This window comes from Alligator mississippiensis, chromosome 3 (assembly GCF_030867095.1).
Source record: "Alligator mississippiensis isolate rAllMis1 chromosome 3, rAllMis1, whole genome shotgun sequence".
NCBI lineage: Eukaryota > Metazoa > Chordata > Crocodylia > Alligatoridae > Alligator > Alligator mississippiensis.
The window spans coordinates 53,915,226-54,059,404 of NC_081826.1; the positions used below are offsets into that span (position 1 = coordinate 53,915,226).

General features: G+C 45.6%; 1 long non-coding RNA gene across 2 annotated transcripts; it reads right to left on the minus strand.

Moving 5' to 3' along the window:
• Window positions 1-24,697: 24,697 nt before the first annotated feature.
• LOC106737644 (uncharacterized) lies at window positions 24,698-89,242 on the minus strand. Of its 2 annotated transcripts, none has more exons than XR_001373349.3 (4): window positions 89,131-89,242; window positions 29,962-30,075; window positions 29,308-29,445; window positions 24,698-25,045 (listed from the first exon to the last, which is right to left on the minus strand). It is a non-coding gene; the product is annotated as an uncharacterized LOC106737644 (long non-coding RNA). The 2 variants fall into 2 exon arrangements; XR_009460697.1 differs by lacking the exon at window positions 89,131-89,242 and adding an exon at window positions 47,271-47,372.
• Window positions 89,243-144,179: the final 54,937 nt, after the last annotated feature.

A 144,179-nucleotide genomic window follows, 5' to 3' on the forward strand; every position in this document is an offset into this window, starting at 1 on the left:
AACTTTGAAAGCCAGCTGCTGGTATGGCTGACAGTATCTCTAGCCCAGGACCCAGGATTGAGGCCAAAACAGGAGTTTGCCTCCCATAGGGGTGGCACCCAGCGTCAGACCCAGGAAGGACACAGAGGGATGGGCCGCCAAAGTACACACAGGGAAACATGAGGAGTGAGGAAGAAGACTTACCTCCCAGACTACATTGATTTGATTTCTGTATTTGATTTGCATTGCCCCTGAGGCCGGAGACTGGACCTGCTTATTGCCCTGGGACTGAGGAACCAGGGGCCCTCAGGGACTCCAGGAAGGAACACAGAAGTTCCTGGCCTACTGGCCCAAAGACACATGGCCCCAAGGAGGGGGTGCGACTGACTCAAGGCCTTGCAGCCTTTATAAGCTGAGACCAGCCATAGGGACCTCCATCTAGGGGACCGATTATAATTGGAAGTCCCACTCATATAACTGTAATCAAGTCCAGATCAGGGCCTCGCTGTAGAAGATCAGCACCCAAAGGATTCAAACACATCAGTTTGGTGTATGGCAGGGGTGTAGGGGAGGTGGAGTTCCAGGAACAACTGCCGATGACACCTCCAAGTAAGTCATAACTTTAGGAGAACCTCCCAGACTTAGATGAAACATCAAGATGTGGTGGGTGAGTATCAGGGGCTTCCCTTGGGAGGTGATTTTCGACTGGAGCTGGTGCCTGAGAGAGAGACCATCCAAGTCAAAAGCCTCTGACCTCAAGCTGCTCAGGACCGGTTACTTGAGACTAGATGGGCACACACGTTTCATTGAACATTCTGATACTGCTCAAAGGTCACTTTTCGATATAAATTGACTTCTTTTTTTCTCTCTTGAAGATTTTTAGCTGAAACATTACCCTGGTACTTATTGTTTCCATGTCTTAATTCACAAATGTACTCCAAGAATGTTTCTAGTAATTTGAAAATAAATTGATTAGTTCATGTTTATACAATGTTTGAAGGTGGAGTTAGACAAATGCTAATTACTATAATTTGTGAATACTCCTGAAAGTTTTATCAAATGATATTTGATATAATGGATATGAAAATGATTTTTGACTGCAGTATGCTCCTTTTGTGGTAAAAATGCGACTTTGGGTTACAGAAGAGCGTTACAAGATTCTCTGCTGAAAATTTCTTCAAACATTTACTGCAAACCAGCTGAACTCAGAAATATTTTTTATATGAGATTCATAGATGTACATGTTGTTACTTTTATATAGTACTTTAAATTTAGAAAGGACTTTACCTTCAAATATTGGTGGTGTCTCAGCCAGCACCCTTACTGTGCCAAATGGCCCATAACGAATCAGTGCAACCAAAATGTGTGGAGAAAAGTTTAACCCTTTAAATTGTGTTTTTGCTAATGCCACAGCCCAGTCTGAACAAATAGAAGTTTGAGTGTCAGGGTATCCTGCTTCACTCAGACTTGACTTAGTGTGAGACCCTCAGTAGTGACTGATGATCAGGCACAATTGTCTCTCTATATGATTGCTAATATATATCTACTTGCTGTGTGTGCCTTCTGAATATTATACCTTTAAAGGGAGTGAAATATCTTCCCTTGTTGCAGAGACAACTGCAATTACATTCCAATAAAGTTTGTTGCAAAAGACAGTTTTGGGGGCCCATCTTTGTTTATTTGCACAGTGTGTAGTCACACTCTGCACAGTTGTAAATACTGTAGTTCAAGGTATGAGGCAGCAGACAAGCAGAACTATAGTGTACGCTTGCATGGAGACCTTATTTTTTGGTTGTGTTTGTTTTAAAAGGATGCTGTCAGCTTGAAATCAGTTTTTTTTAAAACATGGTCGAAGGAATTTGGGGTAGTATGTCTGGCCTGAGGCCCCTGACCAGTCGTTGTAGGTTTTATATCAAAGTTTTTCTGGACTCAGGTTCTTTCTCTCTATGCTTATGCCGCATGGAAAAACTCACACAAGCAACAGGAAAAATCTGATTACAGAAGTGGAAGAGGAAAACTATTTCCAAAATGTAATGAAATACACAAAGTAAACAAATTGAAAAAAAGGAATTTTTTAAATTTGATCTCTTTCAATCATACTGCAATAATCAGAAATATTATGTATACAGTTACGAAGTATAAGAATGATGGTGTGGCCATGATGGTTCAGAAATTAAGTGAGAGACAAGGATTTCTTAGGGTGATATCTTTTATTGGACTACCTATGTTGTTGGGATAAAATTAGACACGTTTTTGAATGCAAGATGTTCTTCCTCAGGTCTCTGATCACAGGGAGACAGACACAGCACAGTGAAAAATCCTCCCCTCTACTGTTTTTCCATTATGTTGTGCCTGGCTTCCTGTGATCAGAGACCTGAGGAAGAATGTCTTGCATTTGAAAACTTGTCTAACTTTATCCCAATGACTTTGTTGGTCCAATGAAAGATATCACCCTAAAAAATCCTTGCCTCTCACGTATAGTTACAAAGTCATTTTTGTCTGTTTCTGTAGTTAAAAGTGTTTCTGTAGAATAATAAAGGCTTCTATCACTCAAAATACATGAGGGATTATATAAACTCACTAGTTGTTATGCTCGGTTTTTCCCTTTAGGACCCAACCCATGAATGTGTTTAAGATCCTGGTTTAGGGCCTGGCTCTTTAACTTTAGTCATAGATGAGTGCAGATTGTGAGGAGGTTCCACTTTTCATAAACTCTGCTCACAATACAGGCTCTGCTCAAGTGAGTAAACAAAGGGAGTCTCTGTACATAGGCACTCAACACCCACTCACACTGAATATTTGTATTTGCATTTGGTTTCACTCAGCTTCTTGTCTTTGGTTCCTCTTTGGATTGACTCTGGTTTTGATTCCTTCTGGAACCAAGTCCTGGTTTCTGGTGTAACAAAGTTTCTGGTGTAACAATGCTGATTATGGATATGATTCTTCACAACATTTTTATACTGGCATAGAGTCCTAGTATAGACACAGTTATAGTAGAAAAAAGTCTTTTTCTCCAGAATAGCTTATTTAATTAAGGTAACTGAAATAGGCTGTTTATCCACTAGCAAAGTTTGCCAGCATAACTGTACCTAGAAACTGTTTTCTAATACAGAGTTGTCCTTGACAAATGATGGTGATGCCTTCCCAATGCCACTGATTTAGAAGAGTGGTGCCCACCTTTTTCGCATGGGGGGTTTGGATGATTAGTGCCTCCCTCTGGATGCTGTGGGTTCCACAGCCTGATCTTGATCCATCCGCCTCTGGCATGAGTGGGATGGAGCGGCCCTGATCTGGGTCATTGTTAGTGGTAGTGGCGGTCCCTTGAAGTCAAGGATGATGCCTGCCAGGCATGATGGATCCTTAGGTGACTGAGGAGCCTGATTCTGGATGCACACATTCTTCAGCAATGGAGGCGTGTTGTTGCATGGCGGAGTGGGATTCAAAGCCCCGGTTTGGTCTCCTCCTTCATTCACCACCACCGTTCTGCCTTGGTATCGACTTGTTGGGTCCACGCCTTGGTGGACCAAGTGGTGCCACACTGAATGGTCAGCAGCTTGCTCCAACCAGCCATTGGTGTCAATGCCTCCATGCTTGAAGGTGACCTTGAGCATGTCTTTGTACCATTTCCTTTGATCACCTTTTGAGCATTGGCCAACAGAGAGCTGGGAGAAGAGGATCTGGTGAGGGAGGTAGTTCTTGGATATCTGGATGCCGTGGCCCATCCATTGGAGTTGATTTCTCAAGAGCAAAGTTTCAATGCTAGTGGAAGCAGCTTCATGGAGGATCTCAGCCTGGTTTGGTGGTCCCTCCATTTGATCCCCAGGATTCAACACAAGCACCAGTGGTGAAAGCTCTTGAGGGTCTTAATGTGGTATTGGTAGACAGTCCAGGTTTCATTGCAGTAGAGGAGGGTGGTCAGCATGACAGCCTTGTAAATCAGGACCTTCATTGGTTTCCAAAGTTCTCTATTTTTGAAGACACATTGTTGCAGCTGGAAGAAGGCAGCACTGGTGCAGTTGACCTGGTGATGGGCTTCATCGATGGTAGCCCATTGAAAGAGGTGACTGTCAAGATATGGAAAGTGCTCTATGTACTCCAGAGCCTTCCTGTCTATGTAGATAGCATGAGGGATGTTCAACTGGCCTAGGGAGGGTTGGTGGAGAACCTTCATCTTGGCAACATTCAAGGACAGGCCAAGTCTCTTATGCAAAGTGTTGAAGAGATCTAAGGTCACTTGCACATCCTGTGCAAAGTGAACCATCATGCAGCAATCGTCTGCAAACTGAAGGTCATGGATGTCCTTGGTGGTGAGTTGCGTTTTTCCATGGAAGTGTCCAAGAGTGAAAAGCTTCCTGTCCAGTCAATACTGGATACTGATGCCAGACGGTCGATCATCTTGGATGAGGTGGATGATGATGGTCAGGTAGATGGTGAACAGGGTGGGGGTAATCATGCAACCTTGTTTGACCCCGGTCCAGATGTGGAAGGCATCAGTTTCAGATCTTCCACTCAGGACAGTGGTGGTCATATCATCATGCAGGAGCTTCAGCATGGTGACAGACTTCAGCGGGCAGCCAAGGCATTGGAGGATGGTCCACAGAGCTTCATGATTTAAGGAATCAAATGCATTGGTCAGGTCAATAAAGACAAGGAACAGTTCTTGATTTTGTTCCCAACATTTTTCCTGGATCTGCTTGGCAACAAAAACCATGTCTGCGGTGCCCCGGGATGGTTGGAAGTCACACTGGGTTTCCGGAAGGATCTCCTTGGCGACGGGACAAAGGCAGTTCAGGAGGATGCAGGCCAGGATCTTACCTGCAATGGACAGGAGGGAAATCCCCCTGTATTTCCAACAGTTAAATTTGGCCCCCTTCTTGGAGATGGTCATGATGGTTGCATTCTTGAGATCCCCCAGGATGGCCTTGTCATCCCAAAAGCGGAGGGTAAGCTGGTGGAGTCATGATATGAGCCGGAAGCCGCCAGCATGGTAGACCTCTGCGGGTATACCATCTGGTCCACAGGCTTGTTGGTTTTCATGTTGGATTTCCCACTTCAGCTCTCCAATGGCTGGTGGATCACCAAGGGAATCCACCACAAGGCATTGCAGGACAACTCGGAGGGTCTCTTCTGATACAGTAGACTCCTGGTTAAAGAGGAGTTTGAAATGCTCCTTCCAATGCCGATGGATGGTGTTATCGTCCTTGAGGAGCCGGAAGCCATCCTGTGATCAGAGGGGTTTTTGTCCAAGGGAGTGGAGTCCATAGGTTGGCTTGGTAGCCTGGAAGAAGTTAGGCATATCATGCTGGTCAGTGTAGCCCTGGATCATGCACGCCTTCTCCACCCACCAGTGGGAGGTGAAGCAGCCCTGATCGACATAGGTTTGGGAAGCAGCCCAGTCTGGATGTGTGGGGCAGGGCAGGGCAGCCCTGATCTGGATGCACAGTGGGGTGTGGGGGATCCCCAATCTAGATGTGGTGGGGGGAGCAGCCTAGCCAGTTTTCAACATGCATGGGGGGTGTGGCTCAGCCCTGATTCCCCTTCACTGCAATGGCTGGGATAAGGCTCCACCATGCAGAGCTTCCTCTGCTCCTCACTGCCAAGTTTTCTGAACTGTGGGGGAGCCCTGTGAGTTAGATTTGGCCTTTGGGATGGAGGCTGAGCACCCCTGACTTAGGACAGTAGAAGGAGAGTCAGTCACAGTATACTGTGCAGATCTGTGATCCTCTCTTTCTTTCCTTTCTTATATTAGAGGGCTGAAATGAGTAACATTTAAATTAGCATCATTAAGTATCTGAGTTAACACTTCACTAAATGAAATGGCCAATTCACATTTCTCAGAGGACATTGAATAGGTTGCCTAAATTGTCTTTGTGGCAATTCACCGTACCAGCAATGCCTATTGAAGCACCTACCTGAAACAGCTGCATCCCTTCAATAGCTACTTGGAGGAGATGTCTGGGGTGTGGTCAGTTGTGAGAGTTTAGGTTCCTTGATAATGGCAGGAAAGTATAATGTAAACTATAGATTCTTAATATCAGGGCCTGTCAAAGCAGGAAAAATGTTATCAGTGTGGTTAAAATGAAATAATTATAGCAGTAAAACTTCCCTTATGGACACACTCATTTTGAATTAAGAATTTTTTTTGCAGTTTTTCTTAAACACCTCCAAGATCACATGAACAAGACTGAAAACCACTCCTAAATAAATACTTTTATTTGAAAGTGAGATTGTACAGGTGTAACAATTGTTTTAAATTCACACTTATCTTGTACTGGTATAACTTTCCTGTGAAAATAATCTCGTCCTTTTGCTAATTTTACCTAGAGCTAATTCTCAGAAGTTGAGATATCCATGGATAATGTCCCCAGTGAGTCTGCTAGGTGTTGTCTTCATTGCAGAGTTAGCTTGAGCTCCCACATGTGTTCTAGCCCCAGATCCTTACCATTCATACCCACACTTTTTTCTGGTTTTATAATTCCGTTTTCTTGACTAAGGATAGAAGTTGGAGTGTAGGTTTTTTTAGATGTTTGCAACTGAAATGTGTTACTGAGTTTAGGTTCTCCAATACCTTCCCACAATGCTCCCAGAAGGAGCAACTAGAAGGGTAGACTAGCTGAGTACTTCAAACAAGACAAGGTAGTGAGGAAGCAGGGACTAGATCATCAGATTTTAGAGTGACTGCTTACTCTGATGAACAGTAAGATATGCTGTTAGCCTGGATGAATATCCAGTGGCAATGTCAGCCTGCAGCTGCTGGATAGCTTGCAGAGGTGTCAGCTAATGGTAGGGAATTGTGCATGGACAGATGTAGCCTGTGCCCTTTAACTCCATGTAACTGCAAGGGGGGGAATAAAAGTACACAACTAATGTGCAATTCTGTTATCAATGTGATTACCCAGTTACTGTTGTTTTTCATTGCACTCTTAGGTCTACACATCCTAGGAAGTAGCAGCTGTAATGGTTAGATTTATTTTTATTAAAATATTTGGTTGTTTCCTACATCAGTATGTAAGTGCTCGGGGAAAACAAGACATAAAAAATTCTTTCAAGCTTTTAAAAACCTGAACTTGCTTAAAACAGTAGCAATTAGACACATCTATGTGTGTATTGTTTTATTTCACAGCATCCCATTCCCCTGTACAAGAATCACTTTTCCAAAGCTCTCCCCTCATAAAACAACCAAGAGATCCAAGAGATCAAGGGTACATATGGTATCCCTTGATCTCTTGGACCCAGGCCCCATGATAACAAGTGAACTTCATGGTTGTCTGTACCAGGCCTGAAAAACAGCAGCATCCTCAGCCTGCTCCTAGCACTGGAAAATGTTCCAATTATCCTTGCACATATTATGTAGTGCATAACATGCCCCAATAATAGAGAGTGCACTGAACAAATAGATTTGGAGGCAGAGGCCCCTTGCCTTCATTTGGCCAAGTGTACATGCTACCACCACTCTGCAGCTGCTCCAAGCATGATTAAAGTTTCTATCTTTTGCAATATAGGTATGACTTCATGAGCTAGGGAAAATAGAGAGTATTTCAGGTTCTACAAAATGGCCCTGGTTACAGGCACTCAAACATTTAGAGGGGGAATAAAACCAAACAGATAAACATCTGATTTTGTGAACACTCTGATATCATGCATCACATGCTGGTGTTTCATGATCTGCTTTACAGGGTGTTGTGCTACTCCCAGAGATACACCCTGGGTTTATGTAAGCCTACTGGTCCCCTATTCTGCTGAATGCATGAACGATGTGTGCCCCTGGTGGCTGGGGGGCCACAGCGGTGGCAGGAGCGCAGCGGCAGTGGCAGGAGTGCAGCAGCAGTAAGTGGGAGCTCCCACATACACCACCGGTGCTGGTGCTGTGGGCGGGGTGGGGGTGAGCACTGACCAGGGGTCGATGACCACCTGCATACACTGCCAGCAGTGGTGGTGGTGGCCAGCAGGGATCACTGACCGCCCACAGATGCCGCCGACAGTGTTGGTGATGGGGTGGGGGGTTGGGGGGAGTGTGTGGTGACCACCCACAGGTGCTGCCAACAGTGTTGGCGGCACCTTTTTGTAGGGGATGCATTGCCTACGTGTCGCCCCTGGCTGAATGGGTATGTCCAGGTTATTAATTTGGCCAGAAATCATGATTTACCACAGGCGCACTTGGTAAAGCGACAGAAAAACAAAAGGGTTTATGAAATGGAAGAAAAATGGTATCCTGGGACCAACTTCCCCTCTGTCACAGCTAGCTCCCTCAACCAGGGACCTTCATTCCCACTCTCTTCACTCTCACCAGGAGCTCCCTCTCTCACCACCCATCTCACTGCCTCCAGAATATTCTACACAGTAGTTGTCTCTCTCCATCACTTCTTCCTACATGATTTCTGCACTAAGAAGTGCTGCCCCCAACTTCCAGAACTACAAGTGACAACTGAATTGCTCTTTACCCATATCTAATACCTGCTTCCGACTGCATTAAGACTAAAGCCAGTCATGAACAGTCAAAAGCAAGAATGGATCCCTTGCTGGATCCATGTGCTCCTACCAGCAGGAACTGACAGAAGAGAGGAGTACATAGAGCTCAAAGGACTTTGATTTAATTTGTCAGTGGGCTAAGAATTCCTGCACAAAACAACAGTACACCCCCAACGCCCCCCTCAAAACAAATCCTAGCACTGTTCAACTAGTGGAGAGTTTAAGACCCATGGTATATGCCAAGGGCGCTCAACCTCCAGCTTGTAGGCTGCTTGTGGAGCCATGGCAGCTGGCTCACAGGGCTCCCCAAGGGTCGGAAAATTTGGTGGGGGGTGGGGAAACAGTGGGAATACATACCACCACCCTCTCTGCTCTCCAATTCCCAAGTGCCACACAGTGTAGAGGAACAGAAGTTACACAAACTGGTTTAAATGATCAGAAACTGATTTTAACCTGTAACAGAACAGAAGTTCAGTGCACATAAATCTGCTTCAAAATGGCTAAATCTGGTTTAAGATAAACTTGGTTGAATGTAAAATCAGACTTAACTGATTGAGGTCAAACTGGTTTATTGAACTTCTGTCCCAGACTATGATTTAACTTAAACCCCTTCCTGGTTTAAGTTAAATCACAGTCTCCCAGCATCCCAGGATGCTTTGTAGCCCTGCGATGCGTTATGCTGTCTGCTTCAGAGGGCAGGGCGGGCCCCACCCCTCTGTTCTCTAGCCAGAGCAGGGGCAGGGGCAGGGGCATGGCCAGACACTGGCCGGCACAGCTCCCTGAGGCAAAGGGGGCAGGGAGGGGGTTTATTCCTCCTTCCTTCCTCTCTCCACCTTGGGGACCCCAGCTGGGATCTCCCTCACCAGAGGTGAGCAGCCGAGGCAGTGGACAGGGCTGGCAGACCTCAGCTGCAGTACCTCAGTGGGAGAGGGGACAGAATAAACCCCCTCCCTCCCCCCTTTGCCACAGGGGCCATGCTGGCCAGTGTCAGACCACACCCTCGCCCCTGGAGCGGTGAGGGGGGAGGGACCCTGACAGAGGCTGCTGTGCCTCAGCCAGGCAGACTCCAGCTGGAGTCTCATGCTGGTGGTGGAGGAGAGGAAGGGGGAAATAAACCCTCTCCCTGACCCCTTCACTTTAGGGAGCTATGCTGCGCTGATGTCTGGCAGGGGGCCAGGGTCTGACTAGATATCAGGAGGCATTTCTTCACAGTCAGGGCGGCTAGGAGCTGAAACCAACTTCCAAGGGAAGTGGTGCACGTCCCTATCCTGGGGGTCTTCAAAAGGAGACTAGACAGCCACCTAGCTGGGTCATTTGACTCCAGCATCCTTTCCTGCCCATGGCAGGTGGACAGACTTGATGATCTGCTTAGGTCCCTTCCGATCCTACCGACTACAAAACTATGAAAATATGACTATGCTCCTTCCCCCAACAAAAAGCCTGGCAAGGCCAAGGTGGGGGTTTAAACCACTCCCCAGACACAGCCACCTGCCAGGGCCAGGCCACACCCCCTCCCTCAGCTCAGCTTCCCTCCAGCCTTCCAACCACCAGGGAAGGGAAGGGAGGGTTCACTCTAGCACCCCTCGGCTTCTAGCCTGAGCCACTGCAGGCATGTGGCTGCATTTCCAGAATAAAAAATGAATGTCTGTTCACTTGCTTGCCAGTTCAGTCTACACAGGTTAGACTAACCTGCAAAGATTGAATTGATTCAGGCTTGGGTTTTTTTGACTGTCTGCACTTAGCCAGTGTGTTGGAGCCAGACCACGCCACACCATGCCATGCCCGCTTCTCTTTACATGGCCAGATCAGGGCTGGGTCATGTGCCACCCCCTCCAACCCCCACACATGCCTGGAATGGGGCCTAGCTGCCCTCCACCCTGGATGGGGCCCTGTCATGCCTACCCCATGTTCTGCATCAAGATCAACATTCAGATCTGGCCCACGGATGGATTGGGCATTGCCCATCCAGGTTGAATACCACTGATCTATGTCAAAGAAATCCTAGCACCTAATGCAGTGCCAGTGTGGACATGACTATAAAGAAATTATTCAAATGTGGGTCAGTAATGTGGGTTAGGGCTTAGTAATTCAACAAAGATAGCTGCCTGGGTCAAGGTAAATTCTACAATAGAATAGTGGTGTGGAGAGGAAAAAATATAGGGTTTTTTTTGTAGATTCAGATGAAACACGCTTTATTTTAGCTAATTATGACCATACCCATGAAGCACCCAATTTATGTTCTGTGCTATGGCCATGACCTCAAGACTGGGAAACTGCGTTGACAGATTTTTCTGCATAGAATGATTTTGTACACTGACTGAAAACACATTTTTCTAAGGCCTTTTAGGCAATATCATATGTAGAATTTAATTTTCATATGAAATAACACTGCTAGCTGTGTTGCCAAGCCATTTATTGTACATTATATGCATCTATAGTGCAGTGCTCTTCGTCTAAGGTCCATGCTGATTCTTCTGGCTGTTCCCTCTCCAATTCTTTGTCTTCAGTCTTTTTGTTTCAGATTCTGGCTTGCATCACACTCCTCTGCACAGACTGGTTTCTGCTTTTCATCTCATTTTACCTTTATATAGCTGAATGGAGCTGGAGAAAGTCCAGACTTCTCCCTAACTTCTAACCCTTCAAAATCCATCTTTACATGTTGCATCTCAGCTCTTGTTTTCTGCTAAGCACCATACTAATATCAACCTTGTACTCACAGTGTTCTAATCATTGCAACCTTTACCTCTTGTTTCACTGTTTTAATACCTTCCTTCTTTACCCCCTATTCAGAAGATGGTTTTGCATCCTTTTAAACTTATTTTCACCCCTCATGTCTCACATGCTATGTCCCCAAGGCTTTTTCCATCTGCTTACTTTCTTTGCTTTTTCTCAGCTTTCCCAAGTCCCAGTTCATCAAAGCTGTCTGATTCTGAGCAAAGTAACTATAAAACAGCTACAGCACCCTCAGGAATTCTCTTAATCATAGAATGTCCCCAGCAGGTGCAGAGTCAGTGTATCTACCTCTACACCTATCAGGTGATCCTGATGAGGATGCCAAAAGGAGGTTCCCATGCTTTATCTATTTCCAGCTGTCACAGCAGTTGATAGGACCCCCAACTGCTCCTCAATCCATGTGGCAGTCTCAATTCAGGTTTTAATTTGGCCCCCGGGCTTTTGACCATTTTTCTTTTCCACATAAAATATACATCCTTAATCCACCTTTTCCTTCTTTCAGACTCTTGTGCTTCAGAAAAACCTTTTAATTACACAGACGTGTATTTTTTGCTGTCTTCTTATCTTCCTTACTCAATCAAGCTGTGAGTTTTCCTGTTCTCAAAAAAAAAAAAAAATCATCCACTGACTCCCTGCATCCAAGCAACTGTTGCCCAATCATACTTCCTTGTCTTTCCTGTTTTGGAGCTTAGCAATTTTTGGTTTTCCTTTCACACAATTTGCCCCCTCAAGATCCCTCTGCAAGGCTTTTACTGAAAACTTTTCACTGAGACTGCTATTCTGTCTGTTTGGCTAAGTACACACATTCAAAAAGCCCGAGCCTCAACTGATTCAACTGATTCTTTGCAGATTAGTCTAACCTGTGTAGATTGAACCGAGAAGTAAGTGAAAAGACATTCATTTTTGATTCTGGAAATGCAGCCATGTGCCTGCAGTGGCTTAGGCTAGAAGCTAGGGGTGCTAGAGTGAACCCTCCCTTCCCTTCAGTAGTAGCTGGAAGGCTGGAGGGAAACTGAGCTGGGGTGGGGAACCTGGCCAGGCCCTGGCAGGCTGCTGAGTATGACTGGGGAGGGGTTTAGGCCCGGACCCTGGCCTGCATGGACCCCAGATAGGGTGTACCTGGAGGGGGATGGGGGAAGCAGCCCCTGCCAGCCTTTTCCCCTCACTCCCCACTCAAACAGCGGGGGTCGTGGCCAGCCCTCAGCTGGCATACTGAGGTGAAGTTGGGGAGAGAGAGGGGGTTAATCCCCTCTCCCACTAGCACGGGACACCGACCAGGGTCTGCCCAGTGGGAGACGGGAGGAAAGTGGGAAGATTAAATATCCCTCCCTCTCCCACCCTTAGCCTCAGGCTGCCTACCTAGGTCCACTGTCTGGCCATGTCCCCCACCACTCAAGTGGTGAGCAGGGGGCAGGAAAGCCTGGGAGGGGCTGCTGCACCCATGTCAGACAGACCCTGGCTGGGGTCCCATGCCAGTGGGAGAGGGGAGGGGATTAAACCCCACTTTCCCACCTCACCCTGCTGGCCCTGGCCGAGGCGTGCGTATGCCCCCTGCTCTCCGCTTAAGTGGAGAGAAAGGGAGAAAACCCTGCTTTAGTGGGGAGCAGGGTAGCAGGGCAAAAATATGGCAGTCCCCCCCACAGACCCAGGCTTGGGTCCTGTGGGCTATGGAAGGGGTTTAAACCCCACTCCCTGCCCTCCACCTGAACTTGCTGGCCCATGCCCTGCCCCCTCCATTCTAGCAGTGGAAAAGTCTGTCAGGGGCTGCTCTGCCCCCAATAGGCAGTCCAGGCTGTGTCCCCAGCTGGGTTTTCCACCCCAACCTCCTTGTCAGCCAGCTGTCACTGCTCCAGCTAGAGAGCAGAGGGATGGAGCCAACCCTCCTCTGCTGGAGCAGGCAGCACAGACCAGCCCAGGCTGCAAAACATCCTGGGATGCTGCGGGACTATGATTTAACTTGAACCAGGACGGGGTCTGGGACAGAAGCTCCATAAACTGGTTTGACCATAATCAGTTAAATCTGATACTATATTCATACAATCATAGAAATTTGGGGCTGGAAGGGACCTCAAAAGATCATTAAGTGCAACCCCACTGCTCTGGGCAGGAATACTGCTGAGATCAAATGATCCCAGCAAGGTGATTGTCTAGTCCCCTCTTGAAAACTTCCAGTGTTGGGGACTGCACCACTTCCTTGGGAAGTCTATTCCAGATTCTAGTCACCCTCACTGTGAATAAGTTCTTCCTTACATCCAACCTGAAACCATCCTCTATCAGTTTATGGCCATTGCTTCTTGTCTTCCCCTGGGGCACCCTAGTGAACAGCTTTTCTCCCAGCTCCCAATATTTATGCCTTACATATTTACAGACAGACACCAAGTGCCCCCTTAGTCTTCTCTTCCCCAGGCTGAACAGTCTCAGATCCCTCAGTCTTTCCTCCTAAGGTTTGTCCCCCAGGCCCTTAATCATTCTTGTGGCCCTTCTCTGAACCCTTTCAAGAGTCTCCATGTCTTTTTTGAAGTGTGGCACTGTGGTGGAGCACCTTTGGGGTGCTCGCCATGTGGCAGGGGCTGCCATAGGCTGGGGCAGAGCCCAGCAGGGAATGTAGCCAAGTGGAGCCTCTCCCAGATCTCATTCTAAGGGGGAAGGTGTGTGGCGAAGCACCTTTGGGGGTGCTCGTCACTTGAGGGCTCTCACAGGCTCCAAGAGGAGCCTGCATGGGAGAAGCAGCAGGGGATACCTTCCCCTGGTACCATTTAAGGGGGGAAGATGTGTGGCAGGGCACTGTGGGTGCCTGCCACTTTAAAACTAGAGCCAAGCAGCCAGCAGGTGCTTGATTGAGGCAGCCATTTGAGATCCCTGGCTGCCTATATAAACAGCTCAGTTCTCTGCTGGTTGGCTAGGTGGTAATGCTGCTTGGCTATAAAGCTGAAGTGATCAGTCTGGAGGTAAGGGAGGAGCTGTAGGGGATGGTTAGGAGGTTTCTGGTCCTGTGCATGACCTAAAACTGCACCTTGCTGGGAGTGGGTGGCCTGGTGGGGCTCAGTGGTGTGGGAGCTCCCAAGAAATGCCAGGCCAGTTATCGGCCTGGTGAAAAGTGGGTAGAGGTGCTTTAACCCCTAGCCCTCACCTTTGGGTGGGTTTTACTTCCAACTGGAGGTAGCTGGGGGCCAGGTATGGCTGTGGAACCTGAGCCCACCATGGAGCGAAGCCTCATGGCCCAAGTGAGGGGGTGGAGGTCTGGAGCCCCAAGTGAGGGGAGTAGGCCCAGGTAAGCCTTTGGATGCTTGAGGCCAAGGTTTGGGCTAGAGGCTGAGTGAAGGGGGCTCAGCCCTGGAGTGAGAGGTGTGTTCTGACCCTGGTAAGTCCTCCACTGCTGGGAGGCTGAGTGTGGGTTGAATGTAAGATCTCAAGGTAGCACCATGACCTGCTCCTTCAGGGGGGGAGTGAGTGTCCCCCCAGCTCCCACATCCAGGAAGGTGGACCTGGAGAGTGTATGGGACTAGTGAGGCCAGAGGTAGAGGTTTTCCCCTTAACTGGTCAATGCTGGGGTTGGGACCAGAGAGGTCAAAAGGGCCAGGGGCCCACTGTGAAGGATGCCCAGAGCTGGGGGCCTGGGATCCCGTCTGGCCTTGGAGCAAGTGGGGTAACTAGCACTGTGGCAAGTTGGAGTCCCACCTTGCCACAGGTGCCCAGAACTGGACACAGTGCTCCAACTGGGGTCTCACCAACTCTTAAACCAGTTTTAGACATCTTGAAACTGGATTATATGAACTGACTTCCTGTTCTGTTATGGGTTTAACCCAGCTTCTAATCACTTGAACCAGTTTTATATGTAAGTTCTGTCCTTAGTCTTTGAAGGCATTTCTACACGTGCATGCACCGCAGTACAGGGCACTTTGAAAAGTGCCTGGCACTGCGGCACATACACTTGTATAAATGAAGAAATGTGCATCAACATGCAGAAAATGGCAATAATCACTTTTAAACTAAAACACACTGAAGGTGTCTTAGTTCAAAAGGCAGACAAGGTTCCTTGGGTGAGTTTGATCTCTTTTACTAGACCAACCCAAATAGTTGGAGAATGGTTATTAAGCAAGCTTTTGGGTTCAAAAACCCTTCATCAGGCTGAGGAAGTTTCAGCAGTTGGTGTGTGCTCTTCCTGGATGGAATGAAAAGTAAACAAGCCAGGGGCTGGGCTGGGGAGTCAGTTGCCAGGCAGATTATAATGTGTCAAAAATCCAATGTCTATATTTAGTCCATGATCTCTAGTATCCAGGAGGTTGATGAAATGGAGTTCATAGGCTCATCTCTGGGAAGTGTTGTGTAAGTTTCCCTTGAGGATCAGGATTGAGAGATTGGAGAGAGAGTGGCCCTCCTGTGAGAAATGTGCCCCCACCGGTAATTGGGTGTTTCTGTCTTTGATGGATTTCCGGTGTGTGTTCATTCTGGTGCGTAGCTGTTGTCTGGTCTCTCCTACATATCTTCCATCAGGGCATTTGGTGCATTGGATGAGGTATATTACATTTCTGGAGGTGCAGCTGTAAGATCCTGGGATGCTGATGGCTCTGTTGTGGGGTGTAGTAATAGTGGGGGTGGTGGAGATGTGTTAGCAGGCTTTGCATTTCTTGTCCTGGCATGGTCTGGATCTTTTTGGTGTGTTCTGGGCTTGAGGAAGCTTGCTTCTGGTGATGAGGTTAGCAAAGTTCGATGCTTGTTTGAAAGCTCTGGGAAGATCTTTTGAAGAACAGGGTCTCTTTCTAGTATGGGTTGCAATTTTTTTGAGGATTTTCCGTACAGGTTCAAGGGATGGGTGATGGGTCATAACCAGCGGTGTGCGATTTGAGGGTGTTTTTCTTCTGTACTGCAGCAGTTCTTCACGTGGTATCCAGGTGGCTCTTTCAAATGTGCGATCTATCTCTCTGGAGGAGTGTCCTTGTTGAGTGAAAGCCTTCTTAAGATTGGTGAGGTGGCAATCCCAGGTGTTCTCTTCAGTACAAATGCAGTGGTATCTGAGGGCTTGGCTGTATATCACAGCTCTTCTGGTGTTTGGGGTGATTGCTGGTTCTGTGCAGATATGTATGTTGGTCTGTGGGTTTCTTGTATAACATGGTCTGTATCTTATTGTTCTGGATACTGATCATCATGTCTAAAAAGGAGATGCTGGTGCTGGAGTATTCTAGAGGAAGTTGGATGGAGGGAAGGTGATTGTTGAATTTCCGATGGAACTCAATCGGAGATTGTAGGTTCTCACTCCAAATGATGAAGATGTCATCGATGTATCGTAAGTACAGCAAGGGTTTGATGGTGCAGTTCTTGAGGAAGTCTTCTTGCAGGTGGTTCATAAAGGTTGGCATACTGTGGGGCCATTTTGGTGCCCATAGCTGTTCCCATCATCTGGAGGAAGTGTTGATTATTAGAAGTGAAATTGTTGTGCGTGAGGATGAAGTGTATAAGCTCAGTGATATCTTTGGGTCTGTATTCTGAGTTGTAATCTTGTTCCTGTAGATATGTAAGGCAGGCTTGGATGCCATCCTGGTGTGGGATGTTGGTGTATAGGCTGGTAACGTCCATGGTGGCTAGAAGTGTGTTGCTGGGGAAAGTGGTCTACATTTTTAAGTTTCCGTAGAAAGTCTGTAGTGTCTTGTACAAAACTTGCTCTGTGGGTGACGAGCGGTTTTAGGATGGACTCAATGAAACCTGATATTTCCTCAGTTAGGGTCCCATGGTTGTGATAGGTCTGCCAGGGTTCCCTTGTTTGTGGATTTTAGGGAGCATGTAAATAGTCCCCAGGTTAGGTAGTGGGAGGGATCAAGGTCTGTAGCTCTTCTAGTAATCTTGATGGAAATGATTTGATATTGTTGAGTGTGTTTTTGGTGAAAACAAAAAGGGAGTAGGATCTTCTTGTACTACTTTATAGTAGGTGGTGTCAGAGCTGTCTGTTAGCTTCCTTTATGTAATCCTCACAGTTTAGGATGACTATGGCTCCTCCTTTATCTGCTGGTTTTATTACTATTTGGTGGTTACATCTTAGAGATTCTATGGCCTTTTTCTCTGGTAGAGAGAGGTTGTTGTGGTGGCGCATGTTGCTGAGTATTTCTTTGTTCATTCTTTCCCTGAAGCGGTCAATGTAGTGGTCAAGGTTGGGGTTTCATCCACTGTGAGGTGTCCAGTCTGATGTTTTTTTGGGCTTTTTGGCATTGATCTTTTCCTGAATGTTGTCAGAGGATGAGCTGTTGTTGGGACTGGGTTCAGTTTAGTCATGGAAATATTCTTTGAGGCGCAGGCGTTGGAAGAATTCTAGTTCTCCACATTGAAGTATTTTATTAGGGTATTTTTCTGGACAGAAATGTAGGTCTTTAGAAAGGACAGATTTTTTTATTTTTTTTTTTTTGTAAGTGTGTGTGGAGAGAGTGATAATATTTGTGGGTTGGTTGCTGCTTTCAGTTTCATCAAGTCTGAGGTTGGAATGTTGTAAGGTGTGGGTGTTGTTCTTCTGATGGTTGTTTTGTGGCTGGGGAGCTTGTTCTTGGAGTAATTTGTTCCCTTTCTTCTTTTTATGTAGGATGAATGCTGTAGAAAGTTTTTCGTGGTCTCTTTGTATCCATTGTATATTGTCAGATCAAAAGTGCACTGCTGCCATTTTCTGCGCGCTGATATGCATTTTGCTGTTTCTATAAATGTATACAACACAGCGCTGTGTGCTTCAGCTCACGTGTGAGACTCAATTAATTGAGTCTGCTCCAATGTGCTAGATCTCCAGCGCATCACAGCACTAAAAGGTATGTGTATAAATGTCCTAAATTCTTGGTTAAACCCCATTTCCTTCACACATATCCATATTTTTTTTGAACCTTTCCATTGCATTCACATGATCTGCTATGGATTTCTGTTTAGCCTTTCCTCATGTCAGACACTATTCTGTGTGGCTTGAGCTGGCAAATTCTTTTGGGGGGGCAGTTCTGTTGGTGTGTCCTGAATTTCTCTTTACAAATGTTCCCTTAGTCTCACTCATCTCTTATGTTGCCTTAAATTAGTTTATCTACTGAGAACACTTAGTTTTCTTCTCTCTTCTTTCCACTGTTCTTTCTAGAGCAAAACCAACCTGGCAATATCATCTTTTTTTTTTTTTTTTCTTCACTAATTAAAAATCTGGTACCTAAGGAACCTTTTTTTTTTCCCAGTCATTTCTCTAGCACTATTGTAATCATGGAAAAAATAAATTTGTTACTATATCTGACCTCAGTCTTGGGTGTGTGTTTGTGGTGGTGTGTATTTTTATTATTTCATTGTTTTTACACCTTCACTATCAAAGCTGGGCAGTTCTGTCATGTGCAGATTTTTTAGAGTTCATTCTTTTTTCTTTCTCTCTTGGAGATGAAATTTTTTTGTTTTATGTTTGGGGGTTTCTGTTTGTTTTTGGTTTTTTTTTTTTTGTCTTGTTTTTTTTACACACATTATTTCCTTTTAATTTCTGTAATTCTTTTGAAGTTCATTTCTTTTCAACTATCTTCTGAAACATAACTGTTCCTACCAAGAAAAGATTTTGTTGGTGATTTGTGGTTAGTATTCTAAGAAATCACTGGCTGGGAATATTCTGAGAAGTTTCTGGCTTCCTGATATATATTTTTTTTTTTTTTTTGGGGGGGGGGGGGGGTGGGGGGAATTTCCCAGATAGGAAGCATATTAAAGAGCTCTGATTCTTGAATGAAGGAGCAGAGAAATTAGAGCACTTTCTGGAAATTGGGCCTCTAAAATATCCTAGATTAGCCCCTTAAAATCAAGGCCCCTAAAATTACCAATTACTTTTTGAACTCAAGGCCTACATTTGCTCAAACTGCTGTAAGAAAGCCAAATATACCCATATTTATATTGCCATAAACCTTGACAGTTTCCTGGTGTGCCTTAATCCACTTGGGACAGATGACTACTATCCTTGTGAAATCATGAGTTAACACAGAAGAGCCACAGGAAACAAAAGAATAGAAAGGGCTAGGGGCATGTTACATCTTCAACCTCACTTTCCAAAAAGCTTTATGCTTACACCTCAAGAAGATACTTTTGTGCTCCAGAGCTTGTCTAAATCTCTCCTGACTATACAGTGGGTTCAAGAAACAATACTTTTTGCAAGATGCAAGGATTTTTGCATATGATAACTATTGATTTGTTACTTCTGCTTGTCTACTCCTTTTGGCAAAGCTTATCAGGAATCCTATTTGAAGTTAGAGCTGTCTCCTTCCAATGAGCAGAGGCAAAGCAGGATGGGATGTTGATAACATTTCCTGCCCTACATCAGGTTGAAGTGATGTTTTAGATATACAAGATTAGCTAATGTTCAGTGATATAAAATACGTTACTACATCACCTTTTAAAGATCTGGCCTAAAAGTTTTCCAATACAGACCAAGGAAAGCGAGAACGGAGAAGAGTTGGATGAAGAGGGTCTTACAATATAGAAAATATGCAAACATTTTCAGCATAGATCAATTGAAGTCAACTGGTAAAGTGACTTCACTTCTGTGAAGTCTGGAGGATATATGCCTATTCTAACCGGTAATGAAGCTGTATATGCTTATTAATAAAGAACTATAAAATACGGGGCTTGGTAGTGATAGTGGTGATGGGAAAGTTTCTTCCACATAAATTTTACATTTTCATTTCTCCTTAGATACAAGAACACAAAAGTGGGTAAAATAATTGCAGAATGGGAACATATACATTGCTGTTGGGACATAATAAAATAATAATGGTCTGATAAGATGAGGAAGCTGTTGCAGTGTTTAAAATTTCTGTTTTTTTAAAACAAATATATTACAATAATCACTCAGAACAGTCATGTCAGAAGAGCAACAGAGAGAAACTGTTATGATCTCTTTCCTGTTGATTTAAAAGTTAAGTTACAGCAGCATTTCATTGGAACAAATTATTACTGAAACACATTAACATTTACTGACCCGAAAGGGACTGGTCCAACAGGAACTGGTGAACAGAATAAGACTGGTGCTAGCCTCTTAGCATAAATTAGTTCTTCTAGCAACTTTAACAGATTGCTATCAGAAAGCATCAAATATCCCCAAGAGGAAAAGAAACACCTGCCTTGGACATCTCCCCACTCTGTAAATGGCAGGGGCGGAGGGGTGCGCTCTGTTGTACACTTACATCTGAGTACAGGATTTCTTCATAGGACAGCAATGTCTTAAGGAAAATAATACATGTTAAAATTAAATCTCTCTTTCAGAAGGAGAAACTGTAGTTGTGGAAAGGAGAAACTGAAGTTAAAGGATTTTCTTTTTTTGAATAAAAATATAGAACAGGGCAGTTTATAATGACAAATAGCCAAAAATAGATGAATGTTTTGGGGTACAGGAAAAGTCACCTTTATTTATAGCAACATTAGTTAGGAATTTCACCTTGCACAGCTTGTAAAGGCTCTGTGCAAAGTATCTTATCCAAAAACCTTTAAAACCTGAGACCAGGGTTCTCTATTGAATTACTCCTGATTTGCACTTGCAAAGATGGGAAGAGATTCAGATTTATTGTTTCAATGCTAAACTTTAGCCTTGAAATTCCAGGATACTACAGCAACAAATATTAAGCCCAAATCATTCCTGATAAGGGGCTGTTGCCACTAATAGGCTTTGTCTGCTTCACACTGATGCAATGAGTTATAGTTTGCAATCTCAGGGCACAGGGCACCTACATGTTGAGTTGTTCTCTTCCCAGCTTGGGAACAAAAAGCAGCCAATAAAGAGATTCAAACAGTCACAGTCTGTAGTCATAACCAGGGATCCAGGTTGTCTGTTTGCCATGGTAAAATGTGCATTTTCTCAGTTTTAAGGAGGAAAAACCCAGATTTTCTCCTTTTTTAAAAGAGAAAAACCAGGGAAATGAAGGGTTTCCCCTTGCAGGCTAGCAGAGTTCCAGCCTGCAAGGGGCTGTGGGGAATGGAAGGAGGGCAGTCAGGTAAGAGGTGCCATGTGCACACGCATGCTCACACATTGGCATGGCAGCCTGGAGAGCAGCTCCTGCAGATACGTGGGTGGGGGATGGGACTGAGGCCCCCATAGGGAGGGAGGAGTTGGACAGGACTGGGGATGGGGCTGTTGCTGCCCAGCTGGGCGGTGCATGGAGCTTGGGGTCATGTGCAACTGCAGGGAGCAGGACAGGGCCATGGGTGGCTCATCTGAGGGGCATTGGAGGGCTGGCTCCCTGCTGCTGCATGCACTCCTGAGGGCAGGGAGGGCATATGCTTCCCAGATCTGTGTGTGGGGGAGCGGGGGTGGGCTGCCCACCCTGCTACTGTCCCCATGGAGGAGTGGGGATGGGATGCCTACCTCTGCAACACAGTGGGTACATCTGGCATGACAGGGCAGAGCTGGGCCAGGCAGGGAAGTTCGGTGCTGCCATGAAAGGGGTCCCCTGCCCTCCCGGCAGCAGTGGGGAAGGCAGTGTAGAGGGCACCTTGCCATAGCTGTGCGGGGCTCTCGGCGGCAACAGCACTAAGCTTTCCTGTCTGGCCCCACTCTGCCCTGCCACGCCGGGTCCCACCCTCTGGGCTGTGGAGGCCCTGGGGGAAAGGCAGCAGGGTTAGGAGCCCCGAGCCTGCAGCCCACTGCCCACTCTGCACACAAATTTGGGGGCCAGATGCCCCCCCATGCCCCACCCCAGGAGTGTGTGCTGTGGAGGAGGGTCATCCCCCTGCTCGAGCCCACAACAAGCAGCTTGCACCTGTCCTGGCCATGGGCTCTGCTTCAGCTGTGCCACCTGTGGGGGAGTGGGAGCTCCACTTCACTCCACTGCAGCATCTGCTGCTTTTCACATGCAGCAGCTGGGGCTCCAGCATTGCTGCAGGGGTCAATGGGGTATGGATCTGGGTCCCTGGCCCCATGCCCTAGCAGCTGGGGCCCCTCCAGCAGGGCTAGAGGGAAGGGAGTATGGGTAAGGGGGAAGGGGCTCCAGCAGGGCTGTGGGTTGGGAGTGAGAAGTAATGGCATGGTCAGGGCACCAGCATTTCAGGGCTGTTCAGCACCACAAAGCAGTGGGGAGGACAACTGCAGCTGAACTAGCATCCTGGTGTGCGAGGGGGGCAGGGGGATCTCTGATTTTCCATGATAAACTCAAAATCAAATGCCAACATTAATAGGTGTTTAGAATGTATTTAATTATAGTGACTGAGGCACTGGTAGGCATCCAAATTGCTTTAAAATTTATAAATATATCAACAAAAAATTGTGTTCTATTGATACCTATGTATATAATGGTGTTTCACTTAATTACAGAAAAACACAGATTTGGGGGATTTAATTTGGAGAATTTGCATTATCGGGAAGCTTGTGGTTTTTAAACGGAGAAACCAGGATCCCTGGTCATAATTTCCTAGCCAGTCCTCATGAAGCAAACAGCTGTAGGCTGCACCACAATTTTCAAGTACAGCTTCACTAAGCAGAGTGCATTACACTATCTCCATATGTAGGTGATAAAGGCATGGATGACCATTACAAGGTCAGTATAAAATAAGACTGGCCATAATCCTCTCATCAGCAGTACTTAAAAAACAAACAAACATGGTTTATTACTGTTACCCAAGAATTCAAGCATGGCTTAATTTAATGTGACATCTGCCCTACAACCATTTCAGCAAAAGGTAGGAATACATCCCAAATAAATAGCTCAGAAAACAGCTTGTTTCATTACTCAGCATAGTGCCCCATGTGGGCAAGTATCACTTCTATTTTTGTGAGAGTTGGTGTTCACTCATCCCTGTCAAAGCCAAGCACTAGGAAAGAGGTGAAGCTGTAGATGCTGATTTGATTAAAAGAAGATGTAGAGCTGAGTATTATTAGCACACTCATGAAATGACACCAGAGTCTGGAATATTTCACTCTCTCCTGTTGGCTTTATATACATTACATAGGTATGGTTGTGGGTATTCAAAAACCCTGTAAAGGAGTGTCCTAAAAGCCAGTCCCTCGCACCACACCTCTACTTTGTGAGATCTTTAATGAAGAAGGTGCACAGACAGATATGCCACCTGCATTGATTATGCAACATGCTTCAGGGAAGTCAATGCTGCCTAATGGCTAAAGTTATTTAACGTTCCTTATAGATCTAACGGACCAGAATGGAGAACAGAACAATAAATTATATTATATTGTATAGGCATATTCAAAGTTTTCAGTTAAGACCTAAGAGTACAAGGTTCTATCAATGCATTCACTTCCTCTACCTATATATAGTTCAGGATGCTGGGAGTCGGGTCAAGACTCCTGTTTACTTCAGTTGGAGCCCATGCATAATTGTGCATGTGATTTTGTTCTCTAAGGTAGGGTGTGTGGGTAGGTAGGGTAGAATTCAGGATTCTACAATTTGCATCCTGAGAGATCTTGCCCACAGGGCACAGTTAAGGAAGAGGGTTGAAGTGGTGTAAGCCCAGATGCTGGGTTGTTGTGGAGGCCAAATAAAATGACAACTAATTTGTCAGAAGGCAGGGTAGATTTGCACTTTATAGATTAAGTAGGAGATGTACAGCATGAGCTTTCATGAGCTTGAGGTCACTTTATCAGATGCTGTGAAAGGACAGCATCTGGCAGCCATGCTATATTTGTTTCTTGATGTACTACCATCAGGAATCCTCAGAGTATACAATCTGGACACACCTCCTCCCACCGATGATTTTCTGCATTCTGTTCCCAGCATAAACTGTGTGCAAAGGTGTGGGGGGAGCACTGAAAAGTCAGGGTGACTCTGGTATACTTCTGTGCTATGGAGCTTTTCCATAGACCTCTGCAGCCCCTTAAAAGCTCCATGCAGACTAATAGCCATATTGTGGAAGTGGTTACAAGGTTTTCTAGAGCTTTCAAAATAGGCAAATCATTTTTAAAAAACATACTGTCTAGCTCACTGATTTTCAACTAGGGTGCTGTGGTTAGTCATGAAATGTTAGCACCGTTAAATGTGGGAACATGGTTCACAAGATAAACTCAGAGATTTCAAGTAGGAATTCATAATGTTAAAAAACATCCTAACCTATTGTGGTTTTTCTGAGTTCTATGCAACAGAAGAATTGTTCTATTATTTTTCTGTAGTCAAAAAAAAAAGTGAAGGCTAAGAGCTGGGATTTTCTGAAGGGCATTTTCATTGGTCTAGCCCAACCCATAGCAGGTATATACTTAAATGGATTCCAAGTTGGGTTTGAAGACAGTGAAGGTGACAAGGGATTAAATGAGGTAGGTTTCTAACAAAATATTTTCTCAGCATTGTAAATATATCTTGTTTGTTCATTTAGCAAGCTACTGTTGATCTGAATGTTGTACTCATGGTCTTGGCTATGTTAGCATGACTGAGCACATAATCCCACAGGAGGCCTGGGAGGCATAAATGTGCAGCAAAATTGTACAGATAGTACTTGCACTTACAGCAGGTTACGTTCTTGGAAAAGGTGCTGTAAGTCGAAATGATGTAAGTTGAATATGATGTTCCTGACCAAGGGCCTGATGCCCAACTATTTATAGAAATGACCATAAACACCATATTTAAATCAACTATTTAATCAACTATAAATGATATACACTGTACAGTACAAAGCTTTCTAAAGTGTACTGTATATAAATAGATTAAACAGAGCAATGCAGTAACTAATCGCATAAAGGAACCAACACCTTCATCAGGGTTATGGAATTCAGAAGGGCTTCTTTCTCTTTTATCAGCCATTTTTAAGGACTAAATATATATAAAAGCTTAACATGCACTAAGAATCCAAAGAATACAAGAAACTTGCATGCTGGAGCACATCAGGAAGCAGAATGACTGGGTCATGTATGTACGTCTGTGCGCCACCATGATGCCATAAGTACGAGGATCCAGTGCTGTAAGTAATAACATGGGTGTAAATGGCGGAGCGCCACAAGTGCGAATCGCCATAAGTTGAGGATATTTGATATTTTAGGATGTGTGGATAGGAGAAGCACTTAGACAAGGTGTTTCATCTCTGTGGGTCATCCACAGCCCTTACAACACATTATTCAGTAAATACTTTGAAGAGCAGATACTGTATAAAGAAGAAGCTGGACATAAGTCAGTACACAGTCCTGAGTTTTAGAAGCTTTATACTGTAAAATAGCAAAGGATAGATAAAGAAAATGAGGACATGAAGGTAATGACAGATGACTTCCCTGCTATTCTAGTTGATAATAAAGGGCTGAAAAACCAAATTGGTGACCTGGAAAACAAGATCAGATTAAGGAATGTCAGATCAGTGGGGGGATTCCTGAAGGTGTGAAAGTAGCTGAAACAGATATTTTTGTCCAAGATTATTACAGTGGTGTTGGAGTTGAGTAGGAAGTATTTGGCTTTTATTACGGTATGTGCATTTGTTTTTGGGAGGGACAAAACCTTAAAATCCTGATTTATAAATTGCTTAAGTATAAACAAAACAACACTGAAAACATCATCTCTAATAACACTGAAATTATTTCAACTGTATCACCAGGGACATCCAGATATTAGGAGCTTTGGCCCAGATCTTGAAGGGTATTTAGGTGCTAACTCCCATATGTAATGGGGACAGTATAGTAAGTTCAATATAAATTAGACAGCATAGGGAAACAAGGAAGATGTGCCATAGCTCAAAAATATACCCCTTTCCCCATGCTGTAAGACTTGGCTACTAGGAAATAAGACAAGAAACGCATAGACCTGTTATACTGGTCAGGAAAGGAATATACAGAACACCGTACTGAGCTTTGCACACCCATGTTTACTGGTTACCCATTCAGGAAAGAAAATGGCTGTTGACAGCAGAAAATTAAGATGATCTGGTTTCAAAATACCATGATTAAAGATTTATGTTTAAATTAGCCAAATAAGTTCTTGACCAGAGCTGAAGAAAAATTGTGCAATATATACATTTTATTCAACAGAATCTTCATCATTTAAGGATCCTTTGAAATAATTTTAAACCACTTTACTGTAAAAAAACAAAAACAACCCCCCCCAGAAACAAAAAAACCCCAAATCACTCACTCACACAGTCACATACACTCTCTCTCTCTCTCTCTCTAAGCTTTTGGTTAGTTTTCCCACCAAGTTGTCTACATGCTGACAGTCTATTCCTTTGTATCATGTTTCAGTTTTGTTTCAGTCCTAGCTTTCTGACTCCATATTTGTATTTCTCTGTTTCTTATATTAGTACTTTGTATGCTATAGCTTGCTAAAAAAATGCAGGTCTGTACAACTTGGCTTTGAACACTGAAGAAGGCAGAGTAGAGTGGCACCTTAGGCCACGTCCACCTGAGCATGGATGTTTGTTTCCCTGGGGACAAGAAGCAGTGGCACACCCTGTGCCACTGCTAGTTGTCCCCAGGGAATGCCTATGCCACGCACCCTCTGGTGCATGGCAACTTACCCCAAGTAGGGTAAGGAAGGCTGGAGGCAGCTGGTCCCAGCAGCCTTACCTGGATTCCTGGGGGCCTCCTGGGGCTGCAGCAGCAATCCTGCTGCTTGGAGCCTAGACAGCACCCAGAGCATGACTTTGGCTGGCCAGGCTCCAGTTTTGAGTGGTGTGCGCTGCCCTGCTTTTTTTTGTACTTGTTTTTGACCCCTGGATATTCAACCTCTTTTCCTAAATAGTAAATGCTTACAGCTGGCTATCCAGGGGTCAGCCCTCCTCTTGAGAGGACTAGCAGGACACCAAGCTTATTTCTTATGTTCCCTACTACAAGGTTTTTGCTGCACCTTTAACAATTATTACTTGAGAAGCCTGCTTAAGATTATTATGTAAAACTTTATAAATTTTGTACAATTTATTACTCAAAGTCTGGACTTGCAGTGGGCCCTACTGCTGGCCTTATACAGTCACATATGAATATTATTATAAACAATGTTTACATCAAATAGCTTCCGATCTGTAGAAACTCACCTCACCTTTCTCTTCCTCTTGGACGTAAATCCAATACAGTTGTCAGAAAGTGATCATAAAATGTTAAAATAGATTACTGAGACAAAGCCAGTTAAAATAATTATACAGGTATTTGAGCTAAAGGAGTATTTGAGTTAAAGAAGAATAAACCCCACTTGTAAGCATTTAGTAGGGCTGTGCAAAACAGCAACATTTTGTTTTAGCTTCTGTTTCACCGGGACAGTGTTTTGTTCTGAGTTTTTTTCGTTTTGAAGCGCTGTTCCATTTTGTTTTGTCAAAACCATTTCGCCGTTTCGACGCTGTTTTGACGTTTCTCCCATAGGCTATAATGGAGAAGCATGAAACTGCCTATAATTTCATAATTTCTTGCCTCATTTAGATGAAACTTGTGGGGATGGCAGCCCCTCTTGAGACCATGAAGCTTGCCAAGTTTCAAGGAGATAGGTGCAAGGGGTTCTGGGAAACTGCACCTCAAGTTGCTAACAAGCAAAACTCATGTCACTTGTGCGTGTGTTAAGGCGCAGCACGGTGAAAACTGCAGGCATAGTAGCCCCTAATGAGGCCATGAAGCCTGCTAGCTTTCAAGAAGATAGGTGCAGGGGTTTCTGGGAAACTGCACCTCAAACTGTTCAGAGCAAAACTTGTGTCACTTGTAAGTGTGAAAGCATTGAGAAAGCTCAGTTCAGACAATGCATTTTATGCTGTTTTTTCTGCCCCCCCCCCCCCCCCCCCCCCCCCCCCCCCCGCAAGCACTGGGATTGGAAGAGACTTCAGAGAAGGATCACAACCACTGGCCAGCTACGCAGTCAATATGAGAGCAGTCTTTCCCCCTTCCTCTCCTTAGTTTCTCTTTAGCTGCAAGCAAGCGCAGCTTAAAAATTTGAAACATTTCAAAACTTTCAAAATGTTTCGACTGTCCTAATTTCATGTCAAGGCTCTTTTGAAGCCTTTCGTTTTGACCTCGCTGTTTCAAGCTTGAAACGAGTCGAAACAGCATTGAAATGAAACAGCTGGCGAAGCACTGCACAGCCCTAGCTAGCATTTAGTATTTAGGAAAGGAGGTTAGACTCTGTAAGCATAGTGACATAGTTATATTGTAGCATGTTGCCTAGGAAAGTCTTAGGAGCAGAAAAAATAAATTGCTTTATAGAATATAGATTTTAGTGAAGCTAAGAAGTTTGGTTAGGTTAGAGTCCAAATAGGCCTGGAATTGAACAGGCAAATATTATGAAGCAGTATCATGAGAACTGAAAGCAGGGCTCTGCTGATGGTTTGAAGCTTTCAGCTCTGAGAGTCTGGAACTGATAAAGATTGTGCCCTCGGAAACTAAAAAAGCCACAGCTGAAGAGCTTTAGACACAACATCTCTTAGGTCCAGGTGTAAATTGTATTCTCTTTTTAGTGGTTGGGAGGGTAATGAGACACATTTTATATATTTGACATATCATTGTTGCTTATTAATAGGTATACTCAGCCAAGTAGCTTAACTAATGGAAAGAAAAAGTATATAAAAACAGATTTTGTCTTGGGATTGGGATGTTTGATTTGAAGTGCATCCTGGCACTCTGCCAGAATCCAGTCATCCATTTGCTGTTTGAACTGCTGGATTAATTGTGCTTTGATAAGGTGGTGTGTTGCTTTTATGATCAGTTATTCATTGGTTTTTATGATAACCACATAGAAATCATAACTTAGAATTAAAAGTTATCTAATAAAGATTTACTGAGAATTTCTTAAATATCAGCTCTGTCGCTCTCAAGTTTTTCAAGGTCTTAAAAAAAAAGAAGAAAAAAACCCTTTTTAACCTGAGTCCATGCTAGTTAAATTCAGTGAGATGACAGCAGCATAAGCACTTTAACAGTGAAAGTGAAAATAGTCAAATTGGCAGCAATCATTAATATTTTGGGGGCATTTATGTTTATTTTGTGCAGAAAAAGCTTAATTCTATTTTCATATCAGTGCAAATTCTAGTGCTATAAATTTCATCGCATCACCATGAGATCAGAATTGCTGGAGGAAAAAATAAGCCTATGCTTATGGCACTAGACAGGAATTTGGAAAAATCAGTTTCATTTCCCATACTCCCACAGATTTTCTGTGTGAATTTGGGCAAGTCACTTAATCTCTCTCTGTGTCTCAGTAACATATATGTGTGACGTGTCTGCCTTTTCTTTTAATATGACAAGCTTTTAGAGCAGGGTGTGTCTTTTACCGTGTATATGAAATGTGCCTGGTACAAAGAGATGCTGTCTGCACTGGGACCTTGAGATCCTACAGTAGTACCAGGAAGTTGCTCCTCTTTCATTCTGGGGTCTCCAAGCAGATTTATATTCTCAGTGGTTTCTTCAAGCTGAAATAATAATAAATTCAAAATCAATAACAGGGCCAGATTATTCACCCCTACTCAATCCTTCCAGCTTGTATTCTCCCATATCTTTCTTTACATAAATAAAGTCTGAAATACTGTGTGTCTTTGGGCTGGCTATGTGACTAGCAAGAGCTTCTGAACAGACCAGTGAGTAGCAATAAAATGTATCACCTATTAGGTTGAGAAAAGTATTCAACTATGCCCAGGTAATGACACAGAATATAAAAGAGGAGATTCTTTTCTCACTTTACCTTGGAAAAAGAAAAATACTCTTTCATTTTCTTGGTATGGCCTTAAACTTCTGCTGGATTGCTGCAGACAACCAGGATTCTCGGGGAGAGAACCCTGAACTGGCATGAAAAAAGATGACCTGTTGGATTAGGCACAAGTCAGGACTAATGGGGAGGGAAAGAGCAGTGGGACCTGGAGAGGGAAAGTGATAAAGCCACGAGATAGGAAAGAGTGGTTGTACAATTTCTCACAGCATTGCCATAATACCTGTTTGAGCATCTGTTCACTCTGCTGGTCACCAAATTGTTGCTACTAGCTCCAAAACCATCACCATTGCCCACAAATTCTTCATGCTCTCTCCTCCGAAAGCCAATGTAGTTACTGGAAAGTAAAATCAAGAATTTGGTAGACTACCAAAACAATAAAGAACAGGCATGTTCCCCTAAACCTGTAGACAACATTAGTTGGATGGAATAAGTCTCCTGCTTGCCCCAACAGATAAATACTAGAATTCTTTACAACCCTTGTGTCATTCACTCCACAGATAAATCCCACATTTATGCTGATGAAATTCCCTTTGTGGTTGACCAAGGTCTTCAGAGCAAAGGAGCGCAATACCTTTTGTGGTTAGCAATAGTATATTCACAAAATGCAGTGCAGATGGAGAAGTCAGCTTTCAAAGCCAGCTGTTATTTCAAGCAAATTTGTTTTGCCCATCACCATGTGGGTAAACCACTGTCTAAATCATCTCACAAGTCAGCTCCAACCTTCACTACCACAACACTGATAGTTAACTTGCCAACACCGTGGACCCAGAATGATCTGGAGTAGCCAGATTCTAGGTGATAACACCAACCCTTTTGTATTTCCTGGTACTGAAGGGTTGGGACAGGCTCCTTGCACAGCATCATGAAGGTATGAGGATACTGCTTATCATCTCAGAGCTGCATGATAATGAGAGCCTATCATCTTGTACTGGTCTACTGCACCAGAAGCAAGACAATTAGGAAATCTATAGTGACTGCAGCATGCAACAAGAGTCAACTCTGCCTTGAATAAACTTGCCTCTGAGAGTTGTCAGTGCTTTCTGATGGTTAGAAACTGGTATTGAAATATCCTCCGCCATCTCACATGCCCTCTGCATCCTGCTCTAGGCAGTAACAGTGCAGACAGAAGCAGAAACAGCTTATCAGATATGACCTGTGACTAGCTAGAATAAAAAATGTGCAGACCAGGAAGTACCTTGGCTAATTGTGTTAGTGGAGTAAGAACAAAAATCTATCTGGGAAGGACAAATAAGTTCTCCCACAAAATGCTGTGAATTGATCCTTCGAGCAGCCACAGGCAGCAAGGTGGTAAGAATAATGAGATATATCTCTTGAAATGATAGAACCATCCCCAGGTAACTGCAGTGCCAGTGTGGATATGAATGTGCATGTGTAATTTGTATGGCTCTTGTGGCTTTGCAGTGTAGATGCTTCCAGGCTTGCCTGACAAGCATGAGCTCAAAAGCATGGGAACCTGGACATGAGTACTTGTCAAAAATACCCAGAACTAATTAATAATCATAGGTTCTGATTTTTAAAGTGGTTAGTTTTTCTAAGTAAGAAAATCCTAAGAATTCAGAACAAGTATGCACATTAGTCATGGTCAAATGATCTAAAATATTAATTCCCAGCTAAATCCTTGAAGATAAAGCAACCCTTACACAGCTACAAAAGATAAGTAAAAATGTTTTTGCGCTAACTAGAACGAACACTTTCGCTTCTTGCTTTGTCTCTTTCCTCCTTTCTTCCACAGTTGAAGAAACCAGTTGTCAAGGACCTTCCTGTTAAAGTACGCATCTCTAGATTAAGATGTCCATCCTTATGGCCCACAAACACAACCCGGGGTTTAAAATGATCTGTTGCATGAATACACAGAGGAGGTTTAATCTACGGTTAAGTAGCTATGGAGGGAGAATGCAGGTGACACAATGGACATCTATACACAAGCAGCGAAGCTGCTCCAATGCACTGTAATTAATCGAGTCTGCTGGACCGTGGTCATTACTGTGCTCCAGCAGACTCCAGCATCTTATGTATCAGTGTCCCCATGCTTAGGAATGGCAGTGGGGGCACTTTATCTAAGGCTTATACGATGAACTTTAGATAAAGCATCCCTGCCACCATTTTTAAGTGTGGGGACACTGATACACAAGATGCACTGGGCACTTTAATTAGAGCACCTCTTGGAGCCACTCTAATAAAAGGGCCCCTGCCCTCCCTCCGTGAACTCCTAGAGCATGTGTATAAATGCCCAATGCTCTAGTGCTATTTTGCTTTTTAAAAATAAAAAAAGATGTTCTGCATGGAGCAGGACTGGGTTGGACCATTACAACATCACTTCTTCTAGTATGCCAATAAATAGGATTGCTCCTGCTATTCTCATGTTCTCTGGACCCCATGTCATGAAATACTGGATAGTTATTTCATAGAGAAATAAGGCTGGAAGGAACCTCAAGAGGTCATTGAGAGACAAGGATTCCAAATTTCATGTCAATCACCAGTCATTGCTGCAAACCCCTTACATCTGCATGAGTCTAGGAATTTGAGGGACTAGTGTAGTGATTCTCAACCAAGATGCTGCAGCATTCTGGGGTACTGTGAGATTCTTGTAAGGCTTCCTGCTAGCACTGTTAGTATAACAGCCCTGGAACAGCCATGGTGCCCCTTGGTGGCCACATGACTCCTGTCCCACTCTGGCTCCCCAGGTACCCTCCTTTTTCTCTTGCCTGTTGTGCCTTGATTAGTTGATTGTGAAAAGGGAAGCTGCCCTCAGATCCCAGAGCAACCTGCTGCCCATCATTTGGCCAGCAGGTCCATCTCAGACTCTCCTGGTCCTTAATACTGTCATCCATGCCCCACAGCACCTGTTGCCTAATAATGCAGGAGTGGGCAAACTACGGCCTGCAGGCCAGATCTGGCCCATCAGGCCATTTCGTCTGGCCCACAGGCAGGTGCCCATGAATCAATTGTATGCTGAGTGGCCTGCAGCTGCCCCTGCTGCACTCACATGAGACCTGAGCTCTGCCCACTCCCACCGGGGAAGTGCACTGTGCTCCCACCCTTGTGCAGGGGAGAGCCCCAGGTCCAGCCAGCACACAGCTTCCAGGTGAGGCCACTGCTGGGGGAACTGCTCGGCTCCCTTGGCTCCTCTTTATGTTCCTGCTGCAGCGCTCTGGGCACCAGGTAGGGAAACACTGGGGGGTGGGGAGAAGTTGCAGCTGGGCAGAAGCATAGAGTCCAGGGTCCACACCCAGCAAGGCTACAGGAGTGTGCAGCCTGAGTTGGCCTGGTTCCACTGTGTGGGGCTCCCTGTGGCTTATGTGCAGATCCCAGGACTTGTCTGTCACTGGGGGGAAGCCCCATGCAATAAAGCCATCAGCTGCCCCCAGCCACCATGTGCAGCTCCTGGGACTCTGCCAGAAGTAGCAGGGAGCACCATATGATGGAGCCAGGCTGGCTCAGGCCCACTCCCCACTTCCCAGCAGAGTCCCAGGAGCTGCACGTGGTGGCAGGGAGTGGGGCCAGGCCACTACCTCCATAGCATGGGGCTCCTCCTTTGTGGCACCCAGCTCTGGCCAGGTTTCAGGAGCTGCACGTAAGATGCAGGAACCTCCGTACGTTGAAGCCGGGCCAGCCTGGTCCTGCTCCTTACTGCCACATACAGCTCCCAGAAATGGCTGCAGCCATGTGCCACTGGGGAACCTGCCTGTACAAACCATGAGTGCCCTGAGGGCCTGCCACTAGCTGCTGATGCTGCCAGCAGGGCCTATATGCCAGGAGGAGGGCATGTGGGGGGGCACATTCCCCCATACCCTCACCCTTCCTCACACCACCGCACACACCCACAACCATACCAGCCTCCTCCCCACACTCTCCCACACCCTCTCCCCACACACAACCACAACTCTTCACAAACCCCACACTCACACAAACACATCCCCTCATCACAACCCACACACAATATACAAGAGTAAGACTTTAGTTGGAGTTATTATGCAATCAGCTCTATATACACTATGCAAACGCATGTAAATCAAGACAAAAATATTTTTTGAAATCAAATTAAAATATGCTATAGTAGATGTTTGATTTTTAGCATATGATTTGTCTTCCCCTCTCCCCCTCCCAAAAGGAGTACTTCTAGGGACAAGGGGAGGGACTTCTGTTGGCAAAAATCAGAGATTAGGGGCAGGACTTCCAGTCCCAAGATAGTGACCAGGGGGCAGGGGACCTGTCAAGGGACAGCTCACCAAAACTCATTAAGTGGCCCTCCGGCTAAAATAATTGCCCACCCCTGCCTTAAGAGCTGTTCATGGTCTCCTCTACTCCTACAGCCATGCCCATGCCTCATAGAGGTTATCAGTTCTCATTCCAATGGGGCATCTTGCCCCCAGTACCATGCCAGGCCTCCTCAGGCCTTCACGCCCTTGTCGGGGCCTTGGTCTTTCTGGCTTTTTCTCCCTTCTCTCTAGCTGTGCCTGGTAGCCTAAGCCAATGGTTCTCAACCTGTTTGCCATAGTAGGCCACACTTGCAGCTCTCAATGTGTTATGTGGGCTACACCAGACAGGTGAGGGGTCCTCCAGCTGCCAGGGCCATGGGGTCAGGCCCAAGATATGCAGCCCCCTGCCCTTCCCAGCAGCACCTGAGCCCTGGCTGCTGCCTGCCAGAGGTGGTGGTTGCTGCAGCTGGAGCAGGGCATGGAACCTGGTTACCCCCAACACCCTTGTAGGTGGCACAGCTGGAGTGGAGTCCATGGAGAAATGGATGCAGGCTGCCCACTGTGGGCTTGAGGCTCCCTGTCCTGTTGCCCTTCCCCTGGGGCCTTCATGGCCCAGCAGGCAGAACCAAGATTCATAGATTGTTAGGGGCTGGAAGGGACCTTGCAGATCATCGGGTCCAGCCCTCCTGCTCTAACCAGGAAGACAGCTGGGGTTAGGTGACCCCAGCGAAGTGACTGTCCAGTCTCCTCTAGAAAACCTCCAGGGTAAGTGACTATACCATCTCTGGAGGGAGTTTATTCCACAGTCTGAATACCCTGACAGAGAAGGAGTTTTTCCTGGTATGAAGCCTGAAGCGGCCTTCTAGGAGTTTGTATCCATTGGTCCTGGTCTTCCCCGGGGGTGCCTTAGTGAACAGTTGTTCACCGAGTGCTCCTAATGCACTCCTCTGATATAAAGTAAGCCGCTATCAAGTCCCCTCTCAACCTTCTATTCTTTAGACTAAAGAGGCCCAGGTCCTGCAGCCTTTCCTTGTATGGCTTGCCTTGGCTCACATGTGTGGCTCTTTTGTGGACCCTCTCAAGTTTTTCCATGTCCTTATTGAAGTGCGGCGCCCAGAACCGGATGCAGTACTCCAACTACAACCGCACTAGTGCTGAGTACAGTGGGAGTATCACTTCTTTAGTTTTACATGAAATGCATCGGTTGATGCATGCCAGTATGTTGTTTGCCCTGCTGACCACCGCCTTACACTGACAGCTCATATTCATAGGATGGTCAATCATTCATTACCCCAAGGTCCCTTTTGGCCATGGTGCAAGTCAAGCTGCCACCACTGACCCTGTATGTATGTTGAGGGTTGTTTGCCCCTAGATGGAGCACTTTACACTTGGAAGTGTTAAACTTCATCTGGTTCTGGTCTACCCAACTCTCGAGCCTGTCCAGGTCCACCTGTATCTGCAACCTATCCTCTGACATGACCACACTGCAACATAACTTGGTGTCATCTGTGAACTTGGCCAGTGAGTTTTTCACTCCCCCATCTTTATCAAATCATTGATAAAGATGTTGAAAAGCACCAATTGAAGCACGGACCCCTGAGGGACACCACTGACCACTTCGCGCCAGGATGACACAGATCCACTCATGAGAACTCTCTGGGTCCTACACTGTAGCCAGTTTCCCACCCACTGCACCTGAGCCCACAATCTTCCAGTTTTCCCACAAGGATATCATGGGATACTAGATCAAAAGCCTTTTGGAAGTCTAGGTATATAACGTCTACCACGTCTCCCATATCCAGGTGGCAAGAGACCTGGTCATAGAAGGAGATGAGATTCATAAGACAAGACCAACCCATGACAAAACCATGCTGGCTGTCATTCAGAATCTTAGGTTCCATGAGCATACTGGTCCAGCATTGCCTCCCCTACTAATGCTCTGAGCTTGTCAAAGTCAGCATTTTTTAAGTCCAGGACTTTAATTCTGCTGTTTGATTTGTTGACCTTGTGGCAAACCTGGTGCCAGCAGGCGAGGAAGCTCAGTGCCACCACTGGGAGCCCCATGCCAGCCATGCCATCATGATGAGGTGCCCTCTGCCTGCCTTGCAGCAGCAGCACAGAGTTGTGCTCCCCACTGCTGCCAGGTGGATAGAGGGCACCTTCCTATGGTGGTACAGCTGGTGTGGGGCCCCTAGCAGAGGCACTGAACCTCCCTGCCCCGCTCTGCCACATAGGCCCCCAGGGGGAGGGCAGCAGGGTGGGGAGCCCTGAGCCCACAGTGGGCAGCCCACATCTGCCCCTACCCCAGGCACAAATCTGGGGGGTGTAGTAGTAAGGGTTAACTCCCTTACTAAAGAGTGATATCATCCACGGGAAGTAGTTAGTCAATAATATTGGGTCAGGGGTTAGTTTTTACAATAAAGGCTTAATAAGAACATAATAGTCTTTCTGCTTCTTCCAAAAACCCAGAATAACACATGGTATCAGCAGTGGCGAATCCTGCCACCAACGGGAAATTGAACAGGTGGTTCCCAACTGATGGATTCGACTCTAGCAGCAGCTGAATTCAGCACAGAGCGGGGCTGGGCACCTCTACCTGCAGCAGAGCTCAGCACAGCACTGAGGCTGGCTACAGAGACCATGCAGGCACTCAAAGTTGCACCACCAGAACAGTTTGATTTCCAATCCCCTGGAACATGGCCTCAATGGATCAGGCATTTTAATCACTTCAGGGAACTGTCAGGCCTGGACAAACAGCTGGAAGCTTATCAAGTGAGTACTCTTATCTATAGGAGATCAGGCGGATGAAATTCTGCTGTCACTACCTCTTACAGATGCTGAGAAAAAGCAATGTGCCGCAGTGATAGAAGCATTAACTGGTCATTTTCTGGGCAAAAGAAATGTGATTTATGAATGAGCTAGATTCAACATCCATAAACAGGAGCCTTCAGAACCAGTGGACAGATTCATCACATCTTTGTATACAATGGCCGAATCCTGCCAATATGGAGAGCTTAAGGAAGAGCTAATTAGGCACTGCTTAGTTGTGGGGCTTTGTGATACAGAGCACTCACAAAGATTACATTCGGACCCTGATTTAACGCTCCAGAAGGCTACCACACAGGTTTGCCAATCAGAACCAGTTAAACAGCAACAACAAGAAATCTGGAATGATTCTCAGTCCTGTCAGGCATTAGTCAATATGGCTGCAATGCACGCTGTAAAGAAACTAAATGCAAATAGAACTGACAGGCACAACGGATACAAGGAGTGGCCTCCCCCGCACCAACAGAGGCAAAAAAGTGGAAAAGAAGGCCAATGCCACAGGTGTGGACAAACTCCAGGACATAGTCATGCTCACTGTCCTGCTATGGAAGAGATATGTCGGCGATACAAAAAGAAAGGTCACTATGCTTTTGTTTGTCGCTCTACCGCCAGAATCTATGAAGTCACAGAACAGGATGCAGAGGATTGCACAGTACTTTTAGATGATGTTACAGAGTCTTCATCAGATCCAGAAGTCTGGATGACAGAAATTGAGCTCAATGGACAGCCAATACCATTTAAAATAGATACAGGAACAGCAGTCTCAGCTATCCCCAATTCTTAGTACAGCCCACACAGGGATGGGATTCTCCTTACCCCTACTAAACAGTTATGGGGACCAGGAGACACTACCGTCAAAGAACTGGGATCCTTTAATGTAAAGATGACACTGAAGCAGAGATGTATAGAATAGGAAGTTTATGGTAAGTGATTGGTAAGTGATTGGTAATCTTGCTGTGCCTTTACTTGGATTACCGGCTATACAGGCACTGCAACTTGTCCATCAACTAGATGAAATAGCAGACCAAAAATCCTTGGAGCAGTACTACAGAACCAAATACCCATCAATTTTTCTGGTCTGGGAAAAATGTCCATATGCATTAACTACTCCAAGACGGGTATCACTGGCAACAGTTAAAGAAGAGCTAACACGCATGGAGGAAATGGGAGTAATTACAAAGATTGAAGAACTTACTCCTTGGTGTTCTGGGATGGTGGTTGTGCCAAAACCCAATGGTAAGATTAGGATAGGTGCTGGCCTCACACAGCTGAACAAGTACATGTATAGAGAAAGACATATTTTCTTCCGTGGAACACACGCTTGCAGAAGCCAAAGTTTTCACAAAATTGGATGCTTGGGCAGGGTTCTGGCAGATTCCTCTAGCCGCTGAATCTTCCAAGTTAACAACTTTTATTAACCCATTTCATAGATTCATAGATGTTAGGGTCGGAAGGGACCTCAATAGATCATCGAGTCCAACCCCCTGCATAGGCAGGAAAGAGTGCTGGGTTTAGATGACCCCAGCTAGATGCCTATCTAACCTCCTCTTGAAGACCCCCAGGGTAGGGGAGAACACCACCTCCCTTGGGAGCCCATTCCAGACCTTGGCCACTCTAACTGTGAAGAAGTTCTTCCTAATGTCCAGTCTAAATCTGCTCTCTGCTAGCTTATGGCCATTATTTCTTGTAACCCCCAGGGGCGCCTTGGTGAGTAAAGCTTCACCAATTCCCTTCTGTGCCCCCATGATGAACTTATAGGTAGCCACAAGGTCGCCTCTCAACCTTCTCTTGCGGAGGCTGAAGAGGTCCAGGTGACCTAGTCTCTCCTCATAGGGCTTGGCCTGAAAGCCCTTAACCATACGAGTGGCCCTTCTCTGGACCCTCTCCAGGTTATCCACGTCCCTCTTGAAGTGCAGTGCCCAAAATTGCACACAGTACTCCAACTGTGGTCTGACCAGTGCCCGATAAAGGGGAAGTATCACCTCCTTGGTTCTGTTCATCATGCATCTGCTGATGCACGATAAAGCGCCATTAGCTTTTCTGATGACTTTGTCACACTGCCGACTCATGTTCATCTCGGAGTCCACTAGGACTCCAAGATCCCTTTCTGCTTCTGTGCCTCCAAGCGGGTCCTTTCCTAGGCAGTAGGTATATGGGACATTTTTCCTCCCTAGGTGCAGCACTTTGCATTTCTCCTTGTTGAATTGCATTCTGTTGTGTTGAATTGCATTCTGTTTTGAACGTTATCAGTTTAAATGGCTACCTTCTGGAATCTCATCAGCTCCTGAATTTTTCAGTTTTGAAAGTCACAGATATCGGATGGCCTAGAAGGAGTTCTTTGCCATGCCAATGATATTTTTATTTTTGGGACCACCAAGGAACAACACGATGCAAGAGTGGATGCAATGCTCAGCAAACTCCAAGAAGCTGGAGTTACACTTAATGAAAAGTGCACCTTTGTTACTTCACAACTCACGTTTGTGGGGCATTGGATTACACCGCGTGGGATCCAGCCAGATCCAACAAAAGTTGCAGCCATCAAGGGGTTCCCAGAACCCAAAGATGTCCCTGTATAATGCAGCTTTTTAGACATGGCCACATACTTGGGCCGTTTTGTGCCAAACTTGGCAGCAATAACAAAGCCTTTAAGAGACCTCTTAAGTGACAAGAACATATGGCTCTGGGGACTGCTACAGCAGTCGGCCATCAACAAGATCAGCCGAATATGATTACACCTGCCTGGCTTCAAACGCCCGCTCGCGTACTGCCTTGGCCTAAACTAAAAGGGGCGTACACTCTTTAGCTTCGTGGATTCCCTGAGGTGGCCTTTGGTTGTCCCTCTGGCCTCCCTTGAACTTACCTGCCATGTCTTTGAATGTTATGTCAGTGTGGGGTTTAACCTCGAAGGTCCCCTCGGGGATGACCACTCTGCTTGCGGGATGTTCGTGGGGCTCCACCTTCCCTACACCCCAGCCTTACACCAACCTCTGGCGGGACTCCAGATCTTGACACGGCCGCCTCTCCAGTGTGGATGTTCCTCATGCCCTATTGTACCCCACTTTTCTCCTTGGGGGAAGGATAATTAGCTGGTTCGGGCTCTAAGCCTGAGACCCCCTTGAGCTGGTCGGCTCTATTCCTCGGGTCGGTATGGGTGCCCCTGTTGAGCAGGGGTAAAGAAAACAAATGAAAAGAAGAAAATAAAAAGAACCCAAAAGGGTCTTCCCATCCAGTGTCCTACTGGTTGGCTTTTCCAGCCCGTTTTTCCATACTTGGCAGTGCTCCCCTGATTCTGGTCCCACAGGGTCCCTCTTTCCTTTCCACCCCTAGACCAGCTCCCTGACCTGGTACCTGGGAGCAGCTGAGTGGGAACACTTCTGCTTCCCCAGGGTTGGCCTCAGCCTCTTGCTCTGGGTCACCATTCCAGTTAAGCCGCCATTTGGCATCTTCACCACCAAACCTCCTTGATGGTACTGGGGGAAGTCACCCCCTGTGTGCCTCCCTTCCTGGGACTCGGTCTCAGCACCCCCGGTGCAAGGGAACCTTGTTGCTTCAGCAGCTGCCCATCATCTGGGTGTTCCTAGTTCATGCCGGCTTCGTCCGTTGCCAGCATGGAGAGCCTCCACCTCCTCAGTGGCTTGCCCCACCTTACTGCTGGTGGCCGCTTTTATCTCTGCCAGCTGGTGCATCTTCATGACATCACCCACCGGCTTTAATTGCATAAAGTCACAGCTTGTAAACCATGCGGGCTCTTTTCTTTGATCCTCCAGTGTCGCTCCTCCTGCAGGTAAGTGGTCGTTTTGTATTTCTTTCTTTATTTTCATGTTTCTTCCCACGCTGTGCCCCGCAGGCGGGGCTTCCTCATCCCTCTTCTCGCTATCCCTGGGACAATGATCTAAAACAAGAAACTCATATTGCAGCAGATGCTTCATCACATGGGATAAGAGGAGTGTTACAACACTGTCAGGAAGCGAGCCACTGGGCCCCTATTGCTTTTGTGTCAAAAGTGCTTTCTCCACCTGAAAATCAATATGCACAAATAGAAAAAGAAGCACTAGCAGATACATGGACATGCGATCGATTCAGAACTTGCAGATGGGATACCCATATCTGTTTCACTACAAACAAGAATTCAGGAAGCTCAAGAAGCTGATTCCTTTTGCCAATATATAAAGAAATACTGCTTGGAAGGCTGGCCTCAAGTAAGATTCAAAGACTGTGAACTAACAAAGTACCAGCAAGAGAGACTCAATCTCCATGTTGTCAGAGACTTAGTTATGTTCCACAACAGAGTACTGATACCTTCCGCACTATGCCAGGAAATCCTAGAAAAGGTTCAAGATGCTCACCAGGGCTTGCCAGACAGAATGGTGACCCTCCATCTGTGATGATATACACAACTGGGTGGCCAGTTGTAAGGTTTATGCCCAACACTGACCTGTCCATATGGAGCCATGCCTCTCGCGTGATTTACCAGATCATCCACGACAGATGTTGGGGGCTGATTTATTCACCTGGAACAGTTCTGTTTACCTCATTGCTATTATTATTCCCGTTACTTGGAGATAGTGCAATTACAGAGCACCACAACAGAGAGTTATAATAGCGTTGAAGATTATATTTGCATGCCGTGGCATACTTTCAGTTTTAAGAACTGATAATGGACCACAATTTTCTGGAGCCATGTTTAAGCAGTTTGTAGCCCAGTATGACTTTCAGCATGTCATCAGCAGTCCACATTTTCCCCGTAGTAACAGAGAAGTAGAACATGCGGTGTGGACTGTGAAGGATTTGCTCCAGAAGAATGAAGATCTCTATAAGGCACTCTTGATCTACTGTTCAACACCATTGGAGCATGGGTGGAGTCCAGCTGAGTTGCTTATCAGTCATCAACTCCGTATAACCTTCCCAAGTATGAGCAATGACTTCGTGCCAAAACTTGTCAATCCATAGGCATTTCATGAGAGAGACAAACAGACAAAGGACCACCAGAGATGGAACTGTGACACCCGGCATGCTTCAAGACGTGTACCTGCTCTTTCCCTCCAGCGAGAAGTTTGGATCCCAGAGGCAGAGGTCCAAGGCACCGTCCAGGCTAGGGCAGATATCCCTCATTCATACTGGGCGGAGATACCTAGTGGTCTTCTCCATAGGAACTGAGAACATCTCTGCCAAATCCCACCTGCTTACCACACTAGGTCTGGACATGCCTCAGCTCCACCAAAGAAATTAGACCTGTGAATTAGTCGTGTCTAAACAAATAGACTTACCAATGTTTTTATTTGTTTAGGTTCATTTTGTAACTAAGTATGTATTAAGTTATCCCCTGAGAAAGGGGAATGCAGTAGTAAGGGTTAACTCCTTTACTAAAGAGTGATGTCATCCACAGGAAGTGGTCAGTCAGCTATTTTGGGTCAGGGGTTAGTTATTACAATAAAGGCTTAATGGGAACACAGAGTCTTCCTGCTTCTTCCAGAAACCCAGAATAACACAGGGGCATGTTCCCCACCTCCCATGTCTCCCTCCCTAGTGCATTCAGCATCGGAGAGCTGACCCCTTTCCCTTCCCCACCCACATGCTCCCTGGATGAGCTGGCTGTGGCTCCATCCCACTGCCCAGCTGGACCCCATGGCTGCACATTCCTGCCCCAGCCCCAGGCCCCATACACTGCCATAGCTGGGCAGCATTCCCAACCCCAGCTCTGCCATGTCCTTCCCTATTCTACCCCATTCCCTCTCTCCTTCCCTCACCATGGGGTCCTCAATCTGCTCCCCACCTCCAGATAGACTTACCTGGAAGGAGATGTGAGAGCTGCTCTTCATGCTGCCTGACTGCCACATGCCTCCAATCAACCTCTTTCCACTCCCCCCAGCCCCAAGCAGCCCCTTGAAGGCTAGAACTCTGCCAGCCTGCAAGGGGAAACCCACCATTTGCCATGTTTTTCTCCCTAACTCTAACAAACAGTGGGTAGCAATCTTTACTTTTTTAATAGGATGACACATGAGCTGCAGCAGTGTGCTGATTGGGCTGCATGCAGCCCACAGGCTATGGGTTAAGAACCACTGACCTAAGCCCATTGTACTAGGCCTTGGCTTATGGGCTCCAGCCCATCTCACCTCTTTGGGCTTTGGGCCTCTGGCCCTGGTTCCTGCCCCTCTCAGACATTGGCCCTTAGCCTTTCTAACTTCAGGCTTCCTCCCTCATGGGCTTAAACCCTCCTGGTTTCTGCCTACATGTGTCATTGACTCCAGCCCTAATAGGGCTCAAAATACCTTCACGCCCCTCAGGCACCACTGTGACTTATGCCCTGCCCCTGGCAGGCTCAAGCCTTCATATGCTCTCTGGCACCTTCTGTGGCCTCCTCTTCTCCCCCTTTAGGCACATTTGGTCTGCTGGTTAAGCTTAAACAAAGATACAAGCACACTGGCTGTAACTAAAACACAAAGCCTACTGGCTGTATAACAAAACCACCTCATACTGGATTAATTCCCTGCAAACTATCAGCTCCTTGCTTATAGTTCCCAGGTGTAGTGGGACCCAGGCCAAAGGGCCATACCTGGATGGTGCCTAGGTGCTGCACTATCAACACTTTCCCCCTTATTTCTATATCTCTCCTGCCATGGCTTAATGCTAATGTAAAGGATATCAGGAGATGATACCTGACTGTATGGGGTTTGTTAAGATGGGTGCAGGTCCCAATGTCTGGGAGTCTTTTGTGGGGCTCTGCCTCCACTATAACCCACCCCTTTCCACTCAGATGTTCCACTGATGATTGGGATAGGTACGTGGCCTTTCTCTACCTAGGAGAAAAGGTCCAACAGATGAAGAAAACTGAGCAACCTGGGACCAATGTGAGCTGGCTGAGCCCTGTGACTCTGGTAAGGGTCTATAGCAAGCAAAGTCTGGGTTGCATGGAAATTAATAAACCAATATAACATAAATAGTTGTGTCTGTCTCTACTTACAGGCCTGGCTTTGGCCTTGCAGCATAAGTCTGCCTTCTCTTCAGGCAATTGAGTCCTGAGGCCCGCCTTCAGGGCTCACCCTCCAGTTGTGAGCCTAATTCACAGGGCAGGCCTGTGTTGGGCCAAATCCTGCAGGCACTATGAACCCCCACGAGCTATTGCAAGTGCCTGGCATTCAGTGTCCACAGGGTGGTTAGGTTCTTGCTGTGGGAACTGGGGTTGAGCTAGTCTCAGGTAAGACATCCTGGACTCCAGTGGAGGAAAGCAGCATGGGCTGGTGCCTATGCCAGTGCCTCCCCTTCTCTGGGGCTAGTGCTGCACTATAAAGGAAATTTTGGGTTGGCCTGGGCCATCCTGGACCTCTGCTTGCCCCCATGTTCCCTATGGCTGAGAGCTCTCGTGGGGCTCACCATCACCTGCATTGCCCACTGTTTGCCTGCCCTGCCCAGGAAGCACATGTACCAGGGGGTGTGCTGTCTGCCTGAAGACTTGCTACTCAGTCAGGATGCTGCAGAGCTCTTATACCCACTGCCTGCAGGACCAGACTGCCTGCCCTCATTTAGGCCCTGGGCTTATATGCCTCCTAAGCCCTGCCCTGTCCGGTCAGGTGACTCCCTAGCCACCTGCAGTGTTTTCCAATTAGGGCTCCAGTCTGTCTCACTGCTAGCTATCTGACTCCTAGCTTCCAGGGCAACTTACAACTGCAAATCTGGCTGCCTTAAGCAGTGCCCTTGCTGCCCTATCAGGGCTGTGCCATACTGTCCTATTGCTGGGTCACTAGCCCAGCTATAGGCACACATAGCCTATGAGTCCCTGACTGTCTGTTCCCCTGCACCCAGTCCATAACATGCTGTCTCCCTTCACCTGCGGACCTCCCTGTGGCTGCTTTGCCCTTAAAGTAATTGGAGTCCCTAGCTCCGGTACAGTATGCAAACACCTGCACATGATTCACAAGATAAACCCAGAGATTTCAAATAGGAACCCAGAGTGTCAAAAGCATTCTGACTTGCTGTGGTTTTTCTGAGTCGTTTGTAACAGAAGAATTGCTCTATTATCTTTTTCTGTAGTCGAAAAACTGAAGTGAAAGCAAAGAGCTAGCATTTTTTGACAGGTGTATGGAGAACCACTGGGCATATAGGCAGTCTGACTTGGTACAGGTATGGTGGAAATCATACAGTGGTATCTAGAAAAAAAAAAACCCATCCACATAAAATAAGTTACTGTGAAGCCCCTATGTATATAAATCTTAGAGATTTAATTCTTGCAGATGGGAATTTGACCTACAATGCCCTAACAACAGATGGGGAAGAAACAGATTAGCTTTATAGGACAACCATTATATATACTGATAAATAAATGGCTCAGCTCTCATAATAAAAGTTTCCCCTCACAACTAAGCTTCCACCAGTTCTCACTTCCCAGCTTTTCAGAAATTCAGGGGAGGCATTACTCCTACATTCTAGCTTCAGCAGATTTGTAAGTTGTGAGCTCCACACATCCACAACCTACATTTTGGCCATTTATTTAACCTTCTTGCAATAACTACTTACCAGACAATGCCACTAGCAAATTGCTGAGCTAGCATCCAACATTCAAAACCACACAGAAAATAATTCAGTCCAGGAAAGGCCAAAATAAGCAAGCCCACACCAATGTTGGATTGTCTGGCTGAAAAAGGCTAAAACAATTAAATATTTCTGTCTGCTGGTTTCCCTGCTGAAGTCTTAAGTAAAATTTTTCCTTTCCCTGCCAATGGATTTGCAAGATTAGTCAACCCTTGTCCAGTGTACATTGTATAGTCCTTCCTGAAACCCCGTCTCTCACTTACTTATCCGAAAGGTATGGAAGTGCAAGGAAAGCATCCTGCCTAGGACAGAATTTGTGGAAAACCAAATTCAAAGAGGTTCAAAGGCAACAGGTTTCAGAATGAAGGTGAATGAAGCAGTTCTATTAAGGCTATTGTTTCACCTGTTTCAACACTCAGGCTGACCTTGGTTACCAGGTTATTCTGTGACTGACATTTTATGTCAGGTTTTTAATGAATTATTTTGTATGTTTGCAAACATGTTTCATATGGCTATGAACTGAAGTATCAGGTTAACATAACTTTTTCATTGCAGTGGTATAGACAGTAGAAGGAGCGTCACAAAACTTGGCAACTATTAAGCTTGGACAAGCAGTGAGCCAAGTAGGTTTTTTCTGGTGTTATGCTCAGTGAGGGGTATTCTGATGTCTGCATTGTTTGGGGATACTGTTGTGTCTGAATGTTGTTTAAGGGGTAATTAGGGTTGGTGAGAGTACAAGGGTATATTCTAGGGTGTCTTTGGTATGTGGGGCATTCCCTTTCTCTTCTCTTGCTGTTATCTTTTCCTTCCCTGCTTGTATACAGCAGAGGAGAGCAGATGTGTGGCCTGGCTCCTGACTGCAGTTCAGCCAGTTGTGTAGAGAATTTCAAACTGAGCTGGAAGTAGGTATGACAGGCCTGGCAAATAGGGTTGCCAACCAACCTGGATTGGCCGGGAGTTTACTGGATATGGCATCGATCTTCTGGTTACTGTTGAAAGCAATCCAGGAGATTGATATTGTGAACGGGTCGAACTAGTGACATTACGTCATGTTGGGAAAAAAAATCTCCTGGAATAGCTTCAGTCAGAGCTGGCAACCCTACTGTCAAATATTAGTAGCAGGTGGGATGCCTGTCACTTGTTGTCTTCAAGTTATACTCTTGTCACAGTTTCAAGCTTCCTTGAGCTCTGTGAGGCATGCAATCAATTTTTAAAGGAAAACTGGCATTTTTATTCCAAAGGTGTGACCCATCTAGTTTTAACCAACTCAGTACAGTGTAAACTGACCACATGGCCTTCTCTTACTGTGGGAAGATGATCTACAGCCCAAATTCCTCCACCCTATCTTCACTGTAAGTGGTAGTACCTTACATATGTTATAGTACCCTTCTACAAGAGTCTTTAAGTGAGTGATGGCTAGCAAAATGGACAAATTCATGCTACAATAATTTGCTTCATGTTGATGGCTAGGGACAGAAGTTACACATAAACTGGTTTAAGTGATCAGACACTGGTTTGAACCTATAACAGAAACTCAGTGCAAATAAACCAATTTCAAAATGGCTGAAACTGGTTTAAGGTAAACATGGTTGAATGTAGTATCAGACTTAACTGATTTGGGTCAAACCAGTTTATGAAATTTCTGTCTCAGACACCTTCCTGGTTCAAGTTAAATCACAGTCCTCCAACATTCCAGCATTTTGCAGCCCTGGGCTGGGCTGGGATATCTACTCCAGAGAGCAAGGCTAGCCCCATTCCTCTGCCTGGAGCAGTGAGGACAGGCTGACAAAGGTGGGGGGTGCAAACCTGGCTGGGGATGCAGCCCAGTCTGCAAGTGGGGGGGTACCCCCAGGCAAACCCCATCTGGGGGCTGGGGCCAAGGTTGGGGGTTAAACACTCCTTCCCCTGCTCAAACCTACTGCTGGCTGCAACTGTGGACTACAAATCCCAGAGGTACCTGGAAGTAGAAAAAGGGAGTGATGATGACTTAGCAACCCTGCAGATTCCTGCTGCTGTGATTCTGGATGGCAAATCCCAGAGACATTGAGGGCAGCAGGAAGAGGAAGTGAACACACAGGAAGAGAGCCATGCTCTAGCACCCCCTGGCTTGTGGCCTGAGCCACTGCAGGCATGTGGCTGCAGTTCCTGAGTCAAAGGTAAATGTCTGTTCACTTTTGTTTTGATTTAATCTGTGCAGTTTAGATTAACCTGCAGAGACTGAATTGATTCAGCCTCAGCCTTTTTGATTGTCTGTACCTAGCCTATGTCTACACAATCCCAATAAGAGTTAAAGTCCAATGGAGATAAATCCTGGTAAACTAATATGATCTGAGATGCTGTTCTAGATACAAGAAGCAGTTTTACAAATGCAGTCACAGCTTTCAGGGCTGGCAAATCCTGTAGGTATTTCATTTACATGATCCTTAGCTATTTGGCATCACTTTCCCTAATCTTCCAGTCTCAAGAAAAATATCAAAATTATGGAACTGTTCATTTTTTATCATTTTTTAATTTATGAATAGTGGTTTTGGTCCTGAAGACCCCAAAAGAACTTAAACTTGAGCTCGCCAAAAATTTCAGCTCAACATGAAACTCTGACATTCTGATAACTTTTTCCACACTAAATTAGAATGAAAACCCGATATGTAGACATTCCTGTGAAATTAAAATTAAAAACAGTTTGGGAGGACTGAAACATTTCTTTCCAATAGTGTTGAAGTTTTTCAGTTTATTTACACTTTTAATATATAAAAATAGAAAATATATTACAATTAATATTTTAACATTGAATGAGCCAAAATGAAATACATTAAAATTAAAATATTGAAGAAAAATATTGTTTTTCCTTGAAAAATGTCATTGTCAGCAATAGTTTCCCACACTAAATTTGACTAAATTTCATTTTTTAGTGAAAAACTATTCCACTGAATTTTTCTTGAGCGGCTCTACATTTAACAGACTTAAAGAAATGTAAATACATTTTACCCTACATTGAAATGCAGTTATCTTGTGATTAAATGTGATAGCCATTAAAAATATGTAATAACACTACACCAGTTGTTCTCAGCCAGGGTGCCACGCAAATGTGATTCACAAGTTAACCCAGATATTCCAAACAGGAATTCATCATGTTAAAAACATTCTGACTTGTTGTGATCTTTCTGAGTTCTTTGCAACAGAATTGCTCTACTATTTTTATATTAAAAAAAAGAATGAAACCTGAGAGCTGGCATTTTCCAAGGGGTGCCTCGAGTCTATCAAAGGGTAACTCAAATCTATTGAAGGGTGCTTTAAATCTATTGACGGGTGTCTCGAGTCGGAAAACAATGAGAACCACTGCACTATACAACAGTGGGAAGGCAAAAATAGAAGAGGAATGCTAAATCCAAAGAAGTGTTCAGGAAGATTCTTAGGTAGGTAAAATAATAATGATCTGATACAGTATGCGTAGGTAATAGCTATACAAATTTAGGAAAACCCTCCTCATAGAGATGTCACTGAAGAAAACAAACCATTTAATTAATCAGGAGTACCAGACTCATCTGTTCAGGTTGCATGTAATTAAGAGGTAAATGTTCTGTAACACAACTGGACCTATTACTGCTGGGGATTCAGTCCTGATGCTGAGTAAATTCAGTGGTCATTGCTCACACTTATTTTCAAAGTAGGAGTGCTAATCCTGAGGCAGAATTCCTTCATTGCACAATGACATTGCTTCTGTTCAGTCATCCAACTGATGTAGCTGTAATAATCTGTCTGATAGATTTTGTTGTAATGGAAGACAGTAGCAGAATGTGGAAGAATCATATTATGACTGGCTTGCAGAAAACAAGTTTCTTACATTCTTCAGCCAATCAGAAAACAAAATATAAAGCAAACAGGGTGTTTTAAGTATGCTTTATTATTGTAGGTATAGATTGTAGCCATATTGGTCTATGGACTTTCATAAGCATACCCAGATCCTCTACTCTGGATGAATCACACACAGCACTAGATCAAAAGTGGAGGTGAATATATGTGCTAAACAAATCTTAGGTTGAACAGAGATGGGAACATTCCTTGATATAAAATGAAGGAATGAGGGCTATTATAGAAGTAGGGGTATCCCAGTCATGTGCCTTTAGGCAGAGGTGGATTCAGCTGGGGGCAAGATTGGGCAAGGAGTGAATAGGTTCCTTTTGGTGTTGGTCTTGGTGAGCGGTATTCTGATGAATGACCTGGTTTGCTGGATAGGTTCTGCTGATGTTTTGGTTGGTGAGCTGGGGAGGCTATCTGGGATTATGAGGATGTTTGGGTGTTATTTAGGAGATTGTTTAGAAGAGAGGAGGGAAGTTCCTTGCTACCTAAGAATTCCCCTAGGGAGAGGAAGTTCTGAGAAGGCCAAATCTGATTGGCTGATGACAGTTGCCTTGACTCACCAGAGCAGTAAAAAGAAGCTACAGAAAATCTGACTCATGGTGACGAGCTGGATGTTTTATAAGAGAAGCTATTTATAAAAAAATATTTAGAGCATGCCCATTTCTTAATAACATTGCAAGCTCTCTCTCCCACTCCTCCAGCCACCATAAACAAACAACTGGCACATAGGGTGTTCAATAGATGTATCAACAATGCAAAGCTATACATACGTGGTAGGATACAGTTGCTTTTGATTTCTAGTGGCTAGTCAAGTAGTTTTTAGAAATGTGGCCATCACTTATTATGCAGAGAAAAAACCCCACAGCCGTCCTTGTTACATGAACAATACCTACCAATTAGATTTTACCTGCAAAGAAAGATCTAAGTCTTGTTAAGAGATTTCTACAGAGCTCAGTAACAAGAAATATGTCTTTATTAGTAGTCTCAGATGTATCCGATGCTAGAAAAGGATATATAATTTACAATATGATCCCTTACAATACCTATAATCATGACTCTATTAAATCTTTTTTTCACTTTTGAGTCCTAATGTAATAATTCCCTGTGTAGGGGATAACACTGTTTAGCAACCAAAATTAATTCTACTCAAGTGCCTTTCCTTTTACCTCAGTAAAATTCACATTCAGTTAATGTGTTACAGTGTGCAAAACAGAAAGAATTCTAACTTTTTCAGTCATTCTCCATAACCACCTACGGACAAATCCTATGCTGATCAGTAGGGCTGTGTAAAACGGGCGCATTTTGATTTGGATTCAGATTTGGCCTGAATCAGGGACAGTGATTCGATTAATTGATTTGTATCACTGTCCCTGATTCAATTTGGCCTACTCCAAATATGAGATTTGATGCTGATTCAGAGAATCAGCAATTTGGACATAGACACAACTTTAAATGTTTTTTCTACATACTTTGAGGTAGCAGGTGTGGCTCGTGATCGCTGTGATGCTGGGGCAGCTGGAGCATCCCACAGGAGCACAGGGGGGCCCTCCATGTGCTTGGCGATAAACCTGGAAGTGTACTGGAACTACTTCTGGTCCACTTCTGGGTCTGCTGGGGAGCATGCAGGGCCCCCTCCCCCCCACACCCTCCTGGCTCACCAATTGGCCACAGGGGGACCCCAGGTGCTCCCCCAGACCCAGGAGGCACCAGTCACAGAGCCACGGGGTGCGGGGGGGGGGAGGGGCTGACACACTCCCCAGCGAACCTGGAAGCAGACCGGAAGTGCTTCTGGTCCACTTCCGGGTCTGCTGCTGAGCGCACTGGGGAGCCCTCCGCGCTTCTGTGGGACCTTCCATGCACCCAGCATGACAGCACCCACGAGCCCCTGCTACCTAGAGGTATGTAGAAAAAAAACTGTTAAAGCTGTCACTATGTTCAAATCTCTGAATCTTTCCAAATTTCTCTGAATCGATTCAGAGGGTTCCCATTTGATTCGGGGAGATTTAAGGGTCCTCTGATTTGATTCGGATTCAGAGATTCGGCCACTGAGTCAGGCCGAATCTCCACCGATTCAAATCAGGGACTGAAGCTTCGCACAGCCCTACTGATCAGTACTGAGATGCAGTCTATATGCTGGGAGTTGTCCGGTAAACCTGTTGACTGATAAATAGGCAGGGGGTGGCCTGTAGACACATCTTGCTGCTGCTCCAGTTAAGACCAGTGTGCATTCCTTTCTGACTGATGCATAGCTACTAGTTGGCATATTATTCCAATTGGTAAGTGTGCAAATATCAAAGTATCTATTAAACTTTAAAGTAATGTAAAGGTTATAGTTTAGCCTGTGACCCAAAGGCAATTCAAATATGTAAATATAAGAAGTAATGCAACCGATGAAAATGAAAGTGACATACAAGAAAAAACTGTTACAATCATGCTTTGATTTGATCTGGAATTAGACAAATACTATAAAACTTTTTCACAAATATTTGTTTAAACTTTGAAACAAATTGCTTTAAGTTCAGCCCCTGTTTGTGTTTATTTTCATGAACATTCCTGCAAATAAATATACTGGCAGTTGTTTGCAGAGACAGCACATTTTAAACGAGGTTGTAGAAGCAGATAGTATACCCAGGTTCAAAAAGAGACTAGGCAAATTCCTGGTTGAAAAATCTATTAATAGCTTTTAAACAGATCAGTCTGAGATGTCCTCTGACATCTCTAAACCAATGATGATGGATGCCAGGGAGGGTAATGAACAGAGGATAGTTCACTCTAGATGAACCCAGTTAAATGCTTTCACCTTAAAGCATCTGCTCCTGCCACTGTCAGAGTGGTCCAGGCCCAAGCCAGATGAGACACTGGTCTGACCCAGTATAGCACTTTTTATATTCTCTCCATCTAACTAAATCTCACCATCTGTTTTTGCACTCTTGTCAGGGAAATTCTGGATGATAGAATCAAGTGCATGCTTAGCAAATGTGCCAATGACATCAAGTTGGGTGGAATAGCAAACACTTGGGAGGGTAGGGCTATGCTTCAGAATGACCTGGAAAGATCAGAGAAATGGTCCACAATTAATCAGATGAGATTCAACAAGGACAAGTGCAAAGTCCTACACTTGGGAAAGAATAATCGCATGTAGAAATACAGACTGGGGAATGAGTGGCTAGGCTGCAGTATTGCAGAGAAGGATCTAGGGATTACAGTGAATCATAAATTAAATATAAGCCAACAGTGTACTCTTATTGCAAAAAAAAAAGCTAACAGCATAATAGATTGGTGGGTTGTGTTAACAGGACTATCACTTGCAAATCAAGGGAAGTGATTGTTCCTCTCTGTTCAGCACTGGTGAAGCCTCACCTGAAGTACCATGTCCAATTTGGGACCCCTGTCTTCAAGAAGGATGTGGATAGTTTAGAAAGAGTCCAGCACAGGGTAACAAAAATGATCAGAGGCCTGGGAGACAAGACCTATGAGGAAAGGCTGAAAAAGCTAAGGTTATTTACTTTGGAGAAGAGAAGAATGCATGGGGATTTGAGAACAGACTCCAAATATCTGTACGGTGATAGAAAGGACGGAGATAGGCTTTTATGTAGTTGTAGAGGACAGGATTAGTAACAATGGCCTCAAGCTGCAACAAGGGAAATTTAGGTGGGAGATTAGGAGGAGCATCTTGACTATAATGGTAATCAAGCATTGGAACAGGATATATAGAGAAGTTGTGGAATCTTCAACCTTGAAAGTTTCCAGAGCAAGTTAGACGGACACTTGGCGGAGATGGTTTAGTCAGGGAAGATCCTGCCTTGAGCAGGGTTCTGGACTAGATGACCTTGTGAGGTCCCTTCCAGACCTACTTTCCTATGATCTTGTGATCCTATGAATCCAGTTTCCTTGACATGCTCGTAAAGAAGTAGACGTATCCTTGGAAGGATGTTTGAAGAAAATTAATTCTGAATTTGTAACTGCAAATATTTGTGCTGGAAGCTTGGTTCCACTCATCCACTTAAAGAATGGCAACATACCATGTGACCTACCTGACCAGTCAATGTATCACAGCTCAGATTTTGAATACTGTCAACAAGGAGGAGCTGAATATAAGCCAAAGCACTTACCAGTGCATTGAATATTTATTTTTAAAAACTAAGCAGGAGTCTGAAACAGGAACATTAGAACTTAACACTTCAAACTTTCATCTAAAGATGTAAAATATAAATGAATTAATGCTGCTGCACAAACATAACCTATAAGCTTGCAAACATTAAAAAAAACAAACTTTTTCACAGATGTTTGTGAAGTTTACTTGATTTCTTGTGTACATATGTTTGTTAGGGAGGGAGGCTATGCATTAGCAAGTGGAAGAGGAAAAATAACAAGAAAAAGGGTTCTGAGAAATAACAACTCCTGTTCCTATTTCTATTATCATCAGTTGAACCAGCCTATATGAATTAAAAAGGAAAGAAGTTGCTTGATGGAAGCTCTACCTTGACATAGTGCTGATTGAGAAACTAAAGATAAAAAGCACTCGCTTTAGCCGAAAGGGTAAATGAGTCATATTAGTATCTCTTCCTGTACTCTATGTTCTAAGTAAGTGGAAATGCTTCTTTGAATAATACCATAGGTAAAGAAGGGCTCCAAACTCAACTTTTGGGTTTGATCACCCTTGAACTCTGTGGGAGCTGGAATACAACATTTAGCCTTTTATAGCTAATGGAAGCAGAAACCTAGTCACAAACCTTATGGAGATTCAGAACCAAATCTATTTCTAGATTGACCTTTTTGGGCCTTTCTGTAGTGACAGGTCTTTAATATAGGAACTACCAGATGGGGGTAGCCAATTTAAGGCTTCTGTACTTAACAATATTTTTTTCCAGTTTCTAAAAAAAGATTTATTTTTTTAGAAAAAGATGTATATACACACACACACACACACACACACACTGGTATGCATATACTGGTATCTCTTGTGTCTTTGTTTTAATATTTGACCTGAATGGACATTCTGTTAGGCATTATTATGCAAGTATTATGATTCTAATTACCACTAGCAGAATGCGCTTGACAGTAGTATTACAAACCGAGCTCACCTCGGACATGTTGTTTCTCTTTCATGCTGGTGCTTCTGCCTCCTGGGAGTGGCTCTACCACAAAGTCTTTGGCAGAAGAGGTAATTGAAGCTCAGCTGAGTGGCAGCCACTAGTTTTACTTAAGGCTAAAAAATGCAGTAAGGAATTTTTAAAAAGTGAATAGAAAAGCATTACCTGCTTATTCATGTGACATAATAAACATCAACACAATCCATGATAAGATATGTAAATTATTTTGCATTCGCTGTGTAACAAGCATTAAAGTGCACATACCTCGAAGCAGTGTGCTTCATGCTGGACACAGAGTGGCTTGCAGCAGCGGAGGTTTGCCCCTTGCAGGGCACCATAGGGAGAAGCAAAGTTTGTCCCTCTACGGATACCAAACTAAGGGCAAATGAAAATCTGCACCAGTGGAGACATCGTAGAAGAGGGAAGTCCCAGTAAGAGTTTGGCAAACAAAAGTGATTCCTCAGTAAGCCCATGAAAAATCTCAGCTTCCTGCTGGGAGGGATCCTTTAAGAGAGAAGGTGCATGTGCAGGGTGAGGAGAGGGAGCCGCGCAGCAGCGGATGGACCCCTTGGGGTAGCCGGAGCTCAAGAGGGAACCTCTGGAGGACTTCGGAGCGTGTAACCCTGAAGATCCCAGCCAGGGATTCAAGACATGACAAGCTGATTCCTGCAGGCATAGGTGACGCATAAGTGGGGCACCAGGGGGCGGGGGATGTGCCCCCTCTGAGATTGGCTGCTGCTGAAGCCACCACTGGCATCTGTGGGCAGTTGTCGCTTGTGCGCCCCCCCCGCCACCGACACTTCCAGCAGTGTCTGCAGGCAGTCCCCACTCACTGCCACCAACACCAACAGCTGCAGATGGTCCCTGCTTGCCACTCACTACCATGGTGCCCCTCCAGTCTCAGGAGGCACCAGTCATTCATGCCCTCAGGGACCCATTGTGATACCTGTAGGTATTATAGGGCTTGCTAGTACTGCCCTGAACTCATCTGCCTACAGGTGGCGACAGGGTAGACCTTGGCTCTGGATCACCAGGTCTGCCAGGAAGTGGATCTTACGTTTTCTTTCCTGCCACGACTTTGATGACCTATATATTCCCAGGAGGCACTGCCCACAGTGATCCTGCCTGGTCTTAATCCCTATGTCTTCTGTGGGGCTCCAAACCTGTCCTTTACCCCAGCCTAGCCTCTCCTGATGGTGTTTACAATATTCTTCTGCAGCCAGGTTGCAGTGCTGCCTGTTGTAACCTTATTTTGCCCTCTACCCCAGGGTGTCCTAGTGCCTCTTTTGGGTATACCCTTCCAGGGGCGGTCTTAGTCTATGCTAAAAAAAAATCAAAATAAACAGCAAAAAAAAAAAAAAACCCCACAGAAAAAACCCTGGCTGCTTCTCAGCCTTCTTGTCAGGCTCTGGCAACATCCCTTTTCTCGTGATCAGGTGCTCAACCTCCCAATCACCATAATCCAGACAAAGCAATCCCTTAGTCCATTCTTTGCTGTGTTCTAGCCTGCCCTGCACCCCTGTGACCGTTCATAGTCTCTTTGGGGTCTCCCACCTGTGTAGGAAGGCTCTACCTGTGGCTGCAGATTTTTCCTTCAGGCCTTCCTCTGGATCCTCTGTTGAAAAACTCCACTCTGAAGATTCTCTCAGGCCTTGTGGACTCCCTCGCTCCAGATCCCCAGATGTAGCTCCATTCCAGAGATTACCACTAACCACGTGTTTGCAGGCCTCCGCCTGCCTTAGGGTCACTCCCGCATGGTTCCTCAGGCACATTCCGCAGTCTTTGCCTGCCCAGACACTCAGCCGCTCCTCTCTCCCTGTGGCCTGCAGGGAACTCAACCCCCTCTGCCCCTCTCTGGGGCTGGAAATACTTTTGAGTGGCCTCCCTCCACCAATCCCGGAAATTGGGTGGGTATTTTCCTTCCTTTCTGGGCTGCAGCTGCAGCCCTGCTGGCCCTCCGTGCTGTAAGTTCTGTCTCACTTCTTCACACCCATCCACCGGAAACCCATGAGCCTTGTGTAGGGTGAGAGGGAAGACAAGTCTGGAGGGAGATAGTCTGGGTCGCCTTTGGCATCTGTGAGAGGTCAAGTTGGCCTGAGGGGTAGCAGGTTATCGTGTGTCATGCAGGAAGAGGGAAAGCTGTGTGATAGAGGAAGTCCTATTAGGGGGGAGCAGAGGGCTTTAGAAGATGAAGAGGGGTTGGGAAGAATGGTGGTTTTTTTGTGTTGCTTTGTTTTGTGTTTGCCTTTGAGTTAAGGTTTGTACCAGGGGCAGGACAGCACTGTGTGAGGGTACCAGAGGTGAGAGTCAGCTACCATATGAGCCAGAGGGCAAGACATCCTCTACCACAGGTGTGGGCAAAATGTGGCCCATGGGCCAGATGTGGCCTGCCAGGCCATTCTATCTGGCCCTCAGGACCCCTGAAAAATTTAGAAAATTAATATTTATCTGCCCTAGCTGCCTGTCATGCGGCCCCTGATAGCTTGCCAAAACTCAGTAAGCGGCCCTCTGCCTGAAAAAATTGCCCGTCCTTGCTCTACCAGTTCATGCTTGCAAACTGAGTCCAGCAGACCCCAAGCTGCACCTCCTGCTGACCACTGAAGAGATTGCAAAAGGCATTTTATTGTTTACCTGAGCATTGTGGTATTAAGTCATTCATATATTTGAAGTGCTGTTGTCACAGAGCACTAAGGTGCCCTGCTCCTAAAGAGAGGAAACTGCTAGGGAAAGAGCTCTAGCAGTGAGTCAGGAGCCCAGCTGTTGGTCACCAGGGCAACTAGAGTAGTTAGTGACCCACACCTGCCAGCAGTCAGCTGACCGAAGAGGGGCAGGGCCTGGCACATATAAATCCCATGGCTGAAGCCAAGCCGGCAGTTCCCTGCCAGCAGCCAAGGGGGAAGGAGTTCTCCCAGAGAAGAGAGGCTAGGCCTGACTGCAGGAGCAGCTTCTGACACTGCTGAGGGTTGGAGTATTCCCCGGTAGGCTTGAATGATGTTTTAGCCGGGCGGCTTGAATTTATGTTACAGCCCAGGGGCTTGTGTTTTGTTGCTATTTAAAGACCGGTGGTTTGGGTGAGGCTATTAGGGGAAGGAGGAGGCCTCATAGGGGACTCACAGCAGTGTGGGGACCCCAGCGCCAATGAGGGTGCAGCATTCGGGGTGCACCAACCTCAGCCCCAGAGAGGGAGTGGTGATAGAAGCCCCAGAGAGGGGGCGGCGAGAGCTTGAGTGCCGGGGAGGCACAGTGCGAGACAGGGCTACGGAGAGCCTGAGCGCCAGAGGCACCAGAGAGGGCGCAGATCGAGACAGGGCCACGGAGAACCTGAGCGCCAGAGAGGGCGCAGAGCGAGACAGGATCGCAGAGGGCCCAGGGAGAACAAGGGGGACAAATTATAGCAAGGCCCAGACCAAACAATATCGGTTCCATCTGCGAGGCTTGGGGCATCGTAAAGGGGTGGTTGGAGCCACGCGCAGCCCATAAGGCTAGGGTGCCCCAAAACACCCATTGTATCATCTATCTTGGAGCGGGACCTGCCACGGGGTCCAAGTGTACAGCAAAACATGACCAAGAGGGCGTAAAAGGCAACCTCCCAAATATATATTTTATCATCAAAGACATGGCGGGTGAGAGTCAAGGGTGCCCATTGGGTCAACTTGGTATGGTAAAGGGAGCCTTAGGAAGATCACGGCCATCCTACTAGACCCCGTGCCATGACAGCTGTGTTACTAGTGTGAAGTATAGTATATGGTAGTCCAGTTGGTGAATGTTGGGTTGTTTATTGTTGATTGTTAACCAGTATTATTATCTTAGCTATGTATTTTCCTTTTCATGTCATTTATGAATTCAAGTGCCTATAATTTATCTGTATATGTGTATATATATTGTATTAAAGTTTGTATATACATCGGTTTGACTCGGATCTTACGATGAAGGAGGGGAACTCAGGGTACTCTGCTGCTCAGCTATTCCTATTCCTTTGGTGAACTGGGAGAAAGACTAAGGCCATTGTCACCCCAGTGATCCAAAATTGGCAGTAGCCTGCTCCTAGCATGGTGGACCAGGGTTACACCTGCAACTTTCTTTGAACACTTCAGATTGCAGATTTTGTCATGTTGTAAGGTCAAGTCTACACTACAGCTGGAGAACAGTCTATAGCTACATTACAATGGCTGTGATTATCATCACATTTCAAGTCTGGCTCTCTCAGCAATCTAGATAGATTTTCTTCCCCCCTAAAGAACAATACTAGACAACTGCCTCTACAGACCAAGCCTTCTCAGCCACTGGGTATAAGGAACCAGAAGGAGTGATGATCTCACTCACTATCCCTCCCTTCTTGCTGCTGTCTTTCCCTCCCTATCTTCTTCTGTCCTCAACTCTGCCCTAGTAAAGTGTGTTTCTGCTTCTTTCCCCTGCCCACATGGGGTAGAACTGCAGCCAACTCCAGGTTCTCTTCAAAAAGCTGTTGCCTGGAGCTGAGTGCTATGGAGATGTGTCACAGATAGGGAATAACCACACTAGCATTGTTCCCACACCCATCCTGCAAGCAACTATGGTACCGTTCAGCCTAGCCCAATATTACCTGCTCTACCACACAGGCCCATCAAACCTAACAGAGAAACTAATGCAGGGTAAGAGCTTTAATAATTAAGCACACAGTAAAATAATAAAACTATTATTTTAGTATAAAACTTCTATTATAAAACTAAACTAGTATGCCTTGTTAACCCTTTCAGGTAATTACAATGTGAGCCGTTTAAAGGCTATTATATTTTTTTGGGGCTGGCTTGTGAATAATTTTTTACTTAGTGGATGTGGAGGATATAGGCTTATTTGAGTGAGACAATGTACATTTCAGACTTCTTTGTTTTGTTTTATTTTGCAGGTATTTTGCTTAAGTATGTTGTACATGAATAGAACAAGAGATTGCTCTGTTGTCAAAAAGTGGCATTTATCTTGCCAGGGTAAATAAGATGACTCTTGGTTTCCCTATTTCTTTCTGGAAAAAGGAACCAAGAATATTTTAATAACTGTGGAAAAAAGTAAAAATATGGATGTAACAGTGAGAAGCGAAGGACACTTGAGAAATCACTGATCAGACTCAAAATGTTTAGAAAATTGGAGGAATTTAAGTAATCTGTACCCCAGACGTTATCCCATGGCAGAGGGTGGACAACAAAACTGGATCCACAAGGTAATCTCGTTTGGACCTCCAGGCTATTTGTCATTTTGGAGTACAACTATTGCTGTTTTTAAAGAAGGGTATGAAATCCTGGTTTCTTGCCAGCTTGGATCTGTGGCAGCCTAAGTTTCCAAGCTTCCAGCTCTTCCACATCCTGGGCTCCCAGGATATCCATGCTCATGCCTCTTTGGCAGACTGCCTAGAAGACTGATGGGAAGATGAGAGCCAGGAAGCTTTCAGAGTCCCATCTCCAAAGTTCCCAGAGTCAAGTCTCATCAGCAGCCAGGGCCCTCACAGTTTGCAGCTCTGGGGCAGCCCACCCACCCAGACTACTGTGGAATTAAAGACATCCTCCTACTCCCTCCCCTGGCCAGAACCTTCAGGATCTGAAGCTTTACAGCCCATAAGGAAATCAGAGTGGAGTTTGAATGGGTTTGAATAAATAAGGCCTGAAGCATGGGACAACTGAAAAAAAAAAAATGAATAGCTTCTCATTAGTGCACACTATCTACCATGTGCTGAATGAGGAAAAAATAGTGTGGGATCATATAATTAAATTCTGTACCACAAGGCAAACACAAGGGGACAAATAAAGGTTGCATAGTCAACCTGAATCTAGCATTTCCTAATTTTTGAGCTTTTGACTTCATAGATTTCATAGATATTAGGGCTGGAAGGGACCTCAGAAGATCATCGAGTCTAGGCTGCTGCCCCAGGGGCAAGTCAGCTGGGGTCAATCCCAGCAAGATAAGCATTCAATTTTCTCTTGAAGGCATTCAAAGTAGGTGCTTGCACCACTTCCGAAGGCAGGCTATTCCGACCTTAGGGGCTCTGACAATAAAGAAATTCTTCCTTATGTCCAGCCTGAAATGGTCTTGCAGGAGTTTATAACTGTTCAACCTTGGGGCGCTCTGGTGAACAAACGTTCCCCCAGATCCTGGTGGACACCCCTTATAAACTTATAGGTGGCCACCAGATCACCCCTGAGCCTGCACTTTTCCAGGCTGAAGAGTCCCATGGCTCTCAGCCTCTCATCATAAAGTCAGTTTTCCTGACCTCTGATCATGTACATGGCTCTCCTCTACACTCTCTTAAGCTTTTCCACATCCTTTTTGAATTGTGGAGCCCAAAACTGGATGCAGTACTCCAGCTAAGGCCTCACCAAGGCAGAGTACAACAGGAGAATGATGTCCTAGGATTTGCTTGAAGAAGCATCTATGGATGCAAGCCAGCGTTTTGCTCGCTTTACTAGCCACGGCATCACTTTGAAGGCTCATGTTCATCTTGTGGTCAATCATGACCCCCAAGTCCCTTTCATCCATAGTGCTAGCCAGCTTAGCACTCCTAAGACTAAAAGGATGCTGCAGGTTTTTCCTCCCAAGGTGGAGAACCTTGCATTTTTCGGTGTTAAACACCATCAGGTTCTCATCTACCCATTTCCTGAGCCTGTTGAGGTCAGCCTGGATCACTCTCCTGTCCTCCTGGGATGCTTTACCCCAAAGTTTGGTATCATCGGCAAACTTGGCCAGTCCGCTTCTGACTTCAATGTCCACATCATTAATGAAGATGTTGAACAATATAGGTCCGAGGACAGAGCTTTGAGGGACCCCACTGTTCACAGAGCACCATGACGATTGACTTCCATCAACCATCACCCTCTGGGTCCAACCATGAAACCAATTCCCCAGCCAGCAGATCGTGGTGGACCCTAGGCCACAGTTGGCCAGTTTTGCCAAGAGGTGATCATAGGATACCAGATCAAAGGCTTTTTTAAAGTCAAGATATGCAACATCAATCTCCTCTCCCTTGTCCAGGTGATAGGTCACCTGGTCATAAAAGGAAATAAGATTGATCAAGCAAGACCTACCCGCAACAAACCCGTGCTGGCTATCCCTCAGGATGTTTTCATTGGCCAGTCTGTTAAGAATGGCCTCTTTGATAATCTTTTCTAAGACCTTCCCCAGGATAGAGGTCAGGCTGATGGGCCTGTAGTTTGCCGGTTCCACTTTCCTCCCTTTCTTGAAGATAGGCATCATGTTGGCCTTCCAATCTTTGAGCACTTCACCAGAGCGCCAGGAGTTCTCGAAGATCCATGCCAGGGGCTGAGCTATGATGCTCACCAGCTCCTTGAGTACCCTGGGGTGTAAACTGTCAGCCTCTCAAGGTGTTCCTTCACGAGGTCAGCATTGATGGAGGGCAAGGAATCTCCCTCATTTGGGCCTCCCTGTCCTGTGATGGGCAGAGGCATCCCATGGGACTGGTGAAAGACTGACGCAAAGTACCCATTTAGTAGGTTGGCTTTTTCCTGGGCATCTGTTGTCAGTTGTCCCATCTGGTTTAGCAGGGGTCCAATGCTGCCCTTGCTCTTCCTCCAGCTCCCTACATATCTAAAAAAGGACTTTTTATTATCCTTGATCCTAGTAGCCAGTTGGAGTTCTGTCGTAGCCTTGGCTTTCCTCGTTTGCTCCCTGCAGGTTTGGACCAGTGCAGAATATTCCTCTTTGGAGGTGGATCTCGTCCTCCATCCTTTGTAGGTCTTTCTTTTTAGATGCAGGAGGTCCGCTATTTCCTTGCTGATCCAAGGGGGCTGCTATGCCCTTTTGCTGCCTTTCCTCTGAGACAAAATAGCCTTAGCTTGTGCATCTAGGATCGCTCCTTCGAGGAGCAACCAGTCTTCCTGAACTCCCCTCCCCTTGGGGTTGTGGTCCCTTAGGGCCTCACTGACAAGCCTCCTAACCTTATCAAAGTCAGCTTTCCTGAAGTCGAGGACTTCTGTATTGTTGACTGACTTGCCAGCTTTACGGCAGATGGTGAAGGTGATCAGCTCGTGGTCACTGTCACCCAGCTTCCTGTCGATCATTAGGTCACTGATTAGGTCATCCCCAGTTGCCAGTACCAGGTTGAGCAGCACTTTACCTCTCATTGGCCCATAGAATTCTTGTGTCAGATAGAGTTCATCCATGCACAAGAGGAAGCTTTGCGACCGCTCAGATTTGGCTGAGCACTCTTCCCACAAGATGTCTGGGTAGTTGAAGTCTCCCATGACAACCATGAACTGGGAGCATGTGGCCTCAGCCAATTCCCTGGCGAACTCCTGGTCAAACTCTTGACTTTGGGTGGGAGGTCTGTAGTAGACTCCCACCATTGTTTCCCCTGTGCTGTGTTCCCCATGGATTTTAACCCAGAGGGTCTCCAGTCATCCACCCTTGTCACCAATATTGGCTTGCAGGGATGTGTAGCTCTCCTTAACATAGAGAGCTACACCCCCACCCCTTTTGTTCCCTCGATCTCTCTTATACAGGTTATAGCCACCTGTACCTATGGTCCAGTCATCGGTGGAGTCTCTGTTATCCCTATGACATCGTATTTCTTTGTGTTAAGCAGGAGGAAAAGTTCCTCCTGTTTATTCCGCAAGCTCCTGGCATTTGTGTACAGGCAGGCAGGCAAGTGTCCCCTTGGGACCCCTTGCCTTGCCTGCAGATTATTCCAGAGCTGGGGCAGGGGTGGGCCCCCTTAAGTGCCTTGGCCTGCTGGCTTTGCAGGGGTTGCTCAGCAGGCCAGCAGTGGTGGTAGTCCCCACCCAAGCCCCGGCAGGCTTAGTTTAAAGCCTGGTGGAGCAGGTCAGCCAGTCTGGCTGAGAAAAGCCTCCTCCCCTGGGGAGAGAGGTGGAGGCCATCCCTTCCCAGCAGCTCACTGCCTCTCTCACCAAAGAGCGGGCTGTGGTCATGGAAGCCAAAGCCTTCCCGATGACACCAGTGCTGCAGTCTTTGGTTCACTACCTGGATCCTCCTCTCCCTCCTCGGCCCGTAACCCAATACTGGGAGGATCAAAGAAAACACCACCTGCACCCTTAGACACTTAAGCCCCGCTCCCAAATCCCTGTAGTGCTTCATGACCTGGCTGGGAGCACTCCAAGCCATATCATTGGTGCCCACATGGATAAGGAGCATGGGGTAGTGGTCAGTAGGTTGGTGGAGTTTAGGGATCTTCTCCACAATGTCTCAGATTTGGGCTCCCAGGAAGCAACAGACTTCTGGGGTTAAGGGCCAGGGTGGCAGATTGTCTCCTCAGTCCCCCTCAGGATGGAGTCTCCCACGACAAACACTTTTGCATTTTGTCTTGTGGAGAGCGGGGTGGTAGCTACAGTAGAGCCTGTGTTGCCTGCAGGAGCTGGCAACTCAACAGGCTCTGCTGGGGCTGCAAGAGGTTCATTCCTGTTGCAAAGCTCCAGCGAAGCAGGGACCTTGGTGCAGCGGGCCTTGGGGCCCTTGGCCACCTTGGTCCAACCCCTGGGCTGGACAGAATGGGAAGTCCCTGAGTACTCCCTTGTCCTGGAGGGAGACCATAGTCTACCTTTCGCCTCCCAGGGGAGAAGGGCCTGGCAGTAGGAGTTGATCTCCTCCTCACAGTCCTTGATGGTGTGCAGTCTCTGGACTGTGCCCTGGAGCTCCTCCAGCTGGCGCGCCAGAGACCCCAAAAGGGAGCAGACCTCACAAGGGAAGGTGGCCATGCTCCTGGACCCCAGAGCCTGAAAAAGCGAGAGGCAGCCCCCACAGCCAAGAGCCAGAGGCTCCATCTGCATGGAGCCCAGAACCATGGGCTCCATCTGTGTGGAGGCCTCTGAGAAGCCAGAGGTGGGGTCCTCAGACCCCGAAGGGACCCTTGGGTTGCGGCGCGTGCCCATCCATGTAAATGCCGCTAGTAGGCCGGCTGTGGCTGGGACTGTCTACCCTAGGGGGCTCACAGGCAGGGCCTCAGGCCCTCCCACTCGCCCTCCTGCACAAACCCTGTGCTAACTCACACGCCGGGCAGACAAACATGCCTGTTTGTGCAGCCTGTTCATGTGGTTCCCTGCGGGGCTGGACGAAGTAGGGGCCAGGCTGGGGCAAGACCCTCTCGGGCTCCAACTTAGCCACCTCCCCACGGCTAGGCTGGGGCTAGTCCCTCCCACTGCTTGGTGACCCTGCCATTCTTCTAACTGGTTTTTCTGTGTAACAGACTAAAAATGGTCTCATGAAATATGGCTAACATGTACACTCCTTTTATAAAAGTTTGAAGGCAATTCCTTGTTTAGGAAGTAAGGGAGTCATGAGTTCCAAGACTCTGGAAGTGTTGTAACAGGGACAGTGAAACTGATTATGCCCAGTTAGATAGAGTGGGTTAAAAAGTTTAATTCAGTCATATTGGGTGCTGACAGATGGGCAGCTCTTTGGTCTAATTCATGGCGCTTCACAGAAAGTGCCATGAATTAGATAGGCCTTCCCAATCCAACAGACATTTGCTGTTGGATCAGGAGGGTGGAGGATCGAGCACCACTTTGCAGGATCAAGCAATCCAGCAAGCAAGGCTGCATGTCTGCAGTCTCTTTCCCTAGACCCCTACCCCACCCCAGCTCTGATGTATCAGGATGAGAGAGGGAGAAGACAGGGGAGGAAGATCTGTTCTGGGGCTTGCCCACCCTGTGTTGGAGTGGGGAAGCATGTGGATTGGAGCCCCTCACCTCGGCACCCCACTCTACCTGCCTCACCCTCCAGCACAGCCCCCCTTCCCCCGAAGATAGCACCAGGGACAGAACTTAATGAAGGTGCTCTGCTTTGGAGCACCTTCATCTGAACCCTCATGTAATGAGGGTTTATTTGTCATGCAACTGGGCACTTTTTAAAGCACTTCTCAGCTATGCACTTTCAGTACCTGATTGTGTGACAAAACATTAGTTCTCTCGGAGCCTATTGGGATTGATATTATTTTTAGAAAAGGAGCTCCTAGAAGAAGAATCCAGTGAAAAATAGGATGAAACAATGTAGCAGAGATTACCTAATGAAATGGAGCAGAGATGAACCTGAGAGTAAAACAAATATTTTGAGAATGGAAAAAGACACAGGAAAAAAAAACACTCCAGTGGGGAAATAACACAATATTGGTTAAAGTATACCACCCTGTATCAGTGTAACTTGGGATCGCTCTCATAGCCTTAGTGAATGACATAGTACAGAGTTTTACAAATCTAAAAATGTTGGAGTTTGTACATCTGAAGAACTATAAAAGTTTCTCTAGGCAAGCTTCCTTTGATCAATCCCTACCATCATAGGCCTGCCACAGTTATGTGCTAAAATCTCTGTCCTGCTGGTGAACCATATAAATCAGTATAGAATACATACCCTAAAGTAATTTCAAGAAAGAGATGGCTTCCTTACCTAGTAGAAGCCTCCTAAGTTGCAGGAAGGGACACAGCCAAGGATAAGGGCAAACGACTAAATTCTTGTCTTTCTGAGGCAAAAAAGTTCAATAGCTTCTTTCCTAGCTACCTACTAGGGTGCAGTGAGTGGGCAAGTACAGATGGTATCCAAATCCAGTCCTAAAGGAGCACACACCTGTTCCTAAAACCCATCAATAACAAATATCCTGATAAAAAAATAACTCCAGATCCTTTGAATGAAACAACATTACTGATTAGGAGGAAGTAGGAATAAAAAACTACAGGCTCTGTCCTATCTGCCTTTTGTAATGCTTTCTTCTCAATCTCTTTGGCAAATGGAGAACAATTTCCTTTGGATTAACAGCCTGACTGCTACATCTTATTTCCTCAAGATCTAATTAGCCTCTCTCTCTCTCTCTCTCTCATCAGCAGAAAGGAGGAGGAAGTGAAGTAGAAAAGTGTAGCAGCATTTCATTGTGGTAACATATTAACAAAGATGTTGGTGTCCAGTGAGTGAACAACTTTTATGAGAATGGGACAACGTACATGCATTTTGCTTTTGACATTTTTCTTATTTCTTTACAATGCTTTAGAGGATGTCTACTGTAGATTTTATTGCAAGCCAGTCTTCTGTTCCTTAAAGCAAGGTGTCTAGTTATCCAGCAAGTGGCAGCAAATGGCTTAAAGATTCATCAGGAGTGACTTAAGTCTCTATCTAAAGACAGAGTGAAGCAAAGTAATCGGATTCCCTTTCCGATTCTAGTGCATACAAACTGAAACAGCAGCCATGTGTATTTCAGTTACATGCCTCGTTGTTGCTGTAGGACCCTCTCAATACTACAACTAAGTACCAAGAAGCAAGACCTTTCTAGCTTAGAAAATGCTTTCTTTGTACTTCAATTTTTTTGATCTCTGCCACCTAGATTTAGATCTTGTTGCACCATTGAACTTCTGAAAAGAGTAATGACTTCTAGCAATAGGCAAAAAGAAAATGCCCATCCTAATTTTTTTTAAATCTTCTAGCAGGAGTATTACATACTAGTATACACCAGTTAGCCAAAGCCAAATACTGATTAGGCCTGATGATAATGTGAGGATGAAGAAGAATGCTGAAAAAGTACGTAACTGAAAAAACAAATATGGTAAATAATAAATCAAAAGTCATCCCTACTCTGATTAAGTTAATTTATCAAAAAGGAAAGAAAATGGAAGGAGCGAAAAATTAAGAGGGAAAAAATGATAGTTTAACCACAGACTCAGGTAACTCTTTCTAATGCTTTGGGGGACCCGACGCCACTTTTAACCCACTTTGTAATGAAATAATTAATGTGTCTGATGTGTCCGCTTTGGTGTTTCTAAAAGGAAAGGGATTAAAAAATGGTGTCTGACCACAAAAATGTTGCTAAAATGGCAGCTGAGTTTGAGAGGTGTGCTGTTAATGCAGCAGTACAAATGTTATTAAAGCATTTTTCTAGTCCTATTTTTTTCAGAAAGGAAGGCTACATTAAATATTTTATCTCCATTGTGCTTTTTGAAGAAATTGAAAGGTATAAACTGTGAATGGCAACAAGCCATAAGGTTACTTATATATTTTGTGAAAGGTTGAATTTATGAATGTAATAATAAAGTTACTAATGTTGCTATGTTTTGGATATTTGCTATAGTGACGTGCCTGTTGTTTCTCAAAACAATGGAGAGTGATGCCCTTGCTATGTTCTTTCCTCCCTTTTAAAGAATCAAGGAATGGTCTATAGGACTATTGTTCATCTTCAGTTGTTCATAGTCCTTCATATGTAGAGGCACACATGGTCTTTGTCACCCTTCCTGTCTGATGCATATGCATCAGCCAGTGGGATATATTAGGAATATTTTTAACTCTATTCTGAACAGCATATTGAAGGTATTCAGGCTTTCCAGCCAGTCTACAGTTTCAGTATTTCTTTCCAGACAGGGACCTGGATGAGTGTGTGAATCAATCAGGATAAGAAAGAAGGCACAGTTTTTAGTAGGTGGAAACAAGGTGCTGATCAAGGGTGAGCAGAATCCAAGGACAAACCAGGCTGAAAAGCCAGGAGGTCAGTCGAAGATCAGTATGTAAGAACAAGCTGAGTCTAGAACCAGGAGATCGAGCAGAGTACAGCCTAGGAACAATTTTTCCTTCCTCCAAAATGGTGTGTTCTAGGGTAAACACAATATATCTATGTTTACATTGCTGCCACAGCTGTCTGGTACAATTCAAGATATTGCTAATAATCTTTAAAGCAATATATTTTTCTACCCATGCCCTGTTCACCCTTGCCCTGAGCATCCACTCTCTTCCACTGTGTGAGATGGCTTCTGAGCTTAATGGACGTACAGTATGACTTAATAAATGGCAGTTTTTATGTAGTATTATGTAGCCAAGCTGCTTGAAAGACCACATCAAAGTAATTTGAATCAGCTGGCAAGTGTCATCTCTTGGGGCTTTGAATACTCTGTGTCTAGTGGCAGGGCTTTAATTTAAGGCCTTACTTTGCTTTCCTTGGTCATAAGATCTTAAGTCTGGTGACCTTTAATTAAAGATACAAGATAATAATTTCCTTTAGTATTTCATTAATTCTTCTAGGAGCATATGACACAGGACTGGAAAGGATCTGCTAGGTCAACAAACCCAGTCCCATGCTATCACAGGCAACCATATCACATAAGCCCATTTATAAGGTTATCAGTGATGTATTTTGTAGCTGTATTGGTCTGAGACAAAACAAAATGCAAAAATCTATAACTCTTGGTTCAGAAATGATACCTTTTATTAGATCAACTAGGAAATTGCAAAAAATTATCTTTTTCTGCAAGCTTTTGGCCTCAAATACCCTTCATCACAGCCTGATGAAGGACATTTATCCCGAAAGCTTGCAGAAAAAGATTTTTTTTTTTTTTTTTTTTTGCAATTTCCTAGTTGGCCTAATAAAAGGTATCATTTCTAAACCAAGAGTTCTTGATTTTTGCATTTCTTCAAGGTTATCAGTTTCATTCTTAAAGCTAGTTAGATGGTTTGTCTCCACCATTTCTATTGAAAGGCTGTTTCAGAACCTCTGATGATTAGAAAACTCTTTCTAATTTCCCACCAAAATTATGCACAGCCAGTTTATACCAATTTTCTTGTACCAGTTTATTCTCTACCTTAAATAGTTATTTTCTCTTGCTAGTGTTTATCCCCAATGAATATGAAGACAGCAATCATACCTCCTTTCAGCCTTTGTTTTGCTAGGCCAAGCAAGTCAAACTATTTCAGTCCTCCCCTAGTAAGACAAGATACTCAGTCCCCAGCATTGAGAGGGTCCAGAGGAGGGCCACTCACATGATCTGGGGACAGCAGGGTGGACCCTGCGAGGAAAGGCTAAGTGACCTGGACCTGTTCAGCCTTCACAAGAGAAGGCTGAGAGGGGACCTGGTGGCCATCTATAAACTTACCAGGGGGGACCAGCAGGGAATGGGAGAGACCCTGTTCCCACAAGCACCTCCCGGAGTAACAAGGAATAACGGCCATAAGTTGTTTGAAAGTAGGTTCAGGCTGGACATTAGAAGGACTACTTCACAGTTAGGGCAGCTAAGATCTGGAACCAACTTCCAAGGGAAGTGGTGCTGCTCCTACCTTGGGGGTCTTGAAGAGGAGGCTTGATAATTACCTAGCTGGGGTCATATGAGCTCATACCTACCAGGGATCATATGAGCCCAGTATTCATTCCTGCCCAGGGCAGGGGGTCAGACTTGATGATCTACTTAGGTCCCTTCCAACCCTACATCTATGAAACTATGATTTGAATAGCCTTTCTTTGCACCTATTCCTGTTTGAGTTAATTGTTCTTGAACATACATGATCAGAATTGTCCACAGTATTCTAGAAAAGTCTGGCCTGTGCCTTTTACAATTGCATTAATACTCCCTTATCTTTACCAAAAGTGCCTTGCCTGATGCAGCCCAGGATCACATTTGTGTTTTTTCATGGCTGCGTCACAGAGATGGCTCATAATTGTTCTGTAACAGTTAGTATGCCCAGGGCTTTCTTCATTGTTTTCAGCTGATGAGCCCCCACTTTTCACCCCTCTGTTTTGATCTTGTTTTGTCATGTAGTTTTGTGTTGGAAAAGCTCCTATCTGTCACTGTGATTGGCCCTACAGAAATTTGTAAAGTGTGGCCCTGAGGCATCAGGGTCAGTATTTTTAGGAAATATATTTGAAGAGTTGCAATAGCCCTTTGCAACTGAATTAGGAAGTCCATAATTTCTGTTATATAGGAAAACAATAATGGTAAGAGTCTGAGGTGAGAGAGATTCAGATATTTCTTGTACAAGACTTGTTACGTAATTAGACAGTGTGGTGCTTTCACAACATCTAGAGTAGACAAAGCTGTGCTCTTGAAGTTAAGCACCTTTAACCGTATACAATAAACACAGCATCCAGAGACACCCAGGAGCCATGGGCTATAAAAGAAATCAAAATGCCCACAGTCCTTCAAGGGTTGCATGCAAAAATAGCAGGTTTAGGTAAACCACTTATACATTCTGTTAGAGCTGAAGTCACAGGTAGGCAATGTGATAGAAAGAGGCTGAAAGGGAACTGGCTACAGGTTCTTAACCCTTGTCCCATTCTACTCTGGCCCTAGCATAGTGTAGATTACAATAAACCTATGGAAGCTAAATTGCACCAGATGGCTCTGCCTTCTTGAGGCCATCCATCAGCTAGGAAGCAACATATTGAAGAGCAATACACATCCTCTGCCAGCAAAATGGAGTCAGAGGAGGGGCAAGCTGAAGTGCTTTGGGTCAAGATACAAGGGGGTCGTGGGGAGAGGAATTTAATGGTGGGGGTCTACTACAGACCCCCCAACCAAGGGGAGGAGCTGGACCAGGAATTTTCGGGCCAGCTTGCAGAGGCACTTAAGGCAAGGGATATTGTTGTCATGGGTGATCTAAATTACCCGGACATCTGCTGGGAGGAGGAGTCAGCCAAGTTGGACCGTTCCAGGAGGTTCCTGGCCAAGATACAGGACCTCCACCACTCCACCCAGGAGGTGCACAGTCCCACCAGAGGGAATGCCCTGTTGGACCTGGTCCTGGCCACAAGCGATGATCTGGTAAGGGGGCTCCAGGTCCTTGACCACCTGGGTGATAGCGATCATCACTTGCTGGAATTCAGCATCCAGCGCAGGGTGACAAGGGCCTGCAGCAAGGCAGCAGCCCTAGACTTCAAGATGGCCAACTTCAACGAGTTGTGGAGATTGGTGGGAGAGGCGCTGGGGTTCTCAAGGGCAGGGGAACTCAGTGCCCAAGATAAGTGATCGTTCCTTAAGGAGACGATACTCAGGGCCCAAGGGGTGACAATCCCAACAAGAAGCAAGGGGGGCAAGAGTGCCCAAAATCCTCCCTGGCTCACCAAGGATGTCTGGGGATGCCTGGTTGCCAAAAAGGCAGCGTACACCCGGTGGAATGGGGGGTGATCTCCACTGCTTGGGCCTGTAGGGGGGCTGTTAGGAAAGCTAAGGTGGACATAGAGCTAAGACTAGTGTCCAAAATCAAAGATAATAAAAAGTCCTTTTTCAAATATATAGGGAGGATGAAGAAGGTGCCGGGAAATGTGGGGCCCCTGCAAGATACGCAGGACAATCTGGTAGTTGCACCAGAGGAGAAAACAGACCTCTTTAACAAATTCTTCACCTCCATTTTCTTGTGCAGGGACCGGGACTCCCCTACCGTGATTCAAGACGGACTCGAGGGGAACGCCTCAAGACCTAAGGTTGAGGAGGACCGGGTTAGAGTGCTTCTGGAGGGGCTGGACGTGTTCAAATCAGCAGGTCCAGATGCTCTCTACTCCCGGGTGTTGAGGGAGCTAGCAGGGGTTATTGCAGGGCCCTTGGCACGGCTTTACGAGCACTCGTGGTGCTCGGGCCAGGTGCCAGATGATTGGAAGATAGCCAATGTGGTCCCCATCTTTAAGAAAGGGAGGAGGGAGGACCCGGGCAACTATAGGCCCATCAGTCTTACCTCAATCCTGGGGAAAATCTTTGAGAAGATCATCAAGGAGCACATCTGTGATGGGCCGGCATTGGGGATGATGCTTAAGGGCAACCAGCATGGTTTCGTTAGGGGCAGGTCATGTCAGACCAACCTGATTGCCTTTTACGATCAGGTCACAAAAGTATTGGATGCAGGTGTCACCGTGGATGTAGTCTTTCTGGACTCGAGCAAAGCCTTTGACACTGTCGACCACCCCGTCCTCATTAAAAAACTAGGCGACTGTGGCATCGATGCCTACACGGTCAGATGGATTGCGAATTGGCTGAAGGGTCGTACTCAGAGGGTGGTGGTGGACAGGTCATACTCGACCTGGGGGAAGTGGGCAGCAGAGTCCCCCAGGGCTCAGTCCTTGGGCCCGCGCTGTTCAATTTCTTTGTCAGTGATTTGGATGATAGGGTGAAAAGCAACCTGTTCAAATTTGCTGATGATACCAAAATTTGGGGTGAGGTGGGTACGTTAGCAGGGAGGGAAAGACTGCAGAAAGACCTGGATAGGTTGCAGGGGTGGGCTAACAAAATCAGGAGTGTTTCAATACTGACAAGTGCAGGGTGCTGCACTTGGGCAGTAGTAACTAGCAGCACACTTATAAGATGGGAAACTCCCTTCTTGAGAGCACAAAGGCAGAAAGGGATCTTGGAGGCATCATTGACTCCAAGATGAACATGGGCCGACAATGCGAGGTCACTGTCGGCAGGGCTAACCGGACCCTATCGTGCATCCACAGGTGCATCTCATGTAGGTCCAAGGAGGTGATCCTCCCCCTCTACACGACACTGGTCAGGCCACAGCTGGAGTACTGTGTCCAGTTCTGGGCACCCCACTTCAAGAGGGATGTGGACAACATTGAGAGGGTCCAGAGGAGGGCCACCCGCATGATCCAGGGACAGCAGGGCAGACACTACAAGGAGAGACTACGGGACCTGAAACTGTTCAGCCTTCACAAGAGAAGGCTGACGGAGGACCTGGTGACCATCTATAAACTCACGAGGGGGGACCAGAAGGGTTTGGGGGAGACCTTGTTTCCCCTAGCGCCCCCTGGGATAACAAGGAATAATGGCCACAGGTTGTTGGAGTGTAGGTTTAGATTAGACCTCCGTAGGAACTACTTCACAGTTAAGGCGGCTAGGATCTGGAACCAACTTCAAAGGGAAGTGGTGCTGGCTCCTACTCTGGGGGTCTTTAAGAAGCAACTTGATGCCTACCTGGCTGGGTTCACTTAAGCCCAGTTTCCCTCCTGCCCAGGCAGGGGGTCGGACTTGAAGATCTACAAGGTCCCTTCCAACCCTACTTCTATGATATGATGATATGATATTCTGGCTATACTCTTCCAGGCTTCTTTGTCCATAAAGCAGCCCTGCATTTAGGACCATAGAGGGAGTAACATTAGGATGCTAGCTCAATGTATGGAAGCATACCTAACAATGGAACAAAGGGAGCAGAGCAGCTTGCTGGATCCCCATGCTGAAGGGGGAAGAAAAAACTTGTCTTGGATTTGAATAAATATGGTAAATATCCTCTCAGTGTTCAGCCACCATAAAATAGCTTGTCTGCTGCTTGGGAGCAGGAAGAATAAGCATCACATTGAACTTGGGGATGTCACCTCAGTTGCAGGTTTGGCAGTATTCCTATACCAGCCCTGTGCACCTTGTACTGTGTAAGATTTGTTTGTACCAGGCAACTTCACTACTCCCTACGTCATACCTATTCCAAGATACCTGCTCCTGTTCTCCTAGTCTCCAGTACTAAACAGTACCAGTGTCTGTGGCCTGACAGGGAAATGAGATTTCAAAAATATTCAGGCTAGGATAGGGAAAGAGTGCATAAATACTTCCAGTTGGCCTCTGACTGCATCAGCTCTCTTCCCAACACTAGCTTCCACCATCTCAATCCAAACTGTAATTCTGAGGGGCTAGAACTTGACTCCACTGAAGCTTCAGGCCTCGGACATGTTCCAGGATAACAGGTTTTGATTTATTTCCATTTCCTATGGTACTGTCCAACCCCAGGACACGCAAAGCCACTTTTTGATTATTCATTTACTCCCATGAAATATTTGTATAAACTGCAGCTTTAACTGTCTGAATGATCCAGCCCCACAAAGCCTGCTATAAATAAGGCAGTGAAATGTTATTAATGTGGAGGATTTACATACCTCTCAGATAAGTACTTGCTTGTTTTGATCTTTTATCTTAACTGGAGGGAAACAACTCAACATACTTTTGCAGTCTTACCAAATCAGGCATTCAGCAAGAAACTTGAATATCCATGTTAGGAGTCATGCTTTCAAACTTCATCTTCTCTTGGATACACTGTGTATCTTAGATAGTAATTTGCCATTTTCCTGCTGAATTTGTAATTTCCTTCCCCTAAAATGACTGACGGTTTGGGTTTTAATTCCCAGTTACTTAAGGGTGATGGCTAATGTCACTTTGGCTAGGTCTATGCTGTTAAGTGTCTGCATGATTTATAGCTTGGCCTGGGAGGTTGAGCTATGAGATCTGGCTTTTCTCTTTGACTTGTTTTTCATGCATATGCTAAGCTCTGTATACTATGCTTCTTGTAACACTAGGATTTGTGGGGAACATACCCTAGGTACCCAGCCATATGGAATAGAGTCCTTCTGAGAACTGATTCTTGCTGTATTTCGAATCAGCCAGTGTTTCCCCATTGGCCCTAAGGATGAGAGTTATTGCAGCTAGCTAACCATCGTGGCCCACATGTGGCTTTTTGGGCCTGGCATTATTTGCAGTAAGGTAAATCCAATTGAGGAACTTCTTATGACTGCAGTCCAAGTGCTCATGGTATGTGGTAGTTTGGAAAGGCTATTGATGTTTGCAGAGACTTTCAAAGCTAGAAGACCTGAAAAGCAGTAAGGAAGGAGACAGAACAGGTTTGGAAGACTTGCTGCATGCTGTGATTGCAAGTGGACTACAGCATTTCCAGAGCTGGAGAGTAAGCACTAAGAGGTGGAATAATATTGTCTAGCAGACATGGAGCAACCAACCATGACTCCAGAACTTCTGTATGAGGAAAAAGAGCTTCACAGACAAGGGGCTGCTTGAGGCTGGGGGGAGTGAGACGCAGGGGGTGCCATGTGTATGTGGCCAGGAATACAGCCAGGCAGTGGTGGAGAGCAACTCCCTGCAGGTAAGTCCAGGGGGGATGGGGGCTTGGGGAAACAAAGGGAGGGGGCAGATTGAGGCTCTGAGAGGGAAGGAGGAAGTGAGGCTGGGCCTGGGCCTGGAGGTGCTGGGGCAGTGAGTAGTGGGACTGAGTGACAGGTGGCTCATCCAGGGGGTAGCAGAAGAGGCTGGCTCCCTGCCACTGCATGCGCTCCTGTGGAGGTAGATATGGGAGGACACGTGCCCCTCCCAGATTTGTGTGTGGGGTGGGGGTAGATGTGGGCTGCCTGCTGCAGGCTCAGGGCTTGCTGCCTTGCTCCCCATCCCCTGGGAGCCCAACACTGGCTGTTCTGCCATGGCAAGGCACTCCCTGCCCACCTGGCAGCAGCGGGGGCAGCAGCAGTGCAGAGTTGTGCCCCACAGTGCTGCTGGGCAGGCAGGGGCTGCCTCACCATGGCGGCACAGCTGGTGCAGGGCTGCCAGGAGAAGGGCAGCTGGGTGAGGAGCCCTGAACCTCCAAGAGGCAGCCCACATTTTCCTGCACCCTGTTCAGCTCTGGTCCAGGCAGGGAGGTGGGCAGAGGCAGGCATGTGTCCACCTTTCCATTTGGAAAAGGTGGTTACCCTAGCAGAGTGGTTCCCAACCTTTTTAGACTGCAGACTGGCAAACCACAGACCAGAAGTGACTGCGGACTGGTAAACTGTGGACCAGCATACTGCAGAGCGGAAGTGATCGGCATACTGCAGACCAGCAGCCAGCCCTTTTTTATCCTGAGTATAAGTTGGCTGCCGGTCCACAGTATGCCAGTCACTTCTGGACATCCAGTCTGGCAGCCAACCCTCCTGTGGACCAGCAGCCAACCCTTCACAGCCTAGTACTGGGCTGCGGCCCAGGGGTTGGGAACCTCTACCCTAGCACAGTGAGCACCTTCTGGCTGCATGAATGGGGGTGGGGGCAGTCTGGCTCAAATGCAGCTCTGCAGAGGAAAGGAGCTTGACCCAGCCACATGGAGAGGGAAGGGATTGAGGCCCAGCCCTGTAAAGGGCGGGGGGGGGGGGGGACAGATCCTAACCCAGCCTTTGGGGAGGGAAGGGGCATAGTTTGGCCCTGCAGAGGGGGAAAGGGTGTGGCCAGGCCACAACCCAGCCCCACAGGGGAAGGGGCATGGCCCAGCCCCAATGGGAAGGGAGGGAGAGGGGCCTGGCCCTGATCCAGAAGCTGGGGTGGAGGGAGGAAGGTGGCCTGGCCTGGTGGAGGAAGGGATCACAGCCTGTCCCACTGCATGGGCCTTGCGGGAATCTGGTAGGGGGGAATGTGATGTATTAATAGCTTCTGCTCCCCTGCCACCAAATTACCCAACCTATAGGGAGCCCTGCAGGCCAGATACAATTGCTCCATGGGCCACATTTGGCTTGCAGGCCAGAGGTTGAGCACACATGGTTTATACCAACCAGCTTGATATTTCACAAGTCAACAATCAGATTGGTGGTGATGGAATTTGCACTGTTGTCATGAAGGTTACCAGTGGGTTATCTACAACAGAGATGTGCCAGAAGCAATCACTAGCTTTCTCTCCTGCCATAATGGTCTACTGGTCTTCAGTTTAAAATATGAGTATTATTATTAATTATAGCTGTTTGTTTTAACTCTGCTGCAGTAAATCTGAAGGAATTGTGCTTTTATACTAAATACAGAGACTTTTAACTGGCTGAAACTCTAGTAAAATTCATACTTATAACCTTTTTTACTTGCAACTGTGTTAAAATCATTTACCAGCTAACAATTTATACAGCAATAAAATCTTCTTAAAGATAATTATCAGTCAGGTAATGATTACTTACAAATGTTAAAGCCCCAGGCAAAAATGAGGTTTCATGCCATCAGTCACCCACAGATAAGGTGTGGAACATAAATGCTGCAGTGACTAAGCCCTGGTGACAGCAGGAATATAATTTATGTCTATACTCTACAAATGGAAGAACTTTCTGCTACCTTTTATCAGTACAGGGCCAAGCAGTTTTGATTCTGTCCAACAGAGGGAAGTGGTGCTCATTAGGCACTCTCTTTATGCTATTTTGAAAAGGGTGTTCCCAGATTTTTTAGGATAAGGGATTCCACTGACACATTTTGTTGCCAATGGATACACAGCAGCAAGATTTCATAATAATGGATGTGGCTGCTGGTGTGAACAGTCAACTGGAGTCTGTACATGCTCTAATACCTATAACAAGTGGTCTGCTCTTTAAAAAGTTACTTGATCTTAACAATAAGATGGTTCAATTGTTTTTCTCTTTTCCTAGCTTCACTTTATGGGGAAATGTGATCTAGTTAGTAGTTGCTGAAAAAGCTGAGGTCGTGTGTATACTGCAGTGACAGTAGTTACTGCAGCATGGTATAGACCAGTATGGCAGGCTCAGGCCGTAGGGGTGGCCATGCAGCCCCTGCTTGGCTCAGGCTCTGATTTCACCCTCTCTTGCTCACTCGCCTGTCACACCTTGTTCTTATTAGACACAGTGTAAGGGAGGCTGCTCGTGGGCTTTAGAGTGAGCCTGAGTCTGCACCAATTGCCACCAGGCCCCTCCTGGACCCCCTTAGTCTCAGCTCAGCCCTCAAGTTAAATATGCCCTCTCCACCTGTCCATGCCTCTGCAGGGGTCCTGTAGCTTTAAGAGTTCATTGTGTGGCTCTGTCCTGCCCTAGACCATGCCCCATGGGTGTTATCCTTTACGATGTTAACTTCACACGCTCGGTCCCCTTGGGCCTTCGGACCCCTGGCCCTTCATTCAGATTTCCTCCAAGCTCTTGGACCCTCTGGCCCCACTTTCAGCCTTGTCTGGGCTCCTGGATCCTCTGTCCCTGCACACCCCCTCTCCCTAGACTCCTGGACCCTCTGGTCCCGCATTCTGTCTCTGGGCTCCTGCACTCCCTGATGGACCCCACTCTCAATCCCTGGCTCCTGAGTTACCAGTTCTCTAAATGGGCCTTGAGCTTGCCCTCAACAGGGCTTAAAACTAAACTCCGGTACAGCTTAATAAAAAGCACCCATTTCCTCTAACAAGCACCCAAACCCTCTCTGGGTTTAACATAACTAAGGCCACCTGCCTACAGAACAGAGCCCCTCTCTACCCCATGTACCTGGCCCTTGTTCCCAGGCCTACAAAGTCATTTCCTCAAGTCAATTCAGGAGCCCTCACTTCCTAGGTTTGAGGGCTAGACTGCCTGACCAGCTTATACCCAGTGCTTATGTAGCTCAAGCCTGACCTTCAGCTGGTCAGGTGAGTCCTTAATCAACCTCCCTTCACTGCCTGCAGGTTGCTTTCAGGCTGCTTGCCCCCTTGAAGGAACAGATGCACCCCAGTGTAGGGTTGCCAACTCTGTTCCAGGAGGTTTCATCACATGGCATACTGTGTCATTAATCACGGTGCATAGACTTTACATCAGGAAGGCAAATAAATGCACATTGCTATTACATTTTAAAAACCCACTAGACTACTGTATACATCAGATTCAACATTCAGTATTGATTTTAATGAATATCCTATCATTTATCTCCTGGTGACTCTCAGAAGTCTCCCGGAGATTTATATCTAATTCCTGGAGACTCCAGGGCAATCCTGGAGGGTTGGCAACCCTACCCAAGTGCCCTGTTACAACCAGTAATTCCGAACCATGAGATCCTTTCAAGGGTGATGCAGGGTGTCACACAGTGTTAGCTCTGTTAGGTTTGCAAATATGATTCACAAGACAAATCCAGAGATTCAACTAGAAATTCATAGTTGTGGTCTGAGTTCCTTGCAACTGAAAAACTGCTATATGATTTTTCTGTAGGCAAAAGAAGAATGAAAACTAAGAGCTGGCATTTTCCAAAGGGTGCCTATCTAGAGTCTATCCAGGGATGCCTCAAGTCTAAAAATGTTGAGAACCACTGGTATAGACATACCTGAAGTTGCTGTAAACTAGCTGTCTCAAGTGTTGGAAGCAGTCTAGTCATGGCAGCAAGGAGCTTTGAGTAAGCTGCAAATCCCAACTGAAAACTGGAATAAATATTTCATTATTAGCCCAGATACTGATGGGTGGGGGTGTAAGTGATGGGATGTGTTTATGTTGTCTAATGTGGATGATGGATGGACGCTCACTGATAAACAGCATTTGGAATCTGCACTTTGTCCCAGATGGAGCAGGAATAAGTGTGAGAAGCCCAGCTTTCCAGTGTGCTCAAGGTATTAGAACCAGTATCCTCAGTTAACAAAACCCAGGATATGCTCCATACTGCACACTACTGGAGCACAAAACAGCAAACTTGGTCTGCAATCAGTTTCTGGCATGAGATTTTAGTAAACAGAGAATCTCTGCAGAGTTGGCAGTGTTGATTGACCCTGTGGCCCAACTCATTAGCAAATATGTGGGGTATTCCAAGTTATTTCTGTTACGAGAAATTAGTATCACTTAAGGCAGATTCAAACCTGCAATCAAACTCCTTTGTAAAGAAAGTAAAAAAAAAGCCTGCTTTTCTGAAAACAATGGAAACAAGTGAGTGTAGTTTTATAACTTACTGCTTACAACTGTGTCCCTTCAGTTTGTTCTCTGACCCAGGAAACTCTGTCTCTTCTCCCTCTCAGACCATGCTCAAACTTTCTCTCACTTTCTGCAGGCTGTTCTTTGAACACGCATGAAACTTGCCAATCTGACATTCCTGCATTTGTAAGGGGTCCTAGGACATTCCTCATACTACATGGTTTACACTTCCTCAGGCTTTGGGATGTGGCTACCTGAAGTGGCATTAAGGATTCCTTTCACTTAGCCTGGAAAGAAGGATGTTTAGCACATCTATCTATTTTAACATTTGCAATTGGCTGTAGATCAAAGACACTTCATAGCAGCATACCACACCTTCCTGGGTAGCTGCTGCATTTCTTGAAACAGGGGAATGTAATATTTATCTACAAAAAATTAAGAAGTGTCCATCCAGTTCAGTTCCACATGTGAACTCAGTAGGCCAACTGTATTTAAATGGAATATAGTATCTCATCCTGCAACAATCAGATGAAAAAAGAGTGAGAGATTTGTTTTATTCCTATTTATTCAAGTAAAGTAATAGTTTGCCACCTCCTGGCACTGAAAAAGCTATTCAGCATTTTTAGTTTTTTTTTTTCCTGTTACTTCCATACAGTCTAAAGCAGTGGTTTTCAATCTTTTTTTTCATTTGCAGGCCCCTAAAACATTTCAAATAGAGGTGTGGAGCCCTTTGAATTGTAAGTGTGGGTATTCACATACTCCTGTTTGAACATAGTCCTCTTTTGCAGACCCCTTAGATGTAGTTTGCAGACCCCCAGGGGTCTGTGGACTACAGGTAGAAAACCACTGGCCTACAGTGTCAGTGGTTGAAAACCACTGGCCTCCCATCCCCACCCCCAACCTTAACTGATTTGGGGACTTAAAAAAAAAAGTTCCCTGTTGCTAATCCCTACCTGCCTTGGGATGGAAAAGGGAGGGGAGCAAGGGTGCAGTCCCTACACCCACCTTCACAAAATCTTCGATTCGCCTATGCAAAAGACCATTTTTATGTCCATGCCACATTTGTGATTTAGGATACAGTGGGTGGTCTACATCTGCATTTATGCTGGCTCACATTTACTGTGCAGTAAATTACTGCACAGTAAACAGGAATAGGCTGGCATCTACACATGCAGGTATTAAAGTCCCAAGTCAGTCCACACACACAGCGTTACTGCACAGTAAGGCATCTACATATGCATTACTGCACAGTAACTAATCAGGTATAAATTAGATACAGGTATCAAAATTACACTCAAGTCAAAATAAGTCTCCATATTTACTGCGCAGCATAGGAATGCACACGTAGACACATACCCAGACCATGCAGTAATACTGATTACTGCACAGTAAATGCGCATGTGTAGACATGCCCAGTTTGTGATATACACTGTATTTGATGTAAAACTACAGTGAAACCTTTCCTGAAGTAAGTGACCACTCAAGGTTGTTGCAGGACACTATGTAGTAGAGGTGGAACAGGGCTGTCTGTGTTTCACATAGTTGGAGTAAACTCAGAGGTGCTTATCATACAAAACTGCTTCCTTGTGCATGTTTTGCAGGAATAGTAAGATTTGAACTTCGATCTGCTGATATCAGTATTGCCAATCCCAGTACTCAAAAAGTGAATCAGGTCTCAATCATTAATTTGGCTTAAAAATGAGCAAAGTATGGACTTAGTTGCTTCCCCATTTTTTATCCTTTAGGGTAAATGAGATTATACTTTCAAACTCCTCTTTGCAACAATGAGGACTAAAAAGATTCTAACCTAATTGTTTTTCTCTTCCTAAAACAGAGGTGTGAAATATATGGCCCATGGACTGGATCTGGCTCATAGAACTGTATGATCCAGCCCATGGGTCGCTGGACTGACCTCACATGCTGGTCCCAGCCCTGTGCGTTGCATCTGTTGTATGGGCTGGACCCAGTGCTGCACACTCTGCACACAGCACAGGGGCCCAGCACGGGACACACACTGCACTTGGTATGCCACCAGACCACCCTGTGTACTAGCTCTAGGGCTGGTCTAGACTGTGCGACATACAGGGTTGGTCCAGCAGGGCACCACATGCAGTGCATGCCCCATGCTGGCACCCTGTTTTGTGTGCAGAGTTTGTGGCCATTTCAGCTCTGTGCACCACACCAGTTTGTGGCCCTTTCAGCATGTGCTGGCCCCTTACTTTCAGTACACCTGGCATATGAAGCCAACACAGGCTGTGTGTAGCCCTTGGTCCAGATCCAACACTGGACATGACATGGGGGGCCCCCACGTGTGGGATGCATGTGGTGCCCCGGGCCAACCCCTTGGGCTTCCTGCAGTGCTGAGTTTATGCACCACAGGTTGCAGGCCACACACACACACACTCTGTGCCAGCCCCACATGCTATGTGCATAGCAAGCCCTGGGACTAGCACATGCTGCACATCATATGATGGGCTGGATCCAGTGCCACTTGCAAAGGGGGTCAGTACTGGTCTGGCCTGCATACGGGCCCAGCAACCCTCATGCAGTCTGCCATGCTTGATGAGTTTAGCACCCCTAACTTAAAAATAAAGGCAGGCATAACTATTAATTCTTAACTTTCAGAATATGAACTTCTGGGTAGGGCTTAGAGCTACAGGATACTAGTTTGGTGACCAGGCCATTAGTTGCTGCTCCTAGATGAACTGGGGCAACAAAGTAGCTGTCGTTCTTGACTGGAACCTCAAGAAGTAATTGAAACTTCTAATAGAAGTTCCAGATAAAAGCCTGTGGAGCAGGTTTTCCTGACTAGTCTCTCATAGGATCAGGACAATATTTCAATTCTGTTTGTTCTGGTCACTGAGGCGAATGCTACAGTACTCAAGAAACAAAGGCAAATCATAAGCACCTTTAACTACAAGAATCTGTTTGTGATCTTGCCCCATGGGCCCTGAGCTGCATATTACTAAGGCAGGTGATTCGGTATTAGAGCTGAAAGACTCATGTAAAATGGGGGTGGCCAACCTGCAGCACAAATGCCACCAATGGCACAGGCAGCCTCTGTGTGCAGCATATGGCAGACTGGGGAGGGGACAGACAGCACAGTGGTAGATAGGCAGAGAGCAGAAAGCAAAGCAGCAGATCAGGAAGAGGAAAGTAATTGGTATGGCACTCAGGCAGGGTGTGGAGCTACTTTCTGGAACACCTGCCTAAAAGGTTAGCCCCCACCAGTTTAAAACCTTCACTGCAAATTGCTCTTTGCATTTTAAAGGACCTTGTTTTAGGAACATTATGTATAGTTATTCCACCAGCAGAAAAGAGACTATGCCCTTCGATAGTGTGTGGGAGGAGATGAGACAACACTGATGAAAGCAAAAATAAATTTATTTTTGGCCTTTCTAAATCTGCAATGAGGCACAGTGGAGATGCAATTTTCCCTGCTCTATTGTGTACTGTATTCCATAGTGCCTCAGGGACTGAACTGTGGGTTAGGGCCTCATTATGCTAGACACTGCATAAAGAAAAAAGATTGTCCTTGCCCTGAGGACTTTGCAGCTTAAGTATAACACACTTGTTTCCTGGAGAGAGGCACTCACTTTGTAAGCCTCTTAAGAGAGCAGTACTCTTTCATAAGTACTACATTCATGTTTACACTTTTAGAAGGAATAATTAGAATTACTCTTATCTTACCAACAAGTTGCTCACTTACTTAGCTCTGTTAGGCTGGACTGAAGTTACGTTAACTCAGAAAAGACATTTTGCATGGTATTATTCATGTTAACTATACATCATTGCACTTCAGTGTTAACCCCTGACATGGTTAAAACTGGTGATCATGTATTACTACTTTTTTCTTGGTCAGTTTCTCTCATCCCATTACTATATAATTTTGCTCTGTGGTGGACTTTCCCAAAGGGTTTTTTTAAGTGTTAAAAAAGGAAATCAATCAACAGATCGGTTCCCTTGAACCCACTCTTTTTTCATGCCATCAAAGAGTTTAAGTAGCTTTTGAGTATTGGTCTGTGTATTTTTTTCACTTACAGAATCAGTACTATTATATTCCTATTATATCATGTCCATATAGGTGTCTTCTCTCTTATTCACTCTCTGAAAGTATTCTTTCAGTTATATTGCCTTACACTAAAGTTGTACTGTAGATCTAAAATGGGAAGTCCCGACTGTATAGTATCAAGATATTCGACTTTTCCTGTGTTCTATGAAAACATGACTTAGATCACAGTTAACTGACTCCCAGTATCCCGGGCTAAGTTGGCGTCTATTCTTAGCTATTAATTTAGGGATTCTCTTCATTCAATACTGGGTAGAAAAATACACCTCTGAAGCTACATTCATGTAGTTTATAATGCAAAACTGCTCCTTTAGTACTTATTTTCTTTAACTGTATTAGCACAGCTGTTATATTAAATGTATTCCCTAGTATTTATCAATCCTCTTTTCATTATCCTGAATTCATTTATGTTTATCCTCATCTTTAAAGGGGTTATGGTATGTATTTCTATTTTGTATAAACAATTTGTAATCATTTGGTAATCAGAAACACATCCTTGCTCACTATTTACTAAGGCAGCTAGGATTAAAAATGTAAATTAAAATATAGTACCCGGTGTGTGAATTGACCAAAACTCAAAAGTATCTTGTACATTAAAAGGAAATAGATCAACAAAGGTGCAGACAAAACACACCATTAACATGTTAATTTATTTTAATCTGACTTGAGTGGTCAGTTTCCAAATTTAATTTTGTAACCCAGGACTTTCTGGGCTTTAAATTAAGATGTGTGTTGACCAGTGGCAATGCATAGTGGGTGCACGAGGGTGCACTCCCTGAGAGCGCCAGTACACTCCCTGACAGCCAGCATTCCCTGCTTAGGCAATGGGCAAGGGGGGCAGGTGGGAGCGCTGGTTTCCCCCCACAAGAGCGCTGGCCAGAGTGGGGGCACCAGGAAGCTCCCCTGGCCCTTCTGGACTCCCCACCTCTGGTCGGCGCGATCAGCTGCGGGGCCCTTCCCCCCGCCACAGTCACTGACTGGCTGCTGGGGGGGCAAGTGCACCCTCTGACTTATGAGGCACCAGTCACCCATGGTGTTGACCAAATATAATATGTCTCTTCCCCTCTCTTCAACTCTAGTTTGAAAATGACTAGCCATGAACAGCAGCAACATGTGACACCTTGAGCCATCACAAACTCTTTCCATACATGCAGCATGACATACTGAGAACAAATAATTGTAATAGGCAAGCAGCTTGTAACAACTAAGATGGAGATAAAAGAAAAACATTGGAGATGTGACTCCCATTCTCTTAGCATAATAATAATGTTCATTTTCCTATTTTACATTTATGAACCATTGAGATAGTTCAGGGACTTTTGCTGAATATTACAAATGAATCTTCAGTAAAATAACTCACTCCTTATATCCAACCTTCATTTGTATTAAAAACTTTATTTACTTCTTGCACCATCAGATACATAAGACAGAGGTTGTATGTGTCCTCAGGCAATCATGTCCTGGGCCAGTTCCTTTAATTTGCTCAGACTGCTTATCTGTAGGATGGCTGCTTTGGTCTTTAATGTGCTGTTAAAGTCTCTTTTTGTTGATCTCTCTTCTTTTTGCGTTAGGGCCAAAATGGGACATGTTTAGGGAACCTGGTATGTGGAGTTTTCAGCAATCTTACAATTTGTCTGGTATTGGGTATTTAATAAACACAGTAAGAAGAGGAAATTTCCTTCAGCTACATCATGAATCCTTTACAATCTGGCACCCAACCTGTACACTCTCACGATTCTCAGCAAGGCTTCTAATAATCTTTTTTTCTAGACAGCTGCTAAGGCCAGTATTTCATCCTCATCTCTTTCACCTCTTTCAATTCCATTGCTATGTTTCTCCTTATTTTGTCTTCCTTTGGCTTTCCCTGCTGTTTCCTCAGTTCCCCTCCTGACTCTCTGCTTAAGGCTCAATCTTTAATCATTTTCATGTATTCCTTTACACCAGTGGTTTTCAAACATCCTAAAGTCATGAAACACTTTTATATCACTTCTTCTGCTGTGGAACCTACTCCTATCTTAAAGACTGACACAGTCAGCCCCCACAATGGTGGAACACTGCCTCCACTCTGCTACTACCTCCAATCTCTTTGCAAAGCCCCTGATGATCTATCCAAGGAACACACTTTGAAAACCATCACTTTACACTCTCCCTGAGTGACCTTATGTGTCAACAGTGTTGTGATTACTGTCTTTATACTAATTTTAGTACTGCCACTACTCACCTATCTCCCTCCACCTGATCCCACATCTTAGCCTGTCTCTGACACCCTTTTGTATTTTCACCACCAACTTAATGTGATCGACAATAAACTCCTGATTCATAGATTTATAGATGTTAGGATTGGAAGGGATGTTCATAGGTCATCAAGTACAACCCCCTGCCCTGGGCAGGAAAGAGCGCTGGGTCATCTGACCCCAGCTAGGTGCTTGTCCAGTCTCCTCTTGAAGACCCCCAAGGTAGGGGAGAGCACCACCACCCTTAGAAGCTCATTCCAGATTCTGGCAACCCTTATACTGTGAAGAAGTTCTTTCTAATGTCCAACCTAAATCTGTTCTCTGTCAATTTGTGGTTATTGTTCCTAGTTACTCCAGGGGTTGCCCTAGTAAATAGAGCATCTCCTATTCCCTGCTGCCCTCCCTTGATAAATTTATAGGCAGCCACAAGATCACCTCTCAGCCTTCTCTTGCGAAAGCTGAAGAGATCCAGGTCCCTCAGTCTCTCCTCATAGGGCCTTGCCTGCAGGCCTCTCACCACATGAGTGGCCTCCTCTGAACCCTCTCAAGATTCTCTGCATCCCTCTTGAAGCACAGCGCCCAAAACTGGACACAGTACTCCAACTGCAGCCTGACCAGTGCTACATAGAGGGGAAGCATCACCTCACTGGACCTGTTCGTCATGGATCTGCTAATGCTAATTATTGACTCCAAGATGAACATGAGCTGCCAATGCCAGACCGCAGCCAGCAGGGCCAGCCATACCTTGTCATACATCCAAAGCTGCATCTCAAGCCGGTCCAGAGAGGTGATACTCCCCCTCTATGCGACTTTGGTCAGGCCGCAGTCGGAGTACTGCATCCAGTACTGGGCGCCACACTTCAAAAGGGATGTGGCCAGCCTGGAGAGGGTTCAGAGGAGGGCCACCCGCTTGGTGAGAGGGCAGCAGGACAGGCCCTATGAGGAGAGACTGAGGGACCTGAACCTGTTCAGCCTCAGCAAGAGGAGGCTGAGGGGGGACCTGGTGGCTGCCTACAAACTCATCAGGGGAGATCAACAGCAAATAGGTAGAGCCCTTTTCTCCCCAGCACCACCTGGGGTGACAAGGAACAACGGTCATAAGCTGATGGAGACTAGGTTTAGGTTAGAGATCAAAAGGCAATATTTTAAAGTTAGGGTGGCCAAACTCTGAAACCAACTTTCCAGGGAAGTGGTCCTTGCCCCTACCTTGGGCAAATTCAAGAGGAGATTGGATGATCACCTGTCTGGGGTCTTGTGAACCCAGTATTCATTTCTGCCTGTGGCAGGGGGCCAGGCTAGATGATCTGTTCAGGTCTCTCCTGACCCTAGCTACTATGAAACTATGAAACTCATTGAAGAGCTCAGTTTTGTCCCCCCTCTCTGTCACCAATTGCCCTAGTTTGTCCTGTAGGGGTCCTATGCTATCCTGCACCTTCCTTTTGCTCCCTGTATACCTGAAGAAGGAATTTTTGTTGTCCTTATTTTTTGTCACCAACCTAAGTTATAATCCTGCTTTCTAACTGATTCCCTGCAAGCGCGAGCCAGGGAGGTATACTCCTCCTTGGTAGTTACCCTCTGTTTCCACAGCCTGTATACCTCTTTTTCTGCCCATTGGCTTTCCTGGACTTCCCTGTTCAGCCAAGGGGGCTTCTTGGCCTCTTTGCCCCCTTTTATGTGCAATGAGATTGTATCCTTCTGTGCCTGTAGGATTGCTCTCTTGAGAAATGGCCACCCTTCTTGGACCCCCATTTCACCAATGCTCTTGAGCTTTAACACCTCACTAACTAATCTCCTGAGCGCACTGACGTTAGCCTTTCTGAAGTCTAGCACTTCAGCCCTTCTGGTTAGTTTACCCACCCTTCGCCGGATAGTGAATTCAATCAATCGATGGTCACCGTAGCAGAATGCCACCTCTGTCTCTCCCCAGAAACTCTGCTAGGTGACAATTTGGTTAACATGTTCACTGCAAAGGGCAGACATCCCATGGGCTCTTTAGGTAACCCTGAGTTGTAACCTGAGCTGGATACATTCCTGAGGGAGTGGGGAAGCCTGCTCCCTCTGCCTACGTGACTGGCATCACATACCTGAGTGGGGGTCTTAAGCTCCCTATTGTTCTAAGCAATGCCAACCTGACTGGGAGGGGCTAGAGACCCTGTCTGTCTACCTGGCAACCAGTGATGCATTTCAAATTGGTTGGCTGGCAGCCAACAGTTGCTAGCCTGCATTGGACCAGGTAAATGAGGTCGTAAGGACTATACAAGTTAAGGACTGCCCAGGAGGAGGGACAGTAGCCACGATGAAAACTCAAAGAGAGAAGCTGGACCATCTGAAACTTGCTCTCTCTCTTGAAACTCATGATCAATGAGCTGCCCTCTTCCAGAGGGACTCTCCACCTGCCTCTGGATGATACTCGTGAGTAAGCTACCTGAGATCTAACTAGATATATAGCTTGCAGTAACTCAGATGTGTGATCAAAGGCTACCCAGCCACACTGTTTGCTCTATGGGATTTCTCTGATATTGCTCTACCCTGTACCCTATTCCAAACCTACTCCTTTTAACCAATAAAGTTCTCCTTTGTTCCCAGCATGGGAGACTTACTGGGAGAAGATCTAGATTATGCCTTGGGGTCCCCTTGGTTGGCTAAGGGAAACCATTATTTGTGCTTGAGACTAAGGGAAGCACCCCAAGTTCTTGCAATGAGTCAAGCACTCTCAAGGACTACTAGGCCTGTGTTTCCCAGGGGGCACAGGGCCAGGATCAGTCCAGACCCTGGGTGGTCGTGGTGTTACCTCCAGGCTAATGGGTGTGCTCCAGGAAGGGGGGTCAGACAGATGTGAGGCACCCCCAGGGAGGTACACGGAGCCTAGAAGGTGGTTGGATGCAGTGAGGTGGGTGGCTCAGTGCAGAAGCACCCCCTACTGGCCTGCCACAATCACTATCCCCTAGGTTACCTTGTACCTGCAGATTCCCCACCAGGTCATCCCCTGTAGCTAACACCAAGTCCAACAAGGTGTTTCCCGTTGTGGAATCATATACCTCCTGCATTAGGCTGAGGTCCTGTATGCAGGTTAAGAACCTACGTGAGTGGTTAGATTTGGCTGACTGCTCCTCCCTGCAGATGCCAGGGTAGTTTAGGTCACCCATGACAACCATATCTCTCGACCGTACAGCCTCTGAGAGCTGTCTGGAGAATTCCAGGTCTAGCTCATCCTCCTGGTATGGTGGTCTATAGTAGACCCCCACTACCAAGTCCCTTTCCCCTCAACTCCCTTGTATCCTGACCCACAGTACCTTGGTTTGGCCCTCCTCTGATCTTTCCTTACAAGCTCTTTCCTACACATTTTGTCTGTTAACAACGCTATAAAATGGCTCATACCTATCTGAACATTCTCCCAAAGGAGAAAGGGATCCCCATAAAACTCAGTTCCCAATTTTTCACCCAAAGTATTTCCCTCTGTCATAAAAACAAACTTGTAAGCAATGAGCACCAACCTCTTCCTATAATCAACAGCATTCTTCATTAGAAACTGCATTGCTGAAGAGAGATCTGCTTGTCTTCTGCCAATATTTATGACCCCCAGTCATAAACCAGGAGCCCATTGTAGTAGGCATATGAAAAAGAAAGTTCCTAACCTTTGATCTGTTTACATGAGAGGTTTACTTTTAAGTGAGAATCTTCCTGCTAACTGGCTTGCAGTTGCTGTCTCTGAATAACTAGTCATTTTATACTTTAACTACTAATAGTAGTTCGACTATACATAGAGGATTTCCTCTTAAGTACATGCTCAGCATTATAACCAGGTGCTGCTGTATTGCCAGGCTCTGTGCATTGCAGGAGGTTCTGCAGTGCACAGTGTGAATGTCTAATGGCTGCTAGCAGGCAGTCATGGCATTCCCCACACAAAGGTCAAACTCTAAGCATCCCATTATTCTTCTTTTGCCACCTCATGATCTGCTTCTTTTCGAATAGCTGGCATCATTTGCAAAGTTCTGTGAATACTCATGGGAAAATAGGGTTCATGGATTTATAGATATGATTAAATTCTGGTGGAAATGCCAGGACAGGCAAATTGGAGGTTAGAATATTGGTACCTTGTTAGTAATATCATGCAATAGGTTTCCTACCTGGAATTTTCCAGTTTTTATGATGGACTATTTACATAGATTTGTATTGACAAAGAAACCCAAGCATTTTCAGATTTTTAATGATATGAAATACCTTTCCAAGGTTTGGGCTGAGAAAAATAACAATTTAGGATTTGGATTGGTGGCTAATCGTAGGTCAATACAAACTTGCACTAATGAACTGAATTATGTTTGGTTGATCAAAACACACACAGTACTTAAAAACAGAATTGTGGGATGCTCTGCTTTATATAGCAAGGTATTCTTTTTAGAATCTGGCACTGGGTGTGTCAGGGGGATGGGAGTGGCCCAGGGATGGCAGGGGTAGCTCACAAATGAGGCAGTGGCAACAAGATCATCATTTTGAGTGTGTATGTTGGGGGACTTGAGTGGGATGAAGGAACTGGTGAACAAAAAGGGAGTCCATAGCTGCAGCTGACAGGCTGGCTGTTGTAAGGCAAGTCAGCTTGTTCGTGATCTCTCACTGAATGTAGTCATCACTTTGAGCAGGTGGAGGGAGACTAGAATTTGACGGGAGGAGGAGCAGGACTTAAAAAGAGAACCCATGCCGGTGGCAAACTCCTCTGGGGACAAAACATACAACACATAGTACCCGTAGCTTTTAATAACTTCAAAGACAGTGAGGCTTACTAGACTCCTGTACAGGGCTGCTGGCAGCTCCAGTTGGAAGCACCATGAGGAGGCATGAAACAAGTCTAAAATATAATGTAGGCATGCTGACTCCTGGAAAAGGAGGACTCACTTGGTCACAAGACCACATTTAAATAGGAAAGTGACATCCAGTCATTACCCCAGAGCAATAAAGAAACTGAGGTAAACAAAATAACCAGTTGAGGAAGGATGGTACAGTAGTGTGGGAAGGTTGCTGGAGGACCATAAAAATAACTAGGAACACAGATGCAATCAAATGAACATTTAAGTTATTTGGAGGTAATAATTTAAGTTACTTGGAGGTAAAATTATTTTCTCCTGTTGGAATTGATAATAATTTGCCAGTTATATCATAGTAAGAAATCATGTTGTGTGGCTGCAGATCTTTCTTCATCAGTGCAACCTAGTTTCAACAGTGTAAACTACCCACACAGAGAAGTCCTTAGAGTCTAATTAGTATAGTTACATTAGGCCTGATTTTAGCCATCTGCTTTTGAAGTGTTCAGAAAGTAGATCTAAAAATACTGAATGATTGCTGAGAGGTGAACTTACGCAGTCATTATGTTCATGAAAATAGATCCAACATCAGCGAGGCAAGGGAACAAGCAGTATCTTACTAAAGACAGGAGTCCCCTCTCTGTGACTGAAACTGCATAGAGAGACACTAAAGCAGGGGTGGGCAATTATTTCAGCTGGAGGGCTGCAAGGGTAGCCCCACTCCTTGACAGGTACCCTACCCCCTGGTTGTTATCTTGGGACCAGAAGTCCTGCCCCGAACCCCTGACCTTTGTCACTGGAAGTCCCTCCCCTTGTCCCCAGAAGTACGCCTTTTGGGAAGGGAGGGTTGCCACTTTGGAACCAGAACTATAACCATAAAATATGTTATAATAGGCATTTGGAACTAAAGGTCAAACATCGACTATAACATATTCTAATGCCATTACAAAAAATATGTTTTTCATTATTTTTGTTTGTGTAGTGTATATCGAGATGATTGCATAACAACTAAAAATAAATTCTTACTCTTGTATATTGTGTATAGGGTGTGGGTGTGGGTGGGGTGGGTGTGTGGTGGGGATTTGTGAGGGGGTGTAGCTGTGTGTGGGGGAGGCGTAGGGTATGTTGTGGGTTGTGGATATGTGGGGGGGTTGTAGGGGAAGGGTGTGGGTGTATGGGGTTTGTTGGGTGTGAAGGAGTGGAAGGGATGTGGGGACCCCCCACACACTCCCCTTCATGACACAGCCCCTGCCACCAGCAGCAACAACAGCAGCAGGCCCTCAGGGCACTCATGGCTCACACAGGCACTGCTGCCTAGCAGTGCATGGCTCCAGCCAGAGCTGTATGTAGTGGCAAAGAGCAGAGCAAGGCTATCATGAGGGGCTCTTTGTGGTGCACATGCAGTTCCCGGCACTCATGCCACTGGGGAAAGCACCATGCGATGGAGCCAGCTGCCTTCACTCCCTGCCACCACTTGCAGGTCCCAGGACTCCACCAGAAGTGGAGGGGAGCCCTGTCCCTTGCTTCCTAGTGGACTTCTGGGAGCTGCATGTGGTGGCAGGGAGCAGGGAAGGCAGCCAGCTTCATCATGCGGGGCTTCCCCTGGTGGCAGTCAAGTGCTGAGAGCTGGATGTGCACCGCAGGGAGCCTTGCATGATAGAGGCAGGCTGGCCTTGTTCCACTCCTTGCCACCATTTGCAGTTCTGGCTAGAGCCATGCTCTGCTGGGTGTCAGTGCCTGTGCAGGCCACGAGCACCCCAAGGGCCTGCTGCCTACTGCTGCCAACAGCGGTACAAAGTGTGTGCCATGAGGGGGGAGTGTGTCAGGGGTACCCACACTCTCCACCCTTCCTCACACCCACCCCCTGCCCATCCGAGCTCTGTGTTCCCGCTGGGCCCCTGGGCACAGGCTCCACGTTCCGACCAGCCCCAGCCCCAGTAGAGTTACCATATTTCCAGGATCAAAAAATAGGGCTCCTGCCCCCCACCCCTGCCGGTGCCCCTCACTCCTGACCTGCTGCCCCCTGCTCCCCCTCAGCACTGCTAGTGCCCCTCACTCCCAACCCGCAGCCCCTTGTCCCCTAGCCCTGCTGGCAGAGACGACCTTAGCAGGATGTGGGGCCCAGGGCAAATCAGCCTGTGTGGGGCCTGGACGCAAAGATGCCGCTGGCAGTGGTGGTGGGGAGTAGTGAGCAGCTGGACGTGAAGCTGATGGCGGCAGCAATGCGGAGTCAACAGCACTAGGCGGGCCCTGCAGGTGGGGCCCCTCACTTCTGACCCACAGCCCCTGCCCTGCACTCCCAACCCGCAGCCCCTTGCTCCCCACCAGCGCTGCTGCCCACTCAGCTCCCATGCACGCTCACACACACACACACACTATTACCTGAAAGCAGCTTGCCAAGGGGCCTGGGCACAGAGCATGTGACCCCTGACAGCCAATCACCTTGCCCGCTGCTCCCAGACCCAAGCATCCAAGCTGCTCATGCCTGGGAAAAGCCAGAGGTAGAGCAAAACCCCAGACATTTGCTTGGATTTTAAAAAACCTACCTGGACAGAGGACAAGGGACCAAAAAAGAAGACATGTCCAGGAAAACCCAGACATGTGGTAACTCTAAGCCCCAGCCCCATGCTCCATACTCCCACCCAGCTGCAGCTCCCTCTCCCTCTCCCCCTGCCCCTGCCACTTTCCTACCTGCTGCCCAAGACAACCACTGCAGCAGCGAGATGAGGAGGAGCTGCTGGACACAGGGGAAGCTGAGCAGGTGGCTGCAGCAGTGGCGACAGCAGCCCCACCCAGAAGCTGTGTGCTGGCTGGGCCAGGCCCTTCCACACACTATGATGGAAGTGAGAAACACGGGCTGGGCAAGACACAATTAGTTGGTAGGCACCCGCGGGCTAAATGAAGTTGCCTGGTGGGCCACATCCAGCCTGCAAGCTGTATTTTGCCCACCCCTGTACTAAAGTCACAGTCACACATATCTGCCTATTCAAAATAAAACGTCACATAAATTGTGGGGTTTGAGGTAAGCAGATGAGATCAATGACAAGGTGTCAGGTATGAGTCATCCCTTTATAGCTTTCCGACTGGAAGAGTGAGCAACGTGTTCCAAGCAATATGCTTACTGGAGTAAAAAATTCAGTCATCACAACCTATTTACATCAACCCTGATATTGCTGTGACAATGGGCTCTAGGGGAAACTGGAACTGAATCCATAATGGAGCTTTTAGAGAGGAAGCATGGTACAATGCATAGCAATAAGATCAAAAGTGACTGTATACATATTGCTGGTTTAAATATTTATGGGGACAGATTTTGCTCCTATGTAAGATGAGAGTATCTGAGGGTGAAATTTAAAGGGCCCGAGGGCCAGAGTTGGGGAGAGAATTTATTAAATGCTCAGGCTATATTTAAAAGGCAGCACAGGCACTATAATGAAGTGAGGCACCATAATGCTCAGCATTGCAATGCTGAACCTTTAGACACCTGAGCCCCTTAGTGGACCCCAGTGAGGTCTGTAAGCTTCCATGAAGTCCAGAGGCACCTCTGAACAGGATCCAGCACAACCAGCCAGTGGAGTGGAGGGTTGCTGAGTCTAAGTACTAGTCCACAGGAAATGCTGATGACAGGGATGTCTTAAACCTATCCCTTCTCTGTGCACCGAGGATCACAGCCTGAAGCACCTTTCTGAAGGTAGGATCAAGGCCTATTCTTTTATTTTAAAGCTCAGCTGCAGTAAGAGAAGGTAGCGGTGACTGTATTTCAACTTTTTTGTGTAATGCCTTGTGTGTTTAAAAGACTCATTCAGGATGGAGGAGATCCAGGTTTAATACATACCTCTGCTGAAGTGCTTAAACCTGCATCTCTTGTCAGAATGCCCAAACATCCAGGTCGGAGAGTGGGTAGGGAGAGACTGTCCGTCTTTCCTGTGTAAGCCATTCCACTGTGCAAAGAATTACAGATTCCTTGGGCCAGAAAGAAAAAGTAGGAGAGAGTCTGATTCTGTAATCTCATGGGTAAGGCCTTCACCTAGAAAAAGCAAGATCTATCTTTTGTTGAATGACTCTCTAATGTAAAATATATAAGCTGTTCTTGAACCAGGGACTGGAGCCAGGTTCTTACCCCAGCCACTGAGGTATAGAATTAGGCCTATGCTTGGTTGTTTACTCTGACCCAGTATGTATCTTAAACGCTTCTCTGCCCAGTCAAACAGCTTCACTGGAAAAGCTGGAGAATGATTCTGAAAGGAGCCTAATCCATTAAGTGCACTAAGTGCACTTAAGAAAGCTGGACAAGGCCCCCAGGGGAAATAGGCAGGAGAACACCCACTATGGCCAGTCTTAGAATTTCAGTTTCAGGCATGAGTTAGAAGCAGAACTGCTCAAGACTAGGCACTTCTGGGTCTGTGCAGAGGAACTACAAAAAAATCCAAAAGCTACAGAGTTGAGGCACCTCCAGAGTTAGGTACTAGCAGAGCACAGGTTTTCAGAATTGCAGATTTGAATTTAGGGGTCTAATTCTACCAAATATATGTTTGGATTTTTTTGGATCAGTCCCTCTTTTGTGATTCACAGATATAATTTTCATAGGAGCTCAAGAAGTAGGTTCTTGCCTAGAAAAGCCAATTTCTCTCTCAACCAAGTAATCAGTGACACCCTGGCCCTATCTTCTGAAAGATGTGGTTAGAATTGGAATATACTGTTGGAAGGTGTGGTTGCCTGCAGTCAGCTGGGTCTTTGATCTACAGACTTCATTAAAGCTGATGGATATGTTAAGCATCTTTCATTCAGACTAAATGGAAGAGGCAATCAAATGCCCCTTTATGCAGTAACCAGCTGAAAACAATAGGCAATGGAGTGCATGGAAGGTAGATCAGAAGCTAGGCCACATGGACTGATGGGGCTAATTGCAGATATCAAGACAAAGAAATTAGTTGCAGCTGTGTGTGGGTCAGAGCCTGAAAGCCAGCAGAAAATGAGAGGAGCAGCAGAGTGCCTGGCCTTGAGGGAGAATAGGGTGGAAAAGCACTTTTGGAATAATGAATATGTTATTTGGTTCCAATGTGTTCAGGGAAACTGGATTTTGTAAATGAATGGCATTGCACCAAAGAAAGTACACAACTTTCAGCTTCAGTTTCTCTTTCTATAAGAAACAGACCTGCAAATCTTAGAACACTTGCTAACCAGATGGGCCAAAGGGATAGTGCTGTAACTGGGATATAACTGTTCCAGATTCTTACTGCATCTCTTCCAGCTCTCACACGCACAAGCCTCAGGGGAGAGAAATCCAGACAGAGCTGAGACCCATGACAGGCATAGTGACTGTGCCAGCTATAATCAGGAGGTTAGGCCTGGAATTGATTCAGGAGGGCATGCTGCTTGTGCTTTTACATTCAGGTTCAGTTTTGGCTTCGATGTCGCCACTAAACAGCAGCAGCTGAGATTTCTGTGAAATACTGTGCTGTAGCTCTAGACACAACCTATGATCATTCTGTTCTCTGGTTCTCATGTCTGATGAATTGCAAGACTTCTACTACACTGATATGGGATGGCACACCTGAATAATACTACTGTTTATTTCTCCTGTGTTACCCATCTGTGAAAATCTAGGGTTCCATCCCTCCCACTTTTGTTAATGTCTTGGAAAAAAGCCAGAGTGCGGCTTTTCATAACATTGAGTTCCCCCATAACTCTGAAAACTGCATATCAGTCTGAAGGGGCAATGGATCCATTGGAGATGTGGTTCATTTACATACAAAATTTGGCAAGTACCTGGAATGCCATTAGAAAAAAGGTAATTTACTATCTGGTTGGCAGTAGTTTTGTTGGGATGTTTCATAGTTTCATAGTTGGTAGAATTGGAAGGGACCTGAGCAGATCATCAAGTCCTACCCCCTGCCATGGCAGGAAAAAGTACTGGGGTCAAACGACCCCAGCAAGGTGTTTGTCTAACCTCCTCTTAAAGACCCCAGGGTAGGAACCAGCACCACTTCTCTTGAAAGTTGGTTCCAGGTCTAGCCACCCTGACTGTGAAGCAGTGCCTCTTGATGTCTAGTTTGAATCTACCCTCTGCTAGCTTGTGACCATTATTTCTAGTCACTCTTGGTAGTGCTCAGGGGAACAGGGACTCCCCCAATGCCTGCTGGTCCCCCCTGACTAGTTTGTAACAGGCCAATAGATCCCCCCTCAGCCTTCTCTTGTGGAGGCTGAACAGGTTCAGGTCCCTTAGCCTCTCCTCATAGGGCCTGCCCTGCTGCCCCCTGATCATGCGGGTGGTCCTCCTCTGAACCCTCTCCATGTTGTCCACCTCTCCTGAAGTGCAGCACCCAGAACTGGATGCAGTACTCCAACTGCGGCCTGACCAGTGCCGCAGAGAGGGGGAAGATCACCTCCTTGGACCTGCTTGAGATGCATCTGTGATGGTGCAGAGTCACTTGGAAGAACTGGATGCCTTTACGTCGGCAGGCCCGGATGAGCTCCATCCGAGGGTGCTGAAGGCACTGGCTGACATCATTGCAGAGCCACTGGCGGGAATATTTGAACACTCGTGGTGCACAGGCCAAGTCCTGGAGGACTGGAAAAGGGCCAATGTGGTCCCCATTTTCAAGGGGAGGAAGGAGGATCCGGCCAACTATAGGCCAGTCAGTCTCACCTCCATCCTAGGCAAAGTCTTTGAAAAAATTATCAAGGCTCACATGCGAGAGCCCGGCAGGACAAATTATGCTGAGGGGAAACCAGCACGGGTTCGTGGCAGGCAGATCATGCCTGACCAATCTAGTCTCTTTTTATGACCAGGTTACAAAACGCCTGGACGCAGGAGGAGGGGTGGATGTCGTATACTTAGACTTCAGGAAGGCCTTCGATACGGTATCCCACCCCATACTGGTGAACAAGTTAAGAGGCTGTGACTTGGATGACTACACAGTCCGGTGGGTGGCGAATTGGCTAGAGGGTCACACCCAGAGAGTCGTGGTGGATGGGTCGGCTTCGACCTGGAAGAGTGTGGGCAGTGGGGTCCCGCAGGGCTCAGTCCTTGGACCGATACTCTTTAATGTCTTCATCAGCGACTTGGACGAGGGAGTGAAATGTACTCTGTCCAAGTTTGCAGATGACACAAAGCTATGGGGAGAGGTGGACACAACGGAGGGCAGGGAACAGCTGCAAGCAGACCTGGACAGGTTAGACAAGTGGGCAGAAAACAACAGAATGCAGTTCAACAAGGAGAAATGCAAAGTGCTGCACCTAGGGAGGAAAAATGTCCAGCACACCTACTGCCTAGGGAATGACCTGCTGGGTGGCACAGAAGTGGAAAGGGATCTTGGAGTCCTAGTGGACTCCAAGATGAACATGAGTTGGCAGTGTGACGAAGCCATCAGAAAAGCCAATGGCACTTTACCATGCATCAGCAGATGCATGACGAATAGGTCCAAGGAGGTGATACTTCCCCTCTATCGGGCGCTGGTCAGACCACAGTTGGAGTACTGCGTGCAATTCTGGGCGCCGCAATTCAAGAGGGATGCGGATAACCTGGAGAGGGTCCAGAGAAGGGCCACTCGTATGGTTAAGGGCCTGCAGACCAAGCCCTACGAGGAGAGACTAGAGAAACTGGACCTTTTCAGCCTCCTCAAGAGAAGGTTGAGAGGCGACCTTGTGGCTGCCTATAAGTTCATCACGGGGGCACAGAAGGGAATTGGTGAGTATTTATTCACCAAGGCGCCCCTGGGGGTTACAAGAAATAATGGCCACAAGCTAGCAGAGAGCAGATTTAGATTGGACATTAGGAAGAACTTCTTCACAATTCGAGTGGCCAAGGTCTGGAATGGGCTCCCAAGGGAGGTGGTGCTCTCTCCTACCCTGGGGCTCTTCAAGAGGAGGTTAGATAAGCATCTAGCTGGGGTCATCTAGACCCAGCACTCTTTCCTGCCTATGCAAGGGGTCGGACTCAATGATCTATTGAGGTCCTTTCCAACCCTAACGTCTATGAATCTATGAACAGCCTTTCAGTAGTGGGGAGCAAGACCTGACTACTTTTAAGATGAATCGTGATATTTCTATAAAAGAAATTATACAATGCATGTCTGTCATAGCAGGGGACTTAACTTGAAGCCCTCTGAAGTACCTTCCAGCCCTACGTTCTATAATCTTTTGATAATAAATAGTCCCAAGTTAAGGGCTTTGGTTTGGATGCATTCAAGTTTCTGTTGCAGAACTGGAGTTCTGGGTCAAAAACTGAGACTGAATTAAAATTGTGATGCCTTTTATGTTCTGTATCACCCTGTAGGTGTGTGCCACACCATAAGGAGCCTATTGATAAATTCTCTGTTGCTGAGAGCTAAAGTGTGGCTGGTCACTTTACATATGGCAAGTAATAGTTCATATACTCCTGTAAGCCCAAAGACTACTTCATTGCTTGCTAGCTACACTAAAGGTAGCACAGAGGGGAAATGAAATTGTGTGCGTCCTGGTCATTCCTCTTCCTTACATAAACCACTTCTGCTCTTCACTTCTGTGAGCTCTGGGAGGGACCTTCTGCCTAGAAGTTTGCTTCTTCTGGTGCAGGCTGGAAGCATCTTTTATTCTTGACCCATCATTATACTGATAGTTTTTGAGCAAAAAAAAAAAATCACGATATTATTCACAATCCCATAAAAGTCCCTGATATTTTCCAGCAGTGACTCTTCAATTTATAATACAAAATGAGGTTCTTCAATATGCTGAGTAATGCTACATTTATGATTAATGGCTAATGTCTGTGACAGAGAATATAGAACTGATCTGTGTCTCTGCCTGTTAGAGGTCTCTGACTAATGAAACAGTCACCTTTTAAAGCCCTGTCTTTCAAACAAAGCAACCAGCTGTTTTGCAGAGGTCTGGTGGTGGTCTGTTGTTGGATTGGTCTGCTGTAGTAATTAATTAGCTAAGGACAGAGAAATGGCCCTATTTCAGCGCTGTCCAGGACCGCCTGCTGAGGGCCATCCCAGCCGCAGCAGGGCAGGTCTCTGTGAACTGCACCGTCCCGGGCTGCGAGAGCCAGATGCATCACGACATCATGATCACCGATGAGGAGGCCAAGAAGATCGTGATCGTGGACGTCACCATCCCATTCGAGAACCGGCGCCAAGCCTTCACCGACGTTCAGGCTCACAAGCGGGAGAAGTACGCCCCGCTGGCCGACACCCTGAGGGGCCGCGGCTACAACGTGACGGTCGACGTGCTCATCGTGGGAATGCTCGGAGCCTGGGACCGCAGCAACGAGAGTGTCCTGCGTGCCTGCCGCGTCTCCCGCCATTACACCAAGCTCATGCGCTGCCTCATGGTGTTTGACACCATCCGTTGGTCCTGTGACATCTATGTCGAACGCATCACGGGCCACCACCAGTACACGGACCCCACCAGAAGAACAGCCGCCAGACCGGACCCAGAGGGGACTGCCTGAACCCCCTCCCAACCCCCCCCACCCCCCTGCACCAGACGGACCTTTGCTTCAAGAGGATTCTTCAGCAACGGACGACCCTGCTCCACCCAAAGAAGACCCCCGCAATGAGACTATATGGACTGAGACACTTTTTCTTCAGACCACTTCTTCCACCATTGCGGACCATTGTAACGGGTTTGTGTGTTTCTATCCTCTTTTTCTCTCAGCATCGTGAACACCCTCCCCCCACTTCCCCCCTCCCCCTACCCCCGGGCTTAGTTGGCTAACTTTGTATCGCCTGTAACCTAGTTGCGTTCCCCTCCTCACCCCCATCCTTCTATTGTTAGTCCCTCGCCCGGGCGCTATGTATTTCCCTATTGGCTTTGTCAGCTTTTTTCTGGATTTACAGTCCTAAACATCTACTAATAAAAGTCAATCTATCCAGACACGTGTATAAAGAACCCGAGTCAGGGTAAAGGGCTGGCCTAAATGATCTCTTGAAGTCTCTTCCAACTCCACTTTTTTATAGGAGTCACTGTTTAGCATGTAATTCAGTAACTATTTACAAGCTTGATCCTGTACCCTGAGACCAGTGGATTCGCTTTTTTTTTTTTTTGTCTACAGACATAGCCCCTCCCCCCCCATGACTTTAAACTTGGCATGCCCCCACGTAAAGCCCAGCACATACCCAGAAGACGCATCACATTAATTGGACCTGGCTCACCCAACCTCTGTATAGATTGGGCATTTCAGCAGGGCTTTTAAGGAGCTTTAATCTAATAGCTGATTGAATCAGCTATTAGATAAAAGTGCCAACAAAGCCTCACTGAAGTATCTATGCAGATTCTGGGGAGCTGGGGCGAATTAATGTGCTGCCTCTTCCAGTAAAAAGTGGGGGGAAGGGGGGGTGTTGGTTTTTTGCTTGTTTTTATTTTTATTTTTCACGTTTGTCAGCAGCCTTAGTGGCTGACTCTTCTGTCCGTGCAGATGGGGAATTTTGCCTATGTGAGGAATAACAGAACTGGGATAGCGCTAGATGGAAGTGCACTATATCTTAATGGAAAGGTTCACTTGGGCACCATTTCACTCCCCCTTTTGAGAACTGAACAAATAACATCCCTGTGGCTACAATAGGAAAGGTAATGCTATTGATCTTTTTCACACTTTAGTGTTTCGGCAGCTAGAATCAAGGAAAGCTAGCAACATGTGACCCAGGCAGCCAGAACGGAAAGTGCTCTGTATATCACAGCTTTTAACATCCTTTAGAAGGTAATTTGGTAGAAAGTCACTTATAAACATCCAGGCCTTAAGAGAGAAATGAAGAGGAAAAAAATGCTAAACCATGGGTTTTCTAGAGCTTCATGAAGTTTGTCAAAAACAACCCTCATCTAGTTCCTCCCCACCCCCACTCCATGTAAAAATTTTCAGGCTGTGGGACTGGGTTGGGTTGAGTTGGGTCCCAGTAAGCTAGACCCATGCACTCCTAGGCCAAAGGTAGATTAAGTAGGCTGCAACATTGTTTCTTTACCAGGTGCCTCTAGCAAGCCACCCTGGCACAGAGTGTCCTTTACCCCTTTACAGGAAATGCGCTTACACCCCAGAGCCAATTCTGACCCCTATTGCTGCTCCCACAAATCAATCACACCCTTTGCCACTGAGTACTCTTATCTTAGTTTCTCTCTTCAGAGGCATATGGTTAGCAAAACAAACAGATACATAGATAAGTTTTGCAAAGGTTTCTTAATGCAATCCATTCTTTACTTAGACAACACAAAAGATGTCCATGCCCAGGCAAAAACAACAAATCCTGCAACCCTGCCCCTGTTTCTTCAACACTAACCTTAGCTCTGAGAAGGCTCAGAAATTCTTTATAGTACCCATACTCCTTTTTTATAGCTTAAAGCTTCTCCCCAGATTGTGAAGTCAATGTTCATCAACCTTCTATCTGTTTGTGCTCATAGTCTACACATTCTCTTCGTCTAAAGATATTCCATTTGAATGGATGATCATCTAAGTTTAGCAACCGTCCATTGGTAGCCTAGAGTCTAGTGAAATCATTTCTCTTGTTACTTCCTGCAAGTTTTAATTCAATATGGAAGCAAAAGAGATGACAACATGCTCCCCATTTAAACAGTTCTGAATATCAACCCAAATTCAGCAATTTAACGTAAATAATCAGTCATGTTCTAGATTTGCAGAAATGTGTCTAGTAATCATCACTGTCGTGTCTAAGTACTTCAAATGCTAATGAAATTATTCTAACAGGCATCCTCTGAGGTAGGGAAGCATTGTCAGCCTTATTAAACAGAAGGAAAACTGAGGAACACAGGGCACAGACAGAAGTGATAGTTATTGAGCAGTCTGGCCCCTGAAAGTGCTCTACAACCATGACTTAATGCATGTGCATGGCTTCAGAGTCCTTTAAAAATGACTGATCATGTGAAAAAGTAACCCTGGATAAATCAAGGATTACATTAAAGTGCTCAAAGCAGAGCACTTTAGGCATCTTGTGTTCCCTCCAGCGTTAATTTTTCATGTGGGGGTGGAAGCTGGTACCTAGCCCTGCCCTCTGGGTGTCCTGGGGAAGGAGAGGGAGCTGCTGGCTGCTAAATGGCCAGAGCTTCAAGGGAGGGGGGTGGCAGAATGGACCCCCTAAACACCCCAGCTTGGGTATTGGGGGGAGCTGGATCAGGCCCCTGAGGTGAAGGGGCTCCATTTCCCCTTCAGCTTTATCCCACTTGTTTGAGATGGCTCTATTTTCCCTCTCCATAGGGCTATATAAAGTTTTAGGAATGAACTGAGAAAATGGGGGTGTGAACAAACATTCACAGGACTGGGCTCAGCTTTAGGTAGCTTTTCAGCATGGCCACAGTCCCAGACATTGACTTTGGGTGCAGAGATGAAAAAGTAGGAGCAGCAGTACTGCTGGCCTGGCCACTCCTGCCAACAGCCTGGCTTGCAGCTGCTGTCCCCTGCACTGCTGTCATCCAGGGCACAAATCTGCTCAGTGATGCCTTTGTGTAGATGCACATTTTATACCTACTTCAGCGAGAAGACTAAGCATAGTGACTGCAGAAGTGAGCATCCATCCGCTCTTCTTATGGAAGCAGTGAGAGACCTAAGATTGATTACACAATGATTACATAATGTTTCCTTCACACAAAGATTGAGCTATCTTTGTGTAAAGGCAACATTATGATACAAATTGATTATTTTTTAACTGCATCAAAGTTAGCATGGGCTGGGGATGCGAATGCTAAGGCAGACGCTGAGCAGCCCAGAGGTTGCAAGTTTGAGGCCATAACAGAAGGACTCACAGTGCAGTCCTGTCAGATTTCAACAAAATCTGCGATTTCTGCTAAATACGTTGTCATAAGGACATGACAAAGGAAGAAAATTAGTGCTGCTGCAGCTGGGATGTATGTAAGTGGAAGAAAATGAATGCCAATAATAACGTAAGAAATAGGGAAAATTGTCTGGATAAGAGTAATGACATGAATGAGGTAGGACATGTACAGCTCTGTAGCTATTAAAACGTAATTGATTTACATAGTAAGCTCAACAACTCAACAAATTTGAGTAACCCAGGTCCAGTAGCACTAGAGGTGCATGTGAAGTGGGTAATAAAAAAAAGCTGACTCCCTGAGTATGATGCAAGGAATTCTGGGTAGAAAGCATATATATTAGTCTTTATAGCTATACATCTCCTTGTTTAGCAGTTGACATACATACATACTTTTTTCACCTCTGGAACTGTTGTCCATCTTGAGTTCTGGGTGAAAGTAAAATGAAGCAGCACTGGCTGTTCTAGCCTTGACTCAGCAACAAATAGGAACAAACTCAGTCTTTAGGTTGGAGCCTCAGCATGCAGCAGTCCATAGGTGGAATAAACAAAGAAAAAAAGAGTAAGCTGAGCTCAAGCAACCATAAAAATATGAGAATATATAAGAACATTGGTCAGAAAGTACCCGACTTTCTCCCCACCAATGCTGATATAATTCTGTGACCGAGCCTTTAAATATCAAGGACCAAAAGAGAAAAAAGGATAAGGTGTGAATAATAAGATTTTATTGTAAAAATGCTGATTGCATGACTGGGTGTTGCATGCATGTGTACAACATACAGATGTTACATTTTGGTTTTTCATCTCAGAAATTTAATACAAATCCATGCATCAGCAGCATAGAAAGGATATGTAAATTCATGTCCTCTTACTGAATTACTAAACAGAGAAAAATAAGTAAAGACCAGAAAGCCTTGAGGGGACAACAGAAGTAAGACAAACTCTTCTGATACAGTTTGTCAAATGCTTAAACATATATGAAAAATGAAAGAGGGAGCAGGGCTCTGGAAAGTAAAGATCCAGGAGAACCTTGGAACAATAATGTGATGGTCAATAATGTGAAAAGAGCCAATAAATCAAAAGGATTAAAACCTGTGACAAACTGTGGGGCTTAGCAATAATCAAGTCCTGAAAAGCCATTTGTGTGAAGCAATAACCCTCTGCAAGATTTGTGACTATGGCAGCAAGTGACTTGCTCTGTTGACCTAAGGTACCTTTTAATGCTGAGACCAAAGAAAGGTTTGCAGGTTTGTGAAATGTTAAATTCTGTTAATGCATGACTAGTAAGTGCCACCCTGGAATTTTTACCAAAGCAACAGCATTGACAAGCGATAGGATGAAAGTTAATGCAACATGAGTGTTAGATTGTGCAATGCACGACCAAAGCATATGAAATATGGTAACAACAGTGTTACATTTATTTCCTGTTGTTCCTTCTTTTATCTTCATGCTTAAGCTCTTACTTCGGATCTCTTTGTACTTGAAGGGTAGTTACCAGATCCCATGTGGGTGGAATTTTGGTATGGAGTATCCTCCTGCATTTATCTCATTGTTTAGTGGCCAATTAACTCTTCATGAACATTATAAACAATAACTATGGCTGAATGAACTCTTAACGAGCAGTAAAAATTATAACACAAATTTCTTAAAAGGTGGCATTAGTTATGTGATAGTCTGCCAAAAAAGGAAAAGTCAGTTCTTGAATAGAATTCAAAACATAAATTACCAACACCCTAAAAAAAAAAATGCATCAGGTCAGCTGATTGTAGGATACTATTAGTTATCTGTCCTCAGCAGAGTGAAACATTAACTTTTTCTTCTCAGTGTGTCTCACTCATTTCTGCTTCATGTTTAGTCATCTGACCTAACTTCATGTAATAGGGGTAGGAGTTGTTAAAGGAACTTTGAAGTGTAAAAGGTATTTTGAGCAGGTTCTTTCTCATTATCACGGATCCTGGTTTTCTCTGATAAAAAAAATCTCCAACTTTCAGGTTAAAAAAAGTAAAGTTCAAAATCCACATTTTTTCTGTGATTAAAATGAAATGAAATGCCACTAATACATAGATGTATATATAGTTGTGTTTCATTTTAATCACAGAAAAATTGTGGATTTTGAGTTACTTTTTTAACCTGAAAATTCTTTTTTTTTAATCAGAAACCCATTATTCCTGCTCATTATGCACTTTTTTGTTGCCATGGCCAAAACAAATATGTGCTTGATCTTTCTAGGGCAAGGACAATTTACACAAATGCATTTGTTAATCTTACATTCATATCAAATGGCTAAACTAATGATAAGCACATCATTGCTGTTGAGTATTCTAGCTAGTGCTAAATCAGGAAATTCAATTGTTGTGCTTTCCAGTTCAATATTAAATTAACCCACCAAATAAATCTGGAGGCCCAGGGGCTCTCTGCACAGAGAACTACTTGTGGATCAGAGTGTGTCTGGTAAGAAGGGATTGGGTTGTACTCTGCAATAATCTGTAAGAATCTGTCAAGACTTCCCCAAATCATTTCAGGTGAAGGCCAAGTCCTAGATTCTGACTCTCGATACCCTGTCCCTCAACCTGAAGCTCTCTGACATTTATAAGAACTTTGATATCAGGACTTCTAGTGATGCCGTTTAAAGAGAGTATTCCCCACAGGGATGGGGATTCCACAGAAAGTGTGTGGCAGCCTGGAGTTTTCCTACATTTTCTAAGTCATCTTCATCAGGCAAGACCCAGTGTGCTGCCCCTTGCCCAGTACCTGGTCTACAATTTTATCTCTGCCCATCGAGACCTAAGCTCTGGGGTTGGAGAAGATGCTGCAAACTCTGTAACCTTCCACTTAAGATGGTGGGGGAGATCCAAGTGTGGTCACTGCAAACTTGGCTGAAACTTGAAATTGAAGCCATCACTGCCAGAGCTGTAAGCTGAAGTCCAAGGTCACCCTTTGCAACTGGGGTATATCAACCTTATATCCTGTCTTGATCAGGCAGAGGGAGACATGCTCATAGACACCTTATTCACATGGGATCTCAAAGGTATATTATGGCCCCAGACAGTTCAATATTTGACCTGTAGTGCCAAAATACGTTGGCCAAATTTTAGTTTCTAGCCCCACAGATCATGTGTTGGAAATGTGTGTTGAGAACAAAATAGCCGGAGCTTTCTAATAAAATGTTGTTGTGCCCATCTACTGCAGTACTTCCAGCACTTGAAAGTAACAAAGGCAAAGCTATTAAAACACCAAACAAACAAATAGGAGATAAAACCCACACAGACAAACAAAGCTAAATCATTGAGGCATGCCAACTGCCTCTGCAAATATACAGTGCTTAAAGCAGGTCAGATTCAGCACTGTTGGAGAGAACTGAAAGAAGTGAGAGGGAAATGAAAAAAAACCAAACAGTGGGGAAGAAGGTTGAAAAGGGAAAAGAAAACCCAACCTTAACCATGGCTGCTCTAGAAGCCCTGGGTCATCTTGTGTGATCTTAAAAGCTGACTTCTATGTTAACCTAATATCTTCTGCTTAAAGACTTACAATGATGCAACAGTTCTTTTATCATTAGATACAGAACATTACTTATGCTTGTTTGAATTTTCTTGGCAATGTGTTCAATGAGTGGAAATCCACCACTCTGTTTCTATTATACTGACAGTTCCACAGATTTTTCTTCCATAAGATGCAATATTAGAATCTGGGTGCAAAGAGACGGCCAGGGAGGTGGCTGTGAGGGAAAAGAAAGCAGAAAAGTAAAGAATGTGGTACCTGTAAAACTGGAACCAAATAGGAGTGGCTTCAGTCATGCAAAGCTACAAGCTAGAAAATCAATACATACATGAGCTCATGAGCAAACTGCTTGGCAGAACCTTAAGTAAGAAAGAACACAATAATGATCTACAAGCAGTCAAAGGAAGAGGAGTTGTTTGGATTAGTTCAAAGAGATTAAGAGTAGAAGTAGCTGGATGAAAATAGATGTGAGCAGGTCCAGGCACACATAGTGAGAACAATGTCCAAAGAGTGAGGTCTGACAGGGTGTAGAACTGTTCCCCACAAGAAGCTGTGGAAAGCAACAGTTATGATTTAAAATAAGATAGAGCAATCCGCCTTCCCCCGCCCCAAAAAAACCTACCAAAAACCAACCAACCAAACAAAAAGCCCACAGCAAAAAGGGAACAACGAAAAGGGATGGACAAGATGGCCCAATAGGCCTTTTCCAGCTTTATAATTCTGCATAGATGTTTCACAAACAACCCTAGACCATTTCACAAAATCCCTTTAGTGCTTATCTGCAAGCCCTTGTATAATTTCTTATGCCCAGAGAATAGCCCTGTATCCATGAGACCAGTTTTGTTTCTGGAACTTTATTAATCTTATAGTTGCTGACATTATTGTGTCACTGGTAGCATGGCTGTTTTTGCCCAGGGCTGCCTACCTTCATGGTGAGGGAATCATGCTGGGAGAAAATACAGAGCACTGTGGATAGGAGCCCAGAGCTTACAGCTGCCCACAATGCTGGGTGGCTGGATCACATTGTGCAAATGGCTTTGTGCCAGCTGAGGATTTGTATAATTTCTGGAGGTGGTTTTATTCTAGTAACAGCAAGTCTGGATTTGTCATTTTCCTCAAATTTGTGTGGTGCGGTACCTGCCACCCAGGCATCTGGTCCTCCCTTGTGGTCCAGCCTGCCTGGCAAATCTTTCCCAGTTCCAGTCTCACCTCCAGTCTTTCCCGCCATGACTGTGCTGTTGTTATTTTGCTTGTTTTTGGCGATCTTTGGAGTTGGGAGTAACCTTGCTAGGCATCTTGCCTGCCTGGCCAAGCCAGCCCCCAACCCGAGGCGTGTGCTGTCACTCAAGTGCTTCCCCCCTAAAGGTGTGCTCCCACAGACTTCGGGGTGCCCACTGGGGCTTCAGCTGTTGTAGCCTTGGCCCTTTTTTCTCTGGCTGCACCCTCACACTTGGTCCACTGTTTAAGACCTCAGCTTCTGGGTATGGGCCCTGCCTTGGTGGTGGCAGCCCCTTCTGGGGTCCAGTCTCACCAGGCCCATCCCAGCCCCTCTGGCTTAGGGCTAGCTTCTGTCCCATAGCAGGGGAGTGCCACTTTGTAGACCCCAGGTTTTTGTTCAAGACCTGGCAGGGGAAATGCCATGTATCTGGGTCCATGAAGACAGTTTTCCTTAAGCATTCCCGGGGATAACTGTTCTTCTGGTATGGTTTAGTACCCGCTGAGGTGTTGGGGCTTAAAGCCCACTATATGGAAATGGGAGGCTCCTCCCTAGCTTGCTTATGCAGCCATATGGCTGAGGGCACATGAAACTTGAGGGCATGCGAACTCCAAGCCTCTGGGCTTGGGCCTGCACGTAGGATGCCTGCCAAAAGACTTTGGAAATATCTGAAGCCCCTGGTGGGGATAGAGGATGTTTGCCAGTTGTAGGGCCACTTATGGATCTGGACTGACTCATGGACTGGACTTGACTTGGCTTGAAACACGAATTGGGTTTTTTTGTTTTTAAAGAAAAGCTTGCTGTGTTCTGTTGTTCTGGCAAATTCATTGTGAGGCACGCTCTGTTGAGGTCTGACTTAGAAAAACCTGAAAGGAGTGAACTTTTAACTTCTACCCTACTTTTTCTGTGAGCGAGCATGTGTAGCTGATGTTTGAGTTCTGGTGGGGAAAGTAGTGTGATGGACAGGTGTGTGAGGCAGCAGGCCGCCCCGAGAGTGAGAAGATGAGTGAAGTTGAGTGAAAGATTGTACCAGTTTGAATGAGTGCCAGGCATCGCCACCCGGGAGACTGGAACATACAGTTTGTGATTGGAGGATGATGAGGTAATGAGGTACCAAGTCACACTAATATAAAATAACACCGCAGCAGTGGGTCTAGTTAGTGTCACCGTCTGTGCTTGGGTCTGTGAGAACAGCGAGAGGCACATGCCTGTGTCTGGGAGTCCTACATTCAGAGTCTGTCATGGAATCATAGACAATTAGGGCTGGAAAGGACCTCAGGTCTAGTCCAACCCCCTGCTCAAAGCAGGACCATCCATTGTGTTGTGTTGAGCTATGGAGTCTAGTCGCTGCTGGGTGTGGAACATGTGGTTTCTGTGAGTGGCTAGATCACTCCAGGGCCTGACCAGTATTGTAGTTAGGTGCTGTGTCTGGACCACATTTTGAATCCCTGTAGCTAGGGAGTGACCAGCACAGCAAAGTCTCCAAGCAGCTGAGAGCACCAGTCTCACCAGAGTCAGTTTGACTGTTATAATTGTGGTTTAAGACTTCAGATATCAGCAAACAAAGACTTTGGAGTATAATGTAACGTATAACCCTGCATTGTTCCATTTCTGGGTTCCCTGTTCTGTTTATTTACTGTTATTCATATCACTCTATAGCTAATAGTTGTTTAATAAAGCTGATTAAACCAAACCAGACACTCGATGGCTTGGCTAACCTTTAACCTAGCCACAAACTACCTTATTAATATAATTAACATATTTATCAAGAGTTGTCATGCAATGACCCAGGCATTCCTACTCGTGGCCTTCTCCACTTCTGCAGCCACAACACACTCCTCCAGTCTCAAGCTCAGAATGGAACAAGACACAAGCTAGGTGCTTCACTGAACAAATTGTTTCCCTCCCCAAGATAAATATTGCCTGCAAACCCTACTTCTATAGGAGCTATCTCACCTCAGCTCCCTGGGGAGGATAGTGCAGTCATCCATCTCCAACAGCCCCTTACTCCTGGGAGCTCCTTCCCTGGTGCATGAGACTAGGTTTATATTCCTAAACCCAGCTTCCTTCCAGCCACATAACTGGGTCTTCTGCACCCAGGGACCAGGTGCAGCTGTTTGCTTCCTCAGCTACCTGGACTTTTTAGTCCTTGAGTCAAGCCATCTGGGCTGCTACTTTTTCCTGCCCTTCCTGGCCCCAGGTTTCCTATCCTCTCAGGCTTTCCTAGTAACTGAGATAGGGGTTCCCTGTTATAGTGGGCACATGCAAAAGTGTAACTGGGAAACAGCAGTTGTCAATCAATGGGTGAGGAAAGACAGATACGGTGAGAAAAAATGGAACAGTGAACCAATGGGCATCTATACAGATGCTTTGGGGGGGGGGGGCACTTTAATTAGAGCAGCTCTAATTAAAGTTCCTGCAGCGTCATGTGTATTCAGCATCTCGGAATTCAAAATGGCGCTGGGGGTGCTTTAACTAAAGTTTGTTCAACGAGCTTTAACTAAAGTGCCCCTGAATACATGTGACATGGAGGCTGCTGGAGTGTGCTAATTAGTGCACTCCAGATTAATTGAGTCTGCTCCAACATGTGCTAAGTAGCAGAGCTCCGTCACATGTATGGGTACCCAATAAGACTAGATGAGAGAAGGAGACCAAAACTGGGAGCCTGTAAGAATAATGGATCCCAGATGGAAGAAGGATCTGTATTACATGAAGAGTCTAGGAAAGAGAAAGGAAACTCAGGCTACTGAGGCAAGCAGAGTCAGACAGGAAGCTGGAGGAGTAAGGAAACAGGGAATAGATGGGCAAGGGAAGACTAGGATTGGGATGGGTGGAAAATCTGGAGGGGTAAGACAAAGATTTCCTGGGCAAAGAGATTGGGGCCACCATGACAAGCCTGAGGAATGGAGAAGGAGCCAGCAGTGGGGAACAGACAGGACTGGGACAGGGACAAATTGGAGATGAAAAACAAAATGAATCAAGTTTAGGAAGAAAGGATGAAAGGAAAGGAAAGAATAATCTGCAGATACTAGAGTACACCCAGATCCAGGATCTGAGGTGGGACAAAAGTCCTGAGTCCCCCAGTTCCCTGAGGCTCTCCCTTCCCACTCCCCAGATGTCAGCAAATAGCTGTTAAGCCCACAGGCAAAATGAGCCTTCCCCTCTCATGCTGGTCCACAGAATAAAACAGTCTTGATTTGATTGCTTTGTATATATGCATTTTAAACAGAGTCTTTAATTGCACATTTGCAAACTGTTTTCCACACTATCACTGCTTTCTCTGGTTCCTGCGCTGGAGCTGAATTGTTTCTGTAGTAAAGGAGACTGTTCTTTACAGGATTTTTGCCTCTTTTATGAGGTCAGAAGTTGTATTTCTTTTGGATTTACTGGATATGAGTGGGCATATACTCACCTATAACCAAAAGCCAGTCTCCTATGCTGAGGGGAAAGAGTCAGGTTCCAACTGAAAATAATTTCACTCCTATCCCCTTTTCTCCCCATGTTTCTGGTCAAAATAAAAAAATTGAGGGACAGGGAAATGTAGAGCAGGGTACATATAACAATGCCCACCAATCCTCAAAAGAGTTCAAAGAACCAACAAATAATTACTGAAGTGAATTTTGGCTGGAGGCATGAGCAATGAGGGAACAGAAAGGGATCTTGCAGTCATAAGGCACCCACCCCTCAAGCTTCTTCCCCTGGCCTGATGCATTGAACACAATGACCATGTAAGGAAGAGGCCAACCAGGAAGCCTCATGACTTCATGGAAAATGGATGGGATGTGGGTATATAAGAAGGTGAGGGGGTAAACGCAGCCAGAACATCGATAAGAAGTTCTGGAGGCACCTGATGCACTCCAGGTACATGTGCACCAGGGTCTCTTCCTCAGTGCAAAAAAGGCAAATGCTGAAAGACACTGTAAAATGCATAGTCAATCCATTCGTGCCCATGGCTCCTTGCAGAACCCAATACATCTTCATTAGGGTTGAGGACCTGGGTGGAATAGAGGTGGGTCCACTAGAGCTCTCTCTCTTCCATAGATTGCAGGATGTCCCACTGCTTGGGATTGAGGTCGGATATGAGGATAAGGAAGGGGATGATGTGAAGCATACAACATGCGAGTGTACTACATGAAGCAGTGCACTGAAGAAAGAGAAAGTGTGGTTTCATGGTTAAAGGAACTGAATGCTATTGTTGGGAATGGGGTTATGTCCCTGCCTCTACCATAGATTTCCTACCTGACTTTAGTCAGAGTACTTGAATTAAACTTGTTGTAAGTTATCACTAACCATGAGCTTCTCATTTTATGGATGCATGGCACAAGTTCCTAGAGTTTGATGTGTAGAAGGGCTGTGTACTCACAGCAGAAACTGAAATCAAAGGCAACTGGCTTAAAACATCTGAAGTGTAATGTAAAATGCTAAATACTTTGAAAAAAGCAATCTTTTGAGTGTTTCACACTGGCCCTGTAAAATTGACGGGTCAATGTAACTTTAATCTCATTGAATCTGAGGAATTGAAAGTTTTCATAGGAATTCTATGAAATGTAAGGGTTCATGTAGTAAATTTCAGTGGCATCCCCCCTCCATAACCCAACCCTGTTTGTCTGAGGGTTTTTTAATTCATTAAATTAGTTTATTGTTTTGTAGTCAGACTTTGCAGAGAGAGGCTTTATGTACTCTGCTAATAACAGGCTCTTCTCTTTTTAGCTTTATTATTAGTTATTTTCATGGGGACCACATAAGTTTGGTGCATTTTTCTGAATAGATCTGGCACTGCCTGCACAACTGGCTCACAGGCAGAACAAGGGCACATCTGGTAGTAGAAAGCTGCAGGAAGTGCTTGGAGAAGGATACTTTGGCCTGGCCTACACATTCCAGTCTTTCCAGTATAGCTATATTGGCCACAGTCTGAAAAAACTGGCCTTGGCTGACCATGTGCCATCATAAGACCTGCTGCAGACATGTTTAAATGTCTGGCCAATAAATCCTACTTCCAGAACAGCCTTTTTTGTTCAGGGTTTGGTGATACTGGCAAAAGAGCTTTTGCCGATGTTACTTCTTTACCCGCTGAGAGGGTTTACCTTAAAGATAAGGTCCTAATTTGCAAAAATACAGGAGAGTGCATGTAAGAAACAAAAGGTGTAATTGAATGGAGGATGGAGAAAGTAATTGCCAGATAGACTGAAGAGTTGCTGAAAAGAAGAGGTGAAGAATTACACTGATGAAGAAAAAGTAAAGGAATAGAATTTTTGAGGTATTCTTTTATGAAGCCAAAATTGGTTGCACGAGCCCTGGAGTTGGTTGGTATGGTGTTCAAAATGTTTTCTCTGACTGTACCTTTTCTCACTCTAGGAAGCTTCTACTGTTTGGTTCTACATCAGAGTTTAGTGAGATGTTAACAGCTCATAACTAAGATCAAACTGGTATGTTAACATTGATGAAATAAGAGAACTTGCACAGTCAAGGTATTCGCCCATCCTTCTTATATTGTTATGGAATTCAAGTGCAGGTCTGCTTAGTCCTATGGAAATAGCTACCATGAACAATCTTTAACCTTGTATTAAACATGGACAAGCCTTATAAATATACTTTCTTGCATTGTCTCCCTGGTCACAGGCCATGACCATATAAAAGGGTGCCCAGCAGCAGGCCTCTCAAGAAGGCTGCATTGGTATGGGTGAACTAACTCCTAAACAGGAAGCTGAGGTCAGCTAATTATCCTGGGACTGAACTATTTGGCACTGTCACCCAGGCTAGGGACAGACATTCAAAAAGCCTGAGCCTGAATTGATTCACTCTTTGCAGGTTAGTCTAAGCTGCACAGCTTAAACTGATTAATAACTGGACAGACATTCTCTGTTAAATAAGGAAATGCAGGCACATGCCTGCAGTGTCTCAAGCTAGAAGCCAGGGTGCGCTAGAGCATGCCTGCCAGCCACTGCCAAAGAGGAGGGAAGAGAGACGCCCTCTAAGGCTCTCACTCCTCCCTGCTGGAGCAGAGGGGGCATAGCCAGGCACCAGCTGGGGCTAGCATGACACAGGATGCCAGCCACTATCGGGGGTGGGGGGAGAGGGAGCTGCTGTCAGACTGATGAGTGTAGATGGGAAAAAGTCCTTTCTCTGAAGCAAGCGTGTATCGAACACAGCAATCTGCAAAGTATACAACAGGGAACTACCAAAAGCGATACATCTCCAGCAAAACCAAGGAGGTGATTCTTCCACTCTATTCAGCACTGGTGAGACCACAGCTGGAGTACTGCATCCAGTTCTGGGCACTGCACTTTAACAAGGATGTGGAGAAGCTTGAGAGAGTCCAAAGAAGAGCCACCCATATGATCAGAGTCTTAAAAGGCAAGCCATATGAGGAGAGGCTGAGGGATCTGGGACTCTCAGTCTGAGCAAAAGAAGCCTGAGAGGGGACCTAGTACCAGCTTATTGCTACACTTGGGGAGTACATCAAGGGCTCAGTGAGCAACTGTTCACCAGGGCACCTGAGGGAAAAACCAGGAGTAATGGCCACAGACTCCTGGCTCAACATTAGGCTCAACATTAGGAAAAACTTCTTCACCGTCAGGGTGTGCAGACTGTGGAATAAGCTCCCTCCACAGGTGGTACAATCGCCTACCCTGGAAACTAAAGAGGAGACTAGACAGTTATTTTGCTGGGGTCACCTGACCCCAGTTATCTTTCCTGCTTGGTGCAGGGGGCTGGACCCAATGATCTTCCAAGGTCCCATCCAGCCTTATAGTCTATGAATCTATGATAAAGCCCAGTAAAACACAGCATACACAACTTAGTCTAACTTAAAATTTAAAGCAGGAAGACAAGAGAAAGCCTTGCATAAGTCTTACTAACCCTGAGGGCAGAGTGTCTCCTTACAGCCAGGTATTCAGAAATACTTTGTTTAGGGTTTACAGGCTCTGCTTTATAATGCAAATGTAACTTTCTGCATTATTTGGTCTGCGACTTCTAGGCAGAAGCTGTCTGCAACTTCCCTTAACTCCATCTCCAGCACATATGTATGATGATTGTCAGGTTTTTGCCAACACTTCCCACCTCTCAGTCTGGTCCTACAGGTCTTAGCTCTGAGCTCACAGGTGCAGGTCTTGGATTTGCACACAGGGGACTAGCTTGCCTCTCTACCCAGCTCCAGGACTGGGACTACTGTGAAATGAATCCCCTCCCTGGTTGCAGGCAAGCTGAACAGAGGAAGAAATTAACTCAGTCTCTGTCTGGCTGCAGGAAAGCCATGGAGGTGCAGCTGGGGTTGTCAAACCCCAGCTGAGGTTCACACAGTTTGCCAGCAGGGGTTGGGGGGGAGAGGGGATGGAGGGAGAAATTTGCCTCAAGGGCCATGGCAGGCCAGCATCTGACCACGCCCCAACCCTGCTCTGGGTGGAGAGCAGAGTGCTCCAGAGAGCTGGGCTGGCCCTCCAGAGCCCAGTCCAGAGAGCATGCTGGGGATTTAAATTAAACCACCAGGGGTCTGGGACAGATAATGCATAAAACAGTTTGAGCCAAATCAGTTAAATCTGATATTACATTCAACCAGGTTTATCTCAAACCAGTTTCAGCCATTCTCAATCTGGTTTATGTCCACTGAATATCTGTTCTGTTACAGGTTTAAACCAGTTTCTGATCACTTAAACTAGTTTATGTATAATGTCTGCCCTAGCCCTGGCAGCCCTAGTCTACCCAAGCACACTGAGAATATGGCTTACGCTGGTTCTGGTTTAGGGATAGCCTAGCCTTAACAAGTTTACTCCGTAGACCCACCGGCAGTCTCACAACGCTGTTGCAAAACATGGAATTCTTTTGGATGGCTAAGCTAGAAAACAACAGAGGACAACTAGGAGAGAAAAAATAAGGCAGTGGAGGAAGAGAATGAGACATGGAAGGTATAGGTAACAGCAGAAATAGTCTCACGTTCCAGTAATCATTCAGGAGTTGGCCAAAGCTGGTGATGATATCATATGGGTGCCTTTTTGTAGTCTACTATTATAGACAGCTCTTGTCTGGCCTTTTAGAAACAGGATAATGAAGGGCCTATGATGTCAAGGAGAATCCCAGGGTCCCAGGAGAGGATAGGACTGGCAGCTATGATGGTAAAAACCTCTTTTTGATCCATCCATTGCCTATGTTTTGATCCTCACTTTTAGAGAGAATTCTGCAAGTATTTTTTGAGTGGAAGTGATGGGCACAAAAAACGATCCTTTCATTTTTATCTTCACCAATTAGGACTAACAATGTTGGCCTATTAATTTCAGTTCCATTCTTCTCTGTTTACCAGACATATAGTAATTTCAGCATAATCTTTGTGGTTGCTTGGGTTTCTTCAGTCTCTCTGTCTTCCCTTCACACTGCTCTTCATCAACATATAGTGTCATAGATGACTGGAATATTTTATAAACTTTCACCTGCCTTCCAACAGTTTAGTTTACAACTCACCAGCCAGGCCCCAGTTATGTTATAACAGAATTTCTTACAATGTGTCCTTGTAATCTTTGTCTTTTCTTCCATTCATTCCATCTCTGCTCTTTTACTTTGATTGTCTTATTGTTTATAGTAGCATCTTGTGTTCCTATTCAGGAGAGGTCCCATTGTGCTAGGTGCTGCATGAAAATTTTACTTTTCAGTTGAAGATAGGATGTACCAAGTGAATATAATGAACAAATATAGTAAGAGGTTTCAGTGCTTGAACCATACGTGAATAGAGAAGTTATTTGTAGTTAGCACATTTAAACAAAAAGGAAATATAATTATATTAACATGGAATAAATAGTAATGATATCAGTTGCCTTCTGATTTATCCACCTTTTTTTTCCCCACCTACAGCCTTTTATATTTTTTTTTTTTTGCACCTTTTTACATTATCTATCTCTTCCTTCCTCCCTCCCCAACCCCCAATATCCTGCCTGTATCTCTCAGGCAGTCAGGTTTTTCCAGAGGTCCCCCTTCCATTAGCTGTCTGTTGGGTAACTGGCAGGAGGTGCTGGAATGTTGTTCCATTACATTCCAAGTCAATTTGGACCAGAAAGGCCCAGGCTGGGTATATAGTTGGGGTAAAAGATTTTATTGTCCTTTGTTGTAAATTCTATGTTGACTACTATGGGTGGGTTAATTAGCTCACTAATTGCTTTCTTATCTTTGTCAAGCAAAAATGGGGAGTTATCTTTGCTAGAAGAATTTCAAAGCAAAAGAAAACTGTTAGTCATTTAAACCTTTTGTCTACCTTCTTTTACTATGCAAAGGTCAACATTTTAAGATGTTAATTTGTTCTGAGCTCTAATGTGACCTGTAACTCTTCTTGATATTTTTAGTGGATGAATATGCCTATACCTCTTTTTCTCCCTTAGCATTCTGGAATACAAGGAAGTAATGCATCCACCCTCTTTTATATTTTGTATTAGTCTTTATATTGCATGTTTAGCTGGAGTACATAGTTTTCATTCTGGTTTCTTTTACCCAGTGTATCCAGCATACATATAGCTGGAATGTGCCTTCTGGATACTTTTTCTTCTACAACCAAGATATTAACCAGTTTCTACTACTACCCATAGCTGCATTGCTGGCAAAAGTGTGAGTAGTTGAAACCATATAAGATCAGTTTTGGTTTCTAAAGTCTTTATTTCCAAACACAGTATATTTCAACATAGCAGACCTTCTGGGCCATTAGTGCACATGACTATGCTCCAGCTAATAGAGAGAGAATCTGAGGAGGAACAATAAAATGTTCAGGACCCCATTGCCTTCTGCTGTGACCAAAAAAGTATGAGGAAGAAAGAAAATGGTTTCTCATTTTTAATGACTGATACTCTTTAGAGAGCAATGAAGGCTGGGCACACAGCTCAAATGGAAGAGGAAGACTTAAGAAAAAAAAGCTTAAAGCATATCTACACCGCTGAATAAAGCATAGGATTGAATAATACTAGGTCCTTGGCAGTTCCCTCCATGGCTACAATTTACTGCCCAGAAACTTTGTTAATGTGGAAGTAGGACTGACTGGCACTTTCATAGCACACTGAATGCACCAGTGTTTTTACCTCTGAAAAACAGGATTTACAGAGATAAGTTAAGATGCCAGCCCATTCCTGCCCCCTGGAGGTGGCAAGAGCCATTGTTGAGGACACAAAGAATTCAGGACTAAGGTGCAATAGGGTGGGAGTCAGACCTACTGTTGATTTACGATCTGGGCTCTCAAGTTACTGTTTTGCCATGTTGGTAGCTGTATACCAAAAGAAATACTACTGGTAAAACTTTCCAGCATAAAAAGCAGTTACATATGCTCAGCTTCAGTACTGCAAGCTCTGGGAAATTAAGGGCACTGAATGGATAAAGCCTCTTGGGCAGGTTTATGTTTTTCTATCCCTGTAATATCTGACCATCTTCTGAAAGGTGGAATTTCTTAAAAGGACATAAGACTGCAAACATTCAACCATGCCCAAATAGAAAAGGGAAGAGGAAACGTCTTTTAAAGGTAGATTAGCTAGAGCTGCAAGGTTTACAGGAATTATACCTGGATTACTGACAACTCCTCCTCCTTGGGCTGTGATCTCATCAGATCCCACATGTAAAGCAGTCTTGTGCCCGATTGATATTTGAATGAGACCTACAGTGCAGAAACCAGGATACTGCAGGAAGTGAAACCCGTGATTCAATCACTATAACCTTCCTTTATAAGTCACTGCATACCTAATCAGCGTTGCAGCATAGGGAGACTAAAAGGTATGGACACAAAAACACCTAACTGGAAAGTAAGATAGTATGAATTTTAAGCACATCAACAATTGCATAAGTAACTGCTCATCTGTACACTCTTGACTTGTAAATGTGATATTGCTTATCCCCTAGTGAAACTGAGGTGAGCTACCTACATTTACTGCAAGGGAGTTACCACGGAATAGCTGATGTGAATCTACATCTTGTCATACTTCTCCCTATCTTGTTCATTTGCCCAAACCTGTAATTGGAAATTAGTAATGCTACCGTGGAAATAATTCAGTCTGTACAAGTTGGCATCAGTAATGCAATGAATGATAAGGCTGAAATTTGCCAGAGCCAAAAAAGTTAGTGAATTCCATAGACTAAGCTCCCATTAACTTGCCTTTAGTGAAAAATGCATGGTAGTTAATATAATACACCATGGAGCTCTGTGTACCTTTCTTTTTAGTGTAACAAAGGCTTTGAAGATGCTAAGAAAATAGAACTTCTGTGGACACTCAGGGACTCTTTTCACTTAAGCAATCATGGAAAATAAAAACAAGAACAAAGCTTTTGTCAGTATAAATTTTGAAGAGGACATTTTCAAGGTTTTACAATTTTAAAAATAATACCTCAGAGAAGCATTTTTTTGGCATCATTCAATTTCCTAAACAATTTTACTTTTTGTTTCTTCAACACTTGTTTCTGCTATACAGCTTGGGCTCATTTTTCCAGAGAGCTTCAGCTGGCCTCAAGTTTTGTGGGTACAGTTCATCTGTAATGAACTCTAGGCACACAGATGCAAATGCCACTGATTGCAGGCTCCGATGCTAGCATGTGGGGGTTCCACAACTTTATTTAAATCATAAGACTTGCCTACACAAGCAATTCATGGCAGTGTAAATCTAGTTGCATCAGTAAAAAGAGCTGCAGCCACATAATGCAGCTCCTTTCATTGAGGGAACTGGCAAGTGGCTCTCAAAATTTTACTTGTGTTACTTAATTTCACCCTGGAGCAAGTCACAGCATATTGAAGTTTGTGTGCATACATCTGTTCTCTTAAGTATTTCATTGGTCTATCAACTGTCTTCCTAGCAGCTGCTTTTTCCAACATCCAATGCTGATCAGCTGCTCTGTTAACCTGAATTCTGTTTTGGAGCCAAGGGCTGCATCCAGACGAGCGCGCACATGCCTCTTGCAATGTCTCAAAGCCCTTTGAAACACTGCAAGAAGCATGTGTGGGAATGAAAAAGTGCTCCCTGTGCTGCAAATTTGCAGCATGGGGGCAAAATTAGACCCCGGAGGGGGTCAAAAAAACCACACAGGAAAAAATGGGGCAGGATAAGGTTCCGGACTATGGCCTGATGCAACCGGAGGCTGGGTCATCCACAGAGACGCTCTGGTAGCCTGCCAGAGCATCTTTGTGGTTGGCCCTTTCCCCAGTGCTGAAGCACGCTGCCTGCCTGTGCAGGGCAGGCAGCGATACAAGCTGCAGGGACCTGGACCCGGCTTCATGCCAGGTAAGGAGGGGGTTGGGGGGCTGGAGGACTGGGGAGAGGACCATAGGGGGACACCCCCAGGCCCACCCGCTTCCCCAAGCCCCCGATGACTGCCCTGCCTGGCTCCAGCAATTTAAAAAAGTCCCATTCTCACCAGCAGTAGGAGCTGCCATCAGTGTCACTAGGGCCTCTTGGCAGAGCACCCCCACCCCCTGCCCCCACGCACCATGGGGCTCAGGTGACAGCCGCAGCGGACCCAGCTGCCCCACAGTGCACGGAACTGCATGATGCCCTGCCGACCCTGACTACACCCATGCGATGGCCAGAGCTGGGCCCTGCTGCCCCCACTGACCCATGTTGCGTGGGGGGGCTCTGCCACAAGGCCCCAGAGCCCCCACAGCTCCTGCTACTGTCAGTGAGTATGAGGCTTTTTTTTTTTTAAGTGCCAAGAGGCTGGGGCAGCATTCAGGGGTGCTGGGGCATGTGGGCCCTGCAGCAGGGGGTGGTAGCCCCTGCAGGGGCCATGTGGACCCTGTTAGTGGGGGGCTGTGGCTCTGTTGAGGGCAGTACATGAGCTGTGCAGGTGGGGCTTCTCTGTCTCATTTTCACTGTGGAGGAACATGGATTTTGAAGTATTTTACAGAGTGACTTTGGGGTTTTTTTCTCTTTAAAATCAGGGATTTTTCAGTTTTCAAATATGGAACACCAGAATTCCTGCTAGGGAGGGAAGTGGCAGGACCCAGGCAGAGGAACCTCCTCAGAGCTAGCACCTTGGACCCAGCTGGAGGTGGCTGACCTCCTGGCCAGTTGGGGCCAGCAGGACATGCTTTGACAGTTCAAAGCAGGCCACCAGACTGGGAACATCTTCCGGACATAGCTGCCCAGTTGGCTGGGCAGAGGGCACATGGCAGTAGTGCCACACAAAAGCCAACTCTGCAGCCACAGTCCACTGGCAGCTGGCCCAGAGGGGCAGATGCCTCTACTGCCTGTGCATTCCCCATCCAGGTCTGGCGGGAATGCAGCAGGTCACAGCCAGGCAGCAGCCCCCACTGCCAGACTGCTGCAATGGGTAAAGGATGCAGGGAACTCTCAGGACTGCTTTAGCAGTCCAGCTGGCACAAGGGGTAGGGCCCCAGAAGCTCCTGAGAATGAGTAGCCCTGAGCTACTTGGGAGGGCAGCTTTTTATACTGCTGGGGATAGCACAGGTGCTGGCCCCAGGCTCTAACTCCCCCTGGCTACAGATCCAGGAGGAGCCAGGCAGGGTTATTTTGCCCCAAGTGGCCCATTTTGCCCCACACCAAACTGCATGTCCAGGCGCATGCGCTGAGGCAAAAAGCCCAGGATCAAATTTGCACCGCTTCTATTTGAGCTGCTGCAAGCACATGTAGTTGCGCCCCAGGAGGTAAACAGGATGTTACGTCACAGTTTACATGGTGACGCTAAGCTATATTCTTCATATTCTAGAATCAACCTATGCTACAATATCTAGCTACATATTTTTCTACTAGCTACCCTTTTGCCAAGTCAGATCATTGTGTTTCCAGTTGGATTTGCACTGAGGTCCTGGTCATTCTTGCCTCTGGGGAGAAATGAAGGAAGGCCTTGTGTCTAGGCACAGAAATGGCAATACTTTTGAAAGCACTGTCATGACCATAGCTTCATGGAGCCACAAGGTAGACATCATGTAGTGCTGCATAAAGATAAAGGTTTTGAAGGCGGCCTACAAGCAGGGTAAAGACAAAAATGCATCTCGTCTAAGCTCCAAAGTATTCGACAGGGCGTTAGCATAGGTTGCCAGCCAAAAACTTTAGCATTGTACATAGCTGATGACTAGAGGACACCCAGCAGAACAAACTAATGACTCTTTGCAAGAGGATGCAGACAGTCAAAAGCTGTTTGTTCCACTAGAGTCTGATTAAAACCCCAAATAGACCAACTTTTCAACAGGTCAGACTGGGTATCCAGACAGACACTTCTGAGAATGCTCAGGATGCCAGGGGCACTACCTTTCATCTACCCACCATCAAAAGTGCCATCTTGCAGAAGAACAGCAATGCATATCTTAGCTAGCCTCATCAAGAAGCTCCTTTATACACCTCGGCCCTCACACTGTTAATACCAGTACAGTAGTTAGAGATTTGATCCTATGGAGCCTGCCCAACAAGAAATGCAGTGTAGCACCACAATCTAGCATACAACCTACTGGAAACCACTCCTGTAAGCCAAGGAGGTTTTGTGCATCATTGTGACATGTATGGAAGTACAACTAGGGCTGTGCGAAATTTAGCCGGCAGTTTCATTTCAGCGCTGTTTCTACTTGTTTCAAGCTCAAAACAGCAAAATCAAAATGAAACACAGAGCTTCGAAACAGCCTTGAAATGAAATTGTTGAGCCCCAGCTCAAGTCTGGGTTCGTGCCTGGTATGCAAAGGCCAATAAAGATACCAGGGGTGAAAGTATAAAGAAGATTTATTGCTAGCAATAAAAGGTACAAGCAGAATAATTTCACATAACAAGCACCCAGATTTCTAATTCTAAGCAACTTTTATACAGGGGTTTTGGACCTTCATAAGCATCCTTGTTTGCTAATTGGCTATAAAGGAGTGACGCAAGGAGTTCTTTACTGAGCATGTCTCTATACCTGTGTTTTAGCTATGTATCTCATTAACATACATGTATGTTTCGTTAGCATACTTTTTCCCCACCTAGGGGCGTAATTTTTAGTATTTTAATGAGCTCTTTGACCCAGTACTCTGATTCTGCTTTTGTTTTCAAGCCTCTTTTATCTAAGACTGTCTCCTCCTTATCATTGTAGATGGGCATTCGTCACATAACAGAGACTTTTGCTTAAGCTTTGCATAGTAGTTTCTAGGTCACTCCTTATATTCCCTCCTCTGGAGCATTTTTAATTATTATTATTATTATTATTATTATGATTGCTCCATTCAATTTGACTTAACACAAATCTAGTATCATCAGCTTCCTTGTTTGCAAAATCATTTGATTCACCTTAGGCCTGAAGATAGATGTGATGAAAACAGGTATACATTGGATACAGAAACAAACCATAATCCCTATTAAACAAAACAAAACAACCATACTAAATAACTGTTTCAACCATCCAAAATTGGGAAGCCAGGAAGTTAACCAGGAAAAGTCTAAGCCAGATGATTCTTTCAACGTCTGTGCCAATAGTTGTAAGGCACCAATTTTGTCTTCAATTAGCACAGAATTATCAGTGAGGTTGAAACAGCACATTCCTTTTAAAGTTTCACACCCAAGATTGTGTCATAACAAGAGATAATCAATAGCGACTCTATTCTCTAAGACAGCGTCCCTTAATTGTTTTTGTTCAGCATTCAGGGCTGAGAGCACTTGGGATATAGCATTTAGTCCTTTTGCTAAAACACAGGCCACTGCATTAAGATTTCTACTATTACTTACAGCAAGACCCGGAACCCCCACCATAGATGCAGCTAATGCTACGTATTCAGTCTTAGACAATAGTCCGGGGGAATCATTCTCGTCACAATCAGCAATGAGAATAGTGTATGCTTGTTTAAACCTCCCACCAAGATGGGTTTGTTCAGCGTGCATTAGGTCAGATTTCCTTGGAAGAGCTGCAGTTACCCGAGCAATGGTGCATGGTCCCCCAGTAGCATTCGCTGGGAGGTAGGAATATATCATTCTCCCACAGGCTAGAAACCATCCTTGAGGAAGGACGGTATGTGTGTGCGCATAGGATATTTGACTGGTCTTATTACAGAAGATTTTTTTTCCTTGGTTCAATTTAAAGCAATTATTAGTACAATTAACCATTAGGAAACATTCGGAAGCATTAGCTGTTGCCTGAACTCATACGGAAAACATATTTCTGCTTTTCTCTTTTACAACAGTCCCCCACTTATATATATATCCTGATATGTACTTTCCTTATCTCCATCTTTCAGCATAGAATAATTTTGTAAAATTTTCAAAGGGGTTGGTACTGCGATTAAGCATGAGGTAAAAACCAGGTGAGCATTGATCCCTCCCGCTAAGCAGAAGTCCGTTCTATTTAAAATTTCCTGGGCCAGATAAATCCAGACATTTTCCTGAGGGTCAAATTTTTGTTGTAAAAGGTTTTCTCCTCCTATGAGTAGGAGTGGACAGATCAGGGTGCCCCACAATAAAACCTTGAACAATTTCATAATAAGGCTTGTAAAACTTGATCAAAAATTGACAAATTATTTAAAGTTCCTTTCTTTTGAATAGAAATTTTAAGTCTCTTATTGGCTCCACCGTCCACTGTTCTCTGCCTCCGGTCCCGGAGTCTGCAGGGGTTCCTTCTTGTTCCGGTCCAGCCACCGGCTTTAGGCGACTGGAACGTATCCAAGTCTTGATTCCTTCGAGCTTTGCTGCCATCGGGGTCATTAAAAGTACCCTATATGGGCCCTTCCATCTGGCTCGAAGTGGTTCCTTGTTCCAATCTTTCACAAGGGCGTAACTCCCAGGTAATAATTGATTTTCCGGGGCAGGAGACTGGTCCTGTGTCTGCAGCACGTCCCATACCTGCTGATGGATGGAAGACAAAAGAGAAACCAAGAACCATACATATTCTCTAATCATTCCCTCCCCTAAAACATGTAACTGTTGTTCAGTACCCATGGGCAGACTCAGAGGGTAAGGCTTACCATACATTATCTCAAATGGGCTTAATCCCAATTTAGAATGTGGTGCGACCCTTGCTCATAACAGGGCCAAGGGTAGGGCCTCTGGCCATTTGAGTCGAGCTTCTTGGCAAATCTTTGCAAGGTGTCTTTTTAAGCTCTGATTCATACGTTCCACCTTTCCACTGGACTGGGGTCTCCAAGGGGTGTGTAAATGCCAGCTGATTCCCAGGAACTCAGAAACCTTCTAAGTAATTTGTGCAATGAAATGTGGGCCATTGTCTGACCCTATTCCTTTTGGAAGTCCGAAGTGCGGTATGATTTCTCGTAGGAGCGCCTTAATCACCTCTCGGGCTTGGGCAGTCCAACATGGGAAGCACTCAACCCAATTAGAGAAAGTGTCCACAAAGACAAGGAGATATCTCATCCCTTGTTGCCGGGGCAACTCAGTAAAATCCACCTGTCATTCTTCTCCTGGCCCATTGCCTATTCTCTGATGTCCTGGAGTTTCTTTTCTCCCTCCTTTTGGGTTATTTCTCTGGCAGACCTCACATGTCTCTGATACCTTCTTGGCAGCTTCTCTTAATCCCACTCTAGTTACATAGTGACTGATTCACCTTACCAGGGCCCTGGGTCCGTAGTGGGCGCTCTTTACTACCACATGAACCCAGGCAGCTGGGATGATAATGCGGCCATCCTTTGCTACTAACCACCCGTGCTCCTCCTTTTTGCTTGAAACTCTCTTATCAATTGTTTGTCTCTTTCCCCATACTGTGGTGTCACAGGCTGGTATAAGTCTGGGAGGAGAGGTAACAGATTACTTACTTCGGGCAGCAAGTCTGTCTGAGGTCTTTTAGCTGCTCTCTTTGCTGTAGCGTCAGCAAATCGATTACCTTTTGTGGAGGGGTCGTTCCCTTTCTGATGTGCTTTACAATGCATTACCGCTACCTCCTTTGGTTCCCAGACTGCCTTGAGGAGAGCTTTTATTTGCTTGCTATGCTTAATGCCTGCTTCTTTAGCATCAAGTAGACCCCGCTCTTTCCATAGCACTCTGTAAGCATGTAAAACAAGGAAAACATATTTAGAGTCAGTATAAATATTGACAGTTTTGTTGGCTGCCAATTCCAAAGCCTGAGTCATAGCAATGAGTTCAGCCTTTTGAGCTGAAACAGATGGGTTTAAAGGTCCTGCTTCTATCACATTCTGTGTAGTCACGATAGCGTATCCGGATTTTCAAATTCCATTCTCCATACTTGAGCTGCCATCAGTGTAGAACTCCAGGTCAGCTTTTTCAAGAGGTCTGTCTCTCAAATTTGGTCTTGAAGAATAAACAGCTTCCAATGTTTGCAGGCAATCATGCACAAGATCTGGTGTGTCAGCCATAGATGGCAACAGTGTTGCTGGATTTACAGTGCGAGAAATGGCCAATTTTATTTCAGGCTTATCTAAGAGGATGGCCTGATATCGAGCCATTCGTCCCGGGGTTAACCAGTTCCCTCCTTTCTGCTCTAGGACTGTAAGCACTGCGTGAGGCACATATACAGTCATTTCATGGCCTAGGGTTAACTTTTCAGCTTCTTGTATTAGCAGACAGGTGGCAGCAACAGCCCGGAGACAAGCAGGCCATCCGGATGACACAAAGTCTAATTTTTTAGAAAGATATGCCACTGGTCGTTGCCAGCTACCCAATTGCTGTGTTAAGACTCCCACGGCTACCCCCCCTTGGTCGTGCACAAAAAGGGAAAAAGGCTTACTCATGTCCGGTAGTCCTAAGGCGGGTGCTTCAATGAGAGCCTGCTTTAACTGGCAGAATGCTTGCTCACACTTTTCAGTCCATTCGAGCACCTTTTCATCACCTTGTGTAGCTCCATACAGAGGTTTTGCAATAACCCCAAAATTTGGAATCCAAATCCTGCAAAAACCTACTGTACCTAAGAATCCCCGTAGTTGTTTCTTTATTTTTGGGGGTGCTAGCCGGCATATAGCCTCTTTTTTTTCAGGCAACAGGGCTCTCTGACCAGGCTGTAGTTCAAATCCCAAATATGTTACCTTCTGGGACATTGATTGCATCTTACTTCTGGACACCCGGTATCCTTCCTGTCCCAGAAAATTAAGGAGGCAAATTGTTCCCTCCAGGCAGCTTGCTTCAGTGGTGGCTGTTAAAACCAAGTCATCCACATATTGCAAAGAGCACAGGACAGTGGCAGTTTTAGCCTACGTAAATCCTTGCTTAATGCAGTGCCGAATAGGGTTGGGCTGTTTTTAAACCCTTGGGGTAAGACAGTCCAGCAAAACTGTCTTAATGCTAGTATCTGGGTCTTCCCATTCAAATGCAAATATTTCCTGAGATCCCCTCTCTACCGGTATACAGAAGAAAGCATCTTTTAAATCAATAACCGTAAACCAGTTATGAGCTGGGTTCAAAGCAGACAGCAAGGTGTACGGGTTAGGCACGACCGGGTATATACTCACAACCACTTTATTTACAGCTCTCAAGTCTTGGACGAAACGATATTCATTACTCTTAGGCTTCTTCACAGGCAAGACGGGTGTGTTAAAAGCTGATGTGCATTCACGGAGAAGGCCATACTCCAGGAACCGTTCAACTAACGGCTTCAGTCCTTTCCTGGCTTCCATCCGCATTGGATATTGTTTCACACATGGAGGCTGGGCCCCTGGCAAAAGTTGAATCTTCACAGGGTCAGCATTTTTAGCCTTCCCGGGTCAGTGACCTGCCCATACCCATGGAACAACAGCATCGAGCAGGGTTTGAGGAATATCCGGTGTACTTTCCTCTCGGAGAAGGCCGAGAAGGCAAGCCTGCAAATGCCACCCCTTTTCAGGAGGCACTGTTAAAAACATTTGCCCATCCTGGAATGACAACGTAGCTTGCAGTTTACAGAGGAGGTCTCTCCCTAAAAGGGGAACGGGGCAGTCTGGCATGTACAAGAATTGATGGGTGACTTCGGCCTGCCCAAGATTACAGGTCATTGGCTGTAGGAAGGGCCGTGTTACTGCCTTCCCTGTAACCCCTACCACCGGCACAGTCTTTTTACTTAAAGGTTTCAGTTTTTGAGTTAAGACAGAATGGGCAGCGCCTGTATTGACGAGAAATTCTACCAATTCATCTGTGTCCCCTAGTTGCATTTTAACCAGAGGCTCGTCAGGGGACACTGGGATCTGGGTTATCTTTCCCTCCCAGGCCTCCGGTCCCCTTCAATCTGAATCCCTTCCGAAAGTGAACAATCCACTGCTCTCCTCTTTTTTCTTTTCACCTTCCCCAACTTTCCGATAGGGGCATTCCCGCTTCCAATGTCCTTTTTGTTTGCAATAGGCACACTGATCTTTCTCTAATGGACCCCGTCTCTGAGGTTGTCTCCGGGATCCCTCATTTCTAGGTTTTCCCGTGATTGCAGCTGCCACTAGGGCTGCCTGCATTTTAATCTTTCTCTCCTCTTTCTTGTCCTGTTGCTTTTCCTGAACACTTTCTCGGTTAGTAAATACTCGGTAAGCAATGTCTACTAGTTGGGAAATAGGCATACCTGTTGCTCCATCTGTCTTCTGCAATTTCTTTCTAATGTCTGGTGCACTCTGACCTAAAAAGATCATATTTACCATGCGAGCGTTCAATGCATCCTCCGGGTCCTCACGAGTATATTGCCTGAAAGTAGTGTAAATTCTTTCCAAGAAAGCACTCGGGGTCTCATTCGTCTCCTGTCGAACCTCATATACCTTACTGAGATTCTGAGGTTTTTTCACAGCATCTCTCAATCCTCGGAGGATATATTCTCGATAGGCACGGATGGAGGTCATATCTTGGTCTGGTTTCCAATCTGGCTCCTGGATGGGGACATGATCGTCTCTATTTCCTTGCAGGTTCCCTGCGGTAATTTCCTTTTCCACGTACTCACAAGCTTTGTTCACTACCATCCTCCTTTCCTCTGGTGTCAACAGGATATCTAAAAGAGACTGAAATCTGCCCAGGTTGGGTTATGGGTTTTGAAAATCGTTTTAAACAGGTTTCGTACCTTTTCAGGATTCTCTCTCAAGCTGGGGTTATTGTTCCGCCAATTATACAAATCTGATGTAGTAAAAGGAATGTGCACAAAGGTTCGACGGTAGGTTGGCTCACCGTCATCTTCGAGAGGCCCAGGTACCACTTGTTCTCTTAGGGGAAATACCCCATTTCCCTTCCCACGGCCAGGATCAGATTCCCTGTGATGTTTTCCCTTAACCCCGGAGTCTGCTCCTAACTGTACTCTCCACCCACCTCCCGGGGTTATATCAGGAGAAGTCAGGGATTCTGGAGATTGCCAAGCACCTGCCGGCCATGGTTGGCACTGTTCCAGATCCCTGGGTCGGGGAGTATTCTCAACCTCCGCCTCGGGGGGCGGGGGGGGAAGAAGCAGGAAGAGCAGATGCCAACGAGGAATCAGATGAATCAGGAGGAGGAGGGGGAAGAGGAAGAGAATAAGGTAAAGGCAGCAAAGGGAGGGGAGCCTCTGGCTCCGGACAGTCCAGGACAGGATTTGCAGTTGGTTGAGCCACAGCCATCTCACAGATCCCAACCCCCCCCCCCCCCAATCCACATTCCTCCAAAATCTTTCTATCTCTACAAAGAGACGTATGCGCAAGCGTTTATATCAATTCCTCCCATTTATCATTCTGCCGGCAGAACAAAATCAATTGTAAGATGGTATTATAATTAACACTTCCCTCCCGAGGCCAATGTTCTTGATCATCTAGCTGATAGCGTGGCCACGCAGTTTCACAGAAGAATTTAGCTTTCTTCTTAGTCATAGGATCCCCACCAAACTCTGCCCAATGTCCCAATACACAAGAGAGGCGGGTACATTTCCTAACCTTACTGTTAATAGTACCCATCTCAGGACTGCCTTCCAGGTTCTGACCGTCCGACTTACCTGGGATCCAGGGATCTGTTCTTAGTCCTCGTCCTCACAGGGGAAAAATCACTGATCTTGGACTCGGGCCAGACAGAATACTTACAGAGATAATCCCAGGCAGGTGTACTGACGGTAGGCCTTATGCCCTTTCTACCCTCTCACCCAGGTGCCTGTTACTGGTACTTTCACTCTATGGCGTTGCACCGTTAGGCTACTGCCACCTCAGCGATCCAGCTCCCCCTGAAGCAAAAGTCTCACTGGGAAAAGAGATCCCTGGGCGCGCCTGACATTTGATAAGGAAGAGCAAATCAGCTGGTCGTCAGTTAGTCCGGGCAAAGCTTATCTAAGGCAGTCCCATCTGGGTCGCCAAAAACTGTTGAGCCCCAGCTCAAGTCTGGGTTCGTGCCCGGTATGCAAAGGCCAATAAAGATACCAGGGGTGAAAGTATAAAGAAGATTTATTGCTAGCAATAAAAGGTACAAGCAGAATAATTTCACATAACAAGCACACCAGATTACTATTTCTAAGCAACTTTTATACAGTGGTTTTGGACCTTCATAAGCATCCTTGTTTGCTAATTGGCTATAAAGGAGTGATGCAAGGAGTTCTTTACTGAGCATGTCTTTATACTTGTGTTTTGGCTATGTATCTCATTAACATACATGTATGTTTCATTAGCATACCTCTTCCCCACCTAGGGGCGTGATTTTTAGTATTTTAATGAGCTCTTTGACCCAGTACTCTGATTCTGCTTTTGTTTTCAAGCCTCCTTTATCTAAGACTGTCTCCTCCTTATCATTGCAGATGGGCATTCGTCACATAACTGAGACTTTTGCTTAGGCTTTGCATAGTAGTTTCTAGGTCACTCCTTACAAAATGAGGCAAGTCAAAACATTTCAGAAATTTTGAAACATTTCAAAGCTCAAGCTGGGCTTGCCTGCATTAGGGAAACAGAAACTAAAGTAAAGGAGAAGGAGGGGAAAAAATGGGGAAGGGGCAGGGGGAAAGGAGCGCTCTCATTATTGACTGTGTAGTTGGCCAGTGACTGTCCCCCTTCCCTGAGGTCCCTTTCAATCCCAGTGCTCCAGGGCAGGGATGGAAAAACTGCATAAGAGGCAGCATTGTTTGAACTGCCCTGCTTTCTGCCTTGGTGTCAGTTACTGAGCTGTACGTTTCAGCAGCTCAGCATCAGACAATTACGGCTAGCAGCACTGATCCTCTAAAGGATTCCCTACTTGCTAGCAAAAGGGATTTCAGATTCAGAATACCTTTTTCTTTGAGGCTCTTTTATTTTATTATATTAATTGATTCATACTTTTGAATTCTATAATTATATTGGATAGGATTACTCTAGGATTTAATTTATATAGGAAGCGAAATACATTTATATTTTATTTCTATACATTTAAGGCTTTGCAGCATACATTATAGAAATTATATAGAGACAAAGCCATATTTCTATTTGCTTTTATACATTTCTTATTTGCACCACACACCTACCTATGCCCTGGAGGCTGAGGGGCAGCCAGTGAGGAGAGCACTTGACTGGAAGGGGAAGAGCCCAGGGATATAAGCCTAGGCCTCTGAGGCAGAGGGACAGTGTAGCACTGAACTCTATAGGGAGAGGAGCTCCTGCCAGCTCAGGCTGGAGCGGAGTGGGAGCTGCAGGCCATGGCAAGTGCTCCCAGGGCTGAGAGCCAGAGAATGGGGAGATGTCTTGGCAATTGTATGAAGACCCTGGTGGCGGAGCTGAGTGCTTGAATTTAAAGCAACTGCTTGAATTTTTGTTCTAGTCTGATACCAAAGAAGTGGGTTATGGCTATGTGGGAAGTATGGAGGCCACAGGGGGTGCCTGAGGAGCACCCAGTTTATAGCCTTGCCTCAGTCAGGGACTCCAGGGGGCTAGGGCTGAGACAAAGAGCAGCCTTGCGTAGACCCTGAGATGGTGCAGAGTCACTTGGAAGAACTGGATGCCTTTAAGTTGGCAGGCCCGGATGAGCTCCATCCAAGGGTGCTGAAGGCACTGGCCGACATCATTGCAGAGCCACTGGCGGGAATATTCGAACGCTCGTGGCTCACGGGCCAAGTCCCGGAGGACTGGAAAAGGGCCAACGTGGTCCCCATTTTCAAAAAGGGGAGGAAGGAGGACCCGGGCAACTATAGGCCAGTCAGTCTCACCTCCATCCTTGGCAAAGTCTGTGAAAAAATTATCAAGGCTCACATTTGTGAGAGCCCAGCAGGGCAAATTATGCTGAGGGGAAACCAGCACGGGTTCGTGGCAGGCAGATCATGCCTGACCAATCTAGTCTCTTTTTATGACCAGGTTACGAAACGCCTGGACACAGGAGGAGGGGTGGATGTCGTATACTTAGACTTCAGGAAGGCCTTCGATATGGTATCCCACCCCATACTGGTGAACAAGTTAAGAGGCTGTGACTTGGATGACTACACAGTCCGGTGGGTGGCGAATTGGCTAGAGGGTCACACCCAGAGAGTTGTGGTGGATGGGTCGGCTTCGACCTGGAAGGGTGTGGGCAGTGGGGTCCCGCAGGGCTCAGTCCTTGGACCGATACTCTTTAATGTCTTCATCAGCGACTTGGACGAGGGAGTGAAATGTACTCTGTCCAAGTTTGTGGATGACACAAAGCTATGGGAAAAAGTGGACATGCCAGAGGGCAGGGAACAGCTGCAAGCAGACCTGGACAGGTTGGACAAGTGGGCAGAAAACAACAGAATGCAGTTCAACAAGGAGAAATGCAAAGTGCTGCACCTAGGGAGGAAAAATGTCCAGCACACCTACAGCCTAGGGAATGACCTGCTGGGTGGCACAGAGGTGGAAAGGGATCTTGGAGTCCTAGTGGACTCCAAGATGAACATGAGTCGGCAGTGTGACGAAGCCATCAAAAAAGCCAATGGCACTTTATCATGCATCAGGAGATGCATAACGAATAGGTCCAAGGAGGTGATACTTCCCCTCTATCGGGCACTGGTCAGACCACAGTTGGAGTACTGCGTGCAATTCTGGGCGCCACACTTCAAGAAGGATGCGGATAACCTGGAGAGGGTCCAGAGAAGGGCCACTCGTATGGTTAAGGGCCTGCAGACCAAGCCCTATGAGGAGAGACTAGAGAAACTGGACCTTTTCAGCCTCCGCAAGAGAAGGTTGAGAGGCGACCTTGTGGCTGCCTTTAAGTTCATCACGGGGGCACAGAAGGGAATTGGTGAGTATTTATTCACCAAGGCGCCCCTGGGGGTTACAAGAAATAATGGCCACAAGCTAGCAGAGAGCAGATTTAGATTGGACATTAGGAGGAACTTCTTCACAGTTCGAGTGGCCAAGGTCTGGAACGGGCTCCCAAGGGAGGTGGTGCTCTCCCCTACCCTGGGGGTCTTCAAGAGGAGGTTAGATGAGTATCTAGCTGGGGTCATCTAGACCCAGCACTCTTTCCTGCTTATGCAGGGGGTCGGACTCGATGATCTATTGAGGTCCCTTCCGACCCTAACATCTATGAATCTATGAATTGCCTGCATCATTAACCCCAGGCTGGAACGAGACCAGAGCCAGACAGGACCGGGGGGCACAGACCTCAGAAGGGCAAGACCAGGGCCAGGGGGTGGTAGACCTAGGCTGAGGTAGGTGCAGCCAGAGAAAAGGGGCTGGAGCTGGGAAGGCTGTAACCACAACAAAGGTTTGAGGCCTGAGAGGGCCAAGCATTGTGGTGGGGTGGGTGGCCCCTCTAAAGTGATACTATACAACATCTGCAAGGCATGGGTAGATGGAGGCCACGAATATAGCCCATAAGACACCTGCTGTCCTGGGACAACAGTAGAGCCAGAAGGACCACAACTGATTGCCTGAGGGGGAAGTTTGCTGTGGACTGGACCCACCCTGGCCCCTCGGGGCAGCCTCCCCATACCTTTTGAGCAACATCAAGGCATGGCAGAGGAGATAACAGGAAAAGGCACTCTGAAGGGTCAGAGTGAGCAGGAACCATGTGTCCACCAAGAGGCATGACAGCACCACTGGGGCACAGGTCCTGTCACATGGAGGAAAGCTGGAAAAGGATTTTATATCTCCAGGGTCTCCCAAGACTAGAAGAGGCTCTGAAAATGGTATCCCAAAATTGTAAAGTAGAAAAAGAGTCTTTCCTAAAATGGAAACCAAATAATGAACAATAACTCCTTACTGTTTTTCTCATTTTACAGGGTTGGCCCCTCAAGGACACTGGCATTAACCACTGCCCAATATGTGGCACAATTGTGAGTAAAGAGGTAAAAAAAATATTGTTCATATGACCTCCCCGCTGAGTCTGGGACCACACCTGAGAAACAAGCTGTTTGAGCCATCTACTCTGCTAATTGCTAAGTGGGGATGGGTGGAGCCAGGAGCGAGTGGACAGAACTTTTTGTGGTGGGAGAAAACTCCCTAGGGTTCATTGTCTAGCTGCATAGGAACCAGACAACACGAGTAAAGTTTACTGCAGTTTATTTGCTCGAGCAATGACCATAAAGCCAGCAAAGAGGCAAAATGGCCCCCCCTCAAGGGTGGGGCGATCTTTTATATTTTTTACAATAAGGCAAGACTACAGGGTTAACAAAAGTAATACTTGGGCGGTGCTTTACAAATCTTTGTAACAGCATATTTCTATTAAGCTGAACTAGTACTTTTTAAAAGCTAAAAGTTAAGTAACAGTAACATTATGATATGTTAGCAAAACCTTGCACAGTAGTAGATACTTCTTAAGGACATGATCACTGTACTTAGAACAATGCCTTCTTGTCTTATCTTGCTTCTTGCTGTAGCTGATTTTCCAGCACGCAGACACAGATCTACTTGCTGCATTTTACTCAGAAAATGCTTAACACAGTTAAAATGATTACTTGACACAAGCAAAGGCTTAGCTATCATTCTGCCTTGTGGTCAGCGGCATTGCTAGGCCACAGGTCATGCCTTGTATTCAGCTGCAAAGCTAATACTTCTTAATAATCCAAATTATTGTTAACCTAACAGTATGCTATCATAAAACTATTCTATTTCAGGGTAATAACAAACATGCTCACTACATTTTGATGTCAGCAGTTGGCCTGGGCTTGAAGGTGGTATGGATATGAACAAAGAAAACAGAAGAGGAAATGTTTGGGCAGGCTGGAGAGGCTTCTATGAATCATGGGTGTGGAGTAGAGGGCATTTCTGAGTTGAAAGGAGGGAAAAGACAAAGAAAAACAAAGAAAAACAAGGATCAAGAGGCCAAGAAGGTGGCGTTACAGTCACTCAGGAGCTGGGAGCAGGGAAATTTGTCTTAATGGGAGCCAAACTCCTTCAACCTACCAAATAAGTGAGCTTTTACTCCACCATTATCTCCCACAAGGTGCCAGAGTGGCTCCAGGTAAAGCAGGCCACTTTCCTGAGCTAAGTGCTCAGGAAGTCCACTCACCAAGCAAGCTCTGAACTTAAATTACTCTTAACTATTCATGTAATCTTCAGTTCCATTTGCAGAGGTGTGATTGCTCCTGGCGTTATCACTGTTTGCAGTCTTGCTGCCATTTCCCTTTTCAAAGACTGTAGGTTAAAGACAACAAAGTCACTTTATGTTTAATTACAAGGAATTTTTTTTCCAGTCCTCTGCCAAAGCTCTGCTATTTGGAAAAAGCTTTGAGTATCCAAAGAGGTCCATGCAAGATGGATAATAACACCTCAAACAGACAACAAGCTAGACTATGCTGCCGCAAATGTTTTTACAGAAGAACAAAAGCACTTAGTGATTCTCTGAGTTTTGTTGAGCTCCTACCCTTGGCTCTGTGATCCCCTGGAAACAGATGAAGCTACTGTCTGGAAGGCCACACAAATGCAGCTAAATGAGCTTGCTGTCACAGGGGACATCTGTTGGTGCTCATCAGCCATGCATGTGGGCAGGGATCTGTAAAGCTAAGGCTGGTTTTTAGGACTGTGCAAAATTTCATCGGCTATTTTGTTTCAACACTGTTTTGACTCATTTCGAGGTCGAAACAATGAAATTGAAATGAAGGGCTTTGAAACGGCCTCAAAATGAAGGCAGTCTAAACGTTTCAAAATGTTTTGAGTTTCGAAGCTGAATCTGAGCTTGCCTGCAGGGAAACAGAAAGTAAGGAGAGGGAAGAGGAAGAGGCGGGAAGGACTGCTCTGATATTGACTGTGATTGTTTGGCTGCCTGAAATGCTGCTGGTGCTACTAAGTTATTACCTGTCATCATTTTAAAGTGGTGAACTGAACTGAGGCTGTAGGGGAGAAGGAGACCTAATTGGGGCACACTACCATGTCATGTAGAGGCCCCAGTGCCAGTGAGGGTGCACCTTAACACACACACACACAGTCACTTATGTCACAAGTTTTGCTTGTCAGCAGCTTGACATGCAGTTTCCCAGAAACCCCTATACCTATCTCCTTGAAACCTGGTAGGCTTCATGGCCTCAGAAGAGGCTACCATCTCTGCAAGTTTCATCTGAATCAGGCAAAAAATGACAACGTTATAGGCAGTTTCATGCTTCCCCATTATAGCCTATGGGCAAAACATTGAAACAGTTTCAATGAAACAAAATGGAACAGTGCTTTCGAAACTAAATGAAACACTGTCTGTAGAAACGGCAAAATGGAAGTTGAAATGAAATGGTAATGTTTTGCACAGCCCTACTAGTTTACTCTTGTGAATCCCTAGTTCTGCAACCACTGTAGTGCAGGAGGTGCATGGCCTGAATGGATTTGGTCCATTCTCCATATTTACGTCAAATGGCAATACAACCTTTTCCCTTCCTGAATGAAAAATTGCAGAGTTGATTCAGGGATTAAAGTAGCCCCATAAACCTAATTATAGTTACCAACTGTCCAATTTTCAACAAGCTGCCTAACTTCCCCTGTTTTCAAGGTCTTCTGTTTTTATAACTGGACATTTTCCCTCTGCGGCTGCATCCACATGAGCATGGACATTTGTTTCCTCAGGGACAAGAAGCAGCAGCACACTTTGTGCCACTGCTACTTGTCGCCAGGGAACTGCTGGCCCCAGCAGCCTTACCTGGAGTCCTGAGGGCTGGGGAAGCTGCAGCCACTATGCTCTTGCAGCTGGGACCCTAGCCAACAGCTAGAGTGTGGCTCCAGCCAGCCAGGCTCTGATTTTGGGCAGTGTGCTGCTGCTGCTACCATATGCGCCACCCACTTTTTTTCTGTGCTGTTTTTTCTGACCCTAGGAGATCCCACAATCAACCCCCCTGCCCCCGCGCTACAAGGTAGCAGCACAAGGAATGCCTGAATGTGCGGTATGTGACACCACAGATGGATCTGTGGTACCACATACCGCACAGCCACACCCATCTGGACATGGCCTGCTTGTCCATTGCTGCACATTTTGCTACAGCAGTCATAGCAGCATCCTCACTTGCAAAACCCTTTTTAACAGCTGAAGACAGGTAAACAACTACTGGAAACTTTTCTCAGAGCAGAGATACTATCTCCTTTCCAGCATCCTCTGTCTAATAGATTTATTTGAAATTGCTTCTTTTTCTAATGCTAGAATCAAAGTAAACAAACATCTTATTTGATGTGGTCTTGATTATTCTGGGGTTTTACCTAGATTAGAACAGGCATGGCACAGTCATTTATATAATGCTGCCCTTCTAAGCTGTATCCCTGTTCCTCTGTCAGTAGGTATCCAGCAAGAGCACACAGCTTGGCCAGCCTATTTTAGGAAAATCCACAATAACCTTATGGATGCAAACAGCCATATCCTGGGAAAAAGTGTTAGCATATGCAATTCTGTATACTTCAGAGGGACTTGAAGTGGTTCAGTAGACTAGTGTGTCCATCAGATCCCGGGACAAAAGGCTTCCTCCTGGGACAAAGGCAAGGTCTATTTACAGCCCATGGAGGCAGTTCTCAAATTAGGGGTCACAAGCCCAACCAGAGTTGCAGTCTTTACCTGTGGTGTTAAGTCCCATAGGTATTCAACCACTTGAGGTGGCCATGATCAAAACTGGAGTTGCATAGTCAGAAGTCAAATCATAACTAAGTCAAAAATTAGGAATTGCTGGTACAATCAATGGCGTTTCTTCCTCAGAAGTGGCACAGATCAGACAAAGTCCACCAAGCCTTTAAAAGACTTGTATTACACCAATGTGCTTATGTCGTATCTTTTGTAATCTGTGAAAGAGCCCTAGTTTTTAAGACTTGCTTGTTGTTATTGAAGATACACCAATAATAAATTACCCAATCTCCACCCACTTTGTGATGCCTTTAAATAATGTAATTAACAGTCTGACCACTGGATGTTACTGTTCTTCCAAACATCTGCAACTGGAGGGAAGGGAAAAGTTATCTGATGATAAAATCTTCTGTTTTTTCACCTGAATAATAAACACAGTAAATTGTGCGTAGATAGCTATGATGTATTTAGCTGCCTGTCTCTTTGCCCATGGTGTAGAAAGAACTAGAGAAAGTCATTACTAGGTTACAAAGGGAAATCTGCACCCAGCAATAAGCAAACGAGTTGCAAAATTAATCAGACCTAGGGCTCCAAATATGTATGCACAGCCTGACCCAGTATTAAAGAGACTATCATGGCTTTTTGTGGCACAACATAGTCATATTCCAGAAATAAATTGTACTTCTCATATACCTTTGACCACCTAACATATCCTCTACCCACTAATGCTTTAACCTTAAAATGATTAAGAATACAAACCTCTAAACACCTTTCAACACAGGCCATTTTTAAAAATAAAATAAAAAATTAGCCACAAAAAACACTTCCTCCTTTCACTCTAGAAGTGGAATTCACCACAAGGCATTACATTAGACAGAGGTTCAGAAAGGGTTATGTTCTGTTTTGGTTTAGGAAGAAATACATGTTCTGATAGCTCATGCCCTGGCTAATTCTTATCTTTCCACTGAGTTACTCAATATCCACTTCTATGCCCAGAGAGCCCCAATGAATCAGACTGTAAAACCTTGACATTTTTATGCATCAAAAAGCAATTTATTTAATAACATTTTAAAACCTCCAAAAATAATTATATACTTTTTTCTTTCTCCACAGAGGCTAGGATAATTGAAGTATAGCCAGGAGCTTAACTTGCATATATCAGAATATTTACAACATCCCATTCACTCCAGATTAGGCCCAGTATGAACTCAGCAGGAACGTTTACATGAGACATTTACTGTGGAGCTGCCTAATTAGCTCTGCAGTAAACATCTTGGTGTCTACATGTGCAGGACTATTAGGCTAGAGTAAACTAATAAACTCTGCAGCAGGATAGTATTTGTAAATACAAGATATTTTACTCCACAGCAGCGCACATGCAGATGCTGGCCTAGCTAGCTGGGGCACAAGGGAGCTTCAGTGGAAAAGGCTGCCTGCCAGCTAGCCCTGCACTGGAGTGCCCTCGTGTCCCAGCCAGTCCCTCCGCAGCACACTGAGCCAGGTCGAAGCAGCCACAGGCTAGTAGGCTGGCCCCTCAGGCCCCCTGCCAGCTGGGGCTGCTCCAACCTGGCTCAACATGCCATGGTCTTGGGCGCATGTGTAGATGTGGCGCCCCAGGAGCAATAAACTGGGGTTTATTGGTTTGCATTAGTAGGCACATGTATACCAGCAACTGGTTTTCCAGGTGGACTGACACAGGAAAATGGGCCCAATAAAAAATATCAAATATCAAAAAGTTCCTCTGTGAAACAAAGCCAACACAGTGATTTGGTGTTAGGTTTTATGAGCATGGGTTGGGAATAACCTACATGAGATGCCTGACTCCAACTCATGATGATAACAGCTTTATCACCACCAGGTATTACATAGTGCATTGTGCCCACACTGAATGTGCACACTAGATCTGTTTGCTGGTTTCTTTCCTTGTATTTTACAGTAGGCAAGCTTTACTGAAAGAGGGAGATAGGAGCATGTTTTTAAAAGCCAGATTTTGGCTTAACCTAATTTCCTACTATCTTTTGCATAATTAATTGATCTCCTACCCTGTTTCTCTTCAAGTTTTTTATTCTTGAGGCTATTTCCCCAGATTTCCGAGTTTTTGCTTTCTACCATATGCCTTCTCGAGGCAAAATTCTTCTCTGTTATAGATCAAAGAAAATTTGCATTTACTATGTGAATCCTTGGGGCACAGTCTGCATTATGTGTATGTGCGCATGCACATGTGTTTGTGTTCTACTGATGCCCCTTATGGCAAAACTTTCCACAGTTGCAGCCACAGTGATGTGCATGTAACAATTCATCATTTATTTATTTGCATTATAATGGAATTTCATATTCTCACTGTATAAAGTTAAAGGAGCTCCCCAGTTTTTGCTCCTTTGCAAACTAAGCAGAGATTTATATGGTGTACACTGTTCAGCTGGAGACAGACATTCAAGAAGCCTGAGCCTGAATTGGTTCAAGCTTTGCAGGTTAGTCTAACTTGGCTAGGCTGAATTGATTCGAAACTGAACAGACATTCTCTCTGGGCATGCCTGCATTGGCTCAGGCTAGAAGCCAGAGGGCACTAGAGCAGCCCTCCCTTCCCTTCTTCAGGGAAGGGAGTAGAGTGGGGTATGGCCAGGCCCTGGCAGGACTCTCTCATTAGGGAGGTTTGCCTGCACAGTCACAGGCTTTTCCCTGCTGGCTGCTCAAGAGGCAGGAGAGTTGCCAGCCCCAATTCCCGGGCCAGCACTCTGAGGCAAAGGGGGTGTGTGCAGTGCATGCATCTGTTGATGATACAGAGCTTTCAGTCTCCCTCCCTGCTTCCTCATGCTGTCTGCAGCAAACTGACAGGCAAGCAAGCTTGGGGGTGGGGAGAATGCCTGATAACAGTCTTTATCACCTGATTAGCAAAACCATAGCCTTTCTCCACATTACTTCAAACTTCTTAAACAGCTTACTGGCTGACCTGTTGATTAGCTCCAAAAACCCCAAGTGGTCACTGTTCTGTCTGTCTGCCTCAGTGAAATTGGAGAGAGAGACACACAGACACCGCTCAGCATTAGCTAGTATACCCCATGCTGGTTATGGTCTCTGCTGTGGCAGAGAGGAGGAAGGGATCCTGCTTAAGCAGCAAGTGGTGATGGGGGGGGAAAAGAGAGGAGGCACAGGGAAGCCAGAAGACCCTGCTACACCTGTAAGTTGGTGCTGAGCTCCAGCCAGGGAGCAGAGGGCAGGGGCCAGCTCTGCTGTGGAGCAGAGAGTCCCACCCAACCCAGAGAGCATGCCGGGATGCTGGGGACTCTGATTTAACTTAAACCAGCAAGAGGTCTGGGACAGACATTGCATAAACCAGTTTGTGCCAAATCAGTTATGTCCGATACCACATTCAACCAGGTTTATCTCAAACCAGTTTCAGCCATTTTCAAACTGGTTTATATGCATTGAATATCTGTTCTGTTACAGGTTTTGGTTTATGTGTAATGTCTGTCTCTAGTCTTCATGTCACATACAATTAGCTAGGCACATACATACATGACATGCTGCTGAAAATGACTCAGATTCAATGTGTAGAAAAGACACCTGTAGCACAATACTGCAGTGCCACCCATTTTCTTTTCATTCTACATAAGTCACAGTGGGGGATTCCAGGGCCTATCCACCACAAATACAATTCATTGTTGTTGTTACAGCCTTCATTTTTAAACAATAATTATGCAGTGAGAATACCATTTATTTCTGTTAGAAATCATTGCTTTATTATATTTGAATAAAATATTTTGGAACAACTCTTGGGTCCTATGTTCTTTTCTGAGGTCACCACGTGCTAGCTGGTCTCACGTATCATGGAGAACAAAATGTCTGAAGATAGGACTAATTGCAACCTTACAGATACGCTCCTGTTTGAGGAGTGAAATGTTTGGATGCTCATAGATGGTGGTCAGCCATACACCTAGTGGACAGACTTTCTGATCCTGTTGCTTCTAGTCAGGATGTTACTCTGTGTCCTTTAAGAAGGTGAACCCTTCAGGACCCCACCTAATAGATGGCAATGGCCAGCTTAAACCACAGACATATGCATAACTACATTTAGCTTTACCTGTTGAACTCTTTAAGTCCTCCAACTGCCAAACTTATCACATAGACATTTGAGGTGATGAGCAATCAGAAATAGGGTCTACAGAGGTACTGGGATCTAAGGGAATTTGAAAAATGTGAGCTGATAAATGAAGGGAAATTGTCACCCTGATAATCCATTTACATGGGAGGGAAGCAATCAGAAAAGCTCTGTCGGGGTATTCTCATAATTTTGAAATAACTTTAGCTCATTGTGGTTTACAGTAAACCTTAGACAGTTGAAAGGAAAAGCTATTTGCTTACCAAACCTGCCTTGTCTCCATTTTATATGCAAAGATTCTGCCTCATTCTGGCCAGGCTGCCAGGAAAACCATGTTGGCATGACCTTTCATATACATATGGGAGATTTTGGTTTTTGCTTCGACAGTATAATTACATGCACTTTTCAGGCAGATATATATGCAAAAGGCAGCTCAGATTGGGGCCTCCTACATTTAGCAATGTCTGCTTTTCCAGGGCAGAACATTCTGCACAGGTTTGCTATGCACTTGTCCTTTTCAAGATTTAAATACAGGATTAACTCAGGTGATTATCTAGCAAAATGTCACTGTGATGCATTACCCATAGTTCTTTAAACTGAAAATTGTCTGCTGCAGACAGCACAGAGATGCTGCAGAACTTCACTGATAGGCAAAGGTTTCACTACCCCAGCTGCTAACACGAGAAATGCCCCTGCTCACTTTGCGTTTCCTTTACAAATGATATGATCATTTCCTTTTGAAACTTGTTCTCATTGTAATTTTTTCTGAAGCTACTGCAACTTGTGCAATAAAAGAATCAAACAAGGAAACAGATTTGAATGCATGTTAAAGTCAGAGCAATATGAAATAATCAACAAATTCATTGTTTCATGCTACCAGTATTTCATAGCTATGAGGTCCTGGTAAAGTTATGGACACCTCCATTGTATTATACTAATACCTGGTAATAATTTGCCTATTCTGTATATAAGGTAAAATCCATTCCACTTATGGAGTTGAAGGGAAACAAATTGTTCAGCTTACAGTGAATTTCAGTGGAAGTTAGGCGTCTAATTCCTTTATGCACTATTGAAAAAAAAATAGTCATAGGATCAAAGTAATCAGGCTCTTTGCAGGTGGTGTACAGAAGGTCTAGGGAAACCATTAGTTACCATGCTAGAGCAAGGACCCTGCCACATCCTCCCCTCAAAGAGCTGTATAGTTCAGTGGACTGGAACAGCAACAGCAACTGCTCCCATGGCTATGTGGGGTAATGGGGTCGTGAGATGTGAATCTGTAAATTATATAGCTCCAGTCAGCCCCTATTTTGGCCTGTAAAGGACCTGCACACAGGCCTTTTCCAGAGAACACAAGGGTTATATAGGTTTCCCAGTGAAGTGTCTCTGTTTATGAGCTTCCTACGTAGGCGGCCTTAGGAATGGGTGACATGGGTGATCACCCAGAGCACTATGGTTGGGGGGGCACCAAATACACATACATGTGGGTAGCCCACTCACAGCAGCACTATCCCTTTCCCTTACCCCCCCTGCCCCTCCCCAGCCAACCCCTGCACCAGCCTGCCCCCCACCTCTAGCCACTCCTCAGAGGAGCTGGGCCAGGCATGGATGGGTAGGGCGATACCTGCTCCTGCCCACCTGCTTGGCACAGCATGATGCTCTGCCTCCCCACCAGACTGTGCCCCATGCCACTGCGCAGCTGCCATGGCCTCTGCCTGCAGCAGCGATGACTCAGGGGGTGGGCAGGGTGACTCCAAAATACGAGTTCACCCAGCTCTGTCTACAGGCCAGTATAGGCCTTGTGGCAAAGTCTGAATTAGAACTTTGCATTTCCTTATTTCCCAAAAGCAATTTACAAAGACATTGAATCTATAATGGAACATAGATTCAAAAGTACACAAAAATACAAGTTTAACTCAGGGCCAGAAAGATGCTGTTGGTTGCCTGAGGCCCAATGTTCCAACATTTCTGTTTAAAAAAATAATAATAGCATGTTTTTCCTTTTTCTATATGCTAGAGTTGTGGCATCTTCCCTGCCATAGTGTAGACTGAGAAGAGATAAAGCACAATCCTAAAGATTAGGAGATCAATTTTACATGTGACCTTGCGTAAGTTGCGTGGCCTTCCTGTACCTCATTTTGGCCTCCATTGTAAAATTGTAACTCATTTGTTCTGGGCCATAATTCCTAGACCAGGAAGTTCCCATTCATTTCATATCATAAACTACACATGTTAAATAGTTGCCTTGGAGTGTTAAAGTGCTGTCCATCACTCTAGCAACTGAATGCCAGATACCAAAGGTCAAGTTTCAATGCAAATTTGCCTTTGAGAAGGCCGAATAACAACTGAATGAAGACTTCAGAATTAGATCCTACACTAGGATGTGAAACATGGTTGGCCTGTCCAGTTCATCCCTTAGGACCCACACAAAATTTCAGCAGGGACTTCTAGATAAGTAGAGTCCTGAACATTTAGCC